Source organism: Spinacia oleracea, chromosome 4 (genome assembly GCF_020520425.1).
Source record: "Spinacia oleracea cultivar Varoflay chromosome 4, BTI_SOV_V1, whole genome shotgun sequence".
NCBI lineage: Eukaryota > Viridiplantae > Streptophyta > Magnoliopsida > Caryophyllales > Amaranthaceae > Spinacia > Spinacia oleracea.
This window is the reverse complement of record NC_079490.1, coordinates 117,380,041-117,524,219: the sequence shown is the minus strand read 5'-3', so window position 1 is coordinate 117,524,219 and position 144,179 is coordinate 117,380,041. Positions and strand designations below refer to the sequence as shown.

Here is a 144,179-nt window from a genome sequence, read left to right as displayed (position 1 = left end):
AACTTCAGAAAACGTTCATTAACTCGGATGCTTACCAAATCATCTCGGAGTTGAAGAACATGTTTCAGGACCAAGCCAGAATCGAAAGATTCGAGACTCAGAGGTTGATCCTTGAGACTAAGCTCAAGAAAGGAGAACCCGTGAGCCCACATGTTCTTAAAATGATTGGACTCTCTGAGAACATGAGAGCTCTAGATTCTGACGTCTCAAATGAAATGGCTATTGACATCATTCTCCATTCGCTTCATAATGGTTATGATCAGTTCAAGTTGAATAACAACATGAACAGCATGGAGAAATCTCTTACTGAGCTTCACGTTATGCTGAAAACCGCTGAAAAGACGCTCAAGCAAGAGAACAAGCACGATATGCTTATGGTGCGTAAGGGCAAGAACTTCAAGAAAGCAGGCAAGAATAAGGGCAAGAAGGATAAGGGCAAGGCTACGCCGTCACCCAAGTACAACGGCACCAGTTCTGGTAAATAGAAAAGGGTGACTCGTTCTCCTGCCGACTCTGAATGCTTCTACTGCAAGAAGAAGGGGCATTGAAAGAGGGATTGCTTGAAGAAGAAGGAAGATGAGAAGAACGGGAACGTTGCTTCTACTTCAGGTATATATGTTATACATTGTAATCTTGCTAATTCTACTTCTTGGGTATTAGATACTGGTTGTGGCTCACACTTATGTCCCAATTCGCAGGGACTAAGGAGAAGTAGAAAGCTTGATAAAGGCAAGATGGATCTACGGGTGGGAAATGGAGCACGGATTGCTGCATTAGCCGTAGGATCTTATTTTATTTCTTTGCCTAGTGGGTTTGTTTTGGAACTAGAAAACTGTTACTATGTTCCTAGTATCACCAGAAACATCATTTCCGTTTCAAGTTTGGATTCTAAAGGTTTAAGTTTTCAATTTAAAGACAATAGTTGTTCTTTTTCTTTGAATGAAATGTTTTATGGTTCAGCACAACAAGAAAACGGTCTTTATGTGCTAGATACGAGCAAACACATTTATAACATAAATACCAAAAAGGCTAAAACTGGTGATTCGGATCTCACATTTCCGCGGCATTGTCGATTAGGCCATATAAACATAAAGCGCATGGAATTACTTCAACGGAAAGGAATTCTAGAATCATTCGACTTAGAGAAGATTGATCAATGCGAATCTTGTTTACTTGGCAAAATGACAAAGCAACCTTTCTCAAAGGTGGGAGAAAGAGCAAGCGAACTACTAGGGCTAATACATACGGACGTATGTGGGCCTATGAGTACGAAATCTAGAGGTGAGTTCAGCTATTTCATAACATTTACGGACAACTTCAATAGATATGGCTATATTTACTTAATGAAGCACAAGTCTGAATCGTTTGAGAAATTCCGAGAATTTCAAAATGAAGTAGAGAATCAACATGGAAAGAAAATCAAAGTCTCTAAGATCGGATCGAGGAGGTGAATATCTTAGCCTCGAGTTTGATGACCATCTAAAAGAATGCGGTATTCTTTCTGAATTGACTGCTCCGGGGACACCTCAATGGAATGGAGTGTCGGAACGGAGAAACAGGACCTTACTCGATATGGTCAGGTCAATGATGGGTCAGGCCGAACTTCCTTTACAGTTCTGGGGACATGCGTTGCAAACTGCAGCACTCACACTGAATCGTGCTCCGTCAAAAGCTGTTGAAAAGACTCCATACGAATTATGGACTGGGAAACTTCCAAAGTTGTCTTTTCTGAAGATTTGGGGTTGCGAAGCATATGTCAAGCGATTAATTTCGGACAAGCTACAACCTAAATCTGACAAATGTTTCTTCGTTGGGTATCCAAAAGAAACTATGGGGTATTATTTCTACAACAAGTCAAACAACAAGGTTCTCGTTGCTCGTGACAGTGTCTTTTTGGAAAGAAATCATATTTCCAAATTGACAAGTGGGAGAATAATAGACCTCGAAGAGATTTGAGACGAACAACGAACTCAGAACTCTTTAGAAGCAGTTCAGGTTGATGAACCTCCAAGGTCTTTAGAAGAGCCAGTGGGAGTAGTTCCTCAAAACGTTGTTGCCCCTTGTAGGTCAAATAGAACTATTTTTCAGCCGGACAGATGGACAGGCGTCCTCTTGACTGAAAAATTCAGATGTTCTCATATTGGATAGTGATGAACCTATGACTTACAAGCAAGCTATGACGAGCCCAAGCTCCACTAAATGGTTAGAGGCCATGCAATCTGAAATAGACCCCATGTCTGAAAATCAAGTATGGGATTTGGTTGATTTGCCGGATGGGTTCACACCTATCGGATGCAAATGGGTCTTCAAGTTGAAGAAAGACAAAGATGGAATTGTACACATATACAAGGCTAGATTGGTAGCAAAAGGTTACAGGCAAGTTCACGGCGTTGACTTCGATGAAACCTTTTCTCCATTCGCGATGCTTAAGTCTATTCGGATAATCCTTGCGATTGCCGCTTTTCATGACTATGAAATATGGCAAATGGATGTCAAAACTGCCTTCTTGAATGGTGTTCTTGAAGAGACTGTGTTCATGAAACAGCCGGAGGGTTTTTTCGATCAAAAGAACCAAGGAAAGGTATGCAAGCTTAAGAAGTCCATCTACGGACTAAAGCAGGCATCAAGGAGTTGGAATAAACGATTTGATGAAGCAGTCAAAACGTTTGGCTTCATCAAGAATCAGGACGAATCTTGTGTATACAAGAAGGTCAGTGCGAGTAAAATTGCATTCCTAGTCTTGTATGTTGATGACAATTTGCTTATTGGAAACGGCATTCCTATGTTGGAGTCTGTAAAGACTTGGCTCGGGAAGTGTTTCTCAATGAAGGACTTAGGAGAGGCACAGTACATATTGGGCATCAAGATCTATAGGGATAGATCTAAGAGGATGATTGGACTAAGCCAAAGCACTTACATTGACAAAGTGCTAGCTAGGTTTAATATGATGGAAGCCAAGAGAGGCCATCTACCCATGTCACATGGCATATATCTAAGCAAGAATCAGTGTCCCAAAACATCTGATGAGCGTAGAAAGATGAGTGGAATTCCATACGCTTCGACTATTGGATCCATCATGTATGCTATGATTTGTACAAGGCCGGAAGTTTCGTTTGCACTCAGTGCAACGAGCAGGTACCAATCAGAACCAGGTGAGGCGCATTGGACTGCTGCCAAGAACATCCTAAAGTACCTGAAAAGGACTAATGATCAGTTTCAAGTTTATGGTGGTACAGATGAGTTGATTGTTAAGGGCTATACGGACGCAAGCTTTCAAACCGACATAGATGATTTCAGATCATAGTCTGGGTTTGTGTTCTGCCTCAACGGCGGAGCAGTAAGCTGGAAAAGTGCTACGCAAAGCACTATTGCGGATTCTACAACTGAAGCCGAATACATTGCTGCCTCAGAAGAAGCAAAGGAAGCTGTTTGGATTCGAAATTTCATCGAAGAACTTGGTGTTGTCCCCTCCATTAAAGGACCAGTGGCTTTGTATTGCAACAATAGCAGAGCCATTGCCCAGGAAAAGGAGCCTAGGAGCCACCAGAAGTCCAAGCACGTACTACGGCGATTTCACATACTTCGAGAGATCGTTGAAAGAAAAGAAATCGAGATTTGCAAGGTTGGAACTGACGACAACGTCGCGGATCCATTGACTAAACCGTTGCCACAAGTGAAACACAACGCACATGTAGCAACCATGGGAATCAAGCATGTTGGAGAATGGCTTTGATTTTCTAAGTATTGTTTTAGAACATCTGTTAGATCTATGTTTAAAATAATTAGTTCGCTTTGATACTAGCTAAACGTCGCACCGTAAAAGGAGGCTATAAAAGCAGTTATTGGGCGTACTATGAATCAAAGTGAGTGTTCATAGATTGCAAGAATGGATTGTCCTCCTATCTTTGATAGGATATGGTGTTGTTGTGTAACAAGGCCTCTCAGAGAGTTAGATACTGTAAAATGCATGGTTATGCTCAGAATGGTTAGGCTTAACCTTCTACAAAAGTATGACAGTTGAACTCTGTAATCCGAGAAACACTTCTGGACCTAATAAGGATGGCTTGGATCTTACCTTATGTTCAGTAAGTAACACTAAGTGACAATGGAATGTGAATGCACACTTGTCTGAATGAAAAGTGGGAGATTGAAGGAAATATTTCCTTCACCCAAGGTGCATTAAGTCTAATACCAAGGTTCAGATTAATTGCGAACAATTAATTCAGTGAGATCAAGTGATCGGGACAGCTAGCTGGAGCAATGCTTCTGATCAGTGAGTTCTAATGGATATGGAGCTCACAGCTTACTCTGGACTGAACCTACAAGGTCACACCAATGACACGTAACAGATCACTAGATTAAATGAATCGGAAATTCATTGAATAGCTTTTCCGGAATTAGTTGGAAAACGTATTATACGATACGGCCTTGCATCGGAATCGTATATCGTATCGCGAATATTCGTAAGCTGGGCGACACGAATAAATCGTATCGTACGACGGTGATTCGTCGTATACGAAACGATAAATAATATATCGGAAATATATTAAATCGCGAATACGAAGGGCATCGAAGTTCCCCGCCCGTCGAGCCAAGCACGTAAGCGTGTAAGGCCCAACGAGCCAGCAAGCTCGCGAGCAAAGGCGAGCAAGGCCAGCCCATTGGGCGCGAGCACGCAACCGCACGCAACAGCAGCAACGCAACGACGAGCAAGCAGGCCCATGGCCCAGCTGCTCGGCGCGCGCGCGCTGTGGGCTTCGGCCTGCAGTGCGTGTTGCTGGGCGGCGGGCTGTGTGGTCTGTGTGCTCGTATGTGGACGGTCAAGGATCTTTAGTCTTGGCCGGTTACATCATTAATACAATAGGAAAATTGTATTATTCCAACACATACAATTCATTACTCAAACCCTAGACACAGAGAACCCTAATTCTCTTTGTGCCTCCATAGTGAGTTCTTCCCAAAAGCACAAACTCTTGATCGATTGTCTAAGCTACGATAATCAAGACGGTTCTGATCGTGTTGGTGAACGAAGTAGAGGAACGACAAGTGGAGTTTTAAGTTCGTGTTCGTTGACAATTTGTGCAAAACACGCTTCAAACGTAAGTCTGCTTAATCTGTGCTTTATACATGGTTCCTGGCTTTGGGGATTGTTTCCACACATGTTATTATGTTTAACTGTATTCCTCAACATCGACATCAGCAAAAGGATTCATATTTTGCCCGACCGGGTGATGGATGCCCGATCGGCCAGTCTGTCGAGTGGAATGCCCGGATCGGGCGAAGGTCCGCCCGATCGGGCGGTAATGGCGAGTAAAATGCCCGATCGGGCGAAATGCCGCCCGATCGGGCGGTTGTTGATGACGTCATTCTAAAGTCAAGGAGGGATTTCTGGGTTGAGAAAAGTAAAAAAAGAGGAGGTTCGCAATCCGCCCGATCCGGATCGGGCGAGGTGCGCCCGATCGGGCGCGCACGGACAGTTTCCGATGTTTATTTTTTCGCCCGATCGGGCGAGCTGCTGCCCGATCGGGCGTCGGGCGATTCAGCGACAAAAGGGAACGAACCCTCTTATATTCCTAATTCTCATCTTCTTCTTCAACTTATTTTCTCTCTCTTCCTCCATTAAACCCCAAGTTTCACAAACTTCAATCCTTCATAGCTCCCTCAAATCTCCACCAAATTCAACACACTTTACATCGAAATCTTCCTCTCATCATCCTCTACAACCTACACCCAACCAATTTCAATTTCCTCCACTCTCCACCAAATCCCCAAATTCCACCAAAAACCCAAAAACCACCAAAAATTCAGATTTTAACCATGTCTAGCCGTCCAAAGAGGAATTGCACGAGGCAAGCAAGGAACCAACATGAGGCTTCAACTAGCCGAGCTCGTGAGCCGAACCACCACCACCGCCGCCCCAATTCGAAGCCGACCGGGACTTTCCGGATGTAATTTTTTCTACGGAGTGGCAACGAGACCGTTTCATCCACCTCAAAAAGAGGGAGGTAATTGTAGACACCTACTTTTGTCCCCATTCCCAAAAGGGAAGGTTCGATGATGAGAACATAAATCTCCACTTAGCAACGCATCTCCTATGAAATAACGAATCTCAATCACCCTTTCATTTCAGCCAAAGCTGCTATTTATAGAAACCTGCTAAGAATAATAACTGCCTTAAAAGGTAGTTGTTAAAAGTGGTAAAGTCATAAAAGATAGAAACCTGTCAGAATTAGGTGTTGCACTCCAACATAAATCTTAAAAGAGATAGAATTTGCATTCCTGGTATAAGTCGAAAATAAGAGTTACGTATTAATTAAATTCCTAACGAACCTAGAGTTTCGTAACGGGCCCAGACGCATTCCGTCATAAGTTAATACACACTAAAAGACTCGGATAAATCTCAAAAGCTCCGTGTTCTAAGAGTCCAAATCTGAAAAAGAACTCGGCCCAAGTCCCATTTTCAACGCCTGGATCTGGGCGCCGGAATCTTCGGCGCCCAGCCCTGGGCGCTGAAAATGCCAGGGGCCGTTTTATCTCCGGATTCCTTTTGGATTCGTATCTTAAAATATATCTTTCCACACACCCTTTTCCTATAAATATAGCCTCAAAACCGACGTGAAAACAGGACACAATTCCATAACCTGAGTATTGACTCTAGCCTTAAGCCTAAGCCTCACACTGCGAAATTGATCCGGCGTTCTGTCGCAATCGACCCAAAATTCGAACAGAACGCATCCTGCCCCTTGTAGCTTGATGAATTAAGCCTAAATACTGGAACATTGCTTAGAAACCCGAGATTCGTTAAATAAAAGGAGAAATAGCAATCATGTGGTTAGTTTTCGGAGAACCACAACGCACCTCTCAAGGGTGCGTTGTAATGTGTCCCTCATATGAATTAATCGCTTTTATCACCCTTTTATAAAATTGTCAAACTATTAACTTGATTGATCTATCACGCCTAATAAGATAATACCTTGGACAACTGAATTATCATGTTAGGTACCTTAAATCAATCTAAATAAGATAATCACGATCGATTTAGTGTTATGTGTTGCATATGGCTAAAATCAATTCAGAATAGTTTAATAGTTTAACGCATGTCCCTTCAATTATTTATGCTGAGCTAGTAAGGATAACCTGCCTCTGGAGTATTATCGATGAGCACTCCTCTCGGTAGCTACAGTCCCCCGAACTCTCAATCTCTGCCCTGCGGGTGTACGTTGAGCGATCCCCACACCATGGATCACAAGGGAACCTATGGCCGTCGTGGTCGAACATAATTGCACTCCCTTTATGTCACAATAACCGGGTTTTGTCAGTTTTTCTCATTGTCGTTAAAAACTGAATGGCGACTCCTATATTACTAGTCGATTGGGTGTAAACTCACAGGAAATTCAATTACACTTGATCTGACAACGTCACGCCCACGAGGGACGAGGTCACGCATTAGCCTCGTGCTTTTTTGACCCCCTCACAGTGGCGACTCCGCTGGGGATGTTAATGAAATACTCGTGTTCGTAGGTAATCAAAATAGCCGAAGGGTGAAACGATCCTACCCCGCGTTTATTTCCCTATCAAGTTAGGACGACCTGAAAATCAGCATATTAATGTGAACGGACAGAACCGCATAACGAATCTTGGCTCCCTTAGCATGTTTCATCTCGGGAGTTGGGAATAAGGATACCCATCGCCACCCGGGGGGTGCATACGCTTCGAATGTTGTCCACTCGGCACTTTCGCTAGTAGTACACCTATCCCAAACCCAATCGCTCGCCCACTAGGTCCCTCTCATTGGTGCATGCCCCCTTGGCTTACATCGTGATTGGCCTCTTAGGACGAAATTCGCTCGTGAATGCACTACCCCGACAGGGGCATGTGTTGGATCGACGATAGAAGAGGTACCAAGTCGGCGCAAATATTACCCATAGAAGCCTATCATAAACTACGTGACATATTATTTTGCTTCATGTTGTAATGTTAGTTACGTTTAGCGAATTATGTGATTGTGTGTGACAAATAATACTAGAAAACCAACGACCCTAAAAGTTGCCCAAACATTCATAAACACCAATTGGCCAAAGAGTTTTACCAAAATACGTGTTCCGCATCCCCAGGCGTTCGCCACAAAAATAAGCGACGCCCAGGACAGCCTGTAACGGATCCCACAATGCTGCACAACGCGTAAAGGACGTTATTAGGAAAGCACGCAAAATTAAGTCGTATGTACGAAAAAAAGATAGACGAACAGAATACGAGTACCAGTCAGGGACGCATTTTCAGCGCCCCTGGCTGGGCGCCAATCATTTTCAACGCCCCTGCTGGGCGCTGAAGTTGCTGGGACGCATTTTAAGCGCCCCTGGCTGGGCGCTAATCATTTTCAACGCCCCTGCTGGGCTCTGAAGTTGCTGCCTGGCCTTTTGGTCAGGCACAACAGCATCGGTACCCGCGCATAAAGTATACGTAGCAATAAAAAAATTCGTAACAAATTTGCTACGAGGACGTATGAAAAAAGGCACTCGATTCTAAGAACGACTTGTAAACTAAACAACTCATTGTGTCGTCACTAGGCCTCCTATGACGACTATGTTCGGCACTAAACCGAGCACGCTGATTAAATGACCTTGAATGTCACATGGGCAAAGTATTCAATAAATGATGTTCAAATAAAGTTTTCAAGGAAAAATAATGTTCGAATAAAAAATAAATAAATCCGAGTCTAGACTAGGCTATGCCAAAGTACAATCTAAATCCTAAGTCTTAGTTGTCTTATACATAGAACCGGTCCTAATGCTTGGTGTCGTTCAGCAAGTTAAAAGGTTAAACCATATTGAGTCTCCCTTCCTAACATTTAAAATAAATCAATAAGCACCCATATGTAATTGTCATCCCTTGCTAAGAATCTACAGCCTCAATACTCTCTCTCACCAATAAAAAGAATATATTATGTAATTGCAAAATGGAAACAGTCATATTCTGAAAATCATTCCTCCATAGTCGCACAACCCCCAAAGTTAGCCTAAGGTGTCAATACCATTGGCAAAAAAAAAAATTAATGGCCTCAAGACTTATGATCACATTAGGTCACGACTATCATAGTCCTCTCGAGCCACTCGCTCCTTGAAGTACTCCTAAGTACGGACTAAAAGATTTTCCATGAATGCAACATGACGAACCATGAAAATACCCAAATCGGCATGCCATAAGGCCACCATTGGGGTAAAGCAATACACACTAAGAGGGAAGCCGCACTAATGATTCTAGTCTTGCAAAAATGAAAATTCCATCTCCCCAACTAACTACCTTGCCAACATTAAGCAAAATGGCGCATGACAAATGAACACCCAAGGGTTAAAATCTAAAGTGTCAACCAACAAAAGTGTCAACCAACAAAAGTTATGGTCCAATTAGCCTAAGTCTGAAAGTCGCTTGGTCAAGTATTATAGGCTTACGCCACGTCATTCTTTTGAACCTAGGCCACCTCCTTGTGTTCATACACGGGTTATAATCAGAAAAATTAATGAAAGTTCGAGTCTAAATCACAACTTCCAATTAAATCCCGGAAACTGGAATCTGAAAAGAAGCAAAAAATTATTTTCGATGTAATTCTTTCGTTAAATTTCAATAAAGTAAAAACAACATTTTGAATCTACGCTATATGCACATTTTAAGAAACGACTAAATACGCTTGCAAAGTAAGACGATTTAAAGGTCCACCCTAGGCCTACTACAATTAAAGGTCCACCCTAGGCCTACTAAAATTAAAGGTCCACTATAGGCCTACCAAACGAGGCTCACTCAGTCTCGCCTCGTGACTCAAAGACCACAACCATCTACCTTTTAGCCCAAATAAAAAGGGGGAGAAATCACAAGCAAAAAAGAAAAAAGAGAAAGAGAAAAGGGAGAGCGAAAAGAGCGAGCCATGAAATACTTAGCCCGTACCTCCCAAAGTGCGAAATTTACCCAAGTAACTGAAGGAAAAGAATTGAGTCAACCAATCCAAATCATGCCACTAAAACTACATAAAGTTCTACGATCTTCTACCCTTTCTAATCCTCATGCTTGACTAATACCTATACAAATTATCCTATCTCATTCAACCCATCTTCCAAGACGTCTTGAGTCACGAATAAAAAAAAGACAAATGAAAAGTACATTCTACGCTTAACGTGAAAAAAATAATAATAAAAAGAAACTTTGCAAAGCGCCTTTAAAATTCGTCTAAAAAAAAAGCATTTAGCGCAAATAAAAGATTCGCAAATATTTGGCACAAAACGAAAAGGAGCAGCACAAAAAGGCAGCCCATAACACGTTTTCAAGGACCAGACCTGGGCGCCAAAAATAATAACGCCCAGCCCTGGGCGCCGTTCTTGCTTATCACCTTTCAACTCCCAATTCCTAAAAGTGTTCGTATATTTTCCTATATACATGCGGAAGAATAACGAACACTTGGGGGGTAGAAGATCATATAAAATACGCAAAATACGCGCGCTCCAAAATTTTCGTACACTTATTTCACCCTCTTTCAAACATTACGATTCCACTAGAACGTACTTGTTTAAAATCGGCATTCTAAGAAACCATTTTCTGGCTAAGAACTACGCAAGACCTGATTCCAAATTAAATCTATTAAAGGCGGATACGTAGGCAATCCATGATTCGGTCCAACCAATTTGCAAAAATGTTAAAGCCTATAGAATAACAAGAATAAAAAATAGAGTGCCTTATTGAAATTTAATTACTTGCAATCCAAGTCGATAGAAAAATTTAAAGTCAAAGGAAGAATCCAAGTCATCAAGATGCCAAAATGAGCACACATCGAAAAATAATAAGGGCACGTACCCTTGCCAGAAGGAGCACTCACACTCCTAGGCACTTAGCCAATACTCAAAAGATCGATTTTCCTCAATTGAATGGGGGCTAGCGCGAGCGTCCATGACCTCTAAAGTACTCGACTTGACCCTCCCTAAAGCAAAGTAACTCACTTAAAGACCTTCTTTCACCACTAGACACAGTCATAATCGCCAACAAGTAGTAAAGGCAGTAAGCTTGCAATAAAGAGGATTGTTCTACGACATCGCCCCATCGTTCCTTCGAACTCAGGGCACCCGTTCATGGTAATTCAAATGCTTGTGAATCCCCTTTGAAAAATCAGACATTGTCAATAGGACTTGGCACTTAACCAAGGCTCACCCTACTCAGACATATGACACGGGCATCTAAAATCGAAATCTGAAGGCATCATTAATGAGAAGACATAATAGCAACTGGGGCTAAAAATTGAAATGAAAGAGCTAGGGAAAGAACTAAGTATACACCAAGTAAATCTAAGTCAATTTGAAAGCGGTTTATATTCCCGAAATTCTGGAAAATATGGCCCTAAAAGCCTAAAGCATGTGCCACACGAGCACAAGTAATATCTTGACGCCTGCACCCTGGCTTCCAGCAAATCCTTAGACAGCATTCCGAAAATCGTAACAGTATTTTGATTCACTCATTTAATCCTATACGAACCCTTCTATAAGTCAACTTACTTAGGACACCTTGGATTGTACACAGTAGGACTCGGATTTCAAATAATTTTCAAAGACTTCCTCGAACATAATAAAGTGTCGTTGGTTTAAGCTAAGTATGCGTTATCTCGATGTTGCAAGTGAGTCAAGAAGATTTTTAAATATGATTATGGGTAAAGAAAGGCACCTAGCTTTTGGTCAAGGCACACTTCAACATGTGACTACCTTGACCATGGCAATGTCGCACAATACGACATTTACAAGAGAAGTAGCAAATCACTACTCGAACGTACCTCGCACTAAACGAGTCTGGTTCAAACTATTCATGATCCATGTCACCATGAATGCATAAAAACGTATGCCAAGCATTATAGCACCAAGCCAATCCCGTAGCTACAATTGGGGGCTTGAGAAAAACACTCTAAAAATGCTCGAAATGACGATTTTATCGCAAATTCTCGAAGCCAAAGCTATACACACGTTATAGGGGCACAATCCTAAGGTTTGATCGTGTAAAACGAACCTTATAATGGCTACAACCCCTCCCAAATTCTAAGCGCTACTTAGAATATATAACGTCACCCCACTAACAAGGGTAACTGAAAATCGCGAGTCACCAAAACTCCGATCAAACTACTGCACATAATGCTCGCCCCACAAGTGTCCGTTACACAGTCTACGTCGTTCCAAAGAAAAAGCGAAAGAAAAGTCAAGGATAAAAAACAAAAAATGAATCCTCGCATCGAACGAAGTAATAAGCCGTGCACACCCACGCAGAAGGTGCTACACTTGTTCGAGCATCTGAACGAGGCGTGATGAAGTACTCCAATGCAAAAAATAATAATGATATCCCGACACCTGGAGGAATGTTCTAAGACACGCTGCTAGGCATATTACACTAATGCGGGCACGACCAAGAGCATGAGGCAAAGACTACTTATCGCCCAAATTCAAAATGCAAGCCACACGACTTCTACATTAAGGATTAAAAGTAGCAAAACATTACCTACCACTAAAGGGATAGTGTAATACCTCGTATTTTTATAATATTTATATATATATTTTATTATATTTATAAAGCATTTTACGAGTTATTAGAATTTAAATAATATTTAAATGTATTTAATGTATTTTAATTAATTAGAATATTTATTATTTTAATTAATTACGAAACGAATTTAATTCTTGAGTCGGGAAATTAAATGAGTTGCAAATGATTTTTAAAGCTTCGGGTTTTAAATAAAAAGTCCAATTCGTTTTATTAAACGAGCCCAATCAAAAGAATTTTATTCAAGTCCTAAGTTAGTCCAATCATTTAATCCCCTAAGCCCAATTCTGATTTCCTAAGCCTAGCCCATTAATACTAAGGATCCTATAAATAGGACTCCTCATCATTAAATGAGCCCCCTAAAATTCATAAACCCTATTGATTGCTTGCTTTCCCATCACTCCAACTCCCTCTCTTTTCCTCTCGTCCGCACGCCCGCACGCACGCAGCCCGTGCTCGTGCTGCTGTGCCTCGTGCTTCTCGGCCTCACGCCCCAGCACTCGCCCTCGCTCCCTCTTCGCGCGCGCCCAGCGCCCACACCCCCTTGTCTCTCACTCTTTCTCTCGCAGCCCGCCCAGCCAACACGCATAGCTGCTGGTGCTGTGCAGCTGTGTTGTTGTTGCTCGTGTGCACCGCACACCCCTGCTCTCTCTCTCCCTCTCGCGTACAGCGCCCAGCGCTCGCGCTCTCGCCCATCCGTCCCGCGCGCCCCAGCGCGCTGCTGAGCCTGCCCCACGCCTGCGCGCACGCACGTCGATTGTGTGAGTGTTGTTCGTTCGTTCGTTCAAATCTTTTCGCCCAATCACCCTAATTCGGGTTTGTTCCGTGCTATAGGCCGAATTGGTATAATTCTCTTCTTCCTTACCTATTCTATTTAAATTCCGTATTTTAAATTATTATATTAATATTGTTTTGAGTAATTAAAATGTTGGGAACCGGTTATGAATACCGTGGTTTGAGGATTTGTATGTTGTGATTCATTAGGTTTGTTTTAATTATTAAAGAATGAATTTTCAGATTTGTTTATTTAATAAAGCATGGATTTTTATGACATTAAACTAGTGTTATTGGGATTTTCAAGTTAGGGTTTTAACTTAGACCTAATGTGTCAATTGATTAGCATAATTAGGTGATGATTTTAATTATTACAATCAATTATATTTTCAGATTTGAATAAAGGTTTAAAATGTCGATTTTTATTGATTTTAAAGGCGGAAAAAGTATGTTTTTGTACTAGGGATTGATTTTGCAAATTGAGATGACTTCATTAATTAAAAACGATTGAATTCTAAAGTCTAAAGGAAGTTTTAAATTTTATAAAGTTGCTGGAAATTTAATGAACATGGAAATAATTTAAGTTTCATTATTTTGATGATAGGAGGTGATTTCTAGTTGAGTGCTCGTTATTGCAAAGTGGCCCCTACGCTTAGGTATTCAAGGTACGTACAAGTCTAGGGCGACCACACCTTTTTGTCAATGACAATACATGATTGTTGATGATGCGAATTACATTATGTGAAATCATGTTTATTTTGGTGAACGAGCATGTGTTTTGTGATGTTGGATTTATTGAATTAATTGTTGAACAAGCATGTTGAAATTATTATGAGTATGGATTTCATTGTCAATCATGTTGTTCAATATTTATGCATGTATGGTTCAATTCACATGCAAGGGATGGATTAATTATTTGTATGCTATTGTACGGGATGTCTAGCATACTTTGAGCCATTTAATTGTACCTCGTTGTACTATTTATTTTACCACATGTGAAGGGTTAGCTCACGTAAGCCACCGCACATGTAGGGTTCAGTTGGGAATATTATGTATGAAATGAATTAGTAATTGTCGTGCAAGGGCACAACCCTCATGTTAATATTCATGATGTGGAGTCTCACTTTGGTGAGGAGGAACATGGTAGTAATATCACAAGTGTCTTGCTTGGTTGATCACAAGTCTTAAAACATTAAAATAAGATTGTTTTGGTTGTTGTTTATTAATTGTATGTGTGCATGTTGTCGAGTCTTGAGTTCGCCTTTATTAAAATATTAGTAAACGTAAAGTGCAACCGGAACAAGCTTCAAAACTCTTGGAACGTATATACCTTGAGTATGAACAATGGGGGGAGTCTTGCCGGAAAGCTCGTACTCCTACTAATGATACAAGACGTTGTTTCATTTATATTATGCGCAGGAATTCCGTCGGTATGGCCCGACACTCGGTATGGCCCGATTTTATTATTATTATATTTGGTGTTTGGTTGGCTTCCATCACCTTTTCCCTTTGTGGATTATTCTTTTGGCCCGTTCGAAGCTTATTCTAATTAAATTGTGAGTCAAAAGTCGAGTCAAGAGTCGAGTATTGTATCTCATGATTGTTTGATTTGTTATTATATGGCTTTTGCATGTTGATTAGTATTTCGTGAGTGATGCATGCTTTAGTTTCATTACTCTATGCTTGTAAGTACTCAGTTTTTGCTGACTATGTGCTTTGTGTGTTTCCGGTCATGGCCTTTGCCTTAATGACCCTATGATGATCCATCATTTGCACTTGCATTGTTGGGGAGTAGAATAATATAGCAGGTTGGTAGATCAAGTACGATCGAAATCATGTGGCTTGGGATGATTGAGAGAGTTGGATGTTTTCGTCTTTTGAAACTATTCTCTTTAATATTTTAATTATGTTTGAAATGTTTGGATTATTTATATTTTGGGTTTTGGGCCATTATGGTTCCAAATTGTAGGAGGCCTCGATATTTTATTAATTATGGTTTTTAAAAGTTAGTTGACATTTAATTCCGCTGCGTAATTCTGGTAATAGCCTTAACCGTTATCACGGTGGCGGTAATGCTTTAGTAATTCCTTTATTTTAAGTTGGAAAATGGTTTTATAAAAGCAAGGAATTATTAGGGTGTTACAAAGTGGTATTTGCAGAGCTCTAGTTTGAGAGCTGCTTTGCATTAATTAATAGTGCAAAGTGGTAAATCCTTAAACTACGATTGCGGAACTTTAGGATTTTCGAAAATTATTTTCCTAAAGTCAAAACGTATTATTTTGAGTACTCAATATTTTAAAGGTCAAATATCAATTATTTTGGGTCGTTTGAAATTAGTGGAAAAGTCGGATTATTATTTAATAATTAATTAAATTTTTCGCATTTTTTTTTATTTTCCGAATTTGTTTGATTTTTTCGAATTAATTTCAAATTTATTTTATTAATTTTGGAAATGATTTTATTTAATTATCCGAATTATTTTAATAATTTATTTATTTATTTATTTTATTCGAATATTATTTCGAATTTATGTTTAAAATTTTTGGATCTTTATTATTTATTCGAAATTTATTTATTTATTTATTTAATTAATCAATAATTCTTATTAATTTTCGAGTTTAATTTAAATAATTTCAACAAAGTTAGGAGTTATTTCTTAATTAATTTCGAAAATTAATATTATTTTCAAGTGAGAAATGGGTAGACTAAGAAGGGCATATTAGTCTAAGAATGCATATTATGTGACAATGTGATTATTAAGTGTCATGTATATGTTTTAACCATGTTTTATCTTGCTTTATGTGATTAATTGCATCATATTTCATGTTGAGCATATATTTGTGCATTAAAATTGTATGGCTCCACGAACTAATTATTGTATCCTTTTGGGGTTGGAAATTCTATGGAAACGCGTTAGTAAGACTTTTGAGTTGTGAATTTTCAGGAATTAAGGATGCTACCTTCTAAGTTCACCAGTCTAGGATACTTAGAGAAGATGGATAATGAGACTCCTCGCACGTATGTTCAGAAGATCGTGTTTGCTTGTGACTATTTGGCTTCGACCAAGAACATGCCCCACCTTAGGCACAAAGATATGATGGCTAGTATGATAATACATTGTTTACCCCATAAGAACCCTTACATAGACCTCAAGAATAGGTTCAGTGACATGCATTATAGTGATGGTACCCCTAATTGGTACAAATATGGGACTAGTGATGCTAGGTGGAAGTATGATTCTGAGGTTCTTGCTACTATCCTAGAGGTTGCGGAAAATAGCTACGAGGATGGAAAGTATTCTGCGGGTCTAGGTATGGGCTATGGAGGAATAGAAAGTGATGGTGAGGATGATATGATCCATGATGAGCAAGCTAGTGATGTTGAGGAGGATAGTGATGATGATGTGGTAGAGATTGAGAACCCTAACCCTATAGTTCCTGAACCAACATTGAGATATCCAGTGGATCGGAAGATGAGCTTGAAGAGAATAATGTGGTTGATAGTGAGCCACAACAAAATAATGAGGCTATGGATGAAGACTCGGATCCGGAAGAAGACTTGGATGATCCTAATGATCAAGACTTTACTCCAGAGCAATACAAGGAAAGAAATGATCGTCGTGATGACGTTAGTCTCTAGAGAAATGTAATCCTTAGTTTTATTTCTTTTGTTTCTTTCTTTTCGTTGAAGAAATAAAGTGGCAAAGCTACTATTTATGGTTTTAGTCTATTATAGTTGGAGAATAAATGTTATGGCATTAGTGGATGTAAGACTTATTTATTGGAGTTTTAATAAAAGAATAGAATTTCCTTTTCGTTATCCTTTAAGTTTAATTCTCAATTCTAAGTCGTGTGGGTATCGCAAAGGGATTATTTGTTATTTCTTCAATGAAATTTTATGTGCAAGGTGGTTTAGTAGCAACCATCTAAATTTACTTGCATCGAATAGTGGGGTGAGAAGGCCCAAAAGTGGCGCCAACTCTTCCCCTAGGTGGCGCCTAAGTGTGTGTTCTTCTTGTTGTGAGTAGGTTCGTTGTAGAACCAGTACCTTAGTAATGTCGTGTCCAACCAATATTGAAGTTAGCCTTTTTATTTATTCAGGAGAAGGGATATGGCTAACCAAGAGATTTCTGAAGTGGTTAGACAACTAGCTGAGGTAGTTCGTGACCTAGCTCAAACCAGAGCAAACCCAATGCATGACCCGGCTGGGAAAATGTTTAAGAAAATAGCTCAAAGCAAGCCTCCAATCTATATCGGAGAGATTGAACCAAGTGTGTTGGAGAACTGGTTGAGAGAGTTTGATAAACTCATTATAGCTGTGAATTGCCCCGAAAACCTTAGGGTAAATAGTGCTGTGTACTACCTGAGAGGTGAAGCTGATCTGTGGTGGCAAAGATGTGAAAATACCCTTAGAGCCACACCTAACTTTGGACGGGAAGCATTCAAAACTGCACTAAGGAACAAGTTTTACCCACCCTACCTGAAGAAGCAAAAGGCGCAGGAGTTCATTGAACTCAAAATGGGAGGTCTGTCTGTGACGGAATACTATTCTAAGTTTATAGAGCTGTCTAGGTTTGCACCTGAAGTGGTGGCAACGGAAGAGCTCGGGGCTCAAAGATTTGAGAATGGTTTGACCATGGACTTACAGCTGTTGTTGTCTGGAGAGACCTTTACCTCATTAGACACCCTGTACGGAAAAGCTGGTCACCTGTATGGGTTACAGCAAAGGAACAATGGTAGTGCTGAAAAGAGAAAGGATGGTGGAAACTCAAATCAAGGAAATAACCATCAGAATCAGGGGAATTTTAAGAAGCACAAAGGAAACGGGAATTTCCAGTAACAATGGTGGTAATCGCAACAACCAAGGTGGTGGAAATCAGTCTGGAAGGAATGGAGTACGGACCTATGAGTGTAGGCGCTGTAACATGAATCACCCTGGAAAGGATTGTGATGGGAACTTGGTGACTTGTAGATTCTGTCAGAAGTTAGGCCATAGGGAGTATGAATGCTATTCAAAGAATGGAAAGCCTAACCCAGGTAACCACCAAGGCAATAACCGGAATAATCAGAACCGGAATGGGGGAAATGGAGGTGGAAATCAAAGGAACTACCAAAGTGGTAACAATGGCAATAGCAATGGCAATCACCAGAACCATGGAAAGCTTGGAGGGAACCAACAGCAGAATGGGAATCGAAACAACAATGGGAACACCAATGGAGGTGGCTATAACAAAGGAGTTGCCCAAGGAAAGTTGAATGTGATATCTAGGCAAGAAGCGGAGACTTCCTCTTACGTCATAGCGGGTACTTTTTCTATTAATTCCGTTTCAGTTAAAGTTCTATTTGATTCGGGTGCGACTTATTCTTTTATATCAGTAGATGCTTTGGGGAAATTAGGATTGAAAGAGCCTGAATCGATTGAAGTACCTATAGTCATACCTACTGGTAGTATAGTGAAGTGTACCAAAATCCATAGAGATGTGCCTATGACCATAGCCAAGACCGTATTCTTATCTAACCTAATCGAATTCGAGTTAGGAGAGCTAGATGTAATTCTAGGAATGGATTGGTTGGCCAAGTTCAAAGCCAAAATAGATTGTGAGAAGTAGAAGGTTCACTTGAGGTCTAGCCTAGGCAAAGTAGTGTCATATCGTCGTTTTGGTAAACCTAAGAACATAGGAATCATCACGGCAATGGAACTCGTGAAGCTAGTCAGTAATGGGAACCCAGCCTTCTTATGTAATGTGAGGAACCTAGAGCATGTGACCAAGGATTAGCCTGAGGATATTGCAGTAGTCAATGAATTCCTTGATGTATTTCCAGAAGAGATCCCGAGGATGCCTCCCAATCGACCTATTGACTTTACCATAGATTTAGTGCCTGGAACCGCCCCTATTTCAAAAGCACCTTATAGAATGGCTCCAGCAGAAATGAATGAGTTAAAAGGCCAACTAGAGGATCTATTGGAGAAAGGTTATATTAGGCCAAGTGCATCGCCTTAGGGAGCACCAGTGTTGTTTGTGAAGAAAAAGGATGGAAGTATGAGGCTCTGTATAGACTACAGGGAGCTCAATAAGGTCACAATCAAGAACAAATATCCATTACCTAGGATAGAAGACCTATTTGACCAACTAAAAGGAGCAGGAATCTTTTCAAAGATCGATTTGCGTTCGGGTTATCATCAATTGAGAATCACTGACCACGACATACCAAAGACCGCATGCAGAACTAGATACGGACATTATGAGTTCACTGTTATGCCTTTTGGGTTAACCAATGCCCCTGCAATATTTATGGACTTAATGAACCGTGTATTCCATGCCTATTTGGACAAGTTCGTAGTGGTTTTCATAGATGACATCCTAGTGTATTCGAAGAGTGAAGAAGATCACGCGGAACACTTGAGATCGGTGTTGAGTACCTTGAGAGATAACCAGTTATATGCCAAATTCTCAAAGTGTGAGTTTTGGTTAGAAAGAGTTGCATTTTTGGGACATTTTGTGTCAAAAGAAGGAGTGGCAGTTGACCCTACTAAGATCAAAGCTGTTAGTGAATGGCCTACACCCAAGAGTGTGACTGACATTCCTAGTTTTCTGGGATTAGCTGGTTACTATAGACGATTTGTTCAAGACTTGTCTAGGATAACCAAGCCCATGACTACCTTGATGAAGAAGGAAACCAAGTTCGAATGGAGTGACCAGTGTGAAGAAGCATTCCAAGCCTTAAAGACGCGATTGACAATCGCGCCAGTGTTAACCTTACCAGATGAGAGTGGTGCATACGATGTGTATAGTGACGCCTCTAAGAATGGTTTGGGGTGTGTATTGATGCAAAACGGGAAAGTTATTGCGTATGCGTCAAGGCAATTAAAGTCATATGAATCTAATTACCCTACCCATGATTTAGAGCTAGCGGCTATAGTGTTTGCATTGAAGATATGGAAACACTATCTGTATGGTGTGAAGTGTAGGATATTTACGGACCACAAGAGTTTGAAGTACATCTTCACACAGAAGGATTTGAATATGCGCCAACGAAGGTGGTTGGAGTTAATCAAGGACTATAATTTGGATATCCAGTACCATGAGGGAAAAGCCAATGTAGTTGCGGATGCCTTGAGTAGGAAATCAAGTCATAGTGTCAATGTGTTAGTAGTTGCTAACGAGCTGTGTAAGGACATGCAGCGTTTGAACCTCGAAATAGTAAGTGGTGAAAGCCTTGTGGGAATAATGAATGCCTTAACCATCCAGCCGTCAATATTTGATGAGATTAGAGAGAACCAAGCTGGTGATGTGAAGTTGGAGCGAATCAAGGAAAAGATTTCGCAAGGTAAGGAGTTAGAATTCCGAATCCATGATGATGGAAGTTTGAGGTACAAAGGCAGGTGGTGCGTGCCTCAAAAGTGTGGAGAACTGAAAGAGAGATTGATGAAAGAAGGGCATAATACGCCATATTCCGTGCACCCAGGGGGTGACAAGTTGTATAAGGACTTGAAAAAGGTCTATTGGTGGCCAAGGATGAAGAACGAAGTGGAAGAATTTGTGGCTAGATGTTTGACTTGTCAGAAGGTTAAAATTGAGCATAGGAGACCTCAAGGGAAGGTCCAACCTTTAGAGATTCCATGCTGAAAATGGGATTGTATTTCTATGGACTTTGTCACTTGTTTACCTAAGTCAAAGACTGGGAATGATACAATTTGTGTTGTGGTAGATAGGTTGACCAAGTCAGCAGTGTTTATACCAATGAAGGAAACCTGGAAAATGGAACAACTTGCTAAAGCCTACATTAAGAATGTTGTGAGGTTACATGGAGTTCCTAAGGATATCGTATCAGATAGAGATTCAAGGTTTCTTTCGAATTTCTGGAAAAGTGTGCAGAAGAGCTTTGGTACGACATTGAAAATGAGTACAGCCTTCCACCTAGCCACAGATGGCCAAACTGAAAGGACTATCCAAACCCTGGAGGACATGCTTCGAGCATGCGTTATTGATTTCCAAGGAAGTTGGGAAGATAGACTAGATTTGATTGAGTTTTCCTATAACAATAGCTATCATGCTAGCATTGGAATGGCACCGTTTGAGGCTTTGTATGGACGAAAGTGTAGAAGTCCACTTTGTTGGAACGAAATTAGTGAAACCGTAGTATTGGGACCTCAAATGATAGAGGACACCATGAACCAAATCCAAACCATCCAATCAAAGATTTAAGCGGCGCAGGATCACCAAAAGAGTTATGCAGACTTGAAACGTAGGGATGAAGAGTTCAACATAGGTGATAAAGTGTTGCTCAAAGTGTCACCAATGAAAGGTGTCATGAGATTTGGGAAGAAAGGGAAGTTAAGCCCTAAGTACATAGGCCCATATGAGATCTTAGAAAGAATCATGTAAAGAGTACAGCAACTTAAAACATTTGTAAAGGAACGTATTGAAAAGTCTCAAGTTGAGTTGAATTTTGGATTTCCGAACCCAAGTTTCGGGACGAAACTTCTTTTAAGGAGGGTAGACTGTAATACCTCGTATTTTTATAATATTTATAAATATATTTTATAATATTTATAAATATATTTTATTATATTTATAAAGCATTTTACGATTTATTAGCATTTAAATAATATTTAAATGTATTTAATGTATTTTAATTAATTAGAATATTTATTATTTTAATTAATTACGAAACGAATTTAATTCTTGAGTCGGGAAATTAAATGAGTTGCAAATGATTTTTAAAGCTTCGGGTTTTAAATTAAAAGTCCAATTCGTTTTATTAAACGAGCCCAATCAAAAGAATTTAATTCAAGTCCTAACTTAGTCCAATCATTTAATCCCCTAAGCCCAATTCTGATTTCCTAAGCCTAGCCCATTAATACTACGGAGCCTATAAATAGGACTCCTCATCATTAAATGAGCCCCCTAAAATTCATAAACCCTATTGTTGCTTGCTTGCCCATCACTCCAACTCCCTCTCTTTTCCTCTCGTCCGCACGCCCGCACGCACGCAGCCCGTGCTCGTGCTGCTGTGCCTCGTGCTGCTCGGCCTCACGCCCCAGCACTCCAACTCCCTCTCTTTTCCTCTTCGCGCGCGCCCAGCGCCCACACCCCCTTGTCTCTCGCTCTTTCTCTCGCAGCCCGCCCAGCCAGCACGCATAGCTGTTGGTGATGTGCTGCTGTGTTGTTGTTGCTCGTGTGCACCGCACACCCCTGCTCTCTCTCTCCCTCTCGCGCACAGCGCCCAGCTCTCGCGCCCTCGCCCATCCGTCCCGCGCGCCCCAGCGCTGCTGAGCCTGCCCCTCGCCCGCGCGCACGCACGTCGATTGTGTGTGTGTTGTTCGTTCGGTCGTTCAAATCTTTTTGCCCAATCACCCTAATTCGTGATTGTTCCGTGCTATAGGCCGGATTGGTATAATTCTCTTCTTCCTTACCTATTCTATTTAAATTCCGTATTTTAAATTATTATATTAATATTATTTTGAGTAATTAAAATGCTGGGAACTGGTTATGAATACCGTGGTTTGAGGATTTGTGTGTTGTGATTCATTAGGTTTGTTTTAATTATTAAAGAATGAATTTTCAGATTTGTTTATTTAATAAAGCATGGATTTTTATGACATTAAACTAGTGTTATTGGGATTTTCAAGTTAGGGTTTTAACTTAGACCTAATGTGTCAATTGATTAGCATAATTAGGTGATGATTTTAATTATGACAATCAATTATATTTTCAGATTTGAATAAAGGTTTAGAATGTCGATTTTTATTGATTTTAAAGGCGGAAAAAGTATGTTTTTGTACTAGGGATTGAGTTTGCAAATTGAGACGACTTTATTAATGAAAAACGATTGAATTCTAAAGTCTAAAGGAAGTTTTAAATTTTATAAAATTGCTGGAAATTTAATGAACATGGAAATAATTTAAGTTTCATTATTTTGATGATAGGAGGTGATTTCTAGTTGAGTGCTCGTTATTGCAAAGTGGCCCCTACGCTTAGGTATTCAAGGTACGTACAAGTCTAGGGCGACCACACCTTTTTGTCAATGACAATACATGATTGTTGATGATGCGAATTACATTATGTGAAATCATGTTTATTTTGGTGAACGAGCATGTGTTTTGTGATGTTGGATTTATTGAATTAATTGTTGAACAAGCATGTTGAAATTATTATGAGTATGGATTTCATTGTCAATCATGTTGTTCAATATTTATGCATGTATGGTTCAATTCACATGCAAGGGATGGATTAATTATTTGTATGCTATTGTATGGGATGTCTAGCATACTTTGAGCCATTTAATTGTACCTCGTTGTACTATTTATTTTACCACATGTGAAGGGTTAGCTCACGTAAGCCACCGCGCATGTAGGGTTCAGTTGGGAATATTATGTATGAAATGAATTAGGAATTGTCGTGCAAGGGCACAACCCTCATGTTAATATGCATGATGTGGAGTCTCACTTTGGTGAGGAGGAACATGGTAGTAATATCACAAGTGTCTTGCTTGGTTGATCACAAGTCTTAAATCATTAAAATAAGATTGTTTTGGTTGTTGTTTATTAATTGTATGTGTGCATGTTGTCGAGTCTTGAGTTCGCCTTTATTAAAATATTAATAAACGTAAAGTGCAACCGGAACAAGCTTCAAAACTCTTGGAACGTATATACCTTGAGTATGAACAATGGGGGGAGTCTTGCCGGAAAGCTCGTACTCCTACTAATGATACAAGACGTTGTTTCATTTATATTATGCGCAGGAATTCCGTCGGTGTGGCCTGACACTCGGTATGGCCCGATTTTATTATTATTATATTTGGTGTTTGGTTGGCTCCCATCACCTTTTCCCTTTGTGGATTATTCTTTTGGCCCGTTCGAAGCTTATTCTAATTAAATTGTGAGTCAAAAGTCGAGTCAAGAGTCGAGTATTGTATCTCATGATTGTTTGATTTGTTATTATATGGCTTTTGCATGTTGATTAGTATTTCGTGAGTGATGCATGCTTTAGTTTCATTACTCTATGCTTGTAAGTACTCAGCTTTTGCTGACTACGTGCTTTGTGTGTTTCGGGTCATGGCCTTTGCCTTAATGACCCTATGATGATCCATCATTTGCACTTGCATTGTTGGGGAGTAGAATAATATAGCAGGTTGGTAGATCAAGTACGATCGAAATCATGTGGCTTGGGATGATTGAGAGAGTTGGATGTTTTCGTCTTTTGAAACTATTCTCTTTAATATTTTAATTATGTTTGAAATGTTTGGATTATTTATATTTTGGGTTTTGGGCCATTATGGTTCCAAATTGTAGGAGGCCTCGATATTTTATTAATTATGGTTTTTAAAAGTTAGTTGACATTTAATTCCGCTGCGTAATTCTGGTAATAGCCTTAACCGTTATCACGGTGGCGGTAATGCTTTAGTAATTCCTTTATTTTAAGTTGGAAAATGGTTTTATAAAAGCAAGGAATTATTAGGGTGTTACAGATAGCTTGCACCTACACGAGCGGAACCCCAAGGTATCTTTCTCGAAAGAACCTACAAAAATCGTACGCCAAAAGGAAGCATCCCAACATGCATACTTGGGGGCTCCAAGCTACGGAACGACCATAGCAAAATAAAATAAAAGTCTCAAAGCAAATGTTTGAACGATCAAAAGGGCACGATGCTTGAGCCCACTTCATGAATGGGCCTGAACCCTATCAAGCTTCTAAGCAAACTATTCAACATCAGTCATTGCTCAAAAAAATAAAAATTGATTCAAGCTAACTGATTAATGGACCGCACGCAACGGCCATTCTATGAACGCTCGTTCGCACCTACGTATCATCATCCTAAGTATTGAACATTCACGAACCCGTTCAAAAGAAAAAAATATATATATACGTTCAAAATAACAACAAGAGCGATCAAAGTCTTACGCCTCAAGGTATGTTCCTCGGGCCATATAGACTCACCCAACTATTGCAATAACTGTACGCCTTAAGAGCGACAGTTCCTTTAAATAATCGCCCCAAAGCGACAAACACCGTAGTCCACCAATCGGCTACGGCTTCTCGAGAAATCATCATGATCACTCAACTCATTGTTATTCACCAATCAACGGTGATCTCAAATGAACGGCTCGTTCCAAAATAGAATCTCTAGACAAAAAAAAAACGAACGAACAAGAGGCCAACTGGACCAGCCCAACCAATATTTTCAACGCCCCACCTGAGCGTGAATTATTTCTAACGCCCAGGCCTGGGCGCCGAAAATGAGCCCAGGCCCAAAAGAAACCCTGACTTCTATAGGGCCCTGCCGTATCCGTTCGACTCGAAAATTGCCAATTTCTTTACTGAAAGTCGCACCTCACGGCTTTGTTAAGAGTAGCACACCACTATAAAGATCGCTCGCACTTACGAGCACGATCCCAAACACGATCAAGGACATTACAAAATGCGTATCCCCAAGGAACCTCTTTGGCAAAAAATGACCGTCAAGCACGAGTGCTTGGGGGCTCGAAAAAAATATATATTTCAAAAGAGAGTAGGCAAAGTTAAAACAATATTCCCAAACTACGCTGTACGAAGTCCCGTGTTTGGATAATCTCAAAAGATAAAACCGGATTACGACCTCAAGACAAAGGTCGCCGTTGATAATTATACATAGTCCCCTAATCAAGGACCCAGGTAGTGGCAAAATTGAGCCGTAAAGACTAGCTCAAAACCATGAAAGATGATGACCACGAGACAATGGTCCGTCTAAGCACGTTGTCAACCCACATTCAGGTTGCAACTAAATCCAAGCATCCCTCAAAAGAATTCGCTCTTGCAAGAATGAATAAAAAGAAATTCTCAAAAGAAATCACAAGAACAAATGAAATAGGGACTTGCCCACCTCAATCGGGCAAGATCGCGGCACGTACCACGCGAGTCCCAAATCGAAAAGACGAATTCAGGTTCTCTCACCTCCAGCGGGCGGGGCGTCCACCCTTAGCGGACAGGGCTCGCCCACCTTCAGCGGGAGGGGTCTGCGCCACTAACCGCGCAGGTCCTCAGTTTTCGAAAATGAAAAGAAAATAAAAATCTTTAAAACAAAAACAGGCTCGCCATCTTCAGCCGGCGGGGTCTACGTCACAAACCGCGTAGGTCCTTATTTTCAAAACATCAAAACAGATTCGTCCACTTCTATTGGACGGGGCGTCCACCCTCAGCGGACAGGCTCGCCATCTTCAGCCGGCGGGGTCTACGTCACAAACCGCGTAGGTCCTTATTTTCAAAACATCAAAACAGATTCGTCCACTTCTATCGGACGGGGCGTCCCCCCTCAGCGGACAGGCTCGCCCACCTTCAGCGGGCGGGGTCTGCGCCACTAACCGCGCAGGTCCTTAGTCGCTGCAGCGATAACTTTTTCCTAGTTTCCCTTTTCCAAAAAACAAAGGATGGTATCCCTTTTCCAAAAATCAAAGGATGGTTTCCCTTTTCCAAAAATCAAAGGATTGGTTTTCCGCTTTTCCAAAAAAGAGCGATGTAATACCTCGTATTTTTATAATATTTATAAATATATTTTATTATATTTATAAAGCATTTTACGATTTATTAGCATTTAAATAATATTTAAATGTATTTAATGTATTTTAATTAATTAGAATATTTATTATTTTAATTAATGACGAAACGAATTTAATTCTCGAGTCGGGAAATTAAATGAGTTGCAAATGATTTTTAAAGCTTCGGGTTTTAAATAAAAAGTCCAATTCGTTTTATTAAACGAGCCCAATCAAAAGAATTTAATTCAAGTCCTAAGTTAGCCCAATAATTTAATCCCCTAAGCCCAATTCTGATTTCCTAAGCCTAGCCCATTAATACTAAGGAGCCTATAAATAGGACTCCTCATCATTAAATGAGCCCCCTAAAATTCATAAACCCTATTGTTGCTTGCTTGCCCATCACTCCAACTCCCTCTCTTTTCCTCTCGTCCGCACGCCCGCACGCACGCAGCCCGTGCTCGTGCTGCTGTGCCTCGTGCTTCTCGGCCTCACGCCCCAGCACTCGCTTTCGCCCTCGCTCCATCTTCGCGCGCGCCCAGCGCCCACACCCCCTTGTCTCTCGCTCTTTCTCTCGCAGCCCGCCCAGCCAGCACGCATAGCTGTTGGTGCTGTGCTGCTGTGTTGTTATTGCTCGTGTGCACCGCACACCCCTGCTCTCTCTCTCCCTCTCGCGCACAGCGCCCAGCGCTCGCGCCCTCGCCCATCCGTCCCTCGCGAGCCTGCCCCTCGCCCGCGCGCACGCACGTCGATTGTGTGTGTGTGTGTTGTTCGTTCGTTCGTTCAATTCTTTTCGCCCAATCACCCTAATTCGTGATTGTTCCGTGCTATAGGCCGGATTGGTATAATTCTCTTCTTCCTTACCTATTCTATTTAAATTCTGTATTTTAAATTATTATATTAATATTGTTTTGAGTAATTAAAATGCTGGGAACCGGTTATGAATACCGTGGTTTGAGGATTTGTGTGTTGTGATTCATTAGGTTTGTTTTAATTATTAAAGAATGAATTTTCAGATTTGTTTATTTAATAAAGCATGGATTTTTATGACATTAAACTAGTGTTATTGGGATTTTCAAGTTAGGGTTTTAACTTAGACCTAATGTGTCAATTGATTAGCATAATTAGGTGATGATTTTAATTATGACAATCAATTATATTTTCAGATTTGAATAAAGGTTTAAAATGTCGATTTTTATTGATTTTAAAGGCGGAAAAAGTATGTTTTTGTACTAGGGATTGATTTTGCAAATTGAGACGACTTTATTAATGAAAAACGATTGAATTGTAAAGTCTAAAGGAAGTTTTAAATTTTCTAAAGTTGCTGGAAATTTAATGAACATGGAAATAATTTAAGTTTCATTATTTTGATGATAGGAGGTGATTTCTAGTTGAGTGCTCGTTATTGCAAAGTGGCCCCTACGCTTAGGTATTCAAGGTACGTACAAGTCTAGGGCGACCACACCTTTTTGTCAATGACAATACATGATTGTTGATGATGCGAATTACATTATGTGAAATCATGTTTATTTTGGTGAACGAGCATGTGTTTTGTGATGTTGGATTTATTGAATTAATTGTTGAACAAGCATGTTGAAATTATTATGAGTATGGATTTCATTGTCAATCATGTTGTTCAATATTTATGCATGTATGGTTCAATTCACATGCAAGGGATGGATTAATTATTTGTATGCTATTGTACGGGATGTCTAGCATACTTTGAGCCATTTAATTGTACCTCGTTGTACTATTTATTTTACCACATGTGAAGGGTTAGCTCACGTAAGCCACCGCACATGTAGGGTTAAGTTGGGAATATTATGTATGAAATGAATTAGGAATTGTCGTGCAAGGGCACAACCCTCATGTTAATATGCATGATGTGGTGTCTCACTTTGGTGAGGAGGAACATGGTAGTAATATCACAAGTGTCTTGCTTGGTTGATCACAAGTCTTAAAACATTAAAATAAGATTGTTTTGGTTGTTGTTTATTAATTGTATGTGTGCATGTTGTCGAGTCTTGAGTTCGCCTTTATTAAAATATTAATAAACGTAAAGTGCAACCGGAACAAGCTTCAAAACTCTTGGAACGTATATACCTTGAGTATGAACAATGGGGGGAGTCTTGCCGGAAAGCTCGTACTCCTACTAATGATACAAGACGTTGTTTCATTTATATTATGTGCAGGAATTCCGTCGGTATGGCCCGACACTCGGTATGGCCCGATTTTATTATTATTATATTTGGTGTTTGGTTTGCTCCCATCACCTTTTCCTATTGTGGATTATTCTTTTGGCCCGTTCGAAGCTTATTCTAATTAAATTGTGAGTCAAAAGTCGAGTCAAGAGTCGAGTATTGTATCTCATGATTGTTTGATTTGTTATTATATGGCTTTTGCATGTTGATTAGTATTTCGTGAGTGATGCATGCTTTAGTTTCATTACTCTATGCTTGTAAGTACTCAGCTTTTGCTGACTACGTGCTTTGTGTGTTTCCGGTCATGGCCTTTGCCTTAATGACCCTATGATGATCCATCATTTGCACTTGCATTGTTGGGGAGTAGAATAATATAGCAGGTTGGTAGATCAAGTACGATCGAAATCATGTGGCTTGGGATGATTGAGAGAGTTGGATGTTTTCGTCTTTTGAAACTATTCTCTTTAATATTTTAATTATGTTTGAAATGTTTGGATTATTTATATTTTGGGTTTTGGGCCATTATGGTTCCAAATTGTAGGAGGCCTCGATATTTAATTAATTATGGTTTATAAAAGTTAGTTGACATTTAATTCCGCTGCGTAATTCTGGTAATAGCCTTAACCGTTATCACGGTGGCGGTAATGCTTTAGTAATTCCTTTATTTTAAGTTGGAAAATGGTTTTATAAAAGCAAGGAATTATTAGGGTGTTACAAGCGATGTGTTGGATTTTCCTTCGTTTTACGTCCTAAAAAAACAAGGGGGTTTTCTCGTTTAGCTAACCCTGAAAATGAGAATCTTTAAAAACGTTTTACCTCGTGATTGGGCTTGGCCATGCCTAGTTACACTTTATAGCTTTGATTTCGAAAACATCTTTAGATACTTCCAATGACAAAGTGAGGGAGTTTCTATACTATCAATTAACAAATTCCAATGACGCGTGAGGAATTTGTTAACATTTCAAGTGATGACCCTTAAGTCAAATGTTATCACTCGGGGGCTCGTGAGACCCTCGCAAAACAGGTCACATACACCATGGCTTGTATGACGCACTCCGTCTAGTACTTTGACCATCGTCTCATCTCGAGACTCAGTCAAAGTGGGGGCTAACTGTAGACGCCTATCCCGAAAGGGAAGGTTCGATGATGAGAACATAAATCTCCACTTGGCAACGCATCTCCTATGAAATAACGAATCTCAATCACCCTTTCATTTCAGCCAAAGCTGCTATTTATAGAAACCTGCTAAGAATAGTAACTGCCGTAAAAGGTAGTTGTTAAAAGTGGTAAAGTCATAAAAGATAGAAACCTGTCAGAATTAGGTGTTGCACTCCAACATAAATCCTAAAAGAGATAGAACTTGCATTCCTGGTATAATTCGAAAATAAGAGTTACGTATTAATTAAATTCCTAACGAACCTAGAGTTCGTAACGGGCCCAGACGCATTCCGTAATAAGTTAATACGCACTAAAAGACTCGGATAAATCTCAAAAGCTCCGTGTTCTAAGAGTCCAAATCTGACAAAGAACTCGGCCCAGATCCCATTTTCAACGCCTGGATCTGGGCGCCGGAATCTTCGGCGCCCAGCCTTGGGCGCTGAAAATGCCTGGGGCCGTTTTATCTCCGGATTCCTTTTGGATTCGTATCTTAAAATCTATCTTTCCACACACCCTTTTCCTATAAATATAGCCTCAAAACCGACGTGAAAACAGGACACAATTCCATAACCTGAGTATTGACTCTAGCCTTAAGCCTAAGCCTCACGCTGCAAAATTGATCCGGCGTTTTGTCGCAATCGACCCAAAAGTCGAACAGAACGCATCCTGCCCCTTGTAGCTTGATGAATTAAGCCTAAATACTGGAACATTGCTTAGAAACCCGAGATTCGTTAAATAAAAGGAGAAATAGCAAAGCCAAGTGGTTAGTTTTCTGAGAACCACAATGCACCTCTCAATGGTGCGTTGTAATGTGTCCCTCATATGATTTAATCGCTTTTATCACCCTTTTATAAAATTGTCAAACTATTAACTTGATTGATCTATCACGCCTAATAAGATAATACCTTGGAAAACTGAATTATCATGCTAGGTACCTTAAATCAATCTAAATAAGATAATCAGGATCGATTTAGTGTTATGTGTTGCATATTGCTAAAATCAATTCAGAATAGTTTAATAGTTTAACGCATGTCCCTTCAATAATTTATGCTGAGCTAGTAAGGATAACCTGCCTCTGGAGTATTATCGATGAGCACTCCTCTCGGTAGCTACAGTCCCCCGAACTCTCAATCTCTGCCCTGCGGGTGTACGTTGAGCGATCCCCACACCAGGGATCACAAGGGAACCTATTGCTGTCGTGGTCGAACATAATTGCACTCCCTTTATGTCACGATAACCGGGTTTTGTCAGTTTTTCTCATTGTCGTTAAAAACTGAATGGCGACTCCTATATTACTAGTCGATTGGGTGTAAACTCGCAGGAAATCCAATTACACTTGATCTGACAACGTCACACCCACGAGGGACGAGGTCACGCATTAGCCTCGTGCTTTTTCGACCCCCTCACAGTAATCCCTACTCGTTTTATATGTCAAAAATCTCTTCATGATATGGGTATTGAACAAGATGTAAAACGAGTTTTTTTATGTTGTCGGCATGAAAAATATGTACAGCATGTTGCGTCTTACATTTAAACGATTGACTTTGGGATTTCTGAGTTCTTTGCAATTGCGTCGAGATGGTTATAGGACTGTGTCGTCGGTTCACTTTCACTTGATGAACCGTAATGTTAGCTTGAGTATTGCTGATTTTGGTGGGATTTTTGATTTGTCCACCACCCCTAGTAGGAAACCTGGTAGTGCCCATAATAATTGTACCATGTGGGGAAAGGTGACTGGTAATGATGATCCCGGTAGTATGCAACACTTGCATGCTTCCAAGATACAACACCATGTCCCTATTGTTTTCTACAGGTTCCTGGGGTTCACAATTTTTGGTAGAGAGGAGACCCAAAATGTTAGGAGTACTGAGCTGGAAATTTTGGGTGGCTATGTTTTAGAGGGGGAAGAGAGGTATACCATGAACTTAGCACATCATATGGCCTCCCAACTTTATTCTATAGCCACTAGCACGCACACCACCCGTATCACCATTGGTGGGTTGATCACCCACATTGCCCTGGCCACGGTAAACTTTGTTGAGGCTAACCAGACTCCGGTTTTGGGTAGCAACTTACTAGATTTGGCCTATTTTGCTAGACTCCGCCGCTTATAGGGTGAGCACGGGTTGTTTAGGCCGGGTGCCATGCATTGGATGTTCGAGGGGAACAGGATTTTCCCCTTGCCTGACCCTCAGGGCCGTACCCGTTTCAGACCCGGCCAGGCTCACTATTTATATGTTCGATTTGAGCAAGAGCAGCCTGACCCACAGCCCCAGCATGACCCATAGCCAGAGCCCCACCAGTTTGAGCCCAAGCCTCGCACCTACTTTAGGAGGGGGCGTCGAGGGGATGAGGGGAGGCCACAGGGTGGCCCGACACTAGAGGAGGAGCAGGGGTCCGTTCATGAGAGGTTAGGGAGGCTTGAGATTAGTTTTCATGAGTTCGCGAGTGATCACCAGAGGGTCATGTTCCCTATCTATGATTATTATGCCAGGTAGGGCAACATTGCTCTGGATGCTCAGCACCCTTCCTGGTTTACCTATCCCGCGGAGGGATATGGAGCTCCCGGTTCCATAGGCACCTTCACACCCACCTACTATGGTGGGTATGAAGCGGGCCCTAGCGGTCTTGGAGGTCGAGATGGTGATGTAGGGGAATACAGTTAAACATAATAACATGTGCGGAACAATCCCCAAAGCCAGGAAACATGTATAAAGCACAGATTAAGCAAACTTATATTCGAAGCGTGTTTTCCACAATAATCTGTCAACGAACACGAACAAAGAACTCCACTTGTCGTTCCTCTACTTGGTTCACCGACACGTCAGATCCGTCTTGATTATCGTAGCTTAGACAATCGATCAAGATACTTTGCTTTTGGGAAGAACTCACTTTGGAGGCACATAGAGAATTAAGGTTCTTTGTGTCTCTAGGGTTTGAGTAATATGAATTGTGTGTTGTTGGAAAATACAATATGCCTATTGTATTAATGATGTAACCGGCCAAGAACCAAAGGCCTTGACCGGCCACATCACGCAAGCACACACGGACCGCACGCCCGCGCCCAGCGACACACTGCAGGCCGAAGCCCACAGCGCGCGCGCCGAGCAGCTGGGCCGTAGGCCTTTGCTCGCTCGTCGCTGCGATGCGTTGTTGCGTGCTGTTGCGTGCTCGCGCCCAATGGGCTGGCCTTTCTCGCCTTTGCTCGTGAGCTTGCTGGCTCGTTGGGCCTTGCACGCTTACATGCTTGGCTCGACGGGCCGGCAACTCCGATGCCCTTCGTATTCGCGATTTAATATATTTCCGATATATTATTTATCGTTTCGTATACGACGAATCACCATCGTACGATACGATTTATTCGTGTCGCCCAGCTTACGAATATTCGCGATACGATATACGATTCCGACAAAGGTCGTATCGTATAATACGTTTCCAACTAATTCCCGAAAAGCTATTAAATGAATTTCCGATTCATTTAATCCGGTGATCTGTTACGTGTCATTGGTGTGACCTTGTAGGTTCAGTCAAGAGTAAGTTGTGAGTTCAATATCCATTAGAACTCACTGATCGGAAGCATTGCTCCAGCTAGCTGTTCCGATCACTTGATCTCACTGAATTAATTGTTCGCAATTAATATGAACCTCGGTATTAGACTTAATGCACCTTGGGTGAAGGACATATTTCCTTCAATCTCCCACTTGTCATTCAGACAAGTGTGCATCCACATTCCGTTGTCACTTAGTGTTACTTACTGAACATAAGGTAAGATCCAAGCCATCCTTATTAGGTCCAGAAGTGTTTCTCGGATTACAGAGTTCAACTGTCAAACTTTTGCAGAAGGTTAAGCCTAACCATTCTGAGCACGGCCATGCATTTTACAGTATCTAACTCTCCGAGAGGCCTTGTTACACAACAACACCATATCCTATCAAAGATAGGAGGATAATCCATTCTTGCAATCTATGAACACTCACTTTGATTCATAGTACGCCCAATAACTGCTTTTATAGCCTCCTTTTACGGTGCGAAGTTTAGCTAGTATCAAAGCGAACTAATTCTCAAACGAGCAGACATAATCGCTCATGTTCTGAGGAACGGTTTCTAATCACCATTAATGAGAACTATCTATGACATGACTTTAATCTCTTAAAGCGTTCTCATGGTCAATCCGATACAAGATCCAATAAGTATCTATGCAAAAGATTCTGACATCCAGTCACTCTAGTTCAAGAAACAGAACTAAGTAATCTACTTGCAATCTAATCTTCATTAGTCATTGGTCGTCCACCTTTCAATGACCTGGATTAGGGATCCTTTGTGACTTCAATATTCAAGTTCACTTATGGGTGTTTCTTTGTCGAAGAATCCATCTTGACATCCCATTTGAATGATTTGAATCACATGGACTTATCATTTAATTCTAAACCACAATTAAATGAATATGAAATAAATAAATTTCATAAATATGAAATGGTTAAACCAATTGTTTTAAACATAGATCTAACATATGTTCTAAAACAATACTTAGAAAATCAAAGCCATTCTCCAACATGCTTGATTCCCATGGTTGCTACATGCGCATTGTGTTTCACTTGTGGCAACGGTTTAGTCAATGGATCCGCGACGTTGTCGTCAGTTCCAACCTTGCAAATCTCGATTTCTTTTCTTTCAACGATCTCTCGAAGTATATGAAATCGCCGCAGTACGTGCTTGGACTTCTGGTGGCTCCTAGGCTCCTTTGCCTGGGCAATGGCTCCGCTATTGTCGCAATACAAAGCCACTGGTCCTTTAATGGAGGGGACAACACCAAGTTCTTCGATGAACTTCCGAATCCAAACAGCTTCCTTTGCTGCTTCTGAGGCAGCAATGTACTCGGCTTCAGTTGTAGAATCCGCAATAGTGCTTTGCTTAGCACTTTCCCAGCTTACTGCTCCGCCGTTGAGGCAGAACACAAACCCAGACTGTGATCTGAAATCATCTATGTCGGTTTGAAAGCTTGTGTCCGTATAGCCCTTAACAATCAACTCATCTGTACCACCATAAACCAGAAACTGATCCTTAGTCCTTTTCAGGTACTTTAGGATGTTCTTGGCAGCAGTCCAATGCGCCTCACCTGGTTCTGACTGGTACCTGCTCGTTGCACTGAGTGCGAACGAAACATCCGGCCTTGTACAAATTATAGCATACATGATGGATCCAATAGCCGAAGCGTATGGAATTCCACTCATCTTTCTACGCTCATCAGATGTTTTGGGACACTGATTCTTGCTTTGATATACGCCATGTGACATGGGTAGATGGCCTCTCTTGGCTTCCATCATATTGAACCTAGCTAGCACTTTGTCAATGTAAGTGATTTGGCTTAGTCCAATCATCCTCTTAGATCTATCCCTATAGATCTTGATGCCCAATATGTACTGTGCCTCTCCTAAGTCCTTCATTGAGAAACACTTCCCGAGCCAAGTCTTTACAGACTCCAACATAGGAATGTCGTTTCCAATAAGTAGTATGTCGTCAACATACAAGACTAGGAATGCAATTTTACTCCCACTGACCTTCTTGTATATACAAGATTCGTCCTGATTCTTGATGAAGCCAAACTTATTGACTGCTTCATCAAATCGTTTATTCCAACTCCTTGATGCCTGCTTTAGTCCGTAGATGGACTTCTTAAGCTTGCATACCTTTCCTTGGTTCTTTTGATCGACAAAACCCTCCGGCTGTGTCATGAACACACTCTCTTCAAGAACACCGTTCAAGAAGGCAGTTTTGACATCCATTTGCCATATTTCATAGTCATGAAAAGCGGCAATCGCAAGGATTATCCGAATAGACTTAAGCATCGCGACTGGAGAAAAGGTTTCATCGTAGTCAACACCGTGAACTTGCCTGTAACCTTTTGCTCCAATCTAGCCTTGTATATGTATACATTTCCATCTTTGTCTTTCTTCAACTTGAAGACCCATTTGCATCCGATAGGTGTGAACCCATCCGGCAAATCAACCAAATCCCAGACTTGATTTTCAGACATGGAATCTATTTCAGATTGCATGGCCTCTAACCATTTAATGGAGCTTGGGCTCGTCATAGCTTGCTTGTAAGTCAAAGGTTCATCACTATCCAATATGAGAACGTCTAAGTTTTCAGTCAAGAGGACGCTTGTCCATACTACTCCCACTGGCTCTTCTAAAGACCTTGGAGGTTCATCAACCTGAACAACTTCTAAAGAGTTCTGAGTTCGTTGTTCGTCATCTCTTCGAGGTCTATTATTCTCCCACTTGTCAATTTGGAAATATGATTTCTTTCTAAAAAGACACCGTCACGAGCAACGAAAACCTTGTTGTCTGACTTGTTGTAGAAATAATACCCCATAGTTTCCTTTGGATACCCAACGAAGAAACATTTGTCAGATTTAGGTTGTAGCTTGTCGAAATTAATCACTTGACATATGCTTCGCAACCCCAAATCTTCAGAAAAGACAACTTTGGAAGTTTCCCAGTCCATAATTCGTATGGAGTCTTTTCAACAGCTTTTGACGGAGCACGATTCAGCGTGAGTGCTGCAGTTTGCAACGCATGTCCCCAGAACTGTAAAGGAAGTTCGGCCTGACCCATCATTGACCTGACCATATCGAGTAAGGTCCTATTTCTCGGTTCCGACACTCCATTCCATTGAGGTGTCCCCGGAGCAGTCAATTCAGAAAGAATACCACATTCTTTTAGATGGTCATCAAACTCGTGGCTAAGATATTCACCTCCTCGATCTGATCTTAGAGCTTTGATTTTCTTGCCATGTTGATTCTCTACTTCATTTTGAAATTCTCTGAATTTCTCAAACGATTCAGACTTGTGCTTCATTAAGTAAATATAGCCATATCTACTGAAGTCGTCCGTAAACGTTATGAAATAGCTGAACTCACCTCTAGCTTTCGTACTCATAGGCCCACATACGTCCGTATGTATTAGCCCTAGTAGTTCGCTTGCTCTTTCTCCCACCTTTGAGAAAGGTTGCTTTGTCATTTTGCCAAGTAAACAAGATTCGCATTGATCAATCTTCTCTAAGTCGAATGATTCCAGAATTCCTTTCCGTTGAAGTAATTCCATGCGCTTGATGTTTATATGGCCTAATCAACAATGCCACAGAAATGTGAGATCCGAATCACCAGTTTTAGCCTTTTTGGTATTTATGTTATAAATGTGTTTGCTCGTATCTAGCACATATAGACCGTTTTCTTGTTGTGCTGAACCATAAAACATTCCATTCAAAGCAAAAGAACAACTATTGTCTTTAAATTGAAAACTAAAACCTTTAGAATCCAAACTTGAAACGGAAATAATGTTTCTGGTGATACTAGGAACGTAGTAATATTTTTCTAGTTCCAAAACAAACCCACTAGGCAAAGAAATAAAATAAGATTCTACGGCTAATGCAGCAATCCGTGCTCCTTTTCCCACGCGTAGATCCATCTCGCCTTTATCAAGCCTTCTACTTCTCCTTAGTCCCTGTGAATTGGAACATAAGTGTGAGCCACAACCAGTATCTAATACCCAAGAAGTAGAATTAGCAAGATTACAATGTATAACATACATACCTGAAGGAGAAGCAATGTTTCCGTCCTTCTTCTCTTCCTTTAGTTAGGGGCAATCTCGCTTGTAATGACCAATTTCATTACAATTGAAGCATTGCGATGTAGATGGAGAACGATCCTTCTTCATCTTCTTCTTGGATTGCGCCAATTGCCTTCCTGAAGTAGATGGAGATGCACCCTTGCTTTGGATATTCCCCGGAACCCTTTTCTTGATTTTCTTACTCTTTACTTTTAGCGATGCTTGCTTATCATTTACAAAGTCCAATTCGTACTGATGAAGCAAGTAAATTAGTTCACTAAGAGTATTCTCCCTTTTCTTGGAGAAATAAAATATTTTGAATTTCTTATAACCAGGGTGAAGAGAATTCAAAAGTATTCCCGCAGCTGCAGAATCTGGGAATGGATCACCAAGTAACTCAAGCCGGTTGAGAAGCCCAACCATTTTCTTTGTATGAATTCTGATTGGCGTCCATTCTGTCATTTCAAGATCAATGACCCTTTCCCTTGCTTTTTGTCTTTCGACGTCAAAGCAACAACCAAGTGGAGCGTTAAGCTTTAGATCCTGAAATGAATTTACCAAGTCAAAAACATTTTGGTCGACATGTTGACCACCATGTTGGAATCTACCACGACATATATCCCTAAGATTCCTTAGGAGTGCCCATGGCTCGTATGCAACGAACCTTGCACTCCAATCATTGGGGATAGAGCCAAGAATAAGATCCATCACTAGCGACACGTGGCTTGCCCACGTACAGTGCTTTTCTGGAGTCATATCCTTTGAGTAATAGCTGAGGATGGGATGGTCAACTACATATTCAATGTTGTTCCACCTGAGGACTTGCCGAAGCTTCCTCTCCCAATCAAGAAAGTTTGATAGGTTCAATTTTACATCCAGAATTTCAGTTACTTTGAGTTTTGTTTTGATCGCGGCCATAGTGATTACTACAATCGAAAAGAATTTGCAATAAATAACCATTCATACAATTCAATAACTTTGAAATAAAAGCAAAACATGCAATCATTAAAGCTATTAAAACATTTCATTCATGCAAAAAGCAAAAACATGGTCCGAAATGAATGAAACGATTCCAAGACCCCAAAAGTCCTAAATCTTTAAGCAGCTTTAGCATGTCTTAAGTAGTTTAAGATTTTAGGTAAGCAAAACCTATTGCTAGTAATCTCCAAATTACTCTTGGTTAATAAATTAATGCCATAATTTATCCCATTGCCACAACTTAATGCCATTGTTGTTTGAGTTGTAACCACAATCAACGTGCTCCTTTAGGACGCCTTACCACCTAAGTCAACTAAAATAGCACCTCGCTTTAGCGTAAACCTACTATCTTAGATCCCTAGATTTTTGTAAGTGTTGATTTGGAAGGCAATTTTTAAACTCAATATTACTTGGACCTAGTTGTTTCTATGTTGGTTCGATTATTAAGTGAACTTAAAACTAATCGATTCATAGGAAACAACCTGTTCATGCAAAGCATACATACATTCATACATTCACGCATAATATATATATAGAAGTGCATAAATAAATGGTGATCTAGTATGGCCCAAAACATCTTGTCTTGAAGCATCCAATCTTCATCACCTCCTTGTTAGCTTGGCATCGTCTTGAATCTTCGTTCAAATGCTAACTTAAAGTTCTAAACTTAGAAATACTTGAAAATAATAAATTACATCAAAATTTCCATGGTACGCGGACCATATTTAAAACTTTACATTCAAAGATAGAACGGTACGCAGACCGTATTTAACTATCCTAAATTGTCCATACTAGTCACTTGGAGTACCTGCATTACATAAAATAGATATTCTATGCATTCACCCATTCGTATGCTAAAACGAATGGCCCATATTAATATGCAAGTATTTACGTGAATTAATTAAAATTCACATTCACATAAACGCGTCCTAAAAGATTAATCAATTTTCAAATTATTAATCCTTAGAATTTATTCTAATTAAAATTGAATTTAATTAAAATAATGCGACCTACGAAAATAATTAAAATAATTATTTCATTTTAATTTCATTTAGTGGCTCCCACTCAAACCAATAATTATTTCGGATAATTAATTATGAAATATTAAATTAAAACTCGCGGCCCGGCCCAAACAAATAAAATATTAAATTAAATATCCCGTTAGCCCAAATTAATGCAAATATATGAAGCCCAACGAATTAAACGATTTTTAACAAAAAATTCCAATTACTTAGTCGGGCTAGGCTTGCGCCCAGCCCCGCCTTGCGCCCAGCCCCGCCTTGCGTGAGGCCCAAGAGCGCACGAGCAAAGCTCGCACACCCCCAGCCCAATAGCGCGCGCGCACCGTGTCCCCGCAGCCATGCTGTCCCTGCGTGCGTGTTGTGCATCGTGTGTGTGCTGGACGTCGCAAGGCTTGCGCCTTGCTTCGTCGCAGCCCCGCAAGCTCCCGCCTGCCCCTTTCCTCGCCTAGCGCGCACGAGGCACGCAGCGTACCTGCTGCTGCCCGTGTCGCATGGCTCGGCCAAAGCACAATGGCCTCGTATGGCTCGACGAGCCATATGTCCACCATGCTCATGTTCGTGCCTTTGGTTCGTAATACGGACCAACTTAATTAAAATTAAATTTAATTCACGAACTTGCATTAATTTTATTTTTCAAAAAAGTTACGATTTTATTTTCGAAAAACAACGATTTTTAACGATTTAATAAACTTTAACGACAATCCAATTTCGTAAAATTAATAAATCAAGGGCTAGCAATATTCAAACTTTTAAGAACGATCGAATCAACATTAAAGTTTGAACTTTTAATTAATAAAATCTGAAGCTTTAAATCGTTCATAAACAATTAAATTTCAGATTTTTAATAATTTGGTTTAAGTGCGATTAAAATTAACGAAACCATTCAAAATTTTAATCCAATAATTTTTAAAATTAGCCACTGACCCATGAAATTATATCCCCTTTCCCAATTAACCGAATTATTAAACCAAAATTAATTAAAATTCAATTAGGGTTTCAAATTTTACGAATTGGGGAAAGGCAAAATTAGGGTTTATACTTATCGGAAAAATCTGAAAGTTTTACCATAGATCAAGCATGTACCCAGAAACATTGTGTCAAAATTTCAAGCAATTCCGAGTAGTTTTGGTCGACCTTTTAATCTATATATTATACTAAAAGAGAGGAAATCAATGTGGTAATGACAAATTTCACTCATTGATTCGCCTCTCTTTTAATTAAAAAAATAACTTAAAAAATATTTTAATTAAGGAAAAATATTATTATGTGTCATTATAAATCCTAAATATTTTGTTGATAATAAACCTCCTATAAATATTTTTCCTATTCTTTATTTCCTTCCTAATTAAATAAATTCATTATACGAATTATAAGTCATTTCAATACCATACTGGGGGCCCTTGCCTAGAAACAACGTTTGGAGTACCGAATTCCAAATGTTTTGTCATAAAGTAAAGAGGATTATATTAATATTCATGACAACTATAGTACGGTCTTGCACGCACATGATTTATTATAAACTTATTGTATATTGAAGTAAAAGTTAACTCAAAATGCTTAAAAGTTAGTTTTATATGTATAAAAGTTATCTATTTTATAGTGATAAAAGTTTCATATGAATAAAAAATATTTTTTTCAAAATCACTAATAACAAATCATTATACGAATTCATATTGGGATGTTACCTTTTAATAGTACCCTAAAAAACATGTCTAAAAAGATACTTTTTATCTATATAATACGGACTATACTAAAAGACAGAAAATCAATGTGGTGATGATAAATGTCACTCATTGATCCGCCTCTCTTTTAATTTTAAAAAATAACTAAATAAATATTTTAATTAAGGAAAAATATTATTGATTGTCGTTATAATACTAAATATTTTGTTGATAATAAACCTCCTATAAATATTTTTCGCTTCTTTATTTCCTTCCTAATTAAACAAATCCAGTATACGAATAATATATTTCATTTCAATACCTTATTAGGATGTTACTTTTAATAGTACCCTAAAAACATGTCTAAAAATATACTTTTAAATAGTACCCAAAAAATATGTCTAACAAAGATAACTTATGAGTTATGAATCTATATGTAACTAATTTTTATTGTTGACATATATGCAAGTACTTAAGACATGAAAATATAAAGGATAGTGGCAAAATCCTATACTTTATTTTAAAAATGAAAAATAAATTTTTGCAATATTATACGGAGTAGTTATGGTAATATTTTTATACGGAGCATGAATAATAATTTATTCTCCCATGCGGAGTATTATTGAAGTCTTAAGGTCATGTAGATTTTTATTTTTTTTTACTAATATATGTAATCAACTATTTCTAAAGTCATAGAATCTAAGTGATTAAGTTTCTTTATTATTTTTGCAACAACAAAAATATTGTTTATATATATGTGTTATTGTAAAGGATTGTAATATCACTTACTCCGTATCTATAAAATTTCGTGCAAAATTAACATTTTCATATGTAAACCGTGCAAAATAACATTTTCTTATGTAAACCAACATCAAATCTTGATGATGGGGCGAGTTTGGATTTAAGATTGGTCTAACGACGAAAATAAACGTCGATGATTGACTAATATTGACTAATAAATAAAAATTTGATGTTGGTGTGCGGGTATAAAATAACATATACCCAACTTGGCGATGAGGCAAATTTGAATCTTGAATTTAGAACATTTGTCACCTTTAAATATTTTTATCAAAATTATAGTTAATACCATTAATTTTAATAATAAATTTATGTCAATATATACAAAAGTTAGTACGTTGAAGAGCAAGTGGCTTATTTACCAAATACAGAGATGTCAGGTTGTCCCCTGCGCATCATCCTCACAAGAGGGCGGGAATGGAGGAAATTAAGTTTGATGGTGATGGAGTTAAAAAATTATCTGTAGTAGGTGATAGGGCGAGGATGAATTTTAGATTGGACCCACCAGCGTCCCTTTTCTTTGCTCTAATTGATTATAAATATATCAAAAAAATTTAACTACTAATGTACATATTATAATATTTTATTTATTTACTCAATTACTCTAACCAGACAACCGAATTGTCGGAGACTCTAGAATAGAGTTTTAAAATTCAAAATTATTTTAATAAAAAAATATTCGAGTCTATGGATGGGTTTGAGGCGGGTGTGGATATACGGGTAGGTAATGGAGCGTGAATAATTTTATTTTTTACCCCTTGAGGCGAGGATTAGGATGTGGTTACCATTCCCATATGGGTGCATATCAGGGATGTATATGAGAATTTTAGGCGGATACTGGTATGGAGGCCCCACCCCACCTCAAAGACATCTATAGGATGAATAAAGTAAATGGTGCCAGGTGTTAATTGGCCAGGTTATGAGATAAATGAGGCAAATATTAAGTGGGTATAACTACCGAAGTGAAGAGTGGATGTGGTACCTTCTTTCTTGATAGAGGTGATGAATGGAGATGAAAATAATTCTATCCACATACCCTTATTCGCTTTAATTTTTTTATAAATAAGACAACGAAATGGATAGTAACAAACTTATCTGTCATTATTTTAATTAGGATAATATATATAAGCTCCATTTTAATAATAATTGTCTACTAAATTTCATACAAATTTATATTAAGATTATAAATCGTGCATCGCACGGGTACTATACTAGTTGAATTACTGTCCGACACTTTTAATTTTTAATGAAAAATTAATAAAAACGCCCAAAAAACGATACTTCGAGGCCTGTTTTCGCAATTCTATTCTCATGAGTTGATCTTAGAAAATCATTTTCCATCAGAGTAGGGTTTTAAAAATCGAAAAAGCGAATATTTTTGATTTCGGACCTGATTATTACGCAATTCATCCAATAATTCGTAAAAATTCCGAAAAATCAACAAAAATTCCAAATTTTTCGACAGATGCAAAAACAATAATAATCATGCTAATTTATGCTTTGAATACATAAGGCTCTGATACCACTGTAGGGGAATACAGTTAAACATAATAACATGTGTGGAACAATCCCCAAATCCAGCAAACATGTATAAAGCACAGATTAAGCAAACTTACATTCGAAGCGTGTTTTCCACAATAATCTGTCAACGAACACGAACAAAGAACTCCACTTGTCGTTCCTCTACTTGGTTCACCGACACGTCAGATCCGTCTTGATTATCGTAGCTTAGACAATCGATCAAGATCTTTGCTTTTGGGAAGAACTCACTTTGGAGGCACCGAGGGAATTAGGGTTCTCTGTGTCTCTAGGGTTTGAGTAATATGAATTGTGTGTTGTTGGAAAATACAATATGCCTATTGTATTAATGATGTAACCGGCCAAGAACCAAAGGCCTTGACCGGCCACATCACGCAAGCACACACGGACCGCACGCCCGCGCCCAGCGACACACTGCAGGCCGAAGCCCACAGCGCGCGCTGAGCAGCTGGGTCGTGGGCCTTTGCTCGCTCGTCGCTACGATGCGCTGTTGCGTGCTGTTGCGTGCTCGTGCCCAATGGGCTGGCCTTGCTCGCCTTTGCTCGCGAGCTTGCTGGCTCGTTGGGCCTTGCACGCTTACGTGCTTGGCTCGACGGGCTGGCAACTCCGATGCCCTTCGTATTCGCGATACGATATACGATTCCGACAAAGGTCGTATCGTATAATACGTTTCCAACTAATTCCCGAAAAACTATTAAATGAATTTCCGATTCATTTAATCCGGTGATCTGTTACGTGTCATTGGTGTGACCTTGTAGGTTCAGTCAAGAGTAAGTTGTGAGTTCAATATCCATTAGAACTCACTGATCGGAAGCATTGCTCCAGCTAGCTGTTCCGATCTCTTGATCTCACTGAATTAATTGTTCGCAATTAATCTGAACCTCGATATTAGACTTAATGCACCTTGAGTGAAGGACATATTTCCTTCAATTGATGATGGTGATGATGGTCAAGGCCATCAGTGATGCTGAGATGATCGAGATGGTTCGATACCCCTTGAGCCAATGAGGACATTGTCTGATTTAGCTTGGGGGGGTGTGTTTCACTTACCTGTACATATTAGGTATGTTTTCCTTTTATTTTTGGTATTACTTATTTTTGTGTGTTTGTTTTGGTGTGTTTATTGATTTCTAGAGTAGTTTATTGCTTTGAAAAAAAAATATACAAAAATACGTTCTGATGAATACAAAATCATGCTTCCCTGTGCCCCTTGATTGGAAATTGTTTTGATTCTTGGTAATTGATGATGAGCAATGTAGATGTGTTAGCCATGATTTAATATTCGATTACTTTGATGCCTTAGCATGAGTCAACTCTGACTAACTATTTGTGGACTTGGTGCTTGGCTAGTTGACTTGGTTAGGATGTGTGATAGCTTCATGGTGTGTCTTTGATTTTAAGTATTGGTTTGCACCTATTAGTAGCGTTTTATGACTCATATACATGCACATTGTGGAGGACGAAGGCATTTTTCTGTTTAGGTAGCCTTCATATGAATCTAGATACATTTGTTCCCTCCTTTTCTACCCATGTTGTTGCTTGTGCCCTTTAATTTATTCGGTGACTAGCCACATTACAAGCCTGTGAAAACCCCATTGGTTACTAGTCCTAAGCCTAGCTTGGGGGAGCTAATAGTAGTGAGGTGAGGGAGTTGTAGTGTGCTACATTTTGAGCACGAAGTGAGTGTTGAAAAAGGAGTTCGTCTTATCATGTTTGTTGTTGAAAATGAAAGAGATGAAAGAATAAAACAAATGTGAAGGTTTCTAAAGAAAGAAAAAAAAAGAGGTTGAAAAAGAAAAGAAAGAGAAAAATCTATTACTCTCAGAAAAAGTTCAAAGTATTGTTTCAATCAAGTTTTGCAAATTCTTACCTTATGAGTGATTGGTTATAATTGTGAAAAAGGCAAGAAAGTGTGGTGTTGGTGTTTGTTGTTTCATCATGTGTTGAGTGGGAAGGTTATGGTCATTATTTTGGTTGATCATGGTTGTATTTAGGATTTATGCTCCCCAAAGTCAAGGCTTTAAAGCTCACATTATGCCCAAATTTTCCGCACCCTTACCTAAGCCTTACATTACAAGCTTTGAAGACCTTCCAACCTTTGTGCATAGAGTCGTACTTATGTGAAAATAGTTGTTTATCAATGCAAGTTATGACATGACACATTTCGAGTCGACTATAAGGTTGAGTGTATGCTTTTCTAGACACACGAGTGTTGTGAGTTTGGGAGGGCATTGTACACTTATATGTTGGGAGGAGAGCGATCGGGTACATCTTTTATCCGCCACATAAATGAGTGACGAGTGTGTGAGCACTAGTCTTGAATTCCATTGTGCATTTGTGGTTCGCTTTGCGTGACGATTGTTAAGGTGGATTAGCGGTTGGATGGTTTTGATTGGTTGACATTGATGCATGCTCGTTGGATTTTGCCTTGAATAATATTTTTCATTTTGAAATATGTTGGGGGTGAAGTTGGTCTTGTATTCATCGATGATTTCCTTGCTTAGGGACAAGCAAGGATCTAGCTTGGGGGAGTTTGATATGTGTGTTTTATATAGTGTTTTACCCCCGTCCCTTAGTACTTTTATGCGTCAAATGAGCTCTTAGGAGCCGTTTTTAGTACTAATATGTGTTATTGAGTGTGCCTTGAGTTTCAGGTTTGATTATGAGAAATTGGTCTTTTTTAGACCCGTTTCATGGTGATTTAGGCCACTACACGAGCCCGAGGAAGTTCGGGACCTTTATCGTCGACTTTCGGGAGCCTTAGATGCTTATGGTTGAGCCCCGAGAGTTAGACTCGGTGATATGGGCAAAAGATATTGAACATTGCAAATCGCCCTGTGAGTTGAGGGCGAAACGCGGCCATCGGGCGGAAAGAAGAAGAATTGAAGTCATCTGTACGCGCCCGATCGGGCGCACTTCGCTCGGTCGTGATCGGGCGCCCATACATAGGAGTATCCTGGGACTTCGCAGACCTCCCGATCGGGCGGAATTTGGCCCGATCGGGCGACGCCAACCTCTGCAGCTTTTCGCGTGCTTTCTTTTCTGTTTTTAGGCTTTATTTTGGCAAACTATATAAACAAGCCTTAGTTAATTTTAGAGGCACCTTATTATTTTCTAGTATTGAACACTTAGATTATTTTGCTTAGCCTAGTTTTCTCTCTAATTTATGCAAAAACACTTAGTTTAATTCTCAATAAAAATTCAAGCTTTCAATTTCCTTTGTTCTTCAAATAGGTATTATTTCTTATTTTAATTAATTGTCTTGTTCCAATAATGCTTTCAATTATGTTAATTGCTTTGGTTATTGTTAATATGCTTGAGTAATCTATTTTCTAGGGTTTGGGAGTCCATGAATAATATGAAGGGATGATTGAATGATTGTGATTGTTGGCATTGTAATTGATTCCAATTGATTGGTTTATATTACTATACAATTAGATTTGCGCAGGTTTAATTGTGATAGTCATGCAATGTCAAGTTAAGATTCGAGAGATGCAATTTGATGTTTAGGCTTGTGTCAATAGGTAGAATTAGAGTTAATACGTAGCGAGAGCCCGTTAATTCTAAGTCTATGATTAGTATCGATTCGAGAGAGCATACTAGTCTAATTAATTACTTTGTTGATTATCGTGATTGTTTATCGTCCTGGATTGTTATTTGTTGGTGAACCTATGCCCTAGATTCTTTAATATTCGAATTCTCATTCGTTCAATTATTGTCGTATCTTTAGTACACAAATCAACCAACTTTCTTGTTCCCAATAGTCTAGATTAATTAATTAATAGTAGAAAGAACGCATGTTTCCCTGTGGATTCGATCCTGACTTCTCTTGCTACCTAGCTAGTGGACTTAGGTTTATTTTTGATAAGGTGATACGACTTTAGCTTGTCAGGTGGCCATGTGGGATATTGATGGAGGGAAAGCTCCTGGCCCTGATGGGTTTGGGAGTTCTTTCATTAAAGGAATGTGGGGGAAGTAGGGGATGATGTGTGCAAGGCTGTACTGGATTTTCTTAGTAATGGAAAGCTTTTGAAAGATATTAACACCACAAGTATCACCCTTATTCCTAAAGGGAAATGCCCAAAAAGTGTTCAAGAATATAGACCCATTTCTTGTTGCAATGTTCTGTACAAATGCATTTCTAAAGTTCTTTGTAATAGACTGAGAACTGTCTTGCCAGAGGTGATCTCTCAGAATCAAGGTGCTTTTGTTCACAGCAGATTTATAGCGCACAATATTATGGTCTGTTAGGATCCAGTCAAAGGGTATGAGAGGAAGATTAACTCTGCAGGGTGTCTTATCAAGTTGGATCTGCAGAAAGCTTATGACTCTGTAGAATGGGATTTTATAGAAGAAATGATGGTTGCACTCAAGTTTCCTGCTCATTTCACTCATCTGGTCATGCAATGTGTGAGGTCACCTAAATTCTCTTTGTCCATCAATGGAACTCTACATGGGTTCTTTGAAGGGAAAAAGGGGCTCAGGCAGGGTGATCCTTTATCACCATTGCTTTTTATGTTATGTATTGAATACCTATCTAGAATCTTGGTGATTGTAGGTGAAAAGGAGAAGTTCAGATTCCATCCAAGGTGTTCAGATTCTAAGCTAAACCATCTGTGCTTTGCAGATGATATCATCTTGTGCTGCAAGGGAGAATTTAAATCTGTCCACCTAATGATGCAAGGGTTCCAATTGTTCTCTCATTCTACTGGTTTAAAAGCTAGCCCTTCCAAAACATCTATATATTGTTCTGGTATGTCTGATAATACAGTGCAGAGAATTCTTGATATGACAGGCTTTGCTAGGGGTTCTTTCCCTTTTAGATACCTTGGCATTCCAATCTGCTCTAAAAAGATAAGTGCGGCTGACTGTGAGAAAATTGTAGAGAAGATGTGTGCTAGAATTAAAGTGTGAAGTTCCAGAAATAACCTTGGTTAATTCTGTGCTGATGACACTCCAAACTTACTGGGCTCAGATCATGATAATGCCAAAAAGTATTTTCAAAACTGTCAATAGCATTTGCAGGAGTTTTCTTTGGAATGGTGTTGTAGAGTATGGTGGTCTTGGTAAAGTAGCTTGGAACCAGGTGTGTAAACCAAAAAAAGAAGGTGGTTTGGGGCTCATTAATTTAAAGCAATGGAACATAGCTGCAATGGGAAAACATGTTTGGATGGTTGCCACAAAAAAAGGAGAATGTTTGGGTGAGGTGGGTCCATTCTGTATACCTCAAAGGACAACCCTGGTGGGATTATTCCCCCAAGTCTAGTGATAGTTGGTACTGGAAAGTCAATTGCCATGTTAAAGAGTTGATGAAGCTACACATGTCTGAGTTTCAGCTGTGTTCTATACCTAAATACTCATTAAAAAGGCTTATTGTAAGTTGGTTCCTCCTGCTGATGATAGGGTTTACTGGTCTAATGTTGTGTGGGGTCGTTTAGCTCAACCTAAACACAGATTCATCACTTGGCTAGCAGTCATAGAGAGGTTGAACACAAAAGATAGATTGAAGCAGTTTGGAGTTGGAGCCTCTACTGATGATTTATGCTTATTGTGTGGCTTAGAAGTTGAGAACCACAACCATTTGTTTTTTGGGTGCCAGTACATTTCAAGATGTTGGCAACAGATTGCTGCTTACCTACACATTAGTTCAACCATTAGAAGTTTGCCTCACATGATCAGATGGATACACATGAAGAAGATCACAAAGTTCAGAAAATGGATGCTTTACACTTTTGTCTGGTGTACAGTTTATCACATATGGAGTTAAGGAGAGAAATAATGCATTGTGGAACAGTCAAATTAGCTGCATTGATAGAGTGTGCAGCATTGTAAAGCAAACTACTAGTACTAGGATTCAGTCAGTTTTGCCTAGAGCTATTAGCTTAAGGGGTCATAGCTGGTTTCTCACCCTTTTAGAAGGGTAGTTTTGTTGGTTTTGTGCTTGTTTTCGCTGCTTCAGTGGCGTCTTGTTCCACTTGATGCTTGATCTGTAATTGTTGTGCATAATATATACAATACTTGCTTATCAAAACAAAAAAAAAACACCTACCCGGTTAATTGTTATCCTATGTCCAAGTTTTATTGTTACGTACTACTAATTAAGACTAGTCTAAATGAGTAAGGAAAATCGATTATTACTTCGTTTCATTTAACTAACTCTACCTTACACTAGTCTTTACTTAGACTTGTTTTGAACTTGACTCTATTTTAGGGTTATGGTCCAAATTTTTGAGAGTCGATAGATTCAAGTTTGATTTGAGTCACTGTCTAGAAGTATGGCCATGGATCCAATGTGTAGGCATTGTACAAAAGCCAAGCCAAGAAGTATATATTGATAATGCTTATTGGATAACATTGATGCATTAAGCCTTGTGATAAGTAGGAATAAGAACCTTGTAACCTTTATTGAAGCAACCATAAGAGCAGGCTAAATGGTAATGAAAGTACGATAGATGCTAAAGTTGTTATTCGTATGTAACCCGGATCCTATGTGTTTCAGGTCCTGCAGCCATGTCATTCCAGAGAAGATCGGAGAGTGCAAGAGTCAGTTTCCCTACCTTTCCTGCAGTCAAGAGAAGTGGTACGTAAGAATATAGGGTCAGAACACCAGTTGATAAAGAGGAAGTACAAATACATATCAGATATGTATGGGGAAATACATATCAGAACAAAAGACAAAATAGGAAAAGGGACAAAAAAATAATTAAATGGTACTTTTCTAAATACAAATGGTACTTTTTTTACGGAATGTTACTTTTTTTTACAGAATGCATGGTACTTTTTTTACATGAATGGTACTTCCTTTTTTGTCTTTTAGCTATTTGTCTTTTAGTTGATATGTGAAAAAACGAACCTGTTGATAAATGGAAAAACAACAAAAAATGATTTGTGATAGTCAGGATATTGTTACAAAATTACATATCTTCAGAAAATGCAACTTAATTACCGTTTCCTATGGGCTTATCATCCCACATGATTATGGGTGCAACAGGAAGTGAGCTTCCCACAAACATCATTTCAGCAGCAGCTTTTGCTTCCTCAACTGAAATATGAGCTGTTTTGACAGCCTTGAGACGACCCTGCTCAACCAACTTGGGTGCAAGTTCTAGAAGCCTGTTCTCAGTACATCCAGCGAGGATCTTGTCAAATTTTGGGATAACCAACTCTGTGTCTTGGTTTACAAAAGCAACATTCATATTTGGACCTTCTGCAATATAACCCTCATCATCAACCCATATGGAGGCAAATGCTCCCTTCTCTTCGGCTTCCATCTGTGCAAGGACGTTGGGAAGGTAGTTAACATTCTTCATTGTGGCAAACAGTGGTGTTTTCATGGGGATAGAGGACGTTATGACTTTGACGCCTTCTTTCCATTGTGACATGTCATGTTTGATAACTATGGCATATAAAGCTGGTGTAGGACAATCTGAAGGTGAAAGTGAGAAATTCCCTGAACCTGCACTAAGCCAGTAACGAAGTGTTCCATTCTTGCACTTTGATTTTTCTGTCAGTTGGATGAGAATGCTCCGAAATGCTGATCCAGAAAACGGAGGTGATATTTTTGCTAGTGACGCTGACCTTTGAAACCGCTCTAAATGGGCGTCCAGTTCATAAAGGAACCTGTAATTAACAACGTAAAAACGTTCTATTATATAACTGAAGAGATGATGTTATTTTACTAAATTCACTTTTGGTGTCTCTCTTGAATTAATAAGATGTCTTTCACACTTATAAAATCTACGGATTTTTCATGAAATACCCCCGAATTTTGGCGTAATTCACCAAATGCCCCTCGACTTTCAGAAATTCACCAAATGCCCCTCACAAATGACTTAATACCCAAAATACCCTTACTAATGATGCGCCGTTAGTCCTCCGTTAACCTAATTTTCAAATTCACCAAATACCCCTATTTTAATACTTATTTCACCAAATACCCTTATTCAGAAACTTAATTCACCAAATACCAATAACTTAAAATTACTCATTTTGATGCTCAACGGCTAGTTTTTGTGTTTGAAAATTAGCCGTTGCTTATTGTTTGCTTATAAATACTCTTTTTCTGACGGTTTATTGTAGTTTTCCTATTATTTTGTTAATTTTATATCATTTTTGTCATGAGTTTTCTTTCAAAATCATCATCCACACCCAATGAGTCCACATATGTAAGAGTCCCAAATAAATTTTGTTATCATGGGAGAAAATTTGACATCCGAATATCTGATACAACACTCAATCTGAAGCTCCGGTACAACATTAAAACAGAAAACACTCCTAAAAACACCTCAAAACGTCGCAACTCTTCAAGAAAATAGCTACTTCTTTTGTACCTTATTCTTTATGTGACCAATTAATTATATTTACCACGCAATCGGAAGGTATTCCTTTTTCAATATGGGAAATATCTTTAACATATGCAAACAGATTAAAAATAAAGCTCTTATTAATTTTATTCTAACGCATATGTTCCAGCTACCTCGGCTTCTATTGCTTCCATGCCACATATTTAACGTTAACTCCCTTTTGTCTCTTGTCTCTACTGCCTCCAAACATCTTTCTTCAATCTCCTAACTTTCTCTCGACCTTACAGTCGAGGCATAAAGGTTTTCCCACTTTTCTTTTGAGCTAGGTCCTATTGACATGGTCAGATTTATGGACAAATGTCTATTTTTGGATTTGAGGGAACAAGAAAAAAAATGAAACTAAGGTATGTTCCAAAGCTCATGAACCAGTGAAAAAACATGAATCTTGGCACAAAGATTTGCCTCCAAACTCAAGATTTTCACATCATGAATCCAAGTTGAAATCGAGGTTGTGATAAAAATGTATGTGTTATTGAACTTGATTTCTTAGTTTCTTTACCATTCGGACAATAAGAAAATTAAGGTGTTAGCTTTAGATTGAATTACTTCAGCTTCACTTACATAAGATCCCTTTGAAAATGGGGTTTTTTGGCCTTTTGCTCAGCTAAAGTGCATTGTCTTTACTGGATGAGGCCTGAACTTATTGGATCATAATTGAAACTTACTGAGTGTTGTATCGGAGCCTCAGATGGAAATTTCCTCCCATAATATTAGAAATTGTTTGGGACTCTTACATATGTGGATTCATGGGTGTGGATGATGATTTTGAAAGAAAACTCATGACAAAAATGATATGAAATTAACAAAACAATAGAAAAACTACAATAAATAGTCAGAAAAGGGGTTTTTATAAGCAAACAATAAGCAACGGCTAATTTTCAAACATAAAAACTAGCCGCTGAGCATCAAAATGGGTAATTTTAAGTTATGTGTATTTGGTGAATTAAGTTTCAGAATAGGGGTATTATATGAAATAAGTAATAAAATAGGGGTATTTGGTGAATTTAAAAATTAGGCTAACGGAGGACTAACGGCGAGTCATTAGTAAGGGTATTTTGGGTATTAAGTCATTTGTGAGGGGCATTTGGTGAATTTCTGAAAGTCGAGGGGCATTTGGTGAATTACGCCATAATTCGGGGGTATTTCATGAAAAATCCGTAAAATCTATCTACTCCCTCCGTATTTATTTAAGAGATACCCTTGGCCGGGCACGGGTATCAAGAAAAAGAATTGAATGAAAATAAAGTAATATAACAAGTGGGGTTGGATTGATATTTTAATAGGTAAAACAAGTGGGGACCATGACATTTTAGGGGGTTGGAGAGGGATGTAGTTCTAAAATTATTTGTTTAATAGGATGGTAGGACATAAGATATATTAGATAGATTATTTAATTAGATGGTGGGGTTGACAGGTTACTAAAAATGGCAAGTGTATCTCTTAAATAAATACGGCCGGAAAAAGCAAGTGTATCCCTTAAATAAATACGGAGGGAGTATCTATACTAAAACACACACCGGTAATGACACGTGTCACGTCCTGGTGAGTCCTTAATATACTTTTTTTAAGGAATTTTTCATATTTACCACCTTTTAAGTTTCATGTTTTTGTATTTACCACCTTATAAAATGTTATTTCATATTTACCACCTTAATTTTATGAAAAGTTTCGTATTCACCACCTTTTTAATTTAAGAATCTTTTAAAATATCCGATTTCCTGATTTTTTTTTCTTATTCTTTCCTTCTATTTAATACTTCCCCCTTTCTTATTTACATGACACAATTGAGTTTTGCACACTATTCACACAAGCTCCTTTGACTTACTTTTGTGATTTATACTTAAGAAAAAACATTTTTATTTGGGGTCTTATTAAATTCGTCTTAATAAATATTTTTTAAATATCAAATTTTTATAATTTTTACTATCCATATTTGAAGATATTAATGTTTGAAATTGTGCATAGGCAAACGTGCCTAAATAATTGTGTCATTCAAAAAAGAACAGAGGAAGTATAATAGAATCATATATGAAAAAATAAATTATGATTTCATGTATTACGGCAAAAATAAAAATATATATATTATTATTGATTAGAAGAACATATATGTTAAGAATGGAAATAAAATCACAGTTTTTTTGATATTATTGTTTCTATAATATACGTAGTAAGTTATTACATAAACTCCGTAAAAGAAAAATAGCAAAATACTTTTTTGATTTTCATATAAAATTTTCAAAAAATGCATTATACTCTTAACCTACAATAGTTAATAAATTAATAAACAAATTGCACTGAAATGTGTTATTATACGACCATACCCAAACAAAAAAAATTATTTATTTTTTATTTTACGTAAAACAAGTATTTTAAAATGGGTCCAACAAAATTACTTATAAGCCTAAAAGCCTGTTATATACCCAATCTAGAAAATAGGGTATTATAACTGATATGGTTATCAAATCAATACTATATCCAAAAATTTGGATTTATCGAGGGTACGGGTATGGTTACGGTTACAGATATTATTCAATACCAAAAGAAAAAGATATCTAATAATTGTCTGATAAGTTTTTTTCTTATATTTTCCCAACTTAAGTATTTTTTTCGAAACGCTAAACTCCGAAAATCGCACTAATCACTTTACAATCCAAATAAATAATAAATTTCTCTGATTTTCCCAACAACCTTTGATAAAAAATTGATTTTATTTTATTAAAAACTTCGTTTAAATAAATTATTCATAACAGAAAAAATATTTATTCCCATCCGTGCGTTGCACATGACCTAACCCAGTAGATAATATAATGACAACCAGAAGCAGACCTATTAATACCCCGTGGGGTCCCTAGGGACCCCCATTAATTTTTAAAAAGATTCAGAAAGTATATATGCAATTTTAATAATAAAAAAAAAGTACAATTATGGTCTCCCATGATAAAAACATATAGCAACAAAATGACAAAGACATGGAAAGGAGAATAAGTAGTAAAACAATTCAACTCCCCCAAAATCACGTGAAGGTGTACTTCTAACAAGACAATAAATAATTGTTTATTACTACCTCCGATTTTTAATACTCGCAATGTTTGTTATATCTACACTATTCACATATTATACTTTGACCGTTGTTAGTGATTTATACGTAAGGTAAAACATAGTCATGTGCGATCTTGTTAGATTCGTCTTAATGAATATTTTCAAAATATTAACTTTTATAATTTTTGCTTAAAGATATTTAAAGATATTTGAGGATCAAAGTTTTGAAATGCGTAAAAGTGACAAAAGTTGCGAGTAAAAATGAACGCAAGAATTATTTTATTTTAGAAAAAAAAAAATCACCAATATTCTAACTTTCTCTCTCATCTCACAATTCCAACGTCTCTTCTTATCTCTTTCTCTAATATCCTACAATCTTAATCGCCTACCGTAGTGGCGCAACTCACAATGCTGTTCGACACTGATCTGAGTGCCCGTCACGGCTCTGCCACATTGCCATCGGTCGCCGCCTGGCCCGCCTCAGCCTCCGGTATCCGTCGACTATGGTATTGTCCTCCTAGTCTCTTAACTCTTAAATTTTCAATTAATCAATTTATATTGTTCAATTAATCAATTTTTTTTATTTGTAAATTATATTTTGGGTGATTGTAACTTCAATTATTTTTTATTTTGTAAATTAAATTTTGGGTGATTGTAATTTGTAATTTCAATCATAGAAATATAGAATATACTTAATTTGTAGTGTTTGGATTATTGAGTGGTTCAATTTGATTGATTGTTTGATTAGTTAATTGAGTGGTGATAATTTTGTTGCCCGAATGCCTGGTGATTTCAGTGGAGAAGTGCTGATAAAATTCTTTTAACTTGAAAATAATTAACTTTAATAGTTAATATATACTTTGTATGAAACAAGCTAATAAATTACTATGCAGTATTGAATTAGTATCCACTACAATTGACAATTTGACATTATAAGGGATTAAGTCATTAAGAGGATGGGGCTCTTTTGCTGTTTCGGAGTAACCTTCTATAAATATGTAATCATTTAGTACATGGGTGGTTTTTTTTTTGTGGTAATTTGGTGATATTGTAACCTTATTAATTGTAATTTTTTTTTCATTAGTTTTAATTTATTACATCTTATGAACGAATTCCTCTCAGTCATACTCTCAAACAACGCCCGCCCACTAGACATATCACCAACACCAGCATACCCAGCAGACATTGCATTCCACAACGCAACATCTTTTGAGCTAGACATTTTATCAAACACCTTACTCCCACCACCACCGCGTCCACCATAACCACTTCCTAACATTGCCGGCTTCTTTTTAAAGATGTTCTTATAGTTATTCAACGACATTTTGGCACTCGTAACATGTTGGGTTTGTTGAATTGGGGAATGAAAGAGAAATAGAAAATTGAGATTGAGATTGAGAAAGAGAAGGGGAGAACACAGATAGAGAAAGAGGAAAGAGAAATGGAATAAAGTCATTGGGGTAGGGACCACAAACGGAGAAATTTAACGTCTTCTGTTACAAGGTAGTGTTACTAAAACATATCAAAATTATAAGGTACGAAAATATAAAAAAGTTTTTATAAGGTAGTAATTCACAAAACGTCCAAATATTAAAGTAGTGTTTCACAAAATTTCATTTTGTTTATTGAAATTAGTAGGTGACTTTTAAATTGTTTGTCCAATAAAGTTGTATTAAATTTGAGACGCCAATTTTATAATTACTAGGTCCGTCCCCTGATGTCAATCTATTCAATAAGAAAAGTCCATGTAGAAGATATACGTAGTATATCTTAGTCAATATTATAGTTATTGTAATCCCTAATATTACTCCTTGCATTTAGGTTATTTGTCAATGTAAATCCCTAATTGTTAGTCAAAGAATATCTCTAATTCCTAGGATTAAGCTAGGTTAGTTGTTACTATTATAGCTATATAATGTAATTCATACAATGCAATATACTCAAGCTTTCTCATAACTCTATCATGGTATCATGAGCTATAGATCCATTTTATTTTTTTTTGCTTCCGCTATCCACCTCATTTCTCAAGACTCTCATCTTTTCATGGCGACACCATCAATCACCATTGTCGACACCGACAAATTAATGATGGTGACCATAATAGTTCCCTCTCCATGTCTATCAAACATCATTTCTACCCTATTCTCCTTCCTAATGACATGAAAATGGAAACCCTCTATATGCAACCTCCCTCCTCTCTTCCCTCTCTTCAATAGAGAAAGCTTCAAAACTCCATCTTAACTTTTCGGCATCACCCCGTAGTTAGACTACCAAGAGCATTGCCGAACGTAAATCTCCTTCATCCAACCCCTAGGGAATACCTCCTTTGTGGCAATGAAAGTATGAAACCCTACCCCTCCTCATTCTTATGGAATATGGAGAAACATAAACTCGTACCATACCCTTTTACCCTCTCCTTCATTGATGGTAATTGGTAATGGAACTTTCTATGAAAAATTTAAATATGCATCAACACTCCCTTCATTCCCCTCTTTATTTTTAAAATTATCTTTCTCTCAAAAAAAAAAGAAAAAAAAAAAAAGAAAAGAGCAGTTGATGATTTTCTTTCGCACATCTCTTTCTCATGTAGCAAATTTGGTGGCTTTCTTTGTTCTCACCCAACAAGCCAAAACCCCAACATCCTGGAGCACGCTCTACTCTTCATGTTTTTGGTCGCTCAACCTCACGTTGGAGCTCCGACAACTTCTCCTATGGTGAAACCGTGCAACCCACATCTTCGGTGTTCGCTACCTCCTCTACTTCGATCTGTTCAAGACTGGTCTCTCGTCCCGGCCGTCCGTCTTGCGGGGGCGTGTAGAAGATATACGTAGTATATCTTAGTCAATATTATAGTTATTATAATCCCTAATATTACTCCTTGCATTTAGGTTATTTGTCAATGTAAATCCCTAATTGTTAGTCAAAGAATATCTCTAATTCCTAGGATTAAGCTAGGTTAGTTGTTACTATTATAGCTATATAATGTAATTCATACAATGCAATATACTCAAGCTTTCTCATAACTCTATCAGTCCAAAAGAGCATTTTAATCAATCTAGCCCTTTAGATAAATTCTTACCATTTTAATCAATCTGTTTATATGCCTTCGGCTCTATCCAACTTATATGTTTCTTATATTCGCACGCATCGCATTTATTTTTTATTTTTTACATGTTATTTCAGGTCTAAATTTAATAATATAAAACTATTTTTTATATTCGTACGCATCGCGTGCATATAAGACTAGTTAAAATATAATTCAAAACATATAACTACTCCCTCTGTCTCTTTTTGTTTTTTACGTTTCCTTTTTGGGTGTTTCAAAATGTTCTTTACATTTCTTTTTATATTATCACATAAATGATTTAATATTCTATCAAAATTTGTGTCCAATTATAATTTAACCAATTAAATCCATGGATCATTTAATCTTTCACGCTTTTCCATTATGACATTAACTTTTTCTCATTTTCCCAATATCAGAATTTTGATAAGAGTGAAAACATTATAAATAAACGTAAATTTTCTCGTTTACATAAAAATTAAGAAGAATCTCAATGCACATTAATTAGTCGTTAAAACACGTGCAAAATACCAAACGTAAAAAACAAAAAGAGACGGAGAGAGTAGTTTTTTTGAGGAGATTACTCAAAAGCTAGTTATTTTGTCACAGGAGGGCTCGGGACTAGATGTCGTGAACGCCCTTTCCGGGTCATATACTTCATCTGTTGAATAAAAACTTGATACTACGTACAAATTACAGAGAATTGCTAGAAAATGTTAACAGATACGTAGTAGCTTGCAACATACCAAAAGAAATTCATGTAATGATAAAAAAAACGTACTCCTCTAATTGTAACACTTGTAAGAGAAAATTTAGAAAATCTAGGGAAAGTCAAGTGGCTTACCCATTGAATATAATGGCAGTATCAAATACACCATGACCTCGATGCACCATATGATCATCTATAGGTATCATCATCATCATAGGATCAAGAACAATACCACCAAAGATGCTGGAATACATTGCAAGATAGGGCTTATCCTTTGCTTTATTGCACCTCTCTTTTAGCTTTTCAACCACCTAATTAGATAAAAAAAAAAAAAAAAAAAAAAGGAGGAAGGAAAGGAAGCTTATATTTAAGTAACCAACCCACCCAAAAAAAGAGGTTACCAAAACAAACAAACAGGCAATATTTTGATTTATTGTGTTGTAACCTCTAATAGGCGGAGTCTTGTATAAGATAGTCTCACAACAAGTAATAATATATGTGATCGGGGTTATCGATTTAGTGGCCTTTTATGTTTTAAGATCACAAAATGTTATTGATGTGAGATAATCTCATCCAAAACAAAATTTCCCAAAAAATATTTGGACGTTTTTATAAGGCAGTAATTCACAAAACGTCCAAACATTAAGGTATAATCTAACAAATACTCTCTACTATCCTTTTTATTCTTTATGTATTTCGCTTTGAGTGTATTCATTTTAATCTTTATATTTATGATATTTTATCTTATATTATAACCTAAATATCCCTAATATATTTTCAAAACATTGTGTCAATAATTATTTTAATCAATTAAATTTATCGGGTATTAAATCCTCACATTTTTTCATTGGGATCTATCACTTTTTTAATGTCCTATTTTTTATAAAAGTAAAAATATTACAATAAACGTTATTTGTATTGTTTAAATAAAAATAAAAATAATCTCAACCCACATTAAATTAATCGTTTAATCACGTCTTTTCAATTGATGCAAAAAAAAAAACAAGTACGCCATAAAAACATTCTTCAAAATGTACCAATGATATCTTAGTGTAGTGGTTGAGACTGAGAGCCTGTGTGCAATAGGTCTCAGTTTCAAATCCCCCACCCCCATTTGTAATTTATATTGCCTCAGTGGCTCTTTCACAACAAAAAAAAAAAAACATTCTTCAAAATGTTAATTTAAAATTTTGGGAGGACACCTCAGTTGTGGATGAAAAGACTTCAACTTTAAATTCTTCAACGACATCAGCAACGTTTATTTCAGCCATTACACCTAATTCACAACAACAAATTAACATAATTACACAAACATTAACAACCATCAGTATAATCCACATTTAATTAGCATATTGATCATATCATACAAAAAAAACATTGAACAAAATATACTTCCTCTAGCCTTTTTTAGTTGTACCACGTACATTCACTTGCCATGTTTCATGTTTGTAACTTCCCATCACATACTAATACCTCTAATTATCTTTAAGTAAAAGTTATAAAGAACGTTTGAAAACATTTTTTGAGCAAATCTAACAAATCTTAGACGAATTTAACAAAACCAATATATATATTAAAATAATACAGAGTAATGTGTTACTACCTCCGTTTCAAAAAGATCTTTACAGTTACTATTTGCACGGATTCCAATGCAATATTTAATTACTAATATATCAAATTTCGTATGTGAAAAAATTATAAAAATTTGATATTCTGAAAATACATCCCGAGACCAATCTAACAAGATCTTACATGTAACGTTTTAATGTATATAATGGTGAGAATTTACGGTCAAAGTTTTTATACTTTGGACACATTTTCCAAAGTGTAAAGAACTTTCTGAAACGGAGGTAGTATGACTTAAAAAAAGCTGAATTACAAACAATTTGGGCTGTTCGGTATGGTTTTAATTTCCAATTTTCTATTTTTTACAAAATTAAAAACCAAATATGAAAATTAGAAAAAGCTAGCAGTTTTTGGTTTTTTATTTTTAGTTTTCAAAATTAACATCATTACCATAGATATAGTTGACTTACAAAACCTTTAAATCCAAAAACTTAAAACTAACATTGATATTGAACAAGCCCTAAGAAACGAAAATAATGGTAGCTTGAAAAAAGCATAGGAAGGAAAGGGGCTTACAAATTTTCCAGCAAACGGAGAGATCGATGAAATAGACGAATAAAAAGCAATAATAGTGATCATAATAAGGTATCAGTAGTGAATTCATAGTGACGACAAGAAATCTAAGCACATGCAATCGGTGGATTCAATGTTGTACTCATCTACATTCAGTTGCCACCTCGCCTGCTCAACTTGTTCAACAACAACAAAAACAAAAAAAAGGTTAATACCGCCTCTATGAAACATAAGTTTGCTCTAAACAAGAATATGGCCTAATATTTACTCCCTCATCTATAATTGTTTGTTGAATGTAACCATAGTGTTTTATTAAGATTTTGTTGCGTAGAATTGAGAAAGGCGAAAGGTGGCGGATTAAATTTAATTTTATGTGATAATAAAGTTGTAGTTTCATGTGATTTATAATAATGGGATATAAAGGGATAATCTTTTCAGGACGGCCTAAAACAGCGCATAAGGTAAATAAAAAGGCTGAATGAGTATATTTAATATTGAACAAATAGTAGCAAATTAACAAGTACTCCCTCGTAATTTTGTGGTACTACTAAAAAATCTAGAGGAATTAAGTATATTTGTTCAAAATTAACAAAATTACCACGGAGTAAAAATTAAAGACATAATTATGAGGTAGCAATGGACATCAATTGTTAGAAAGTTAGGTGGTAATTGACAACTTTTAACAAATTAGTTAGTAATTTACAAACTATCGAACAACTTAGGTAGTAGTTGGGAAATTTTCCCTAAATTAATTATTCAATTCATAACCCCGAAATCGCAAAATAAATAGATTAGGGTTCATATGACTTGAAATTGGGGATTGTTGAATACTTATTGTTTGGGCTAGTTGTTTGGGCTCCCAATTGGATACCAATTGGGCCACTAAGTCCAAAGCCCAATGGCTCAACACAACAACACCAAACCCACCTCTATTCAACATGGTTGGTCAGCCACCACAAAGGCCCAAGGCCCAATAGCAATAAATGACCTATGGGCATTTATTACACAAACACTATAAATAGGCCGCCAAGGATCACACCTCAAGGTACGTCCAATTTACTGCCTTAAGACTACTCTCTAGAGAACTTCTCTGTAGAAATCTGAGCATTGTTCTTACTTAGGCATCGGAGGGGCTTTCCTCGAAAACACCCCCGAGGCTAGTGACTTTGTCATTGCGCAGGTGAATTCGGACACGACTCATTCAAGCAAGCAAGATCTTCAACACATACAAGAAGGGCCTTCATACGAAGCCCATTGTTTCAACACCGGAACAATTTGGCGCCGTCTGTGAGGAACAACTCTTCAAAGCCTTGAAAAAACTAACCATCTTCGCTCCGAAAATGGATAACAACAATGATAATGACATGATAGTCCGCACAGATTCAGAATCTGAGGCGGAAGCGCAACCGCGGTCGGTGGCAAGGTCACAGCCAAGCAGAGCTACGACCGCCACGATCGCCAGACACCCAATTCCATCCCGGGAAGAGCTCAACGCGGCTATGACCATCATGCAAAACTTCCTCTTCAACGAGAAGGAGCAAGGATTGGCAAACGACCGCAGAGAGGAAAGGAGAACTAGGCGATGTTAGGTTATGATACCTATGAATAAACATAAATCATGCGGAAAAACCATAAAGCCAGGAAACATATTATTTACACATAATCATTTAGCATAATTTAGATGCATACACTTTGTAGCGTGCCCTCCCTAGCTGCGCCCGAACCGAACAAGAACAAGTCTTTAGGACTCCAAGTGTCGTCCCTCCGTAGATAGTCCACAACTCGTCCGGATCCGCCTTAAGCTTGACCAACTAGAATCTCCCTTAAGGTTACTAGGATTTTCGGCTATTTGGGTTGCAAGTGTTTGGCTAATTTTTGCTTGAAAATCTTACCTTTTGAATACTTCAAATCTCGATGTAAATATTTGACCCTAGGCACCTATTTATAGAGTTTATGGAAAGGAATTATAATCCTACTAGGATATGGATTTATTAATTAGACTCCTATTAGAACTCTAAATAATAAATTTAATCTTTTAGGGTTAGGATTTAATCAATGCACGAATTCCGATAGGATTAGGATTCGTTACGAACACGAGCGTCGCACGACCACGAGGGAAGCACGCACCGCGCAGGCCTTGCGGCCCACACGCATGAGCGCTGCCTCGCAGCCCACGAGCACGCTCAGCGCGCGCGCCAGCAGCCTTGCTGGGCCTGGTCTTGCGCTGGGCCTGGCGAGGCTTGTGGCCTTCGTGTTGGGCGCTCGGCTTGCTGGGCGTGGGCCTGGCTTCGTGCTGGGCCTTCGTCTAGCAAGCCTCGTCCGATGCTAATTCGTACGATGCGCTTCCGATTAAATTCCCGGTTCCGGAATTCATTTCCGATACGAACAATATTTAATATTTCCGATTCCGGAATTAATTTCCGTTTCGAACAAAAATTTAATATTTCCGTTTCCGGAATTATTTTTCGATTCCGATAATATTTCCGATTCTGACAATATTTCCGTTTCCGGCAATATTTCCGATTCCGGTAATATTTCCATTTCCAATAATATCTTCCGATACGTACCATGTTTCCGTTTCCGGCAACATCTACGACTTGGATAATATTTATATTTCCGATACGATCCATATTTCCGTTTCCGGCAATATCATAGTTTCCGGAGTATTCATTTCTTGCTTGTGACGATCTCAGCTCCCACTGAAACCAAGATCCGTCGATTCCGAATACCCATAGATGGAGTATTTAATTCCATTAAATTCTTGATCGTTTACGTACTATTTGTGTGACCCTACGGGTTCAGTCAAGAGTAAGCTATGGATTAATATAATTAATTCCACTTGAACTGAAGCGGCCTCTAGCTAGGCATTCAGCTCACTTGATCTCACTGAATTATTAACTTGTCAATTAATACTGAACCGCATTTATTAGACTTTAACATTAAATGCATACTTGGACCAAAGGCATTATTTCCTTCAGTCTCCCACTTGTCCTTAGGGACAAGTGTGCATTTCCTAATTCCTTTGTCGCTCGATGCTTGCTCTTGAACATAAGGTAAGAGTTGTCATCCTTATTATGTCCAGAGGTGTTTCTCGGTTTTAGAGTTCAATTGATCAAATAAACAGATAATCATAGCCTATGATTCATCCGAGCACGGCCATGCATTTTACAGTTTCTAGCTCTCCGAGTGGCCTTGTACAACTTTTAAGCATCTCATCCCGATTTATGGGAGAACAATCCCAATCTTGCGATCTTGAGATTAGACTTCGTTTGATAGGTGATTACCTGAGCGTTGTCTTTATAGCCTCCTTTTACGGTGCGACGGTTGGTCAACGTCATGAAGGAAATAATGCCCTTGGTCCAAGTATGCATTCAATGTTAAGTCTAATAAATGCGGTTCAGTATTAATTAACAAGTTAATAATTCAGTGAGATCAAGTGAGCTGAATGCCTAGCTAGAGGCCGCTTAAGTTCAAGTGGAATTAATGATATTAATCCACAGCTTACTCTTGACTGAACCCGTAGGGTCACACAAATAGTACGTAAACGGATCAAGTATTTAATGGCATTAAATACTCCATCTATGGATATTCGGAATCGACGGATCTTGGTTTCAGTGGGAGCTGAGATCGTCACAGGCAAGAAATGAATACTCCGGAAACGATGATATTGCCGGAAACGGAAATGTGGATCGTGTCGGAAATATAAATATTATCCAAGTCGTAGATGTTGCCGGAAACGGAAACATGATACGTATCGGAAAATATTATCGGAAATGGAAATATTGCCAGAATCGGAAATATTGCCGGAAACGGAAATATTGTCAGAATCGGAAATATTATCGAAATCGGAAAATAATTCCGGAAACGGAAATATTAAATATTTGTTCGAAACGGAAATTAATTCCGGAATCGAAAATATTAAATATTGTTCGTATCGGAAATGAATTCCGGAATCGGGAATTTAATCGGAAGCGTATCGTACGAATTAGCATCGGACGAGGCCCGCTAGAGGAAGGCCCAGCACGAAGCCAGGCCGTCGCCCAGCGAGCCAACGCGCACCAGCGCACGCCAGGCCTCGACCAGGTCCAGCGCAAGGCCAGGCCCAGCCAAGGCCTTGGGCGCACGCGCGGAGCATAGCGTGGGCCGAGCGCTGTGCGCCTAGCGTGGGCCGCAAGGCTTGCGCGGGTGTACGGTGCTCGTGCAATGCATGTGCGGGAATCCTGAAGCAATCAGAATTCAAAGTGTGATTAAATCCTAAAACTATTAGATAATGATTATTTAATTAGAGTCCTAGTAGGGTTATAATTAAATAAATTAGTATCCTAATAGGATTCCAAAACCCTTTCCATAACTCTATAAATAAGTGCCTAGGGTCACATATTTTCATAGATGATTCAAGTATTCAAAGTGAGTTTTTGAGAGAAAATTCAGACACATTTCTTGACCATAAGTGCCGAAAATCTTTAGTACCTTAAAGGCGATTCTAGTTGGTTAATCTTAAGGCGGATCCGGACGTGCTGTGGACTATCTACGGAGGGACGACACTTGGAGTCCTAAAGACTTGTTCTTGTTCGGTTCGGGCGCAGCTAGGGAAGGCACGCAACAAAGAGTATGCATCTAAACTATGCTATATGATTATGTGTAAATAATATGTATTCCTGGCTAAATGGTTTTTTCGCATGATTTATGAATTGTCATATGTATCATAACCTAACACGTCAAAGTAACCAGTTCTCAAACAAGTAATCTTAAATCACTCAGGTATTGAGGATTTAGTGTCTAATAATTTTAATGAAATTTACTTATGACAAATTTTCATCTCTTACAGTAAAGTTTCATAGGTCTGTCCGATACTAGTCTTCCCAAAGTAAGTATCTATGCAAATGATTACGACATTTTCATGTCCACATAGTTCAAGAAACAGAACTACTAGTCATCTTGCATTCCAGTCGTCTAACGTTTTCTATGCATCCAATTTTATAGAAAACTCCGACCAGGGACCATTTTCAACTTTTTCAAGTTCACTTGATAGACATTTCTTAGTCATAGGACTGGTCCTGACAGTCTATCTTGAATATATCGTCAAATTGAAGGGACTCATCATTTAATACTAAACCAAGATTAAATGGAATATGAAAATACATTTCATATATGATAAATGTTCAACCCCAATATTTCACAACCATGGGCCTCAAACCCATCCTTAAAACAGTTCATGGAATTCAAAGCTATGCTTGATTTCCAGTGCTACAATGTGAGTGTTGCTTCTCACTTGTGGCATAGGTTTAGTTATCATGCTTTGCCAATCTTAATATCCTTTTCATCGAATGTTCTTCGAGATATGATGATAAGATCTTTTGAGTATGTTTATTTTGTGATCTAGTCTTTCTTGCTACATTTGTGGTTCTACGCATTTTGCAATGAAGAACCATTAAGTCAACAGACATGTGATCTTCCCAAGTTCAATGAAGAACTCATTAATATAAATAACTCTGTTTTATTGCTTCTTAGGCAATAAGTACTTTTACTTCAACTGTTTAGGTTGCTAGTGATGCTTTGTTTGGATTTACTTATCCAAGCAGTTCACATATATGTGGAAGACTTTCTAGCTGTACCTTAGAACATAGAATTTAATATTTAATTTCCCACGCAACAACTCATGGTCTCTAATCCATGTTGCCATTTCAAAACACGATGCTCTTTAGCTCGTCCTTGTCAATGGTTAACTCCAAAGGGATCTTTCTTGATCCTTTGCCAGTGTTTATGCGTGTAGCATCAATATTTAGCATATCTTTATTTCCTTGAATCAAGAACTAATCTTATGTACTTCTTCAAGTACCATAAGTATTCTTGATATCAATCTAGTTGATCTACACTTAGATCAATAGAGATTGGTATATGTTCGTCATGCCTAAAGTCATACGATACGTTTTTGGCGATCCTCATATTATATCATACATGATAAATTCTTTTGCAGAATAATTCCCAATTGAATTCTATTCATGTAGCTTTTAGCTCATATAGTTTCAGTAGATACTAATTCCAGCTAAATTCTTTGACATACAATATAGGTTAAGAATCTCATTTAGACTCTTTGATGTTTAACTTAGTAAATGCTTATACATAGTTCAGACATCCTTTACTTAGATTTATTCATATGGGTCGAATATCTCCAATGGAGTCTTTCGTGTTTGATTTAGTAAATGCCATTACTTAATCCAAAACAATATCATAAGATCTTCGTAAATAGATCTTAATACGCGGTATGTACTAAGTTTCGCCTTGGTCCATCATTGATGAATAATTTCAAATCTAAGTCATTAGCATTTGAATGTCATTTCACAATAGAGAGATATGTGTGTGATACACATAGGACCAATTAAGTTTTATGTACTCCCACTAAACTTCTTATATATCTATAAGAATCATGTACATTTTATGAAACTAAAATACTTATTAGCTTCACTAAAATGCAGTTCCGATTCCCAATTGCTTGCTTAAATCTGTACTTAGATTTCATAAGCTAGCTTTCCTTTTCAAGCATTTATTTTGATCCACAAATCCTATGACATACCATGTACATAGTTTATTCCAACATTTGATTGAGGAATACGTTTTGTCATCCAATTGCCATATGCACCAATATGAAATCATTGCTTGATTTATAGACTTGAGCATTACGATTATGCATGAGGTTTCAACACAATCCATGTCATGAATTTGCTTGTAACTTTTAGAAACTAATCTAGCTTTGTGTGTTAACACAATTCAATTTTTGATGGTTTTTATCCTTAAAACCAATTTGCAATCAATAGGTGTTAAATCAATTCTTGCAAATCAACAAAATTTCAATTTTGTCATCAAAACATTAAGTATGTTTTATGGCATTTAACCGTCTAAAACATTGAGTCTATATATGGCCTCTAACCATTTTATGGAATCTAGGTTTCGTCATAGCTTTCTTACAGGTCACAAACTCATTAATCTACATGATAATAGTTTGACTGTAAGTTGTAGGTTTCTTCACTATCTAATAGAAGAATCGCATAGCTTTAGTGACCTGAACTCCATGTTTCTTCATATCTAATAGAAGAATCTCATAGTTTCAGTGACTTGAACTCTATGCCTACTTGGGTATAGAACATCAAACAATAGAATATCAATAGCCACTTGAAAGTCCTTTGAATATTCTATTCTCCTTGAAGCACTTGTAAAGTCTTCTAAGAGATGTCTATTCTTTAAAGCCACTTCTAAAGTCCTTAAAGAATACATGTTCGGATTTTCTAAAGAACTTTGAAAAGCTTCCTGAATGTCCGTTTATGTTTGTTGTTCGCCTCGAAGACTTTCGAGGTCTATTTTCTCCCACTTGTCATTTTGGAAACGAATCTCCAAAAGGACATCATTTCGAGCAAACAAACATTATGTTCTCAAAAATTCGTGGTAGAAACAATACCCTTGTGTCTCATTTGAATAAATCACAATGAAACATATATCTATACTTGGGCCTTAGTTTGTTGAATTACAAACACTAAGCTCCCACTGAGTTTAGGAACTCTGTAGATATATTATGAAAAGATATTCCGAAATTACTTTTCAATAGCTTTGACGAATTTGGTTTAGTTTGGTGGTAGTTGAGCATTTTGTTCTAGAAATTATAGGAAAAGTCTTTATGATTCATCATTGATCGAATCAAGTACTAATTAACTTCGTTCATTCCACTTAGATATTACATATCTCATGGAGCTAGATTGTGAAATTACAATACACAATCATTAATGATCATTTTTGGTCTTCAAGCAATCATTAACATGATCTATCCTAGATCTTTATGATTTCTTACCAAGTGGGATTTATACTTCTAAATATTTGAACTAGCCAAACAGATACAAACTTATATCACATTGAGTAAATAAACCTCAAATCTGTGTGAAATAATAAAGTCATAAAACCTTTCTTTAGCTTTGAACTCTATTGTCTAGGCGTTCTAACAATAGTTCATATCTTTTGTTACTCTCAACAAGTAAGACTAGTTGTCTTAAATTGATCTAGAAATCAATGAACTTTCAAAAGTCCATCAAAATAGAGCTTTTGAATGTTAACTTGTCGATATGGTCTAAGTAACAATGCCAAAGGTTAGTGGAACTCAAATCAAGGGTTTGATTTGAACCTAGTAAAGTTTTTACTGTTAAAGAGTTGTTTGTTTTAATCAAGCATATTGACTCAATCCGTAAATGACCATTTCATTCAAATAAACAAACAAACATTGCTTTTGTTCTTTTGAATGTGAGTCTTTCTGTGTTTGAAAACAGAAATTTAGGTATGCTGATTGTGGAACAAAATAGCCAGTAAGTTCCAGCCTTTGAAAGGACTTAAAACAAACTAGATGACCCTACAACTAATGTAGCATTGTCATGCTTCATTTCCCACTTGTAGGCCATTAGTGTAGCCTAGCTTCCATTGTTTGAGTTATTACCGAAGTAAGAACCTCAAGCGGTATATGATACCAAGGAAGTTTGATTGCTAGGTTACTTTTCTTTAAACATGAACTTATAGGTAGAAATGGAATCGTAAATTCCTTTAATTTGTTCCTTGTTTTCCTATTTCTTGTACCCTTTCTCATAGTCTTAAGAAGAATTGAATTCTTTAGTGTTGACTTTTATACTTTGTTAGACATGTCCAATGTCACTACAACAAAGTTCTTACCATTTATGTTGAATATTCTGTTTCAACTAGATGATCTTACCAGAAGCTTCTAAAGTTCTCTAAGCATCGATCTATTCGAATGTATAGGGACTAGACTCATTCGAGAAATAAATGGACAAAGATATTAGGTTGTTAACCATTGGTAAAGCTGAGCGTTTAAACTCAATGCTTTATGATCTCAAAACTACATTGTATTTTGAATTCACAAGCACCAATTGGTACGCAATTCGATTTTGATACTCGAAAAACAACCATAAAAGTCGCTAAAAGAAACGTACATTTTAAATTCCTCATTTTCTCTCATTTCCGTGAATCGTTCTTGGATTCACTACCAATCGAGGAAATTTACTGTTACCTTTCTAAAAGGGTTTACTGCAGTGCAAGATATTTAATTATAAACAATAATTAAAACATACATTGAAGCATTCAAAGTCTAAACATTTATCATGAGTAATAACTTGAAAATTAAAGCAATCATGCAATTCAAACAAGTTATTAGCATTTTATTCGATTTTATTGTTCCAGCAGGTGTGAATAAAATGATTCCAAGACCCTAAAACCATTGAAGAATTAAGCACATTATGTATTTTGACTCAATTCTAAAACATTTTAGGTAAGCAAAAACCTTTTGCTAATGGTCTAGAAACTACTCTTGGTTGATAGGTACGTCTAAGAACTTATTAGGTAAACCTATCGATTTTGCCACGACATAAAAGGACTCCTTACTTATATCGTTGAGTTTCACCAAAACTAACATGTACTCACAATTATTTGTGTACCTTACCCCTTTAGGACCAATAAGTAACACCTCACTGAGCGAAAACTATTACTAGATTGATGTAAAGGATATCCAAGTAAGTGTTTATTTTGGTATGGCACCTTTTAACTCAATTTTTAAGTTTGGAACTTAAGGCTCTTACTATGTTGGTTAGATTTTAAGTGAACTAAAATCCTTAACCATGCAACATAATCAAGCCACAATCTCATGCATAATTAAGACATATTTAAAGCAATAAATAACTTAAAGCATGCATAAGATAAATGTGATATAGTATGGTCCGACTTCATCTTGAAGCTTCAACTTCAAAGTCCGTCTTGAAAATGGATTGGAAACTCCGTCTTGAATTTCACCGTGGGATGCGCCATTTTCTTCAAGTAGGATAAGATATAATTAAACTAATTACAACTATTTGATGGTACGCAGACCATATTTGAATTGAAAAACAAATTTGGTGCTTTAGACCAATTACATTCAAATTAATGGTACGCAGACCATATTTTCTATCCTATTTGGGCCATACTAGTCACTTCATAACCTGCAAAACAGTACATATACAATATATATACCAATCATCCATTCATTATCATGAATGGCCCACATAATTGGTTAGTTAAAACACATTGTATGCATCACATAAATATTTGCAGCAATTAATTAAGGGCACCAATAATCTACCAATTATTCAGTCCTTATTAATTCTAATCAAGTTGTTTAACCTTAAAGGATTTGTAGACCAAATCAAGAGTTCATGACTAAAAGGCTCCCACTTAAACTAATAAATTCATATGCTTTACTAATTTTAAACATAAAAATGTATTTCTAGTCTAACCGGAAACATACAAATTTAATTAAAATTTAAAGCTCATATAAAATTTATAATCGAATCCATTAATTTAATTTATTTCAGTTGAATTAAACGAATTTAAATTAATTCAAGGTTTAATTTTAGTAAAATAATTAGTATAATAAAATTTATAATAATTATAATATTCAAAATTAAAATCCGAGAAAACAATTTAAATTATTAATTTTAAAATTAATTAAAATTATTTCCGAACTGAAAATTCAAAATTAAATTTGAAACCACTCAATCGAGACATGACGAGGCACTTGGGCTTGCGCCCCAAGCCCCATCGAGTGCACGAGGCTTAGCGCCCCTTGATTGTTCGTACAGCAACACGCAAGCAACCACACGCAACGCAGCACTGCAGGCCACGCTGCGCGCGCGCTTGCTCGCTCGTCGCGCCTGCAGGCCACACGCAACGCAGCACTGCAGGCCACTCTGCGCGCGCCCGCTTGCTCGTCGCCTTGCGTCTGCTTGTTTGCTGGGCGTGGCAGCGCGCGCTGTGGCGCAACACGCTTGCTGCCCACACGCGTCTGCCACTGGCCTGCGCCTTGCCCTTCGCCCTTGCCCACTCGCCCACATGCGCACAGGGCAGCGTGCTGCCTTGTGCTTTTGTGCCATGGCCCTTGCTCGTTGCATCGTACCGCATGGGCGACGAGCTCCCTTGCTCGTCGTCGCATGCCCGCACTATACAACACCCCCTAAGGGTAACACGTAGCGTCCATTGCTTTGTGCGTGCAAGTTTTATGAGCGAATTGCATAAAAATTAAAACTTTTATTTCCAAAATTAATGACAAATTAATAAATCATATTAATTTCATAATTTTATGGCGAAAAATCGAAAATTTATTAATAAATTAATTTCCGATTAACATGGATTCAAATCTAGGTCATAAAAATCTAAAATTTAACACAAATTAACAATTTTTATGGTGGTTTTTAATCATTGGTACCTAATTAAATTATTAATTAATTATGAAAATCAAATTAATTCTAAATTATTCGAATTTCAACAAATTAATCATAATTACAAATTAGGTTGTATAATTAACAAGGCTAGGCATTCAAACTTGTTAAACATATACAGTAGGTCAATCAAAGATTCAAGATTTATCAACAAGAATCGCAAATATTCAATTTAACATCTTAAATTTACAAACTTTTGCGTTCGAAAAACTAAAACCTCCGAAAAGTCATAGTTAGGCTTCGAATTTGGGAATTCTGGGTTTCGGCGAAAATTATTATTTTTGTCAAAATTTTAGAATGCCTTTTACATGCGGAATTGACACAAAAATAACTCGATTTGGTTGAGTAACGAACATTCTGCCGAAAAACTGCGTACATATAATTAAATAAACGCAATTTGCAATTAATTAACAAATACGAAAATTAATCACCCCTTTTAATCCCTTGGAAATTTCTAATATTTAACCATGTTCATGCAATTTAGATTATGAAAATAATAAGAGGCTCTGATACCACTGTTAGGTTATGATACATATGAATAAACATAAATCATGCGGAAAAATCATAAAGCCAGGAAACATATTATTTACACATAATCATTTAGCATAATTTAGATGCATACACTTTGTAGCGTGCCCTCCCTAGCTGCGCCCGAACCGAACAAGAACAAGTCTTTAGGACTCCAAGTGTCGTCCCTCTGTAGATAGTCCACAGCACGTCCGGATCCGCCTTAAGCTTGACCAACTAGAATCGCCCTTAAGGTTACTAGGATTTTCGGCTATTTGGGTTGCAAGTGTTTGGCTGATTTTTGCTTGAAAATCTTACCTTTTGAATACTTCAAATCTCGATGTAAATATGTGACCCTAGGCACCTATTTATAGAGTTTAGGGAAAGGAATTATAATCCTACTAGGATATGGATTTATTAATTAGAATCCTATTAGAACTCTAAATAATAAATTTAATCTTTTAGGATTAGGATTTAATCAATGCACGAATTTCGATAGGATTAGGATTCGTTACGAACACGAGCGTCGCACGACCACGAGGGAAGCACGCACCGCGCAGGCCTTGCGGCCCACACGCATGAGCGCTGCCTCGCAGCCCACGAGCACGCTCAGCGCGCGCGCCAGCAGCCTTGCTGGGACTGGCCTTGCGCTGGGCATGGCGAGGCTTGTGGCCTTCGTGTTGGGCGCTCGGCTTGCTGGGCGTGGGCCTGGCTTCGTGCTGGGCCTTCGTCTAGCAAGCCTCGTCCGATGCTAATTCGTACGATGCGCTTCCGATTAAATTCCCGGTTCCGGAATTCATTTCCGATACGGACAATATTTAATATTTCCGATTCCGGAATTAATTTCCGTTTCGAACAAATATTTAATATTTCCGTTTCCGGAATTATTTTTCGATTCCGATAATATTTCCGATTCTGACAATATTTCCGTTTCCGGCAATATTACCGATTCCGGTAATATTTCCATTTCCAATAATATTTTCCGATACGTACCATGTTTCCGTTTCCGGCAACATCTACGACTTGGATAATATTTATATTTCCGATACGATCCATATTTCCGTTTCCAGCAATATCATCGTTTCCGGAGTATTCATTTCTTGCTTGTGACGATCTCAGCTCCCACTGAAACCAAGATCCGTCGATTCCGAATATCCATAGATGGAGTATTTAATTCCATTAAATACTTGATCCGTTTACGTACTATTTGTGTGACCCTACGGGTTCAGTCAAGAGTAAGCTGTGGATTAATATAATTAATTCCACTTGAACTGAAGCGGCCTCTAGCTAGGCATTCAGCTCACTTGATCTCACTGAATTAATAACTTGTCAATTAATACTGAACTGCATTTATTAGACTTTAACATTAAATGTATACTTGGACCAAGGGCATTATTTCCTTCAGGCGACGGCTAAACATGCCGCCCAATGAAGAGGTTTCCCGACCCGAACGAGAGCTTCCTTCCATGACGGCTAAGCATGAATTGCCACTCGCATTCATCGTACTGCAAGACATGAGCAGCCATGCGCAAACGCAGCAATCCGAGCAAGCCACGCCTGCGCTCAGCACGCTCGCTCACTGTGGCGAGGCATCCCTTGCTGGGCTAGGCAATGCTCGCTGGTCCAGCCAGCTCTCGCTGCCCGCGCGCTCAACCATGTGTACACGCTGCCTTGCTTCTCACCCCTCCGCCCACGTGCACGTAGCACACAGCGCATAGCAGGGCTGCTGCCTTGCGCGCATGTGCCACAGCCTTGCTCACTGCATCGTACCGCATGGGCGACTAGCTCCCTTGCTCGTCGTCGTATGCCCGCACTATACAACACCCCTTTCTAAGGTTACGATACATATGAACAACATAAGTAATGCGGAAAAACCTATATGCCAGGATTCAAATTAATTGCACATAATCAAATAATTAGTCTAGGATGCATACACTTCGTAGCGTTCCCTCCCTAGCTGCGCCCGAACCGAACAAGAACAAGTCTTTAGGACTCCAAGTGTCGTCCCTCCGTAGAAAGTCCACAGCACGTCCGGATCCGCCTCAAGATTGACCAACTAGAATCTCCCTTAAGGTACTAGAGATTTTTGGCTGGGGCAATAGTATGACTTAATTTTGCTCTCAAAATGTCACTCTGAATACTTGAAAACTCGTCCATAAATTGTGAACCTAGGCACATATTTATAGGGGTATGGAAAGGGAATTGGAATCCTATTAGGATACTAATTAGCTTAATTAGAATTTTATTAAAACTTTTTTAACTAATTCTATCTATTAGGATTAGGAATTAATCATTGAACGAATCCCATTAGATTTAGGATTTGTATCGAACACAAGCGCATACGAGCACGAGCATGCCGCATAGCCCACGCAAGCCTTGCGGCCCACGCGAGCACCGCAGCTCGCAGCCCTCCTGTGCGCGCGCCTTGGCCTGCTGGGCCTGGCGTTGCCTTGGCTGCCTTATGTTGGCGCGCAGGCTTGCTGGACGCGGGCCTGGCTTCGTGCTGGGCCTTCGTCTAGCAAGTCTCGTCCGATACTAATTCGTACGATGCGCTTCAGATTAATTTCCCGATTCCGGAATTTATTTCCGATGCGAACAATATTTAATATTTTCGATTCCGGAACAAATATTTAATATTTCCGTTTCCGGAATTATTTTTCGATTCCAATAATATTTCCGATTCCGACAATGTTTTCGTTTCCGGCAATATTTCAGATTCCGGAAATATTTCCATTTCCGATAATATTTTCCGATACGTACCATGTTTCTGTTTCCGGCAACATCTACGACTTGGATAATATTTATATTTCCGATACGATCCATATTTCCGTTTCCGGCAATATCATCGTTTCCGGAGTATTCATTGTTTGCCTTTGACGATCTCAGCTCCCACTGAAACCAAGATCCGTCGATTCCGAATATCCATAGATGGAGTATTTAATGCGATTAAATACATGATCCGTTTACGTACTCTTTGTGTGACCCTACGGGTTCAGTCAAGAGTAAGCTGTGGATTAATATCATTAATTCCACTTGAACTGAAGCGGCCTCTAGCTAGGCATTCAGCTCACTTGATCTCACTGAATTATTAACTTATTAATTAATACTGAACCGCATTTATTAGACTTATCATTAAATGCATACTTGGGCCAAGGGCATTATTTCCTTCAGTCTCCCACTTGTCCTTAGGGACAAGTGTGCATTTCCTAATTCCTTTGTCACTCGATGCTTGCTCTTGAACATAAGGTAAGAGTTTTCATCCTTATTATGTCCAGAGGTGTTTCTCGGTTTCAGAGTTCAACTGATCAAATAAACAGATAATCATAGCCTATGATTCATCTGAGCACGGCCATGCATTTTACAGTTTTTAGCTCTCCGAGTGGCCTTGTACAACTTTTAGCATCTCATCCCGATTTATGAGAGGAGAATCCCAATCTTGTGATCTTGAGATTAGACTTCGTTTGATAGGTGATTACCTGAGCGTTGCCTTTATAGCCTCCTTTTACGGTGCGACGGTTGACAACGTCAAAGTAAGCAGTTCTCAAACAAGTAATCTCAAATCACTCAGGTATTGAGGATTAGTGTCTAATAATTTTAATGAAATTTACTTATGAAAGATTTTCATCTCTTACAGTAAAGTTTCATAGGTCTGTCCGATACTAGTCTTCCCAAAGTAAGTATCTATTCAAATGATTACGACATTGCCATGTCCACATAGTTCAAGAAACAGAACTACTAGTCATCTTGCATTCTAGTCGTCTAACGTTTTCTATGCGTCCATCTTTATAGAAAACTCCGACCAGGGACCATTTTCAACTTTTGACATTCAAGTTCACTTGATAGATATTTCTTAGTCACAGGACTGGTCCTGACAGTCTATCTTGAATATATCGTCAAATTGAAGGGACTCATCATTTAATAAACCACAAATTAAATGGAAAAATGAATTCTATTCATTTATGCGAATGATTAACCAATAATGTTTTACAAAGTATTAAACTCTAAAACTTTAAAACATTAAACAAGGACATCAAAGCCATTCTCCAATATGCTTGATTCCCATAGCTGTAGTGTGCGAGTTGTGCTTCGACTGCGGCAGAGGTTTAGTCAATGGATCTGAGATGTTGTCATCAGTTCCAATCTCACTTATCTCGACTTCTTTTCTTTCAACGAACTCTAGTAGAAGGTGAAATCTACGAAGTACATGCTTGACTCTTTGGTGGTGTCTAGGCTCCTTTGCATGTGCAATAGCTCCATTATTATCACAATACAGAGCTATTGGTCCTTTAATGGAGGGGACTACACCAAGTTCACCTATGAACTTCCTTAGCCATATAGCTTCCTTTGCTGCTTCATGTGCAGCAATGTACTTCGCTTCAGTTGTAGAATCCGCAATGGTGCTTTGCTTAGCACTTTTTCAGCTTACTGCACCTCTGTTGAGGCAGAAGACAAACCCAGATTGTGATCTGAAATCATCCTTGTCGGTTTGGAAACTTGAGTCCGTATAGCCTTTAACAATTAATTCATCATCTCCAACATAGACCAGGGAATCATCTTTGTGCCTTTTCAGGTACTTCAGAATGTTCTTGGGAGCAGTCCAATGTGCCTCTCCTGGGTCTGACTGGTATCTGCTCGTAGCACTGAGTGCATACGCAACATCCGGGCATGTACATATCATAGCATACATTATTGAACCAATCAATGATACATATGGAATCCCATTCATTCGTCTACGCTCATCTAGTGTTTTTGGGCACTGAGTTTTGCTTAGAGTCATTCCATGAGACATGGGTAGGTAGCCTCACTTGGAGTCTGCCATTTTGAACCTTTCAAGCACCTTATTGATATAAGTGCTTTGACTAAGTCCAATCATCTTCTTAGATCTATCTCTGTAAATCTTGATGCCCAGTATGTACTGTGCCCTTGGTCCAAGTATGCATATAATATTAAGTCTAATAAATGCGGTTCAGTATTAATTAAACAAGTTAATAATTCAGTGAGATCAAGTGAGCTGAATGCCTAGCTAGAGGCCGCTTCAGTTCAAGTGGAATTAATTATATTAATCCACAACTTACTCTTGACTGAACCCATAGGGTCACACAAATAGTATGTAAACGGATCAAGTATTTAATGACATTAAATACTCCATCTATGGATATTCGGAATCGACGGATCTTGGTTTCAGTGGGAGCTGAGATCGTCAAAAGCAAGAAATGAATACTCCGGAAACGATGATATTGCCGGAAACGGAAATATGGATCGTATCGGAAATATAAATATTATCCAAGTCGTAGATGTTGCCGGAAACGGAAACATGGTACGTATCGGAAAATATTAATGGAAATGGAAATATTGCCGGAATCGGAAATATTGCCGGAAACGGAAATATTGTCTGAATCGTAAATATTATCGGAATCGGAAAATAATTCCGGAAACGGAATTATTAAATATTTGTTCGAAACGGAAAATAATTCCGGAATCGGATATGTTAAATATTGTTCGTATCGGAAATGAATTCCGGAATCGGGAAATTAATCGGAAGCGCGTCGTACGAATTAGCATCGGACGAGACTTGCTAGACGAAGGCCCAGCACGAAGCCAGGCCCGCATCCAGCAAGCCTGCGCGCCACACAAGGCAGCCAAGGCCACGCCAGGCCCAGCGCAAGGCCAGGCCAAGGCGCGCGCACGAGTGGGCTGCGAGCTGCGCTGCTCGCGTGGGCCGCAAGTCTTGCGTGGGATTAGCGCTCGCGAGGGTCGTGCTCGTGGGTGTTTGTGTCCGATACAAATCCTAAATCTAAAGGGGTTTGTTCAAAGATTAAATTCCTAATCCTAATAGGATAAAATAGTTAATAAGAGTTTTAATATAATTCTAATTAAGCTAATTAGTATCCTAGTAGGATTCCAATTCCTTTCCACAAACTCTATAAATATAGGCCTAGGGTCACATATTTAACAGACGATTATTGAAGTATTCAAGGTAAGATCTTAAGCAAAAATCAGCCAAACACTTGCACCCAAATAGCCGAAAATCTAAGAACCTTAAGGGCGATTCTAGTTGGTCAATCTTAAGGCGGATCCGGACGTGGTGTGGACTATCTACGGAGGGACGATACTTGGAGTCCTAAAGACTTGTTCTTGTTCGGTCCGGGCGCAGCTAGGGAGGGCACGCTACAAAGTGTATGCATCTAAATTAGGCTATATGATTATGTGTAAATAATATGTTTCCTGGCATTATGGTTTTTTCGCATGATTTATGTTTATTCATATGTATCATAACCTAATAGTGGTATCACGAGCCTCTTATTATTTTCATAATCTAAATTGCATGAACATGGTTAAATTTCCGAATTTGCAAAGAATTAAATGGGGTGATTAATTTTCGTAATTGTTAATTAATTGCAAATTGCGTTTATTTAATTATATGTACGCAGTTTTTCGGCAGAATGTTCGTTACTCAACCAAATCGAGTTATTTTTGTGTCAATTCCGCATGTAAAAGGCATTCTAAAATTTTGACAAAAATAGTAATTTTCGGCCGATCCCAGAATTCCCAAATTCGAAGCCTAACTATGACTTTTCGGAGGTTTTAGTTTTTCAAACGCAAAAGTTTGTAAATTTAAGATGTTAAATTAAGTATTTGCGATTCTTGTTGATAAATCTTGAGTTTTTGATTGACCTACTGTATATGTTTAACAATTATGAATGCCTAGACTTGTTAATTATACAACCTAATTTGTAATTATGATTAATTTGTTGAAATTCGAATCATTTAGAATTGATTTGATTTTCATGATTAATTAATAATTTAATTAGGTACCAATGATTAAAATCCACCATAAAAATTGTTAATTTATGTTAAATTTTTAATTTTATGACCTAGATTTGAATCCATGTTAATCGGAAATTAATTGATTAATAAATTTTCGATTTTTCGCCCTAAAATTATGAAATTAATATGATTTATTAATTTGTCATTAATTTTGGAAATAAAAGTTTTAATTTTTATGCAATTCGCTCATATAACTTGCACGCGCAAAGCAATGGACGCTACGTGTTACCCTTAAGGGGTGTTGTATAGTGCGGGCATGCGACGACGAGCAAGGGAGCTCGTCGCCCATGCAGTACGATGCAACGAGCAAGAGCCATGGCACACGAACACAAGGCAGCACGCTGCCCTGTGTCGAGTGTTGTGCGCATATGGGCGAGTGGGCAAGGGCAAAGGGCCAAGGCGCAAGCCATCGGGCAGACGCGTGTGGGCAGCAAGCGTGCTGCGCCACAGCGCGCGCTGCCACGCCCAGCAAGCAAGCAGGCGCGAGGCAAGCAGGGGCAACGAGCGAGCGGGCGCGCGCAGCGTGGCCTGCACTGCTGCGTTGCGTGTGGCCTGCTTGCGTATTGCTACACGAACAGTCGAGGGGCGCTAAGCCGCGCCCATGTGCTCGTCGTGTTCCGGTTGTCGCGTTTTAAATTTTAATTTGAGTTTTCCAGTTCAAGTAATTTTAATTAATTTTAAAATTAATCATTTAAATTGTTTTCTTGGATTTTAATTTTGAATATTATAATTATTATAAATTTTAATTTATTCTAATTATTTTACTAAAATTAAAAACCTTGAATTAATTTAAATTCGACTGAAAATAAATTGAATAAGTGAATTCAATTATAAATTTATATGAGCTTTAAATTTTAATTAAATTTGTATGTTTCCGGTTAGACTAGAAATACATTTTTTATGTTTAAAATTAGTAAAGAATATGAATATATTGGTTTAAGTGGGAGCAATTTTAGTCATAAACTCTTGATTAGGTCTACAAATCCTTTAAGGTTAAACAACTTGATTAGAATTAATAAGGACTGAATAATTGGTAGATTATTGGTGCCCTTGATTAATTGCTGCAAATATTTATGTGATGCACAACGTGTTTTACTAACCAGCTATGTGGGCCATTCATGATAATGAATGGGTGAATGGTATATATTGTATATGTACTGTTTTGCAGGTTATGAAGTGACTAGTATGGCCCAAATAGGATAGAAAATATGGTCAGTGTACCATTAATTTGAATGTAATTGGTCTAAAGCACCAAATTTGTTTTTCAATTAAAATATGGTCTGCGTACCATCAAATAGTTGTAATTAGTTTAACTATAGATTATCCTATTTGAAGAAAATGGCGCATCCCACGGAGATTTTCAAGACGGACTTTGAAGTTGAAGCTTCAAGATGAAGTCGGGCCATACTAGATCACATTTATCTTATGCATGCTTTAAGTTATTAATTGCTTTTAAATATGTCTTAAATATGCATGAGATCGAAGCTTGATTATGTTGCATGATTAAGGATTTTAGTTCACTTAAAATCTAACCAACATAGTAAGACCCTTAAGTTCCAAACTTAAAAATTGAGTTAAAAGGTGCCATGCCAAAATAACACTTACTTGGATATCCTTTTTTCATCGATCTTAGTAATAGTTTTCCGCCATAGCGAGGTGTTACTTATCGATACTAAAGGGGTAAGGTACACAAATAGTTGTGAGTACATGTTAGTTTTGGTAAAACTCAACGATATAAGTAAGGAGTCCTTTTATGTCGTGGCAAAATCGATAGGTTTACCTAATAAGTTCTTAGACGTACCTATCAACCAAGAGTAGTTTCTAGACTATTAGCAAAAGGCTTTTGCTTACCTAAAAGATTTTAGAATTGAGTCTAAATACATAATGTGCTTAATTCTTCAATGGTTTTTAGGATCTTGGAATCATTTTATTCACACCTGCCGGAACACATAACTTGAATAAAATGCTTAATGAACATTGAATTATGCATGTATGCTAGAATTTAAGTTTATTAAGAGAAACTATGAATGATTATTTATTTGTTTATTCTTTTTCAATTGTAGTTTTAATTATGGCAAACAACAATTCATTCAACATTCGATCAATTCTCGAAAAGGAGAAGTTGAGCGGGACAAACTTCCTTGACTGGCAAAGGAACTTGCAAATAGTTCTTATGCAGGAAGAAAAGGAGTATGTCCTGGAAGAGGCGATGCCCGAAGCCGCAGGCGAAAGGGTCACTCAGGCAGCGCTCAATCGTTGGATTGATGCCAACAAGGATGTGAAATGTCTAATGCTTGCAACCATGAGTGCAGATCTACAGAAAACGTTCATCAACTCAGATGCTTTCACGATCATCAGTGAGTTAAAGAACATGTTCCAAGATCTGGCTCGAGTCGAAAGATTCGAGACTCATCGGCAAATTCTTGAGACCAAGCTTAAGAAAGGCGAGCCCATAAGTCCACATGTTCTCAAAATGATTGGACTCATTGAGAATATGAGTCGGCTGGATCAGCAATTCTCTCAGGAAATGGTTGTAGACACCATCCTCCATTCTCTTCATAACGGGTATGATCAGTTCAAACTGAACTACAGTATGAATAGTCTGGACAAAACGCTCACTGAGCTTCACGGTATGCTGAAGACCGCTGAAAAGACTCTCAAAAGTGATAAGCAAGATGTGCTTATGGTGCGTGGGGGCAAGTTCAAGAAATCTGGAAAGAAGAGGAATGCAAAGAAAGGTGGCAACAAGGCCAGCCCAACTAAGCAAACTGGCGCCAAATCTGAAAAGAGGAAGATCAGTCAACCCACTTCAGAATCCGAATGCTTCTACTGCAAGAAGAAGGGGCATTGGAAGAGAGATTGCTTGAAGCTAAAGGAAGATCAGAAGAACGGAACAGTCGTTCCATCTTCAGGTATTTTCGTTATAGACTGTACACTTGTTAATTCAACTTCTTGGGTATTAGATACAGGTTGTGGCTCACACTTATGTTCCAATTCACAGGGACTAAGAAGAAGTAGAAAGTTAATCAAGGGTGAAGTCGACCTACGAGTGGGAAATGGAGCACGGATTGCTGCATTTGCTGTAGGAACTTATTATTTGTCGTTGCCCTCCGGGCTAGTTTTGGAACTGGAAGAATGTTTCCATGTTCCAAGTCTTACTAAAAACATCATTTCAGTTTCTTGCTTAGATGCTAAGGGATTTTCCTTTTTAATAAAAGACAATAGTTGTTCGTTTTATTTTAAGGAGATGTTTTATGGATCTGCTAGATTAGTCAATGGACTTTATTTATTAGATCACGACAAACAAGTTTATAACATAAATACCAAAAAGGCCAAAAAGGATGATTCAGATCTCACCTATCTGTGGCATTGTCGATTAGGCCATATAAACTTGAAACGCTTAGAAAGACTTCAAAAGGAAGGAATTCTAGAACCATTTGACTTAGAGGATTATGGTAAATGCGAATCATGTTTACTTGGAAAAATGACAAAGCAACCTTTCTCTAAAGTCGGAGAAAGAGCAAATGAACTATTGGGTTTAATCCATACAGATGTATGTGGACCAATGAGTACAAATGCTAGAGGTGGTTTCAGCTACTTTATCACTTTCACTGATGACTTCAGTAGATATGGTTATGTCTACCTAATGAAGCATAAGTCTGAATCCTTTGACAAATTAAAGGAATTTCTGAGTGAAGTAGAGAATCAATTAGGCAAGAAGATTAAGGCACTGCGGTCTGATAGAGGCGGTGAATATCTGAGCTATGAATTTGATGACCATCTGAAAGAATGTGGAATTCTATCAGAATTGACTCCTCCTGGAACACCACAATGGAACGGTGTGTCGGAACGGAGGAACAGAACCTTGCTAGACATGATCAGGTCAATGATGGGTCAGGCCAAACTTCCATTAGAATTTTGGGGACATGCACTAAATACAGCTGCACTCACTATAAATAGAGCTCCGTCTAAAGCTGTCGAAAAGACTCCATATGAATTATGGTTTGGAAAGCCTCCAAATGTGTCTTTTCTGAAGATTTGGGGATGTGAAGTATACGTCAAACGATTAATTTCAGACAAACTTCATCCAAAATCTGACAAATGTATCCTTGTGGGCTATCCAAAGGAAACAAAGGGGTATTACTTCTACAATACATTTGAGAACAAGGTGTTTGTTGCTCGAGATGGTGTCTTTTTGGAGAAAGATCACATTTCCAAAATGACAAGTGGGAGAAAAGTAGACCTCGAAGAAATTCGAGTCGAACAACAAACTCTAGAGAATGCTCAAGATGACATTCAGGATGAAACTCAGAGATCTTTAGAAGAATCTGGTGAGAATCATGGTCAATCTAGAAATGTTACCCCGCGTAGATTGCAAAGATATAGATCTCAACCGGAAAGGTACTTAGGTATTTTGACGAACGAGAGCTATGACGTTCTATTACTTGAAAGTGATGAACCTGCGACTTACAAACAAGCTATGACGAGCCCTAGCTCCAAGCAATGGCAAGAAGCCATGCAATCTGAATTAGACTCCATGTCTGAAAACCAAGTATGGGATTTGGTCGATTTGCCAGATGGCTACCAAGCCATTGGAAGCAAATGGGTTTTCAAACAGAAAAAGGACAAGGATGGGAAACTTGAAGTTTTCAAAGCTAGATTGGTTGCAAAAGGTTACAGGCAAGTCCACGGTGTGGATTACGATGAAACCTTTTCACCAGTTGCAATGCTAAAGTCTATTCGGATAATGTTAGCAATCGCTGCATATTACGATTACGAAATATGGCAGATGGATGTCAAAACTGCTTTCTTAAACGGCGTTTTAACAGAAACTGTGTTTATGACACAGCCTGAAGGTTTTGAGGATCCAAAGAATGCTAAAAAGGTATGCAAGCTAAAGAAGTCAATCTACGGATTGAAGCAGGCATCCAGGAGCTGGAATATACGTTTTGATGAAGCAGTCAGTGACTTTGGTTTCATCAAGAACGCAGACGAATCTTGTGTATACAAGAAGGTCAGTGGGAGCAAAATTGCTTTCCTAGTATTATATGTCGACGACATATTACTTATCGGAAATGACATTCCTATGTTGAACTCTGTCAAGATTTGGCTTGGGAAATGTTTTTCGATGAAAGATCTAGGAGAAGCACAGTACATATTGGGCATCAAGATTTACAGAGATAGATCTAAAAAGATGATTGGACTTAGTCAAAGCACTTATATCAATAAAGTACTTGATAGGTTCAAGATGGCAGACTCCAAGCGAGGCTACCTACCCATGTCTCATGGAATGACTCTAAGCAAGACTCAGTGCCCAAAAACACTTGATGAGCGTAGACGAATGAATGGGATTCCGTATGCATCATTGATTGGTTCAATACATATCATAGCATACATTATTCTTGGAACATCTTTCGACTCGAGCCAGATCTTGGAACATGTTCTTCAACTCACTGATGATTGTGAAAGCATCTGAGTTGATGAACGTTTTCTGCAGATCTGCACTCATGGTGGCGAGCATTAGACATTTCACATCCTTGTTGGCATCAATCCAACGATTGAGGGCTGCCTGAGTGACCCCGTCGCCTGTGGCTTCGGGCATCGCCTCTTCTAGGACATACTCCTTTCCTTCCTGCATAAGAACTATTTGCAAGTTCCTTTGCCAGTCAAGGAAGTTTTTCCCGTTCAACTTCTCCTTTTCGAGAATTGATCGAATGTTGAATGAATTGTTGTTTGCCATATTTAAAACTATAATTGAAAAGAATAAACAAATAAATAACCATTCACAGTTTCTCTTAATAAACTTAAATTCTAGCATACATGCATAATTCAATGTTCATTAAGCATTTTATTCAAGTTATGTGTTCCGACAGGTGTGAATAAAATGATTCCAAGATCCTAAAATCATTGAAGAACTAAGCACAGTTTGTCGACTTAATCCTAAAACATCTTAGGTAAGCAAAAGCCTTTTGCTAATAGTCTAGAAATTCTTGGTTGATAGGTACGTCTAAGAACTTATTAGGTAAACCTATCGATTTTGCCACGACATAAAAGGACTCCTTACTTATATCGTTGAGTTTCACCAAAACTAACATGTACTCACAATTATTTGTGTACCTTGCCCCTTTAGGACCAATAAGTAACACCTCGCTGAGCGAAAACTATTACTAGATTGATGTAAAGGATATCCAAGCAAGTGTATATTTTGGCATGGCACCTTTTAACTCAATTTTTAAGTTTGGAACTTAAGGCTCTTACTATGTTGGTTAGATTTTAAGTGAACTAAAATCCTTAATCATGAAACATAATCAAGCTTTTGATCTCATGCATTTTAAGACATATTTAAAAGCAATAAATAACTTAAAACATGCATAATATTAATGTGATCTAGTATGGCCCGACTTCATCTTGAAGCTTTAACTTCAAAGTCCGTCTTGAAAATCTCCGTGGGAGGCACCATTTTCTTCAAATAGAATAAGCTATAACTAATTACAACTATTTGATGGTACGCAGACCATATTTGAATTGAAAAACAACTTTGGTAATTTAGACCAATTACATTCAAATTAATGGTACGCAGACCATATTTTCTATTTGGGCCATACTAGTGACTTCATAACCTGCAAAACAGTACATATACAATATATACCATTCACCCATTCATTATCATGAATGGCCCACATAGCTGGTTAGTAAAACACATTATGCATCACATAAACATTTGTAGCAATTAATCAAGGGCACCAATAATCTACCATTTATTCAGTCCTTATTAATTCTAATCAAGTTGTTTTAACCTTAAGGATTTGTAGACCTAATCAAGAGTTTATGACTAAAAGGGGCTCCCACTTAAACCAATAAATTCATATGCTTTACTAATTTTAAACATAAAAATGTATTTCTAGTCTAACCGGAAACATACAAATTTAATTAAAATTTAAAGCTCATATAAATTTATAATTGAATCCAAAAGTTTAATTTAATTTCAGTCGTATTTAAATTAATTCATGATTTTAATTTTAGTAAAATAATTAGAATAAATAAAATTTATTATAATTACAATATTCAAAATTAAAATCCAGGAAAATAATTTAAATTTTTAATTTTAAAATTAATTAAAATTACGTAAACTGAAAATTTCAAATTAAAATTTCAAAACGATCTAATCGTAACGCAACAACCCCACGCAACGCACGCCCATGGGCCATACGCACATAGCCATCGCTGGCCATGTGCGCGCAGCCCATGCGCTGCCTCGCATTGCTGCTGCTCACCATCGCAAGGCATCACGCGAGCTGGTGCTCGCTGCGCGCGCCAGCGCTCGACGCACGAGCATGCTGCCGCAGCCCATCGCTGGGCGCAGCGCTCGTCGCACGTCGCAATAGCAAGCTGCTTGCCATCGCTGGGCGCAGCGCTCGTCGCACGCACAACAAGCACTCGCACGCCATCGCTGGGCGCAGCGCTCGTCGCACGTCGCAACAAGCACTCGCACGCCATCGCTGGGCGCGGCGCTCGTCGCACGCACAACAGCGCTCGCTGCGCGCGAGCGATCGATGCTTGGCACAGCACTCGAGGCACGCGAGCTTGCGCTCGCTGCGCGCGAGGCTCCGCACGCTTGCGCGAGGCAGTGCGCGCTGTGGCGCAGCTCGCTTGCTGCCCACACGCGACTGCTCGTGCCTTGCTCTCGCCCTCGCCCATTCGCCCATGCACACAGCCCACGACACAAGGCAGGGCTGCTGCCTTGTGCTCGTGCACAATGGCCTTGCTCATTGCATTCGTACCGCATGGGCGACGAGCTCCCTTGCTCGTCGTCACACGCCCGCACTATACAACACCCCTTAAGGGTAACACGTAGCGTCCATTGCTTTGTGCGTGCAAGTTATATGAGCGAATCGCATAAAAATTTAAAATTTATATTAAAAATTAATGACAAATTAATAAATAATATTAATTTCATAATTTTAGGGCGAAAAATCGAAAATTTATTATTCAATTGATTTCCGATTAACATGGATTCAAGTCTAGCTCATAAAAATTTAAAATTTAACATAAATTTACAATTTTTATGGTGGTTTTTAATCATAGGTATCTAATTAAATTATAACTAATTATGAAAATCAAATTAATTCTAAATTATTCCAATTTTCAACAGATTAATCATAATTACAAATTAGATTGCATAATTAACAAGGCTAGGCATTCAAACTTGTTAAACATATACAGTAGGTCAATCAAAAATTCAAGATTTATCAACAAGAATCGCAAATATTTAATTTAACATCTTATATTTACGAAATTATGCATTCGAAAAACTAAAACCTCCGAAAAGTCATAGTTAGGCTTCGAATTTGAGAATTCTAGGTTCGGCCGAAAAATAATTTTTTTGTCAAAATTTTAGAATGCCTTTTACATGCGGAATTGACCCAAAAATCACTCGATTTGGATGAGTAACGAAGAAACTGCCGAAAAACTGCGTACGTATAATTAAATAAACGCAATTTGCAATTAATTAACAATTACGAAAATTAATCACCCCTTTTAATTCTTGCAAATTTTTAATATTTAACCATGTTCATGCAATTTAGATTATGAAAATAATAAGAGGCTCGTGATACCACTGTTAGGTTATGATACATATGACAATTCATAAAGCATGCGGAAAAAACCATAAAGCCAGGAAAGCATATTATTTACACATAATCATTTAGCATAGTTTAGATGCATACTCTTTGTTGCGTGCCTTCCCTAGCTGCGCCCGAACCGAACAAGAACAAGTCTTTAGGACTCCAAGTGTCGTCCCTCCGTAGATAGTCCACAGCACGTCCGGATCCGCCTTAAGCTTGACCAACTAGGATCGCCCTTAAGGTACTACTTATTTTCGGCTAAATGGGCAAGAGTTATGGCTGATTTTTCTGCTTAAAAATTCTAGCTTTGAATACTTGAAAACTAGTATATAAATAATGACCCTAGGCCCTTATTTATAGAGGTATGGAAAAGGAATTGTAATCCTACTAGGATGTGGATTTGTTAATTAGAACTTTATTAGGACTCTAAATAACAAAGCAAATCTAATAAGATTAGGATTTTAATCTTCGCACGAATCCTAATAGAATTAGGATTTCCCGCACACGCATCGTACAAGCCGTGCACCTGCGCAGGCCTTGCGGCCCACGACAAGCGCACAGCCCATGTGCGGCGTGCGCGCGCGCCCTTGGCTGGGTCTGGCCTTGCGCTGGGCCTGGTCGAGGCGTGCATTGCTGCGTGCGGCTCGCTGGGCGATGGCCTGGCTTCGTGCTGGGCCTTCGTCTAGCGGGCCTCGTCCGATGCTAATTCGTACGATACGCTTCCGATTAAATTCCCGATTCCGGAATTCATTTCCGATACGAACAACATTTAATATTTCCGATTCCGAAATTAATTTCCGTTTCGAACAAATATTTAATATTTCCGTTTCCGGAATTATTTTCCGATTCCGATAATATTTCCGATTCTGACAATATTTCCGTTTCCGGCAATATTTCCGATTCCGGCAATATTTCCATTTCCGATAATATTTTCCGATACGTACCATGTTTCCGTTTCCGGCAACATCTACGACTTGGATAATATTTATATTTCCGATACGATCCATATTTCCGTTTCCGGCAATATCATCGTTTCCGGAGTATTCATTTCTTGCCTGTGACGATCTCAGCTCCCACTGAAACCAAGATCCGTCGATTCCGAATATCCATAGATGGAGTATTTAATGCCATTAAATACTTGATCCGTTTACGTACTATTTGTGTGACCCTACGGGTTCAGTCAAGAGTAAGCTGTGGATTAATATCATTAATTCCACTTGAACTGAAGCGGCCTCTAGCTAGGCATTCAGCTCACTTGATCTCACTGAATTATTAACTTGTTAATTAATACTGAACCGCATTTATTAGACTTAACATAGAATGCATACTTGGACCAAGGGCATTATTTCCTTCATTTAGCATTGCAACTTGTGAAAAGGTTTCATCGTAATCCACACCGTGGACTTGCCTGTAACCTTTTGCAACCAATCTAGCTTTGAAAACTTCAAGTTTCCCATCCTTGTCCTTTTTCAGTTTGAAAACCCATTTGGTTCCCATGGCTTTGTAGCCATCTGGCAAATCGACCAAATCCCAAACTTAGTTTTCTGACATGGAGTCTAATTCAGATTGCATGTCTTCTTGCCATTGCTTGGAGCTAGGGCTCGTCATAGCTTGTTTGTAAGTCGCAGGTTCATCACTTTCAAGTAATAGAACGTCATAGCTCTCGTTCGTCAAAATACCTAAGTACCTTTCCGGTTGAGATCTATATCTTTGCGATCTACGAGGGGTTACATCTCCAGATGATCCTTGATTCTCACCAGATACTTCTAAAGATCTCTGAGTTTCATCCTGAATGTCATCTTTACCATTCTCTAGAGTTTGTTGTTCGACTCGAATTTCTTCGAGGTCTACTTTTCTCCCACTTTTCATTTTGGAAATGTGATCCTTTTCCAAAAAGATACCATCTCGAGCAACAAACACCTTGTTCTCAGATGTATTGTAGAAGTAATACCCCTTTGTTTCCTTTGGGTAGCCCACAAGGATACATTTGTCAGATTTTGGATGAAGTTTGTCTGAACTTAATCGTTTGACGTATACTTCACATCCCCAAATCTTAAGAAAAGACAATTTTGGAGGCTTTCCAAACCATAACTCATATGGAGTCTTTTCAACAGCTTTAGACGGAGCTCTATTTATAGTGAGTGTGGTTGTATTTAGTGCATGTCCCCAAAATTCTATTGGAAGTTCGGCCTGACCCATCATTGATCTAACCATGTCTAGCAAGGTTCTGTTCCTCCGTTCCGACACACCGTTCCATTGTGGTGTTCCAGGAGGAGTCAATTCTGATAGAATTCCACATTCTTTCAGATGGTCATCAAATTCATAGCTCAGATATTCACCGCCTCTGTCAGACTGCAGTGCCTTAATCTTCTTTCCTAATTGATTCTCTACTTCACTCTGAAATTCCTTGAATTTGTCAAAGGATTCAGACTTATGCTTCATTAGGTAGACATAACCATATCTACTGAAGTCATCAGTGAAAGTGATAAAGTAGCTGAAACCACCTCTAGCATTTGTACTCATTGGTCCACATACATCTGTATGGATTAAACCCAATAGTTCAGTTGCTCTTTCTCCAACTTTAGAGAAAGGTTGCTTTGTCATTTTGCCAAGTAAACATGATTCGCACTTACCATAATCCTCTAAGTCAAATGGTTCTATAATTCCTTCCTTTTGAAGTATTTCTATGCGTTTCAAGTTAATATGGCCTAATCGACAATGCCACAGATAGGTGAGATCTGAATCATCCTTTTTTGGGCTTTTTTGGTATTTATTTTATAAACTTGTTTGTCGTGATCTAATAAATAAAGTCAATTGACTAATCTAGCAGATCCATAAAACATCTCTTTAAAATAAAACGAACAACTATTGTCTTTTATTAAAAAGGAAAATCCCTTAACATCTAATGAAGAAACTGAAATGATGTTTTTAGTAAGACTTGGAACATGGAAACAGTCTTCCAGTTTCAAAACTAGCCCAGAGGGAAACGACAAATAATAAGTTCCTACAGCTAATGTAGCAATCCGTGCTCCATTTCCCACTCGTAGGTCGACTTCACCCTTGCTTAACCTTCTACTTCTTCTTAGTCCCTGTGAATTGGAACATAAGTGTGAGCCACAACCTGTATCTAATACCCAAGAAGTTGAATTAGCAAGTATACAGTCTATAACGAAAATACCTGAAGATGGAACGACTGTGCCGTTCTTCTGATCTTCCTTAAGCTTCAAGCAATCTCTCTTCCAATGCCCCTTCTTCTTGCAATATAAGCATTCAGATTCAGAAGTGGGTTGGCTCACCTTCTTCTTTTCATATTTGGTGTCGCATGGTTTCTTAGTCTGGCTGGCCTTGTTGCCACCTTTCTTAGCATTCCTCTTCTTTCAAGATTTCTTGAACTTGCCCCCACACACCATAAACACATCTTTCTTATCACTTTTGAGCGTCTTTTCAGCGATCTTCAGCATACCGTAAAGCTCAGTGAGCGTTTTGTCCAGACTATTCATACTGTAGTTCAGCTTGAAATGATCATACCCGCTATGAAGAGAATGGAGGATGGTGTCTACAGCCATTTCCTGAGAGAATTGCTGATCCAGCCGACTCATATTCTCAATGAGTCCAATCATTTTGAGAATATGTGGACTTACGGGCTCGCCTTTCTTAAGCTTGGTCTCAAGAATTTGCATATGAGTCTCGAATCTTTCGACTCAAGAATTTTGAGAACATGTTCTTTAACTCACTGATGATCGTGAAAGCATCTGAGTTGATGAACGTTTTCTGTAGATCTGCACCCATGGTTGCAAGAATTAGACATTTCACATCCTTGTTGGCATCAATCCAACGATTGAGGGCTGCCTGAGTGACCCCTTCGCCCGCGGCTTCGGGCATCGCCTCTTCCAGGACATACTCCTTTTCTTCCTGCATAAGAACTATTTGCAAGTTCCTTTGCCAGTCAAGGAAGTTTTTCCCATTCAACTTCTCCTTTTCGAGAATTGATCGGATGTTGAATGAATTGTTGTTTTCCATAGTTAAAACTACAATTGAAAAAGAATAAAAAATAAATAATCATTCACAGTTTCTCTTAATAAACTCAAAATCTAGCATGCATGCATAATTTAATGTTTATTAAGCATTTTATTCAAGTTATGTGTTCCGGCAGGTGTGAATAAAATGATTCCAAGACCCTAAAATCATTGAAGAATTAAGCACATTATGTATTTTGACTCAATTCTAAAATATTTTAGGTAAGCAAAAGCCTTTTGCTAATAGTCTAGAAACTACTCTTGGTTGATAGGTACGTCTAAGAACTTATTAGGTAAACCTATCGAATTTGCCACGACATAAAAGGACTCCTTACTTATATCGTTGAGTTTCACCAAAACTAACATGTACTCACAATTATTTGTGTACCTTACCCCTTTAGAATCAATAAGTAACACCTCGCTATGGCGGAAAACTATTACTAAGATTGATGTAAAGGTTATCCAAGTAAGTGTAATTTTGGCATGGCACCTTTTAACTCAATTTTTAAGTTTGGAACTTAAGGCTCTTACTATGTTGTTTAGATTTTAAGTGAACTAAAATCCTTAATCATGCAACATAATCAAGCCGTAATCTCATGCATAATTAAGACATATTTAAAAGCAATAAATAACTTAAACATGCATAAGATATAAATGTGATCTAGTATGGCCCGACTTCATCTTGAAGCTTCAACTTCAAAGTCCGTCTTGAAAATGGACTGGAAACTCTGTCTTGAATTTCACCATGGGAGGCGCCATTTTCTTCAAATAGGATAAGCTATAATTAAACTAATTACAACTATCTGATGGTACGCACACCATATATAAATTGAAAAACTTTGGTGCATTAGACCAATATTACATTCAAATTAATGGTACGCAGACCATATTTTCTATCCTATTTGGGCCATACTAGTCACTTTCAATAACCTGCAAAACAGTACATATACAATATATACCATTCACCCATTCATTATCATGAATGGCCCACATAGATGGTTAGTAAAACACATGATATGCATCACATAAATATTTGCAGCAATTAATCAAGGGCACCAATAATCTACCAATTATTCAATCCTTATTAATTCTAATCAAGTTGTTTTAACCTTAAAGGATTGTAGACCTAATCAAGAGTTTATGACTAAAGGCTCCCACTTAAACCAATAACTTTATATGCTTTACTAATTTTAAACATAAAAATGTATTTCTAGTCTAACCGGAAACATACAAGTTTAATTAAAATTTAAAGCTCATATAAAATTATAATCGAATCCATTTAATTTATTTTCAGTTAAATTAAACGAATTTAAATTAATTCAAGGTTTAATTTTAGTAAAACAATTAGTATAAATTAAAGTTTATAATAATTATAATAATCAAAATTAAATTCCGAGAAAACAATTTAAATTATTAATTTTAAAGTTTATTAAAATTATTTCCGAACTGAAAATCTCAAATTAAAAACAAAACGTATCGATCGTAGCAAGACGAGGCACTTGGGCTTGCGCCCAAGCCCCATCGAACCACGAGGCTGCTGCGCCCCGTTCGACCAATCGCTGCCAAGGCACGAGCAACAGCGCCACACCCACATGCGGCCATCGCTGGCCACGCTGCGCGCAGCCCCTGTGCTTCGTCGCGTCTGCTTGCTTGCTTGGGCGAGCCAGGTGCGTTGTGGCGCAGCCCCATCGCTGCCCATACGCTTTTTGTTCGTCGCTTGTGCCTTGCCCCCATCGCCCTCGCCCACCGCACAGCACACACGCCCAGGCATGGGCCTTGCGCGCGCGCCTTGCTTGTCGCTCGCTGCATTCGTACCACACGGGCGACGAGCTCCCTTGCTCGTCGTCGCGTGCCCGCACTATACAACACCCCTTAAGGGTAACACGTAGCGTTCATTGCTTTGTGCATGCAACATTTATGAGCGTTTTTCATAAAATTTTAAATTTTTAATTCAAAATTAACGACAAATTAATAAATCATATTAATTTCATAATTTTAGGGCGAAAAATCGAAAATTTATTAATCAATTAATTTCCGATTAACATGGATTCAAATCTAGGTCATAAAAATTTTAAAATTTATCATAAATTAACAATTTCTATGGTGGTTTTTAATCATGGATACCTAATTAAATCGTCAATTAATTATGAAAATCAAATCAAATTCTAAATTATTCGAATTTCAACAAATTAATTACAATTACAAATTAGGTTGTATAATTAACAAGCTTAGGCATTCAAATTTGTTAAACATATACAGTAGGTCAATCAAAAATTCAAGATTGAACAACAAGGATAGCAAATATTCAATTTAACATCTTAAAATTACAAACTTTTGCGTTCGAAAAACTAAAACCTTCGAAAAGTCATAGTTAGGCTTTGAATTCGGGAATTCTGGGTTCGGCCGAAAAAACTTGTTTTTGTCAAAATTTTAGAATGCCTTTTACATGCGGAATTGACACAAAAATCACTCGATTTGGTTGAGTAACGAAGAAACTGCCGAAAAACTGCGTACATATAATTAAATAAACGCAATTTGCAATTAATTAACAATTAAGAAAATTAATCACCCCTTTTAATTCTTTGCAAATTTGTAAAATTTAACCATGTTAAGAAATAATTGATCATGCAATTAATAAGAGGCTCGTGATACCACTGTAAGGTTATGATACATATGAACAACATAAATCATGCGGAAAAACCTATATGCCAGGATTCAAATTAATTGCACATAATCAAATAATTAGTCTAGGATGCATACACTTTGTAGCGTGCCCTCCCTAGCTGCGCCCGAACCGAACAAGAACAAGTCTTTAGGACTCCAAGTGTCGTCCCTCCGTAGAAAGTCCACATCACGTCCGGATCCGCCTCAAGATTGACCAACTAGAATCGCCCTTAAGGTACTAGAGATTTTCGGCTAATATGGGGCAATAGTATGACTGAATTTTGCTCTCAAAATGTCACTCTGAATACTTGAAAACTCGTCTATAAATTGTGAACCTAGGCACATATTTATAAGGGTATGGAAAGGGAATTGGAATCCTATTAGGATACTAATTAGCTTAATTAGAATTTTATTAAAACTTTTTTTAACTAATTCTATCTATTAGGATTAGGAATTAAGCATTGAACGAATCCCATTAGATTTAGGATTTGTATCGAACACAAACGCATACGAGCACGAGCATGCCGCACAGCCCACGCAAGCCTTGCGGCCCACGCGAGCAGCGCAGCTCGCAGCCCACCTGTGCATGCGCCTTGGCCTGCTGGGCCTGGCATGGTCTTGGCTGCCTTGTGTTGGCGCGCAGGCTTGCTGGACGCGGGCCTGGCTTTGTGCTGGGCCTTCGTCTAGCAAGTCTCGTCCGATGCTAATTCGTACGATGCGCTTCCGATTAATTTCCCGATTCCGGAATTTATTTCCGATACGAACAATATTTAATATTTCCGATTCCGGAATTAATTTCCGTTTCGAACAAATATTTAATATATCCGTTTCCGGAATTATTTTCCGATTCCAATAATATTTCCGATTCCGACAATATTTCCGTTTCCGGCAATATTTCAGATTCCGACAATATTTCCATTTCTGATACGTACCATGTTTCCGTTTCCGGAAACATCTACAACTTGGATAATATTTATATTTCCGATACGATCCATATTTCCGTTTCCGGCAATATCATCATTTCCGGAGTATTCATTGTTTGCCTTTGACGATCTCAGCTCCCACTGAAACCAAGATCCGTCGATTCCGAATATCCATAGATAGAGTATTTAATGCCATTAAATACTTGATCCGTTTACGTACTATTTGTGTGACCCTACGGGTTCAGTCAAGAGTAAGATGTGGATTAATATCATTAATTCCACTTGAACTGAAGCGACCTCTAGCTAGGCATTCAGCTCACTTGATCTCACTGAATTATTAACTTGTTAATTAATACTAAACCGCATTTATTACACTTATCATTAAATGCATACTTGGACCAAGGGCATTATTTCCTTCACCCTTAAGGGTAACACTTAGCATACATTGCTTTGTGCGTGCAAGATTCGTGAACGGATTTTATAAAAAGTAAAACTTTTATTATTTAAATTTATTGACGAATTAATAAATCATATTAATATCATAAATTTCGGCGAAAAATCGAAAATTTATTATTCAAATTAATTTCCTATTATATTTATTTTGATGGATTTAAATCTAGGTCAATAAAATTTTAAAACTTTTCAATTTTAACAAATTTTATGGTGGATTTTAATCATAGGTTCCTAATTAAATTGCTAATTAATTATGAAAATCAAATCAAATTCTAAATTATTCGAATTTCAACAAATTAATTACAATTACAAATTAGGTTGTATAATTAACAAGGTTAGGCTTTTAAAATTGTTAAACATATACAGTAGGTCAATCATAGATTCAAGATTTACATACAAGATTCGCAAATATTTAATTTAACATCATAAAAATTATAATATTTGCGTTCGAAAAACTAAAACCTCCGAAAAGTCATAGTTAGGCTTCGAATTCGGGAATTCTGGGTTTGGCGACAAATCATTGATTTTAGTCAAAATTTTAGAACGTCGTTTACATTGGAAATTCACTATAAAATTATAAGATTCCGACCATTATTAACAAAACTGCCGAAAATCCTGCGAACATATAATTAAATAATCGCACGAATTTGCAATTTATTACAATCAACGAAATTAATCACCCCTTTAATTCATTGCAAATTTATTAAATTTAACCATGTTAACTATAATTGATTATGGAATTAATTAGAGGCTCGTGATACCACTGTTAGGTTATGACAAATATAAAACATATATTTCATGCGGAAAAACCATAAAGCCAGGAACCCAAATTAATTGCCACATAGTCAATTAACATAATTTAGGATACATACATGTGACGCGTGCCTTCCCTAGGTGCTTCGGAACCGAACAAGAACAAGTTTAGGACTCCAAGTGTAGTCCCTCCGTAGATAGTTCACAGCACGTTCGGATCCGCCTTAGATTCAATTAACTAGAATATAGTCTAAGGTTTATGTTATTAGAACTTAATTATTTTGGAAAATTATTAAGCTTAGTTTAATCTTAAAACTATATGAATACTTATGAATATGTTGTATAAATTGTGATTATGTACCACCTATTTATAGGGAGGAATTATCGGACTTAGATATCCACTAGGATTCAATTTACTAATTCTATTAGAATTCTACTTAAATTAATCTTTTGTATTTTTTAATAAACGACTAACTCTAGTGGATTTAGGAAAACAATCTAACTGGACAAATCCTAAAAGTCTAAGGATTCGAGGTATGCACGAACACAACAACACACACGAGCAGCCCACGAGGGGCGCTGTGCGCGCGCGTCCCAGCAACGCTGGCACGCGGCCCATTCAAGGGGGCTGCCAGCCTGATGTAGGGGAATACAGTTAAACATAATAACATGTGCGGAAACAATCCCTAAAGCCAGGAAGCATGTATAAAGCACAGATTAAGCAGACTTACGTTTGAAGCATGTTTTCCACAAATTGTCAACGAACACGAACTTAGAACTCCAGTTGTCGTTCCTCTACTTGGTTCACCGACACGATCAGATCCGTCTTGATTATCGTAACTTAGACAATCGATCAAGAGTTTGTGCTTTTCGGATGAACACACTTTGGAGGCACAGAGAGAATTAGGGTTCTCTGTTTTCTCCTAGGGTTGTGTGTAAACTGAATTGTGTTAAGTTGGAAAGTGGTTAGAAGATTATTTATATAACCTTACTAACCGACCAAGCCATAAGGCAAGGCCGGCTAGCAAGCCCGCGCAACACCACGCGGACACGCACAGCCAGCTGGGCTGTGGGCCGCGCTGTTGTTGTTGTGTCGTGGCCTTGGCCCGCGCGCACACCGCTCCTCGGCCATGGGCCAGCGCTGCTGCGTTCGTTGCCTTGCTTGCTTTCCTAGCGCGCGCCCATGGGCCTTGAGTGCTTCGTGCACTCGGCTCGTGGGCCGCTCTTCGTATTCGCGATTTAATATATTTTCGATATATTATTTATCGTTTCGTATACGACGAATCGCCGTCGTACGATACGATTTATTCGTCTCGCCTAGGTTACGAATGTTCACGATACGATATACGATTCGATGCAAGGTCGTATCGTATAATACGTTTTCCAACTAATTCCTTAAAATCTATTAAATGAATTTCCGATTCATTTAATCCGGTGATCTATTACGTGTCATTAGTGTGACCTTGTAGGTTCAGTCAAGAGTAAGCTATGATCTTAATATTCATTAGAACTCACTAATCGAAAGCATTGCTCCAGCTAGCTGTTCCGATCACTTGATCTCACTAAATTAAGTGTTCGCAATTAATCTGAACCTTGGTATTAGACTTAATGCACCTTGGGTGAAGGACATATTTCCTTCAGTCTCCCACTTGTCATTCAGACAAGTGTGCATTCACATAACTTTGTTGCTTAGTGTTACTTACTGAACATAAGGTAAGATCCAAGCCATCCTTATTAGGTCCAGAAGTGTTTCTCGGATTACAGAGTTCAACTGTCAAACTTTTGCAGAAGGTTAAGCCTTAACCATTCTGAGCACGACCATGCATTTTACAGTATCTAACTCTCCGAGAGGCCTTGTTACACAACAACACCATATCCTATCAAAGATAAGAGGACAATCTGTTCTTGCAATCTATGAACACTCACTTTGATTCATAGTACGCCTGATAACTGCTTTTATAGCCTCCTTTTACGGTGCGACGTTTAGCTAGCATCAAAGCGAACTAATTCTCAAACGAGCAGACATAATCGCTCATGTTCTGAGGAACGGTTTCTAATCACCATTAATGAGAACTACCTATGACATGACTTTAATCTCTTAAAGTGTTCTCATGGTCAATCCGATACAAGATCCAATAAGTATCTATGCAAAAGATTGTGACATCCAGTCACTCTAGTTCAAGAAACAGAACTAAGTAATCTACTTGCAATCAAATCTTCATTAGTCATTGATCTTCCACCTTTCAATGACCTGGATTAGGGATCCTTTGTGACTTCAATATTCAAGTTCACTTATGGGTGTTTCTTTGTCGAAGAATCCATCTTGACATCCCATTTGAATGATTTGAATCACATGGACTTATCATTTAATTCTAAACCACAATTAAATGAATATAAAATAATAAATTTCATAAATATGAAATGGTTAAACCAATTGTTTTAAACATAGATCTAACAGATGTTCTAAAACAATACTTAGAAAATCAAAACCATTCTCCAACATGCTTGATTCCCATGGTTGCTACATGTGCGTTGTGTTTCACTTGTGGCTACGGTTTAGTCAATGGATCCGCGACGTTGTCATCAGTTCCAACCTTGCAAATCTCGATTTTCTTTCTTTCAACGATCTCTCGAAGTATATGAAATCGCCGCAGTGCGTGCTTGGACTTCTGGTGGCTCCTAGGCTCCTTTGCCTGGGCAATGGCTCCGCTATTGTCACAATACAAAGCCACTGGTCCTTTAATGGAGGGGACAACACCAAGTTCTTCGATGAACTTCCGAATCCAAACAGCTTCCTTTGATGCTTCTGAGGCAGCAATGTACTCGGCTTCAGTTGTAGAATCCGCAATAGTGCTTTGCTTAGCACTTTTCCAGCTTACTGCTCCGCCTTTGAGGCAGAACACAAACCCAGACTGTGATCTGAAATCATTTCTGTTGGTTTGAAAGCTTGCGTCCGTATAGCCCTTAACAATTAACTCATCTGTACCACCATAAACCAGAAACTGATCCTTAGTCCTTTTCAAGTACTTTAGGATGTTATTGGCAGCAGTCCAATGCGCCTCACCTGGTTCTGACTGGTACCTGCTCGTTGCACTGAGTGCGAACGAAACATCCGGCCTTGTACAAATCATAGCATACATGATGGCTCCAATAGCCGAAGCGTATGGAGTTCCACTCATCTTTCTACGCTCATCAGATGTTTTGGGACATTGATTCTTGCTTAGATATGTGCCATGTGACATGGGTAGATGGCCTCTCTTGGCTTCCATCATATTGAACCTAGCTAGCACTTTGTCAATGTAAGTTCTTTGGCTTAGTCCAACCATCCTCTTAGATATATCCCTATAGATCTTGATGCCCAATATGTATTGTGCCTCTCCTAAGTCCTTCATTGAGAAACACTTCCCAAGCCAAGTCTTTACAGACTCCATCATAGAAATGTCGTTTCCAAAAAGCAGTATGTCATCAACATACAAGACTAGGAATGCAATTTTACTCCCACTGACCTTCTTGTATACACAAGATTCGTCCTGATTCTTGATGAAGCCAAACGTATTGACTGCTTCATCAAATCGTTTATTCCAACTCCTTGATGCCTGCTTTAGCCCGTAGATGGACTTCTTAAGCTTGTATACCTTTCCTTGGTTCTTTTGATCGACAAAACCCTCTGGCTGTATCATGAACACAGTCTCTTCAAGAACACCATTCAAGAAGGCAGTTTTGACATCCATTTACCATATTTCATAGTCATGAAAAGCGGCAATCCCAAGGATTATCCGAATAGACTTAAGCATCGCGACTGGAGAAACAGTTTCATCGTAGTCAACGCCGTGAACTTTCCTGTAACCTTTTGCTACCATTCTAGCCTTGTATATGTATAAAATTCCATCTTTGTCTTTCTTCAACTTGAAGACCCATTTGCATCCGATAGGTGTGAACCCATCCGGAAAATCAACCAAATCCCAGACTTGATTTTCAGACATGGAGTCTATTTCAGATTGCATGGCCTCTAACCATTTAGTGGAGCTTGGGCTCGTCATAGCTTGCTTGTAAGTCATAGGTTCATCAATATCCAATATGAGAACGTCTAAGTTTTCAGTCAAGAGGACGCATGTCCATATGTCCGGCTGAAAAATAGTTCTACTTGACTTACGAGGGGCAACAACGTTTTGAGGAACTACTCCCACTGGCTCTTCTAAAGACCTTGGAGGTTCATCAACCTAAACTGCTTCTAAAGAGTTCTGAGTTCGTTGTTCGTCTCGAATCTCTTCGAGGTCAATTATTCTCCCACTTGTCAATTTGGAAATATGATTTCTTTCCAAAAAGACACCGTCACGAGCAACGAATACCTTGTTGTCTGACTTGTTGTAGAAATAATACCCCTTTGTTTCTTTTTGATACCCAACGAAGAAACATTTGTCAGATTTAGGTTGTAGCTTGTCCCAAATTAATCGCTTGACATATGCTTCGCAACCCCAAATCTTCAGAAAAGACAACTTTGGAAGTTTCCCAGTCCATAATTCGTATGGAGTCTTTTCAACAGATTTTGATGGAGCACGATTCAGTGTGAGTGCTGCAGTTTGCAACGCATGTCCCCAGAACTGTAAAGGAAGTTCGGCCTGACCCATCATTGACCTGGTCATATCGAGTAAGGTCCTGTTTCTCCGTTCCGACACTCCATTCCATTGAGGTGTCCCCGGAGCAGTCAATTCAGAAAGAATACCGCATTCTTTTAGATGGTCATCAAACTCGTGGCTAAGATATTCACCTCTTCGATCCGATCTTAGAGATTTGATTTTCTTGCCATGTTGATTCTCTACTTCATTTTGAAATTCTCGAAATTTCTCAAACGATTCAGACTTGTGCTTCATTAAGTAAATATAGCCATATCTACTGAAGTCGTCTGTAAACGTTATGAAATAGCTGAACTCACCTCTAGCTTTCGTACTCATAGGCCCACATACGTCCGTATGTATTAGCCCTAGTAGTTCGCTTGCTCTTTCTCCCACCTTTGAGAAAAGTTGCTTTGTCATTTTGCCAAGTAAACAAGATTCGCATTGATCAATCTTCTCTAAGTCGAATGATTCTAGAATTCCTTTCCGTTGAAGTAATTCCATGTGCTTTGTGTTTATAACTTTATATGGCCTAATCGACAATGCCACAGAAATGTGAGATCCGAATCACCAGTTTTAGCCCTTTTGGTATTTATGTTATAATTGTGTTTGCTCGTATCTAGCACATAAATACCGTTTTCTTGTTGTGCTGAACCATAAAACATTCCATTCAATGAAAAAGAACAACTATTGTCTTTAAATTGAAAACTAAAACCTTTAGAATCCAAACTTGAAAGGGAAATGATGTTTCTGGTGATACAAGGAACATAGTAACAGTTTTCTAGTTCCAAAACAAACCCACTAGACAAAGAAATAGAATAAGATCATCCTACGGCCAATGCAGCAATCTGTGCTCCGTTTCCCACGCGTAGATCCATCTCGCCTTTATCAAGCTTTCTACTTCTCCTTAGTCCCTGCGAATTGGAACATAAGTATGAGCCACAACCAGTATCTAATACCCAAGAAGTAGAATTAGCAAGATTACAATGTATAACATACATACCTGAAGGAGAAGCAACGTTTCCGTCCTTCTTCTTGTGAGGGGGTCGAAAAAGCAAGAGGCTAATGCGTGACCTCGTCCCTCGTGGGCGTGACGTTGTCAAATCAAGTGTAATTGGATCTCCTGTGAGTTTACACCCAATCGACTAGTAATATAGGAGTCGCCATTCAGTTTTTAACGACAATGAGAAAAACTGACAAAACCCAGTTATCGTGACATAAAGGGAGTGCCATCATGTTCGACCACGACGGCCATAGGTTCCCTTGTGATCCCTGGTATGGGGATCGCTCAACGTACACCCGCAGGGCAGAGATTGAGAGTTCGGGGGACTGAAACTACCGAGAGGAGTGCTCATCGATAATACTCCAGAGGCAGGTTATCCTTACTAGCTCAGCATAAATAATTGAAGGGACATGCGTTAAACTATTAAACTATTCTAAATTGATTTTAGCAATGTGCAACACATAATACTAAATCGATCGTGATTATCTTATTTAGATTGATTTAAGGTACCTAGCCTGATAATTCAATTGTCCAAGGTATTATCTTTTTAGGCGTGATAGATCAATCAAATTAATAGTTTGACAATTTTATAAAAGGGTGATGAAAGAGATTAAATCATATGAGGGACACATTACAACGCACCCTTGAGAGGTGCGTTGTGGTTCTCAGAAAACTAACCACTTGGCTTTGCTATTTCTCCTTTTATTTAACGAATCTCGGGTTTCCAAGCAATGTTCCAGTATTTAGCTTAATTCATCAAGCTACAAGGGGCAGGATGCGTTATGTTCAACTTTTGGGTTGATTGCGACAGAACACCGGATCAATTTCGCAGCGTGAGGCTTAGGCTTAAGGCTATAGTCAATACTCAGATTATGGAATTGCGTGTTTTTCACGTCGGTTTTAGGCTGTATTTATAGGAAAAGAGTGTGTGGAAAGATAGATTTTAAGATACGAATCCAAAAAGAATCCGGAGATAATACGGCCCCAGGCACTTTCAGCGCCCAGGGCTGGGCGCCGAAGATTTCGGCGCCCTGATCCAGGCGTTGAAAATGGGATCTGGGCCGAGTTCTTTGTCAGATTTGGACTCTTAGAACATGGAGCTTTTGAGATTTATCCGAGTCTCTTAGTGCGTATTAACTTATGACGGAATGCGTCTGGCCCGTTACGAACTCTATGTTCGTTAGGAATTTAATTAATACGTAACTCTTATTTTCGAATTATACCAAGAATGCAAATTCTATCTCTTTTAGGATTTATGTTGGAGTGTGTAAGGAGGTCGAAAAGGCACGAGGCTAATGCGTGACCTCGTCCCTCGTGGGCGTAACGTTGTCAGATCAAGTGTAGTTGGATTTCCTGTGAGTTTACACCCGATCGACTAGTAATATAGGAGTCACCATTCAGTTTTTAACGACAATGAGAAAAACTGACAAAACTCGGTTATCGTGACATAAAGGGAGTGCAATTATGTTCGACCACGACGGCCGTTGGTTCCCTTGTGATCCCTGGTGTGGGGATCGCTCAACGTACACCCGCAGGGCAGAGATTGAGAGTTCGGGGGACTGTAACTACCGAGAGGAGTGCTCATCGATAACTCCAGAGGCAGGTTATCCTTACTAGCTCAGCATAAATAATTGAAGGGACATGCGTTAAACGATTAAACTATTCTGAAGTGATTTTAGCAATATGCAACACATAATACTAAATCGATCGTGATTATCTTATTTAGATTGATTTAAGGTGCCTAGCATGATAATTCAATTGTCCAAGGTATTATCTTATTAGGCGTGATAGATCAATCAAGTTAATAGTTTGACAATTTTATAAAAGGGTGATGAAAGCGATTAAATCATGTGAGGGACACATTACAACGCACCCTTGAGAGGTGCGTCACGGTTCTCAGAAAACTAACCACTTGGCTTTGCTATTTCTCCTTTTATTTAACGAATCTCGGGTTACTAAGCAGTGTTCCAGTATTTAGGCTTAAATCATCAGCTACAAGGGGCAGGACGCGTTCTGTTCGACTTTTGGGTCGATTGCGACAGAACGCCGGATCAATTTCGCAGCGTGAGGCTAGGCTTAAGGCTAGATTCAATACTCAGGTTATGGAATTGTGTGTTGTTCACGTCGGTTTTGAGATTGTATTTATAGGGAAAGAGTGTGTGGAAAGATATATTTTAAGATACAAATCCAAAAAGAATCCGGAAATAAAACGGCCCCAAGCATTTTCAGCGCCTAGGGCTGGGCGCCAAAGATTTCGGCGCCCAGGGCTGGGCGTTGAAAATGTGATATGGGCCGAGTTCTTGTCACATTTGGACTCTTAGAATACGGAGCTTTTGAGATTTATCCGAGTCTTTTAGTGCGTATTAATTTTATGACGGAATGCGTCTGGGCCAGTTACGAACTCTAGGTTCGTTAGGAATTTAATTAATACGTAACTCTTATTTTTGAATTATACCAGGAATGAAAATTCTATCTCTTTTAGGATTTATGTTGGAGTGCAACACCTAATTCTGACAGGTTTCTATCTTTTATGACTTGCCACTTTTAACAACTACCTTTTACGGCAGTTACTATCTTCAGCAGGTTTCCATAAATAACAGTTGTGGCTGAAATGAAAAGGGTGATTGAGATTCGTTATCTTATAGGAGATGCGTTGCCAAGTGGAGATTTGTGTTCTCATCATAGAACCTTCCCTTTCGGGAATGGGGACAAAAGTAGGTGTCTACAGTTAGCCCCCACTTTGACTGAGTCTCGAGATGAGACGATGGTCAAAGTACTAGAAGGAGTGCGTCATACAAGCCATGGTGTATGTGACCTGTTTTGCGAGGGTCTCACGAGCCCTCGAGTGATAACATTTGACTTAAGGGTCATCACTTGAAGTGTTAGCACATTCCTCACGTGTCATTGGAATTTGTTAACTGATAGTATAGAAACTCCCTCACTTTGTCATTGGAAGTATCTAAAGATGTTTTCGAAATCAAAGCTATAAAGTGTAACTAGGCCTGGCCAAGCCCAATCACGAGGTAAAATGTTTTAAAAGATTCTCATTTTTAAGGTTAGCTAAACGAGAAAACCCCCTTTGTTTTTATAGGACGTAAAACGAAGGAAAATCCAACACATCGCTTTTTTTGGGAAAACGGAAAACCAATCTTTTGATTTTTGGAAAAGGGAAACCATCTTTTGATTTTTGGAAAAAGATAAACCATCTTTTGATTTTTGGAAAAAGATAAACCATCCTTTGATTTTTGGAAAAAGATAAACCATCCTTTGATTTTTGGAAAAGGATAAACCGGGAAAAGTTATCGCTGCAGCGACTAAGGACCTGCGCGGTTAGTGGCGCAGACCCCGCCTGCTGAAGGTGGGCGAGCTTGTCCGCTGAGGGTGGACGCCCCGTCCGATAGAAGTGGACGAATCTGTTTTGATGTTTTGAAAAATAAGGACCTACGCGGTTTGTGACGTAGACACCGCCTGCTGAAGGTGGGCGAGCCTGTCCACTGAGGGTGGACGCCCCGTCCGATAGAAGTGGACGAATCTGTTTTGATGTTTCGAAAACTGAGGACCTGCGCGGTTAGTGACGCAGACCCCGCCCGCTGAAGGTGGGCGAGCCTGTCCGCTAAGGGTGGATGCCCCGTCCGATAGAAGTGGACGAATCTGTTTTGATGTTTTGAAAATAAGGACCTACGCGGTTTGTGACGTAGACCCCGCCGGCTGAAGATGGCGAGCCTGTTTTTTCTGTTTTTGAAGAATTTATTTTCTTTTCGAGGGATGCTCGGATTTAGTTGCAACCTGAATGTGGGTTGACAACGTGCTTAGACGGACCATTGTCTCGTGGTCATCATCTTTCATGGTTTTGAGCTAGTCTTTACGGCTCAATTTTGCCACTACCTGGGTCCTTGATTAGTGGACTATGTATAAGTATTAACGGCGACCTTTGTCTTGAGGTCGTAATCCGGTTTTACCTTTTGAGATTATCCAAACACGGGACTTCGTACAACGTAGTCTGGGAATATTGTTTTATACTCTCTTTTGAAATATACATTTTCTTTCGAGCCCCCAAGCACTCGTGCTTGACGGTCATTTCTTGTCAAAGAGGTTCCTTGGGGATACGCATTTTGTAATGTCCTTGATCGTGTTTGGGATCGTGCTCGTAAGTGCGAGCGATCTTTGTAGTGGTGTGCTACTCTTAACAAAGTCGTGAGGTGCGCCTTTTGGTAAAGAAATCGGCAATTTTCGAGTCGAATGGATATGGCAGGATCCTATAGAAGTTAGGGCCTCTTTGGGCTTATTTTCGGCGCCCAGGCCTGGGCGTTGAAATAATTCACGCCCAAGTGGGGCGTTGAAAATATTGTTTGGGCTGGTCTTTTGATGACACAGTTGGCCTCTTGTTCGTTCGTTTATTTCACTTGGAAATTCTATGTATTCTCTTCTCTTTTTTTTTCTTTTTTTTTGGAACATAGAATTTTATTAGGGAACACAATGAGTTGAGCTGATTTTCAGCGCCCAGAACTGGGCGTCGGAATATCTGGCGCCTGGTCCTGGGCGTTGAAAATGCGTCCCAGGCAGGACTTTCTCGTGATGATTTCTCGAGAAGCCGTAGCCGATTGGTGGACTACGGTGTTTGTCTCTTTGGGGTGATTATTTAAAGTAACTGTTGCTCTTAAGGCGTACAGTTATTGCAATAGTCGGGCGAGTCTATATGGCCCAAGGAACATACCTTGAGGTGTAAGACTTTGATCGCTCTTATATTTTTTTCTTTTGAACGTGTTCGTGAATGTTCGATACTTAGAATGTATGTGCGAACGAGCGTTCATAGATTGGCCGTTGCGTGCGGTCCATTAATCAGTTCGCTTGAATCATTTTTTTTTGAGCAATGACTGATGTTGAATAGTTTTCTTAGAAGCTTGATAGGGTTCAGGCCCATTCATGAAGTGGGCTCAAGCATCGTGCCCTTTCGATCGTTCAAACATTTTCTTTGAGAGATTTTTTTTTGTTTTTGCTATGGTCGTTTCGTAGCTTGGAGCCCCCAAGTATGCATGTTGGGATGCTTCCTTTTGGCGTACGATTTTTGTAGGTTCTTTCGAGAAAGATGCCTTGGGGTCCCGCTTGTGTAGGTGCGAGCTATCCCTTCCGTGGTGGGTAATATTTTGCTACCTTTAATCGTTAATGTAAAAGTCGTGTGGCTTGCACTTTGAATTTGGGCGATAAGTAATCTTTGCCTCTTTTACCTTGGTCGTGCCCGCATTAGTGCAATATGCCTTACTCTTTTTTTTAGACTTGTACTGTGGGATGGTTTGAACTTATGGTGCGACGTAGGCTTGTGTGGCCTAACAGCGTGTCTTAGAACATTCCTCCAGGTGTTGGGATATCATTATTATTTTTTGCATTGGAGTACTTCATCATGCCTCGTTCAGGTGTTCGAACAAGTGTAGCACCTTCTGCGTGGGTGTGCACGGCTTATTACTTCGTTCGATGCGAGAATTCATAGAAGTTTCTTTCTTGTTCTTATCCTTGATTTTTCTTTCGCTTTTGCTTTGGAACGACGTAGACTGTGTAACGGGCGCTTGTAGGGCGAGCGTTATGTGCAGTAGTTTGATCGGAGTTTTGGTGACTCGCGATTTTCGGTTACCCTTGTTAGTGGGGTGACTTTATATATTCTAAGTAGTGCTCAGAATTTGGGAGGGGTTGTAGCCATTCTAAGGTTCGTTTTACACGATAAAACCTTAGGATTGTGCCCCTATGACGTGTGTATAGCATTAGCGTCGAGAATTTGCGATAAAATCGCCATTTCGAGCATTTTTAGAGTGTTTTTCTCAAGCCCCCAATTGTAGCTACGGGATTGGCTTGGTGCTATAATGCTTGGCATACATTTTTATGCATTCATGGTGACATGGATCATGAATAGTTTGAACCAGACTCGTTTAGTGCGAGGTACGTTCGAGTAGTGATTTGCTACTTCTCTTGTAAATGTCGTATTGTGCGACATTGCCATGTTCAAGGTAGTCACATGTTGAAGTGTGCCTTGACCAAAAGCTAGGTGCCTTTCTTTACCCATAATCATATTTAGAAATCTTTTTGACTCACTTGCAACATCGAGATAAACGCATACTTAGCTAAAACCAACGATACTTTATTATGTTCGAAGAAGTCTTTGAAAATTATTTGAAATCCGAGTCCTACTGTGTACAATCCGAGGTGTCCTAAGTAAGTTGACTTATAGAAGGGTTCATACAGGATTACATGAGTGAATCAAAATACTGTTACGATTTTCGGAATATTGTCTAAGGATTTGCTAGAAGCCAGGGTGCAGGCGTCAAGATATTACTTGTGCCCGTGTGGCACATGCTTTAGGCTTTTAGGGCCATCATTTCTAGAATTGCGGGAATATAAACCGCTTTCAAATTGACTTAGATTTACTTGGTGTATGTCTACACAAAAGGTCAAGGTATACTTAGTTCTTTCCCTAGTTCTTTCATTTCAATTTTTAGCCCCCAGTTGCTATTATGTCTTCTCATTAATGATGCTTTCAGATTTCGATTTTAGATGCCCGTGTCATATGTCTAAGTAGGGTGAGCCTTGGTTAAGTGCCAAGTCCTATTGACAATGTCTGATTTTTTCAAAGGGGATTCGCAAGCATTTGAATTACCATGAACGGGTGCCTTGAGTTCGAAGGAACGATGGGGCGATGCCGTAGAACAATCCTCTTTATTGCAAGCTTACTGCCTTTACTATACTTGTTGGCGATTATAACTGTGTCTAGTGGTGAAACAAGGTCTTTAAGTGAGTTACTTTGCTTCAGGGAGGGTCAAGTCGAGTACTTTAGAGGTCATTGACGCTCGCGCTAGCCCCCATTCAATTGAGGCAAATCGATCTTTTGAGTATTGGCTAAGTGCCTAGGAGTGTGAGTGCTCCTTCTGGCAAGGGTACGTGCCCTTATTATTTTTCGATGTGTGCTCATTTTGGCATCTTGATGACTTGGATTCTTCCCTTGACTTAAATTTTTCTTTCGATTTGGATTGCAAGTAATTAAATTTCAATAAGGGACTCTATTTTTTATTCTTGTTATTCTATAGGCTTTAACATTTTTGCAAATTGGTTGGACCGAATCATGGATTGCCTACGTATCCGCCTTAAATAGATTTAATTTGGAATCAGGTCTTGCGTAGTTCTTAGCCAGAAAATGGTTTCTTAGAATGCCGATTTTAAACAAGTACGTTCGAGTGGAATCGTAATGTTTGAAATAGGGTGAAATAAGTGTACAAATTTTGGAGCATGCGTATTTTGCGTATTTTATATGATCTTCTACCCCCCAAGTGTTCGTTATTCTTCGCATGTATATAGGAAAATATACGAACACTTTTAGGAATTGGGAGTTGAAAAGTGATAAGCAAGAACGGCGCCCAGGGCAGGGCGTTATTATTTTTGGCGCCCAGGTCTGGTCGTTGAAAACGTGTTCTGGGCTGCCTTTTTGCGCTGCTCCTTTTCGTTTTGTGCCAAATATTTGCGAATCTTTTTTGTGCGCTAAATGCTTCTTTTTTATTAGACGAATTTTAAAGGCGCTTTGCAAAGTTTCTTTTTTATCTATTTTTATTTTTTTTACGTTAAGCGTAGAATGTATTTTTTATTTGTCCTTTTGTTTTTATTCGTGACTCAAGACGGCTTGAAAGATGGGTTGAATGAGATAGGATAATTTGTATAGGTATTAGTCAAGCATGAGGATTGGAAAGGGTAGAAGATCGTAGAACTTTATGTAGTTTTTGTGGTATGATTTGGATTGGTTGACTCAATTCTTTTCCTTCGTTTACTTGGGTAAATTTCGCACTTTGGGAGGTACGGGCTAAGTATTTCATGGCTCGCTCTTTTCGCTCTCCCTTTTCTCTTTCTCTTTTTTCTTTTTTGCTTGGGATTTCTCCCCCTTTTTATTTGAGTCACGAGGCGAGACTGAGTGAGCCTCGTTTGGTAGGCCTATAGTGGACCTTTAATTTTAGTAGGCCTAGGGTGGACCTTTAAATTGTCTTACTTTGCAAGCGTATTTAGTCGTTTCTTAAAATGTGCAAATAGCGTAGATTCAAAATGTTGTTTTTACTTTATTGAAATTTAACGAAAGAATTACATCGAAAATAATTTTTTTTGCTTCTTTTCAGATTCCAGTTTCTGGGATTTAATTGGAAGTTGTGATTTAGACTCGAACTTTCATTAATTTTTCTGATTATAACCCGTGTATGAATACAAGGAGGTGGCCTAGACTCAAAATAATGACGTGGCGTAAGCCTATAATACTTGACCAAGCGACTTTCAGACTTAGGATAATTGGACCATAACTTTCGTTGGTTGACACTTTAGATTTTAACCCTTGGGTGTTCATTTGTCATGCGCCATTTTGCTTAATGTTGGCTAGGTAGTTAGTTGGGGAGATCGAATTTTCATTTTTGCAAGACTAGAATCATTAGTGCGGCTTCCCTCTTAGTGTGTATCGCTTTACCCCAATGGTAGCCTTATGGCATGCCGATTTGGGTATTTTCATGGTTCGTCATGTTGCATTCATGGAAAATCTTTTAGTCCGTACTTTAGGAGTACTTCAAGGAGCGAGTGGCTCGAGAGGACTATGATAGTCGTGACCCAATGTGATCATAAGCCTTGAGGCCATTAATTTTTTTTTTTGGCAATGGTATTGACACCTTAGGCTCACTTTGGGGGTTGTGCGACTATGGAGGAATGATTTTCAGAATGTGACTGTTTCCATTTTGCAAATACTTGAATTACATAATATATTCTTTTTATTGGTGAGAGAGAGTATTGAGGCCGTAGATTCTTAGCAAGGGATGACAATTACATATGGGTGCTTATTGATTTCTTTTAAATGTTAGGAAGGGAGACTCAATATGGTTTAACCTTTTAACTTGCAGAACGACACCAAACATTAGGACCGATTCTATGTATAAGACAACTAAGACTTAGGATTTAGATTGTACTTTGGCATAGCCTAGTCTAGACTCGGAATTTTTTTTTTTTATTCGAACATTATTTTTCCTTGAAAACTTTATTCGAACATCATTTTTTGAATACTTTGCCCATGTGACATTCAAGGTCATTTAATCAGCGTGCTCGGTTTAGTGCCGAACATAGTCGTCATAGGAGGCCTAGTGACGACACAATGAGTTGTTTAGTTTATAAGTCGTGTTTCAAAGTCGAGTGCCTTTTTTCCAATACGTCCTTGCAACAGATTTGTCGCTCATTATTCTTTTTTTTATGCGCGGGCACCAAAGCTGCTGGGCTTGACCAGTAGGCCAGGCAGCAACTTTGGCGCCCAGGCTGGGCGTGGAAAATGATTGGCGCCCAGCCAGGGGCGCTGAAATTGCGTCCCTGACTGGTACTCGTATTCTATTCGCGTATCCTTCTTTTGTATATACGACTTGATTTTGCGTGTTTGCCTAATAACGTCTTTTACACGTTGTGCGGCGTTGTGGGATCCGTTACAGGCTGTCCTGGGCGTCGCTTATTTTTGTGGCGATCGCCCGGGGATACGGAACACGTATTTTGGTACAACTCTTTGGCCAATTGGTGTTTATGAATGTTTGGGCAATTTTTAGGGTCGTTGGTTTTCTAGTATTGTTTGTCACACACAATCACATAATTCGCTACACACAACTAACATTACAACATGAAGCAAAATAATATGTCACGTAGTTTATGATAGGCTTCTATTGGTAATATTTGCGCCGGCTTGGTACCTCCTCTATCGTCGATCCAACACATGCCCCGGTCGGGGAAGTGCATTCACGAGCGAATTTCGTCCCAAGAGGCTAATCACGATGTAAGCCAAGGGGGCATGCACCAATGAGAGGGACCTAGTGGGCGAGCGATTTGGTTTGGGGTAGGTGTACTACTAGCGAAAGTGCCGAGTGGACAACATTCGAAGCGTATGCACCCCCCCGGGTGGCGATGGGTATCCTTATTCCCAACTCCCGAGATGAAACATGCCAAGAGAGCCAAGATTCGTTATGCGGTTCTGTCCGTTCACATTAATATGCTTATTTTCAGGTCGTCCCAACTTGATAGGGAAATAAACGCGGGGTAGGATCGTTTCACCCTTTGGCTATTTTGATTACCTACGAGCACGAGTATTTCATTAACATCCCCAGTGGAGTCGCCACTGTGAGGGGGTCGAAAAAGCACGAGGCTAATGCGTGACCTCGTCCCTCGTGGGCGTGACGTTGTCAGATCTAGTGTAATTGGATCTCCTGTGAGTTTACACCCAATCGACTAGTAATATAGGAGTCGCCATTCAGTTTTTAACGACAATGAGAAAAACTGACAAAACCCGGTTATCGTGACATAAAGGGAGTGCCATTATGTTCGACCATGACGGCCATAGGTTCCTTTGTGATCCCTGGTGTGGGGATCGCTCAACGTACACCCGCAGGGCAGAGATTGAGAGTTCGGGGGACTGTAACTACCGAGAGGAGTGCTCATCGATAATACTCCAGAGGCAGGTTATCCTTACTAGCTCAGCATAAATAATTGAAGGTGAAGGAAATAATGCCCTTGGTCCAAGTATGCATTCTATGTTAAGTCTAATAAATGCGGTTCAGTATTAATTAACAAGTTAATAATTCAGTGAGATCAAGTGAGCTGAATGCCTAGCTAGAGGCCGCTTCAGTTCAAGTGGAATTAATGATATTAATCCACAGCTTACTCTTGGCTGAACCCGTAGGGTCACACAAATAGTACGTAAACGGATCAAGTATTTAATGGCATTAGATACTCCATCTATGGATATTCGGAATCGACGGATCTTGGTTTCAATGGGAGCTAAGATCGTCACAGGCAAGAAATGAATACTCCGGAAACGATGATATTGCCGGAAACGGAAATATGGATCGTATCGGAAATATAAATATTATCCAAGTCGTAGATGTTGCCGGAAACGGAAACATGGTACGTATCGGAAAATATTATCGGAAATGGAAATATTGCCAGAATCGGAAATATTGCCGGAAACGGAAATATTGTCAGAATCGGAAATATTATCGGAATCGGAAAATAATTCCGGAAACGGAAATATTAAATATTTGTTCGAAACGGAAATTGATTCCGGAATCGGAAATATTAAATATTGTTCGTATCGGAAATGAATTTCGGAATCGGGAATTTAATCGGAAACGTATCGTACGAATTAGCATCGGACGAGGCCCGCTAGACGAAGGCCCAGCACGAAGCCAGGCCATCGCCCAGCGAGCCAACGCACACCAGCGCACGCCAAGCCTCGACCAGGCCCAGCGCAAGGCCAGGCCCAGCCAAGGCCTTGGGCGCGCGGAGCGCAGCAATGGGCCGAGCGCTGTGCGCCTAGCGTGGGCCGCAAGGCTTGCGCGGGTGTACGGTGCTCGTGCATTGCATGTGCGGGAATCCTGAAGCAATCAGAATTCGAAGTGTGATTAAATCCTAAAACTATTAGATAATGATTATTTAATTAGAGTCCTAGTAGGGTTATAATTAAATAAATTAGTATCCTAATAGGATTCCAAAACCCTTTCCATAACTCTATAAATAAGTGCCTAGGGTCACATATTTTCATAGATTATTCAAGTATTCAAAGTGAGTTTTTGAGAGAAAAATTCAGACACATTCCTTGCTCAAAAGTGCCGAAATTTTTAGTACCTTAAGGGCGATTCTAGTTGGTCAATCTTAAGGCGGATCCGGACGTGCTGTGGACTATCTACGGAGGGACGACACTTGGAGTCCTAAAGACTTGTTCTTGTTCGGTTCGGGCGCAGCTAGGGAAGGCACGCAACAAAGAGTATGCATCTAAACTATGCTATATGATTATGTGTAAATAATATGTATTCCTGGCTAAATGGTTTTTCCGCATGATTTATGAATTGTCATATGTATCATAACCTAACAGTGGTATCACGAGCCTCTTATTATTTTCATAATCTAAATTGCACGAACATGGTTAAATATTACAAATTTGCAAGAATTAAAAGGGGTGATTAATTTTCGTAATTGTTAATTAATTGCAAATTGCGTTTATTTAATTATACGTACGCAGTTTTTCGGCAGTTTTTCGTTACTCATCCAAATCGAGTGATTTTTGTGTCAATTCCGCATGTAAAAGGCATTCTAAAATTTTGACAAAAGTAGTATTTTTCTGCCGAACCCAGAATTCTCAAATTCGAAGCCTAACTATGACTTTTCGAAGGTTTTAGTTTTTCGAATGCAAAATTTCGTAAATTTAAGATGTTAAATTAAATATTTGCGATTCTTGTTCATAAATCTTGAATTTTTGATTGACCTACTGTATATGTTTAACAAGTTTGAATGCCTAGCCTTGTTAATTATGCAATCTAATTTGTAATTATGATTAATTTGTTGAAAATTAGAATAATTTAGAATTAATTTGATTTTCATAATTAATTATAATTTAATTAGAAACCTATGATTAAAAACCACCATAAAAATTGTAAATTTATGATAAATTTTAAATTTTTATGACCTAGGCTTGAATCCATGATAATCGGAAATCAATTGAATAATAAATTTTCGATTTTTCGCCCTAAAATTATGAAATTAATATTATTTATTAATTTGTCATTAATTTTAAATATAAATTTTAAATTTTTATGCGATTCGTTTATATAACTTGCACGCACAAAGCAATGGACGCTTCGTGTTACCCTTAAGGGGTGTTGTATAGTGCGGGCATGCGACGACGAGCAAGGGAGCTCGTCGCCCGTGCGGCACGAATGCAATGAGCAGGGGCATGGTGCACGAGCACAAGGCAGCAGCCCTGCCTTGTGTCGTGGGCCACGAGCTATGGATGAATGGGCATGGGCGAAGGCAAGGCATGGCAGTCGCGTGTGGGCAGCAAGCGAGCTGCGCCACAACGCGCACTGCCTCGCGCAAGCGCGCGCAGCCTCGCGCGCAGCGAGCGCAAGCTCGCGTGCCACGAGCGCTGCGCCCAGCGCTGATCGCGCGCAGCAAGCAATTGCTCGCACACAGCGAGCGATGGCTCGCGTGCATCGAGCGCTGGAGCGCGCGCAGCGAGCGCTGGCGAGCGCGCACAGCGAGCGATGGCTCGCGTGCATCGAGCGCTGGCGCGCGCGCAGCGAGCACCACTTGTGCGATGGCTTGCGATAGAAGATGCAGCAGCTATGCGACGAGCGCATGGGCTGCGCGCACATGGCCAGCGATGGCTGTGTGCGTGTGGCCCATGGGCGTGCGATGCGTAGGGTGTTTGCGTTACGATTAGATCGTTTTGAATGTTTAATTTGAAATTTTCAGTTCACGTAATTTTAATTAATTTTAAAATTAATAATTTAAATTATTTTCTTGGATTTTAATTTTGAATATTGTAATTATAATAAATTTTATTTATTCTAATTATTTTACTAAAATTAAAATCATGAATAAATTTAAAATTCGACTGAAATTAAATTAAACTTTTTGGATTCAATTATAAATTTATATGAGCTTTAAATTTTAATTAAATTTGTATGTTTCCGGTTAGACTAGAAATACATTTTTATGTTTAAAATTAGTAAAGCATATGAATTTATTGGTTTAAGTGGGAGCCCTTTTAGTCATAAACTCTTGATTAGGTCTACAAATCCTTAAGGTTAAAACAACTTGATTAGAATTAATAAGGACTGAATAATTGGTAGATTATTGGTGCCCTTGATTAATTGCTGCAAATGTTTACGTGATGCATAATGTGTTTTACTAACCAGCTATGTGGGCCATTCATGATAATGAATGGGTGAATGGTATATATTGTATATGTACTGTTTTGCAGGTTATGAAGTGACTAGTATAGCCCAAATAGGATAGAAAATATGGTCTGCGCACCATTAATTTGAATGTAATTGGTCTAAAGTACCAAAGTTATTTTTCAATTCAAATATGGTCTGCGTACCATCAAATAGTTGTAATTAGTTATAGCTTATCCTATTTGAAGAAAATGGTGCCTCCCACGGAGATTTTCAAGACGGACTTTGAAGTCAAAGCTTCAAGATGAAGTCGGGCCATACTAGATCACATTTCACTAGTAGAAAAAACCCCTGTTGCAGCCCCCTTGTTGCAGCGTACATGTATTAATACGCTTCAACAACTAGTTGGTCAACGCGGGTCAAACCATTTAAATGGTTGTTGCAGCGTACAATTTAATTGTTCCCTGCAAAAGTGTTTGTTGCAGCGTACATTTTAAAAGCCCCCTGCAATAGCCCGTTTTATTGCAGCGTACATTTAAAAGCCCCCTGCAATAACCCGGATAAAAAAATTCGCTGCAATATTATACTACGGAGTAATTCAGAACAAATTAAGCATCTCAAAACTTCAGCTCTCGCGCGCGCTCAACTCCCTTCTTCTTCCCCATAGCTTTCCCTGCGTCGCCCCCCTCAAAAAAAAAACCATTCCTGCGTCATCAATCTAGCTTCCTCGTCGAGTCGTCGGTGGTTCTGGCCTCCTCGCCAGTCGCCGGTGGGTCTCTTTTCTCGCCTCCTCTGCAGATGCCGTTTTGTTCAATTCATTTTTTTGAGTTCTGTGCTTCGTTTTAGGTTTTGTTCAATTTGTTTGTTCAATTCGTTTTAGGGTTTGTTCTATTCTTTTGTTCAATTCGTTTTTACGGTTCAATTCGTTTGTTCAATTCGTTTTTAGGGTTTGTTCAATTCGTTTTTTAGGGTTTATTCATAGATAAAGATGGGGCGGTGTTGGAATTAGAGAATGGTGGTGGTGGTGGTGGCGGTCGTGGTGGGGTGGAGCAGGGGAGGTGGGTTGACTGTTGTTAATTGCATTGTACGTACTATTGAAATGTGATTTTTCATGTTATAATTCTTTACCTTCATTTTTTATGGTCTTGTTGTATTTTCATCCTATCATTTCCAGAAGCTGTATTGATCATAAATCTCTGAAGCAAAGTGGTGACCTTTTCTCTGAGTTGTTCATTTGACGTTCACTTATTGTTGGATGTACCAAGAACACAATTGATGCTATTTTCTTACAAATTATGGGTGTTTGGAAATATTAACTCATTATGAAATGATGAAAGTAGAATATTTAGGCTTTTGCTTTGTATTATTTAAGTAGACCTTATGACCTAATTATCTTCCTTTCAGGCCACAGATTACTACGGAAAAGCTGTGCAGTTGAATTGGAATAGTCCCCAGGTTTTTTTCTTTTTGTATTTGGCTATTTTATCTTTTTACTACAATTCTTTAGATTTCTGTTCATTTTTGTCATTGTAACAATCTCATTGTTCCTTTCCAGGCGCTTAACAACTGGGGACTTGCACTGCAGGTAATATTTCTCATCTATACAGTGAGAAATGCAGAAAGGAAAGGCTGAGATGCATTTTTTTTACACTAGAAAGTTAGTGGCAGTACAATGCTCTCAGACTTTGGCTTTACCATTCCCTGTTTTGTGATACAGGAACTCAGTGCGATAGTCCCTGCTAAGGAAAAGCATAACATTGTTAAGACGGCAATTAGTAAGGTGCAAACATATTACTTGATAAACCCAAGATAACTAAATGATTTTAGGTGTGGGTTACATACGAAATTATGAATATTATTGAATCTTCACTATTATTTGATTCTCTGTAATATACCTTGATGCAGTTCCGTGCAGCAATTCAGTTGCAGTTTGACTTTCATAGGGCTATTTACAACCTCGGAACTGTTTTGGTTAGTCCTCAATTATTCTTTTCTGTTTTAGCAATGCTTGTCCAGTGCTTTCTTCTTTCTTTTATTATTATCATCTGGATATTGTGTTGTATTGAAGGGTTACACGGTCACTGAGATCGGATGATAAGGTGAGTTATGTATATTTTGGTTTTGCAGTATGGCTTAGCCGAGGACTTGCTAAGAATCGGGGGATCAGTCAGCCATAATGATATTTCGCCCAATGACTTGTATAGTCAGTGCGCTGTCTATATTGCAGCTGCTCACGCATTGAAGCCAAATTACTCGGTAAGCTCTCTGCAATTCTGGTTTCTCATCTTCACCCTCCCTGCCTCTTCAGCGGTCCTCACGAAACATTGATGCGGGTAGGCTTGTATACACCTCAACCTTCCTAAATCTGCTTTGGTAGAATTCTTGGTGGGTGTTTTTTTGTCTCTTGAAATTGGACCTATTGGGCTCTTGCGCTTTGTATTTTTCATCCTGATACAACTTTCAAGCTCAGAATATTATTGGAGAAATGCAAGGAAAAATTATAACGCAAAATCATTATGCTAGGCCAATGTATTCCTATTGCAAACAGTTGCATCATATCTGTTTTCTCTGACGAGGTTTCTTGTTGAGTTGTAATTTTGACAGTTTTTTTGGTTTTGCTTTTAAACTTGTAGGTCTACCGCAGTGCACTGAGGCTAGTCCGTTCTATGGTAAGAGTGCTTTACATAAAATCAACAGAAAGTGTACATAGTTCTAGTTACATTTCAGCATTTTACGTGACTGTAAAAACCACATTCTACTTTCCATTTAGTTATCCTCAATGCTAGTTTGACCCTCTCCCCACCCCTCAATAGGTAATCCCTTTACGGCTTTACCCGAATCAAATTATCAAGTACTTTGTGTATGTTTAAGGACACTCCCAGAGCTTTGATCAACTTTCACCTTTCATGAATGTCAAGTGAAAACATATCAAGGAATATAGTAGAGACGTTCCTTAAAATTCTGTTTCCGAAGCTTGACCTTTTAGGGACAGAAATTATGGTTCAATTGATATTTGTTTGATTTAGTTCTCTACTCTAGTTACTCTAGTTGCTTCTGGAGATAATCCAGTGTTTCAAGGAAGAGGGCGGGGAGGGGGGGAGGGGGGGGGGGGGGAAAGAGGAAATGTTCTTGCAGACAAAACATGCACCTTTATGCATTTTCATATATAGTGGTTTGTGTTGCTCCCTGACGTTAACACAAGGCTTCTCCTTTTGCAGTGTGTTAAGTCATGATTTGTTCTAAATCTCTCTTATCTATTTTTCAGCTTCCTTTGCCCTATCTTAAAGTGGGATATCTGACGGCTCCACCTCCAGGAAATCCAATAGGCCCCCATAGTGATTGGAAGCGGACACAATTTGTCCTTAACCATGAGGGTCTTTATCAGGTAATTTCACTATCTCCTGGCTTGGGAAGGAAAGTGAATATTTAATCAGACACTCCAGGATGTTAGACAGGCAATATTTAATCAGACACTTCAGGTGTTGTGCTTTCCATGGCTCAGTTGCATTGCGTTTAGAGCATTGTTTAGCTAAATAATCCTATTTTTCTAAACATCTTTCCATGTGATATCTTTTCATATAGTAACAAATACATTTCTTTGATGAAAACTATATGGGAAGTTCTACATCCTGACCTCTTCGTTTGGGAAATTCTACATGGTGGAAACTAAAAAGTTTCATTTTCTTGGTAATGGCTTAATACACTAAGTGTCGTTATCAACTAAAGTTATGGCTAACCCACCACTAATTTACCATATTTCTGACCCTAAATATAATTACTAACCTACCCTCTAGTTAATACACCTCACTCCAAGTCTCCCACCACCACCCACCATCCAAACCAACCTAACCACCCCACGCCACCACCTGACCCCACCGACCAGTCCAACCCCATCGCGCTACCTGACCCCACCACCGCACCCACCACTCTACCACCCAATCTCACCACTTCTTCTCTCCATCTTCACCAACAAGGCAACAACCACACGCAGCCCACGTCTCCGCTGGCAAGCCAGTTTAGCTATCAACGAGCTATTCCCCAGCCAATCTGTTCAGCGAACCAGCCAACCAATTCAAATGCAAACTTGGCAACATCAAAAGAATCGAGATGTCTTTTTCTTCTTCTTCTCATGGATCTGACAAAGCTGACTCGGAGAAATCGGCTTGGCCTCTCCAGCAACAGCTTCCCCAGTCCAACCTCGTTTATATTCAACAATTTAACTTCTATAAATAGATCGTTTTTGCAGAACAATAATTTTTTTGGGTCCCTTTAATTTATTTATTTTCCACCATGTAAAATTTTCCAAACCAGTAGACCACCATGTAGAATTTCCCAAATTATATTGATTGTTGTTTGTCTTTGTTTTCCAACGTCTTGCAGTGAAGTTAGCAATGCCTCTCTTTCTCCCTTTCTCTATCTTGACTTGAGAAACTTGCAAGGATACTGTATTGTACTCGTTTCATCCTTGGGGTTGATTTAGCATCTGAAAGTTACTTTAGTTGGAATTTTCACCTATGGATACTTGCGATGGAGAGCTATCAAGTTCTTGTTATATGGTAGTTTCTTTAATTGGTTTTCTAAAATTTATGGGGACCTATCTATTGCTGTGTGTAACTAAGATAGATATCTCTTGAGATTTTCTCAATTATATGTGGAGACATGACATTCATCTTGACTCAGGCAGTTGGATAATGGTATAGATTATGGAGATATGTTGAGATATTTGACCATTGTGCAATCTGATGGATGGTTGAAAGTAATGTTTCTTACTGAACCACCCCTTTCTAATGCAGATTGTATCCGAACAAAAGACATCACGGCAGAGTCTTTCTAGCAAGCAAGTAGATGGGCCAAATATAAAAAATAGAGCCGTCAAAGTTGACATCCCTGACATTGTTTCAGTGTCAGCATCTGCTGATCTTACTTTACCACCTGGGGCTGGACTCTTCATTGACACAATACACGGACCTGTATACTTGGTTAGCAACTTCTTTTACCTTTTATATCTGCATTTTCCATACATCTCAATGATTCTTTTTCCTCAATGTCTTTTTATTTTTTTATTTTGACATAGGGTTAAATTTACTGAAATGAAAAAGTTTTACAAACTAAACAAAAAATTAAGGTCCTTATAGACCATTACATATATTACGAAACAAACTAAATGCATAAGCTTAACATTCACAAGGGTAGCCGGCTCTTTCCATAGCGGTCCTTGATTGTTTCTCAATTTGTTATGACGATAACTGGAAATTTGGCCTTATAACGCTGCTGTTCTCTCACTGGACATCTTAGGTAGCTGACTCGTGGGAATCTTTGGATGGTTGGCTGGATGCAATTCGTTTAGTTTACACAATTTTTGCTCGAGGTAAGAGTGATGTTTTGGCTGGTGTAATCACTGGATGATTAGTCTTTGACTCTTTGTTAAATGTATTAATTGTATTATCGGTACGCTTTCTTTTCCCTTTTAATTGGGTTGTGTAGCATAGAAATGTTTAATCACAGAAATCAATGTATATTATGTAGAATTTCCTGAGGAAATCAATTTTTTATATGCTTAGTTTTGACTTTCTAGAACTCATTCCAATCCATTTATGCATATTTAAGGCTCATTGTGTCGTTATAGGTCATATTTAGGCTAAAGTGCTATTTTCGCTCCCAACTTTGAACTTAAGAACCTAATGACTCATTTTAAACTTATTATATGATAAATATGCTTAGTTTTAAGTTTCTAAGACTTATTCTAATCTATTTATGCACATTTAATGCTTGTTTTATCGTTATAGGTCATATTTAGGCTAAAATGAGGCATTTTCGCTCCTAACTTTAAAATAAAGAACCTAAGCACGCATTTTAAACTTAATACATGTTTAATATGCATAATTTTAACTTTATAAGACTCGTTCCAATCCATTTATGCATATTTAAGGCTCATTGTGTCGTTTTAGGTCATATTTAGGCTAAAATGACATTTTCGCTCCCAACTTTGAACTTAAGAACCTAAGGACTCATTTTTAAATTATTATATGATTAATAAGCTTAGTTTTGAGTTTCTAGGACTTATTCTAATCTACTTATACCCATTTAATGCTTGTTTGATCGTTATAGGTCATATCTAGGCTAAAATAAGGCATTTTCGCTCCCAACTTTAAAATAAAGAACATAAGGACTCATTTAAAACTTATTACATGTTTAATATGCATAATTTTAACGATCTAAGACTCGTTCCAATCTATTTATGCACCTATAGGCTCATTGGGTCGTTATAGGTCATATTTAGGCTAAAATGACATTTTCGCTCCCAACTTTGAACTAAAGAACTTAAGGACTCATTTTAGACTATTAGGACATTGTCATTAGTTTCTTGAATGTTAAAATGTGATATTTAATTTGTATTTAATCTAATGTTTAATTTAAATTTCTGTTTTTGTAAAGGTCTACACTCCGAGGATTGCGCCTTATGCGAGGAATTTGATGTGGTTCGTGAGCAATGGGCTAAGTTTTTTACCAACAAGTATTTATTATTGGCTTTAGCGCGCTTGATCGAGTTGGTTTAGTTGTTATAGAATAAATTTTATATTAAAATGTATGTTTATGTTGAAATTGGAACATATATTTAAATGTAATATGTGCACTTTGGTTTTGGGATATATAGTATACAAAACTCCAGTTGTTGTTTTTATATTTGTTATACAGGTTGCGTTATTCTATTATTGTTTTGACAGGTTTCTATATTTGGTGCAAGGCACTCTAGGTATCCCTAAACAAAATTAGAATTTTCCCGCCAAAAGTGCTTTTTTGCAGCGTACATATATGTTGTACGCTGCAACAAGGGAAAAAAATTTCGCAAAAATTCAGACTTGTTGCAGCGTACAAATAAATGTACGCTGCAAAAAATTGAGTAATTCAGACTTGTTGCAGCGTACAAATAAATGTACGCTGCAAAAAGTTGGGTCTGTTGCAGCGGGCTTTTATATGTACGCTGCAACAAGTCCAAAATTTTGCCAATTTTTTGGCACTTGTTGCAGCGTACATCTAAAAGCCCGCTGCAACAAATCACTTTTTGCAGCGAACATTGTACGCTGCAACAAGTTCAGACTTGTTGCAGGCCCCCCAGTTGCAGCATACGATGTACGCTGCAACAGGGGTCTAAAAGCCCGCTGCAATAAGGGTTTTTTCTACTAGTGTTTATCTTATGCATGCTTTAAGTTATTTATTGCTTTAAATATGTCTTAATTATGCATGAGATTGTGGCTTGATTATGTTGCATGATTAAGGATTTTAGTTCACTTAAAATCTAACCAACATAGTAAGAGCCTTAAGTTCCAAACTTAAAAATTGAGTTAAAAGGTGCCATGCCAAAATATACACTTGCTTGGATATCCTTTACATCAATCTAGTAATAGTTTTCGCTCAGCGAGGTGTTACTTATTGGTCCTAAAGGGGCAAGGTACACAAATAATTGTGAGTACATGTTAGTTTTGGTGAAACTCAACGATATAAGTAAGGAGTCCTTTTATGTCGTGGCAAAATCGATAGGTTTACCTAATAAGTTCTTAGACGTACCTATCAACCAAGAATAGTTTCTAGACTATTAGCAAAAGGCTTTTGCTTACCTAAGATGTTCTAGGATTAAGTCGACAAACTGTGCTTAGTTCTTCAATGATTTTAGGATCTTGGAATCATTTTATTCACACCTGCCGGAACACATAACTTGAATAAAATGCTTAATAAACATTGAATTATGCATGTATGCTAGAATTTAAGTTTATTAAGAGAAACTGTGAATGGTTATTTATTTGTTTATTCTTTTCAATTGTAGTTTTAAATATGGCAAACAACAATCAAAACATCATCGAAGGTTCTGAGCTTATGGTCAAGCTGAACCTGGCAAATTTTCTTGAATGGGAAGCTAAGCTAGTTGAAATAGTCAAACTCAATGGACTTGAGTATGTACTGTCACATCCCATGCCAAGCTACTATGCCAGAGACATGACCCCTGAGAGATTTTACGCCTGGGATGCGGATCTCAAAAAGGTTATGAGTCTCATGCTGAACAATATCCCTGATGATTGGGCTAGAAGGTTTGTAGCCTATGAACCTTTTACGCTCATCAAGAATCTGAGGGATATCTGTCGTGGAAGCACGGAGGACAGGGACCTGAACGTCCATGAGTTGATTGAATCAATGTCTGGTCTAAAGGTTAGTTCTCCCAACAGGTGTTATAGGATGGAGGTCCAAGAAACACATGTTCAGCTCCTTCGCACTAAACAGAGGGTAGGCGTCCCACTGAGGTTCCATGTGGATCTTATGCGTTCATACTTTGATCGCCTAAGTCTACTAGGAACACCAATAAGCGAAAGGATGGCAGTCTCTATCTTGCTCAATTCACTACACAGTGGGTTTGGTCGCTTCAAGCAACTATACCTAAGTGAACCAAGAGAAGAAACAGTTGCAGAATTTGTTCACCTTGTCAGAAAGGCTGAAATAATACTGGACTGTGAAGCCAAAGATTTACTCAAGGCTAGAAGGAGACCGTTCAAGAAAAGTGGAAAGTCCAAGGGCAATGCTAAATCAAAGCAGGACAAGTCCACATCAAGCTGTCTTTATTGTGATGGAATAGGCCATTACAAAAGAGAATGTCCAAAGCTAAAGGAAGATCAGAAGAACGGAACAGTCGTTCCTTCTTCAGGTATTTTCGTTATAGACTGTATACTTGCTAATTCAACTTCTTGGGTATTAGATACAGGTTGTGGCTCACACTTATGTTCCAATCCACAGGGACTAAGAAGAAGTAGAAAGTTAAGCAAGGGTGAAGTCGACCTACGAGTGGGAAATGGAGCACGGATTGCTGCATTAGCTGTAGGAACTTACTATTTGTCGTTGCCCTCCGGGCTAGTTTTGGAACTGGAAGAATGTTTCCATGTTCCAGGTCTTACTAAAAACATCATTTCAGTTTCTTGCTTAGATGCTAAGGGATTTTCCTTTTTAATAAAAGACAATAGTTGTTCGTTTTATTTTAAAGAGATGTTTTATGGATCTGCTAGATTAGTCAATAGACTTTATTTATTAGATCACGACAAAAATGTATATAACATAAATACCAAAAAGGCCAAAAAGGATGATTCAGATCTCACCTATCTGTGGAATTGTCGATTAGGCCATATAAACTTGAAACGCTTAGAAAGACTTCAAAAGGAAGGAATTCTAGAACCATTTGACTTAGAGGATTATGGTAAATGCGAATCATGTTTACTTGGCAAAATGACAAAGCAACCTTTCTCTAAAGTTGGAGAAAGAGCAAATGAACTATTGGGTTTAATCCATACAGATGTATGTGGACCAATGAGTACAAATGCTAGAGGTGGTTTCAGCTACTTTATCACTTTCACTGATGACTTCAGTAGGTATGGTTATGTCTACCTAATGAAGCATAAGTCTGAATCCTTTGACAAATTCAAGGAATTTCAGAGTGAAGTAGAGAATCAATTAGGCAAGAAGATTAAGGCACTGCGGTCTGATAGAGGCGGTGAATATCTGAGCTATGAATTTGATGACCATCTGAAAGAATGTGGAATTCTATCAGAATTGACTCCTCCAGGAACACCACAATGGAACGGTGTGTCGGAACGGAGGAACAGAACCTTGCTAGACATGGTCAGGTCAATGATGGGTCAGGCCGAACTTCCATTAGAATTTTGGGGACATGCACTAAATACAGCTGCACTCACTATAAATAGAGCTCCGTCTAAAGCTGTCAGAAAGACTCCATACGAATTATGGTTTGGAAAGCCTCCAAATGTGTCTTTTCTTAAGATTTGGGGATGTGAAGTATACGTCAAACGATTAATTTCAGACAAACTTCATCCAAAATCTGACAAATGTATCCTTGTGGGCTATCCAAAGGAAACAAAGGGGTATTACTTCTACAATACATCTGAGAACAAGGTATTTGTTGCTCGAGATGGTGTCTTTTTGGAGAAAGATCACATTTCCAAAATGACAAGTGGGAGAAAAGTAGACCTCTGACAATGCTAAAATCTATTCGGATAATGTTAGCAATCGCTGCATATTACGATTACGAAATATGGCAGATGGATGTCAAAACTGCTTTCTTAAACGGCGTTTTAACAGAAACTGTGTTTATGACACAGCCTGAAGGTTTTGAGGATCCAAAGAATGCTAAAAAGGTATGCAAGCTAAAGAAGTCAATCTACGGATGAAGCAGGCATCCAGGAGCTGGAATATACGTTTTGATGAAGCAGTCAGTGACTTTGGTTTCATCAAGAACGCAGACGAATCTTGTGTATACAAGAAGGTCAGTGGGAGCAAAATTGCTTTCCTAGTATTATATGTCGACGACATATTACTTATCGGAAATGACGTTCCTATGTTGAACTCTGTCAAGATTTGGCTTGGGAAATGTTTTTCGATGAAGGATCTAGGAGAAGCACAGTACATATTGGGCATCAAGATTTACAGAGATAGATCTAAAAAGATGATTGGACTTAGTCAAAACACTTATATCAATAAGGTGCTTGATAGGTTCAAGATGGCGGACTCCAAGCGAGGCTACCTACCCATGTCTCATGGAATGACTCTAAGCAAGACTCAGTGCCCAAAAACACTTGATGAGCGTAGACGAATGAATGGGATTCCATATGCATCATTGATTGGTTCAATAATGTATGCTATGATATGTACACGCCCGGATGTTGCGTACGCACTCAGTGCTACGAGCAGATACCAGTCAGACCCAGGAGAGGCGCATTGGACTGCTGCCAAGAACATTCTGAAGTACCTGAAAAGGCACAAAGATGACTTCCTGGTCTATGGTGGAGATGATGAATTAATTGTTAAAGGCTATACGGACGCAAGTTTCCAAACCGACAAAGATGATTTCAGATCACAGTCTGGGTTTGTCTTCTGCCTCAACGGAGGAGCAGTAAGCTGGAAAAGTGCTAAGCAAAGCACCATTGCGAATTCTACAACTGAAGCGGAGTACATTGCTGCACATGAAGCAGCAAAGGAAGCTATATGGCTAAGGAAGTTCATAGGTGAACTTGGTGTAGTCCCCTCCATTAAAGGACCAATAGCCCTGTATTGTGACAATAACAGAGCTATTGCACAGGCAAAGGAGCCTAGACACCACCAGAGAGTCAAGCATGTACTTCGTAGATTTCACCTTCTACGAGAGTTCGTTGAAAGAAAAGAAGTCGAGATAAGCAAAATTGGAACTGATGACAACATATCAGATCCATTGACTAAACCTCTGCCGCAAGCGAAGCACAACTCGCACACTGCAGCTATGGGAATCAAGAATATTGGAGAATGGCTTTGATGTCTCTGTTTAATGTTTTAAAGTTTTAGAGTTTAAATCTTTGTAAAACATTATTGGTTAATCATTCACAACAAATGAAAAGAATTCATTTTTCCATTTAATTTGTGGTTTATTAAATGATGAGTCCCTTCAATTTGACGATATATTCAAGATAGACTGTCAGGACCAGTCCTGTGACTAAGAAATGTCTATCAAGTGAACTTGAATGTCAAAGGTTGAAAATGGTCCCTAGTCGGAGTTTTCTATAAAATTGGACGCATAGAAAACGTTAGACAATTAGAATGCAAGATGACTAGTAGTTCTGTTTCTTGAACTATGTGGACATGGCAATGTCATAATCATTTGCATAGATACTTACTTTGGGAAGACTAGTATCGGACAAGACCTATGAAACTTTACTGTAAGAGATGAAAATCTGTCATAAGTAAATTTCATTAAAATTATTAGACACTAAATCCTCAATACCTGAGTGATTTGAGATTACTTGTTTGAGAACTGGTTGCTTTGACGTTGACCAACCGTCGCACCGTAAAAGGAGGCTATAAAGGCAACGCTCAGGTAATCACCTATCAAACGAAGTCTAATCTCAAGATCGCAAGATTGGGATTGTCCTCCCATAAATCGGGATGAGATGCTTAAAAGTTGTACAAGGCCACTCGGAGAGCTAGAAACTGTGAAATGCATGGCCGTGCTCGGATGAATCATAGGCTATGATTATCTGTTTATTTGATCAGTTGAACTCTGAAACCGAGAAACACCTCTGGACATAATAAGGATGACAACTCTTACCTTATGTTCAAGAGCAAGCATCAAGCGACAAAGGAATTAGGAAATGCACACTTGTCCCTAAGGACAAGTGGGAGACTGAAGGAAATAATGCCCTTGGTCCAAGTATGCATTCTCTATGTTAAGTCTAATAAATGCGGTTCAGTATTAATTAACAAGTTAATAATTCAGTGAGATCAAGTGAGCTGAATGCCTAGCTAGAGGCCGCTTCAGTTCAAGTGGAATTAATGATATTAATCCACAGCTTACTCTTGACTGAACCCGTAGGGTCACACAAATAGTACGTAAACGGATCAAGTATTTAATGGCATTAGATACTCCATCTATGGATATTCGGAATCGACGGATCTTGGTTTCAGTGGGAGCTAAGATCGTCATAGGCAAGAAATGAATACTCCGGAAACGATGATATTGCCGGAAACGGAAATATGGATCGTATCGGAAATATAAATATTATCCAAGTCGTAGATGTTGCCGGAAACGGAAACATGGTACGTATCGGAAAATATTATCGGAAATGGAAATATTGCCAGAATCGGAAATATTGCCGGAAACGGAAATATTGTCAGAATCGGAAATATTATCGGAATCGGAAAATAATTCCGGAAACGGAAATATTAAATATTTGTTCGAAACGGAAATTGATTCCGGAATCGGAAATATTAAATATTGTTCGTATCGGAAATGAATTCCGGAATCGGGAATTTAATCGGAAGCGTATCGTACGAATTAGCATCGGACAAGGCCCGCTAGACGAAGGCCCAGCACGAAGCCAGGCCATCGCCCAGCGAGCCAACGCACACCAGCGCACGCCAAGCCTCGACCAGGCCCAGCGCAAGGCCAGGCCCAGCCAAGGCCTTGGGCGCGCGGAGCGCAGCAATGGGCCGAGCGTTGTGCGCCTAGCGTGGGCCGCAAGGCTTGCACGGGTGTACGGTGCTCGTGCATTGCATGTGCGGGAATCCTGAAGCAATCAGAATTCGAAGTGTGATTAAATCCTAAAACTATTAGATAATGATTATTTAATTAGAGTCCTAGTAGGGTTATAATTAAATAAATTAGTATCCTAATAGGATTCCAAAACCCTTTCCATAACTCTATAAATAAGTGCCTAGGGTCACATATTTTCATAGATTATTCAAGTATTCAAAGTGAGTTTTTGAGAGAAAATTCAGACACATTTCTTACCCAAGAGTGCCGAAATTCTTTAGTACCTTAAGGGCGATTCTAGTTGGTCAATCTTAAGGCGGATCTGGACGTGCTGTGGACTATCTACGGAGGGACGACACTTGGAGTCCTAAAGACTTGTTCTTGTTCGGTTCGGGCGCAGCTAGGGAAGGCACGCAACAAAGAGTATGCATCTAAACTATGCTATATGATTATGTGTAAATAATATGTATTCCTGGCTAAATGGTTTTTCCGCATGATTTATGAATTGTCATATGTATCATAACCTAACAGAAGGGACATGCGTTAAACTATTAAACTATTCTGAATTGATTTTAGCAATGTGCAACACATAATACTAAATCGATCGTGATTATCTTATTTAGATTGATTTAAGGTACCTAGCATGATAATTCAATTGTCCAAGGTATTATCTTGTTAGGCGTGATAGATCAATCAAATTAATAGTTTGACAATTTTATAAAAGGGTGATGAAAGAGATTAAATCATATGAGGGACACATTACAACGCACCCTTGAGAGGTGCGTTGTGGTTCTCAGAAAACTAACCACTTGGCTTTGCTATTTCTCCTTTTATTTAACGAATCTCGGGTTTCCAAGCAATGTTCCAGTATTTAGGCTTAATTCATCAAGCTACAAGGGGCAGGATGCCTTCTGTTCAACTTTTGGGTTGATTGCGACAGAACGCCGGATCAATTTCGCAGCGTGAGGCTTAGGCTTAAGGCTAGAGTCAATACTCAGATTATGGAATTGCGTGTTTTTCACGTCGGTTTTAGGCTGTATTTATAGGAAAAGAGTGTGTGGAAAGATAGATTTTAAGATACGAATCCAAAAAGAATCCCGAGATAAAACGGCCCCAGGCACTTTCAGCGCCCAGGGCTGAGCGCCGAAGATTTCGGCGCCCAGATCCAGGCGTTGAAAATGGGATCTGGGCCAAGTTCTTTGTCAGATTTGGACTCTTAGAACATGGAGCTTTTGAGATTTATCCGAGTCTCTTAGTGCGTATTAACTTATGACGGAATACGTCTGGGCCCGTTACAAACTCTAGGTTCGTTAGGAATTTAATTAATACGTAACTCTTATTTTCGAATTATACCAGGAATGCAAATTCTATCTCTTTTAGGATTTATGTTGGAGTGCAACACCTAATTCTGACAGGTTTCTATATTTTATGACTTTGCCACTTTTAACAACTAACTTTTACGGCAGTTACTATTCTTAGCAGGTTTCTATAAATAGCAGCTTTGGCTGAAATGAAAGGGTGATTGAGATCCGTTATTTTATAGGAGATGCGTTGCCAAGTGGAGATTTATGTTCTCATCATCGAACCTTCCCTTTCGGGAATGGGGACAAAAGTAGGTGTCTACACTTCTCTTCCTTTAGTTTGGGGCAATCTCACTTGTAATGACCAATTTCATTACAATTGAAGCATTGCGATGTGGAAGGAGAAGCATTCCTCTCCATCTTGCTCTTGGAAGGCGCCAGATGCCCTCCGGGAGTGGACGAAGATGCAGCCTTGCTTTTCTTCCCCTTGCCTACTTTCTTGAATTGAGTGCACCTCACATTCAAAGGGTCTTAATTGAACTTAATGATTTTCTCGCATTTCACGAGTAATTGCACAAGTTCACAGAATGTGCTCTCTTTCTGATGAAAGAGATAGTGCATCTTAAAACCCTCATAATCCTTATGAAGAGAATTCAGCACCAGTGCAATAGCTATCGACTCTTTGATGGAACTACCAAGTCTCTCAATTGTGAAAAATAATCCAGACATCATATCCACATGAGACCGAATTGATGTGTTTTTGTCCATCTTGACAGAGTAAATGCGTCTTTGTGCGTCTAGAAGTTCGATTTCTAGGCACGACTTGCGTGGGGTTATGAGCTTGAGATCGCTCATTGAATTAGCCAATTAATCAACCTGATTGCCACCAGTTTGGCACATGGGTCGAAAACCCGCACACTTATCCTCGAGGCTACTTAGGAGAGCTTGAGGTTCAAAAGTAATGAACCTCCCTCTCCAACTCTCGGGGATAGACTTAAGGAAGAACTCCGTGACAAGGTACTTGTGAAGTGCCCAACTTCTGTATTTTTTAGGAGTCATGCCTCGCGCATCATAGCTAGGAAGAGGTTGTTCAATGACATAGTGTATGCCATTAACTTTCAAAACTTCGACAAGTTTCTCTTTTCATTCAAGAAAATTAGTCAAGTCTAACTCGGCATCCAGAATTTCAGCTGATATGATTGTTGTTATGTTTGCGACCATTTTGATTACTACAATCGAAAAGAATTTGCAATAAATAACCATTCATAAAATTCAATAACTTTGAAATAAAAGCAAAAACATGCAATCATTAAAGCTATTAAAACATTTCATTCATGCAAAAGCAAAAGCATGGTCCAAAAACGAATGAAACGATTCCAAGATCCCAAAAGTCCTAAATTCTTAAGCAGCTTTGGCATGTCTTAAGTAGTTTAAGATTTTAGGTAAGCAAAACCTATTGCTAGTAATCTCCAAATTACTCTTGGTTAATAAATTAATACCATAATTTATCCCTTTGCCACAACATAATGCCATTGTTGTTTGAGTTGAAACCACAATCAACGTGCTCCTTTGGGATGCCTTACCACCTAAGTCAACTAAAATAGCACCTCGCTTTGGCGTAAACCTACTACCTTAGATCCTTAGATTTTTGTAAGTGCTTGATTTGGAAGGCAATTTTAAACTCAATATTACTTTGGACCTAGTTGTTTCTATGTTGGTTCGATTATTTAGTGAACTTAATCTAATCGAGTCATATGAAACAACTTGTTCATGCAAAGCATACATTCATACATTCACGCATAATATATATATATATATATATATATATATATATATATATATATACATATATATATATATACATATATATATATATATATATATATATATATATATATATATATATATATATATATATAATTGCATAAAGAAATGGTGATCTAGTATGGCCCAAAACATCTTGCCTTGAAGCATCCAATCTTCATCACCTCCTTGTTAGCTTGGCATCGTCTTGAATCTTCGTTCAAATGCTAACTTAAAGTTCTAAACTTAGAAATACTTGAAAATAATAAAATTACATCAAAATTTCCATGGTACGCAGATCATATTTAAAACTTTACATTCAAAGATAGAACGGTACACAGACCGTATTTAACTATCCTAAATTGGCCATACTAGTCAATTGGAGTACCTGCATTACATAAAATATACATTCTATGCATTCACCCATTCGTATGCTAAAACGAATGGCCCATGTAAATATGCAAGTATTTACGTGAATTAATTAAAATTCACGTTCACATAAACGCGTCCTAAAAGATTAATCAATTTCCAAATTATTAATCCTTAGACTTTATTCTAATTAAAATTGAATTTAATTAAAATAATGCGACCTACGAAAATAATTAAAAATAACTATTTCAATTTAATTTCATTTAGTGGCTCCCACTCAAACCAATAATTATTCCGGATAATTAATTATGAAATATTAAATTAAAACTCGCGGCCCGACCCAAGCAAATAAAATATTAAATTAAATATCTTGTTAGCCCAAATTAATGCAAATATGCGAAGCCCAACGAAATAAACAATTTTTAACAAAAAAGTTCAATTGCGTAGTTGGGCTGGGCGCCCCATAGCCCTTGTGTGTGGCCTACGAGGCGCACGAGCAAGCTCGCACACCCCGCAGCCTTCGCGCGCGCGCGTGCCCGCAGCTGTCGCTGCCCCTGCGCTGCGTCGTCGTGCATCGCTGCGCTGGACGTCGCATGGCCTTGTGCCTTGCTTCGTCGCAGCCCCCCACAAGCATCGCTTGCCCCTTTCCTCGCCCAGCGCGCACAAGGCACGCAGCACGCTTGCTGCTGCCCGTGTCGCTGCGGCTTGGCCATCATATAGCAGCCCGCATGTCTCGTCGAGCCATACGTCTACCACACATCGTGTTCGTCCCTTTGGTTCGTGCCTACGGACCAACTTAATTAAAGTTAAATTTAATTTCACGAACTTGCATTAATATTATTTTTCAAAAAGTTACGATTTTTATTTTCGAAAAACAACGATTTTTAATGATTTAATAAACTTCAACGACAATCCAATTTCGTAAAATATTAAATCAAAGGCTAACATTATTCAAATTTTTATGAACGAACGAATCAACATTAAAATTTTAACTTTTAATTAATAAAATCCGAAGCTCTAAATCGTTCATTAACATTTAAATTTCAGATTTTTAATAATTAGGTTTAATTGCGATTAAAATTAACGAAACCATTCAAAATTTTAATCCAATCATTTTTAAAATTAGCCACTGACCCATGAAATTATATCCCCTTTCCCAATTAACCGAATTATTAAACCAAAATTAATTAAAATTCAATTAGGGTTTCAAATTTTACGAATTGGGAAAAGGCAAAATTAGGGTTTATACTTATCGGAAAAATCTGAAATTTACCATAGATCAAGAATATACCCAGCAACATTGTGTCAAAATTTCAATCAATTCCGAGTAGTTTAGGTCGACCTTTTAATTGAATTGATGTCCGACACTTTTAATTTTTATTGAAAAATTAACAAAAACGCCCAAAAAACGATACTTCGAGGCCTGTTTTTGCAATTCCGTTCTCATGAGTTGATCTTAGAAAATCCTTTTCAATCAGATTAGCGATTTAAAACTCGAAAAAACGAATATTTTTTATTTCGGACCTGATTATTACGCAATTCATCCAATAATTCGTAAAAACTCCGAAAATTCAACAATTTCAAAATTTTCGACAGATGCAAAAACAATTAAATCATGCTAAAACATGCTTTGAATACATAAGGCTCATGATACCACTGTAGGGGAATACAGTTAAACATAATAACATGTGCGGAAACAATCCCCAAAGCCAGGAAGCATGTATAAAGCACAGATTAAGCAGACTTACGTTTGAAGCGTGTTTTCCACAAATTGTCAACGAACACGAACTTAGAACTCCAGTTTTCGTTCCTCTACTTGGTTCACCGACACGATCAGATCCGTCTTGATTATCGTAGCTTAGACAATCGATCAAGAGTTTGTGCTTTTGGGATGAACACACTTTGGAGGCACAGAGAGAATTAGGGTTCTCTGTTTTCTCCTAGGGTTGTGTGTAAACTGAATTGTGTTAAGTTGGAAAGTGGTTAGAAGGTTATTTACATAACCTTACTAACCGACCAAGCCATAAGGCAAGGCCGGCTAGCAAGCCCGCGCAACACCACACGGACACGCACAGCCAGCTGGGCCGTGGGCCGCGCTGCTGCTGCTGTGTCGTGGCCTTGGCCCGCGCGCACACAGCTCCTCGGCCATGAGCTAGCGCTGCTGCGTTCGTTGCCTTGCTTGCTTGCCTAGCGCGCCCGCCCAAGGGCCTTGAGTGGTTCGTGCACTCGGCTCGTGGGCCGCTCTTCGTATTCGCGATTTAATATATTTCCGATTCGATGCAAGGTCGTATCGTATAATACGTTTTCCAACTAATTCCCGAAAAGCTATTAAATGAATTTCCGATTCATTTAATCCGGTGATCTGTTACGTGTCATTGGTGTGACCTTGTAGGTTCAGTCAAGAGTAAGTTGTGAGCTTAATATTCATTAGAACTCACTGATCGGAAGCATTGCTCCAGCTAGCTGTTCCGATCACTTGATCTCACTGAATTAATTGTTCGCAATTAATCTCAACCTTGGTATTAGACTTAATGCATCTTGCGTGAAGGACATATTTCCTTCACCTACTACCTTGCCTTGCCTTAGCTGGGTCTGGCCTTGCCTTGTGCTTGGTTGGGCCTGCCTTGCTAGGCGGGACCGGGCTTGCTCGCTGCTGCTGTTGCGCGGGCTTCGCTAGGCGCGGGCCCTTGCGTCTAGCAAGCTTGTCCGGTGCTTATTTCGTACATCGCGCTTTCGATTCGTTTTCCAATTCCGGAATTCATTTCCGATTCGAACAATATTTAATATTTCCGATTCCGGAATTAATTTCCGTTTCGAACAAATATTTAATATTTGCGTTTCCGGAATTTATTTTCGGTTCCGCTAATATTTCCGATTTCGGCAATATTTCCGTTTCCGGCAATATTTCCGATTCCGACAATATTTCCATTTCCGATAATATTTTCCGACACGTACCATGTTTCCGTTTCCGGCAACATCTACGACTTGGATAATATTTATATTTCCGATACGATCCATATTCCCGTTTCCGGCAATATCATCGTTTCCGGAGTATTCATAATTTGCCTTTTGACGATTTCAGCTCCCACTGGAACCGAGATCCGTCGATTCCGAATATCCATAAATGGAGTATTTAATTCACTTAAATACTTGATCCGTTCACGTACTATTTGTGTGACCCTACGGGTTCAATCAAGAGTAAGATGTGGATTAATATTACTAATTCCACTTGAACTGAAGCGGCCTCTAGCTAGGCATACAGTTCACTTGATCTCACTGAATTATTAACTTGCATAATATATATTAATTAATACTGAACCGCATTTATTAGACTTAGCATTGAATGCATACTTGGACCAAGGGCATTATTTCCTTCATATCCAACCCGCTATATTGGGTTAGGTAGTGCGTTGGGACTTGGGGTGCTTTTGCCAACTTTAGTATTTTTAGGGGGTGTTTGGTATGGCATTTTTTAACAAAAGAAACGGAAACAAGTAACAATTGCCGTTACTTTTTGTTTGGTTAGTGATGGGAGGTAACAATTACCGTTTCTTAACGGTAACACATACCCCCGCTTTGTTTCCGCTCAAAAACCGAAGGAAACAAAAATTGAAGGAAATAATGCCCTTGGTCCAAGTATGCATTCTATGTTAAGTCTAATAAATGCGGTTCAGTATTAATTAACAAGTTAATAATTCAGTGAGATCAAGTGAGCTGAATGCCTAGCTAGAGGCCGCTTCAGTTCAAGTGGAATTAATGATATTAATCCACAGCTTACTCTTGACTGAACCCGTAGGGTCACACAAATAGTACGTAAACGGATCAAGTATTTAATGGCATTAAATACTCCATCTATGAATATTCGGAACCGACGGATCTTGGTTTCAGTGGGAGCTAAGATCGTCACAGGCAAGAAATGAATACTCCGGAAACGATGATATTGCCGGAAACGGAAATATGGATCGTATCGGAAATATGAATATTATCCAAGTCGTAGATGTTGCCGGAAACGGAAACATGGTACGTATCGGAAAATATTGTTGGAAATGGAAATATTACCAGAATCGGAAATATTGCCGGAAACGGAAATATTGTCAGAATCGGAAATATTACCGGAATCGGAAAATAATTCCGGAAACGGAAATATTAAATATTTGTTCGAAACGGAAATTAATTCCGGAATCGGAAATATTGAATATTGTTCGTATCGGAAATAGATTCCGGAAATGGAATTTTAATCGGAAGCGTATCGTACGAATTAGCATCGGACGAGGCCTGCCGGACGAAGGCCCAGCACGAAGCCAGGCCGTCGCCCAGCAAGCACGCACGCCACAGCCCAGCGCGCACAAGGCCACGCATGCGTGGGCCGCGCTGCGTGGGCTGCTGCTCGCATGCGTGGGCAGCCCTAGTGGCTGCCGTGTGTGTGTGAGTTTGAGCTCATGCGAGATTCCTGAATCTGCAAGAGTCAGTGTATGATTAAATGTCTATTCCTATTGGATAAATTGATTAAGTAGAATTCATGTAGAATTCTAATTCCAATTAATTCGCATCCTACTAGGATTACGATTCCTTTTCCATAACTCTATAAATAAAGGCCTAGGGGTCATAATTTATACACAAGTTTCAAAGTATTCAAAAGTGAGTTTTTTTTTGAGAGAACATTCAAACACCCATCTTGCCCCAAAAGTGCCGAATTTTCTGAGTACCTTAAGGGCGATTCTAGTTGGTCAATCTTAAGGCGGATCCGGACGTGCTGTGGACTTTCTACGGAGGGACGACACTTGGAGTCCTAAAAGACTTGTTCTTGTTCGGTTCGGGCGCAGCTAGGGAGGGCACGCAACAAAGAGTATGCATCTAATTATGCTATATGATTATGTGTAAATAATATGTTTCCTGGGTTAATGGTTGTTTCCGCATGATCTATGTAAATGTCATATGTATCATAATCTAACAAAAATTGTTTCCATTGGCTCAAACACTCGTCAACCTGTCATTCATCCATCTTCACGACCTTTGATCATCATCATCCACCATCAACATCAATTGAAACGGTTCAAGGGTTGCAGCATTTGATCATCAATGATCATCCACTGATCCACCATCATCATCAACGGATTTCTGGGTTATTTGCGATTGATCTGTTTGTTTTCATGATGATCGAACACGATGCCAATTGATGGTCGCGATTTGATGTTGATGGTGGATGATGATGATCAAATGTTGATGATAAACGGTCGTGATGATGGATGATGGTAATAACTGATGATCACGATTTCGTGAGCCATGATCTGGATTTTGGAAGGTCTGTTGATTTTGATGATGGTTTTTTGTGTGTGTATAAGCTGCAAATGAAGATGAATAAAAGAAAAAAGGAAAAGATCAAGGAAGAAAATAGATCATCTGGATTTTGGATGGTCTGATGATTTTGATGATGAATAAAAGAAAAAAGAAAAAGATCAAAGAAGACAAGAAGACAAAATTAATTGAAGAGAAATACAGAAAAGAGAGTTTGCTTGTAGTTGGAGGAGAGAATTATAAAAGTAGAAAGAATCTTGTGATTAACAGTACAAGTTTTCAATTTTCTTTTTCTTTTTTTTAAATTGAAAAAAATATGTATAAATAAATAAAAATAGTGTTTTCATTCCATTCCATTATTAATCATACCAAACGAAAAAAAGGGAATTGTTATAAATATATTGTATTGTGGATGTCCATTATACCCCTGACATCCTTATCCTATATAATATATGTATGTGTACATATTATGGATATTGGAATAAGATCATAACCGACATACAATTTCTCTCTTCCTCTCTCCCCCTTTCTCCCTAATTTCATAACACGTTATCAGCACCATTGCTAACTGCTGACAGAAATCAAAGAGATTGAACAACGGAAAAATAACAAAAGAGAATTATCATCATACTACGTACATATCAATGTAAGTTTGTCCTTCGTAATAATTGATTTACATGATATATGATTTTGTATTGATGATGAATAATTAGAATTTCTTCTGCCGTAACCGTTAATTCATATGATTAGCCGCAACCGTTAATCCATGTAATCTAATTTCTATTTTGATTGTAACAGTTATGTATTTTCTTTGAATCTGTGGTATGCAGATCTATTTTATTATTGTAGATGCCGTATGACTGATTATTAATGAAATTGTTCTTCTCTGGTAAAAAAAAAAAAAAAAAAAAAAAGAAAAAAAAAACATATTTCTATTTTGATTTAGTGCACTCTAGTATTGATGATCCATTAGTTAGTTTACGTAAGCCATATGTGCAATTAATGATTGATATTAAATTTTTGTGTATTGCATCCAATCTCATTGGTTGTGGTAATTCACATTTACGGTTAAGTATTGCATCCACTTTCATATTTATTTAATCTAAAATCATGTTAGTCATTCGAAACATGGTTTTATTGGACATTGCTACATCTACCCACTAGGTAGATAACCCACTACTAATAGAACATTAAAAAACAATTAATAAAGCTGATGTGGATTCCACTACCACACTCTCTATTAGTGGTGGGTAGTTTACCCGGTGGGTAGATAAATTTTTTTCCGGTTTTATTGTTTTGGGATATATGGAATTTAGTCTTATAATTAATGGAGTTTAATTTTGTATTCTACCAAAATTCTTAGATTGTTTTCAGTTACTTCAGAATTTAGAAATTGGTTTTGTGATTGATCATGATTATCATGCTTATATTAATTTATTTGTTTTGTAAATCAAAGAGTATATTTAATGTGTTGGATAGTACTCCGTACATTTTTTTTTTTTTTTTGATGTTCAATGACTATGGCCGCCACCGAAAATGCTTGTTTTATTTATGAAAATCTGATGGTTTACTTATGTTAATTGTGTTTATGTTGTGACTTTTTTATATTATAATTTTATGTTTTTATATGCTTTAAACATTGTATTATTTTGGATGGTTTCTATTATGACCGTTCTTGTTTATGATTTTGGAGAAATTGGTTTTGGGCAACCATTTGAACATGGTTGATTTGTTGATCATCACTCCTGAAGAAAGTAACTGGTTATTAAATTAAAGTGTACGAATTCCTTCTCATACATCATTGAGAATAAATTATGAAGTGATGTATTTAGTGGGTAAAACAATTTTCTTACAATAGTTAAGAATATAATATATGCAAAGATCAGGGGAGATAGCTTTAAAGTTTACAAAATAGTGACATGGATTAAAATGATACATGGATGATAAATGTGGTACACATATTGTTCATATTTCATTAATTCTTTTTATGAACACGAGTACAAGTTTATGATATTATTATACCATCCTGAAGATGAAGAAAGAAGAATGTATTTATTGAAATTGATATGTACCACAATTACAATGCATACTCCAGAAGAGTACAAGCTATCTTTTCATAAGTTTGTGGATTGTCTTGCCATTACAAATGTGACACCAGTTTGTGTCGTTATATCACATCACAGTATGTTCAAATTATAATATTTTATAATTAAAGTGATCACTTTGGGAAGATAACCAGTAGTTATCAAATGAAATATTTGAATATAATATTATATACGTACGATATGATAATTAAGGCCATCTGGGTTTAAGAACACCCGTCAGGAGAATTGAAAATTCTTGTCAAATAAACGTTTGTGTGCTGACACTCCCGCATATGTTGTATATATATTCAAAGGCAAGACATATTGATGAGGTTGAGTTGTATTTCAATCAAATAGTTATAATGAATCGATTGAGAAAATAAATACAAGAGATATTAATTACTTTGAAAACTTATATATTGATATGATAGGTGATTTGAAGTTCACCATAATAGTAAGTGACCTGACGTTCACCATAATGGTAGGAGGTGACTTGAAGATCACCAAGAAGTTTACAAGTGTTTTTTGATTGATTTAAGTATCATAAATCTCTTGATTGGGGCAATCATACGTCAGCACGAAATGAGAAAATATGAAGAAAATAAAAAAATACAACTGCACAGTGTATCTACTCCCCATGATCAATGTTAATATCCAGAAGAGAACGGAAGTATGAAACATTTATCAAAATACACGTTGAAAAGTGTATTATTAGTTGGTGAAAGATTTTATGCCCCATAATATTATTGAAATATTTTATTTTTCCAACTTAGGGGGAGACGAGCTAGAATAAGTTGGCAAAATTGAAAGATAATATATTGATCCCCATATGAGTAAGTGTAAATGCCAATTGTATGTCCTCGGAGTATGTTTGGACATAAATATCTATGACTTGATTATGTTAAATTGTTACATGTTCAGACGCATAAATATGTATAATGGTCATAGTGCTCGATGTTACCATAATGATCTTGCCAATATTTATTTAAATCTCTACACCTGAAGTGTAGATTATATATACAGTTCCAACACAGTGATGAGATATAGATTTATTTATATGAAAAGGGCAAGATAATGCAGTTGATGATATTATTGAAAAGAAAGAAAACACTATTACAGTGTATGAAATACCCTTGAAGTGGTATAGATATCTGAACTATAATAGATAGCCCGTGAGAAAAGATGAATGGTACCTATTGAATAATTATTCAGATATCATTGATAAATAGCATGCAAAGTATATATGTTGAATAATTTTGATGATACCGGTAGATGATGGAACCGAAATATAATGCATATGCGAAAAATAATGGATTTTGAATAGGGGATTGCAAATCTATGTATGTTTCGACGTAGATATAACTATGATGATCAAATGAGCTCATGGACCTGAAGTCCAACAAGTTATGGATTTGAAATATCCACACTGTACAGTGTTTTGCATTTGAGTCTTACATTCATATACATGTGTAGTTAATAGGTAAATGCATCATTCTGAAGGAAATAATGCCCTTGGTCCAAGTATGCATTCTATGTTAAGTCTAATAAATGCGGTTCAGTATTAATTAACAAGTTAATAATTCAGTGAGATCAAGTGAGCTAAATGCCTAGCTAGAGGCCGCTTCAGTTCAAGTGGAATTAATGATATTAATCCACAGCTTACTCTTGACTGAACCCGTAGGGTCACACAAATAGTACGTAAACGGATCAAGTATTTAATGGCATTAGATACTCCATCTATGGATATTCGGAATCGACGGATCTTGGTTTCAGTGGGAGCTAAGATCGTCACAGGCAAGAAATGAATACTCCGGAAACGATGATATTGCCGGAAACGGAAATATGGATCGTATCGGAAATATAAATATTATCCAAGTCGTAGATGTTGCCGGAAACGGAAACATGGTACGTATCGGAAAATATTATCGGAAATGGAAATATTGCCAGAATCGGAAATATTGCCGGAAACGGAAATATTGTCAGAATCGGAAATATTATCGGAATCGGAAAATAATTCCGGAAACGGAAATATTAAATATTTGTTCGAAACGGAAATTGATTCCGGAATCGGAAATATTAAATATTGTTCGTATCGGAAATGAATTCCGGAATCGGGAATTTAATCGGAAGCGTATCGTACGAATTAGCATCGGACGAGGCCCGCTAGACGAAGGCCCAGCACGAAGCCAGGCCATCGCCCAGCGAGCCAACGCACACCAGCGCACGCCAAGCCTCGACCAGGCCCAGCGCAAGGCCAGGCCCAGCCAAGGCCTTGGGCGCGCGCGCGCGGAGCACAGCAGTGGGCCGAGCGCTGTGCGCCTAGCGTGGGCCGCAAGGCTTGCGCGGGTGTACGGTGCTCGTGCATTGCATGTGCGGGAATCCTGAAGCAATCAGAATTCGAAGTGTGATTAAATCCTAAAAACTATTAGATAATGATTATTTAATTAGAGTCCTAGTAGGGTTATAATTAAATAAATTAGTATCCTAATAGGATTCCAAAACCCTTTCCATAACTCTATAAATACGTGCCTAGGGTCACATATTTTCATAGATTATTCAAGTATTCAAAGTGAGTTTTTGAGAGAAAATTCAGACACATTTCTTACCTAAGAGTGCCGAAATTCTTTAGTACCTTAAGGGCGATTCTAGTTGGTCAATCTTAAGGCGGATCCGGACGTGCTGTGGACTATCTACGGAGGGACGACACTTGGAGTCCTAAAGACTTGTTCTTGTTCGGTTCGGGCGCAGCTAGGGAAGGCACGCAACAAAGAGTATGCATCTAAACTATGCTATATGATTATGTGTAAATAATATGTATTCCTGGCTAAATGGTTTTTCCGCATGATTTATGAATTGTCATATGTATCATAACCTAACAGTGGTATCACGAGCCTCTTATTATTTTCATAATCTAAATTGCATGTACATGGTTAAATATTACAAATTTGCAAGAATTAAAAGGGGTGATTAATTTTCGTAATTGTTAATTAATTGCAAATTGCGTTTATTTAATTATACGTACGCAGTTTTTCGGCAGTTTCTTCGTTACTCATCCAAATCGAGTGATTTTTGTGTCAATTCCGCATGTAAAAGGCATTCTAAAATTTTGACAAAATTATTATTTTTCTGCCGAACCCAGAATTCTCAAATTCGAAGCTTAACTATGACTTTTCGAAGGTTTTAGTTTTTCGAATGCAAAATTTCGTAAATTTAAGATGTTAAATTAAATATTTGCGATTCTTGTTGATAAATCTTGAATTTTTGATTGACCTACTGTATATGTTTAACAAGTTTGAATGCCTAGCCTTGTTAATTATGCAATCTAATTTGTAATTATGATTAATTTGTTGAAAATTAGAATAATTTAGAATTAATTTGATTTTTATAATTAATTATAATTTAATTAGAAACCTATGATTAAAAACCACCATAAAAATTGTAAATTTATGATAAATTTTAAAATTTTTATGACCTAGGCTTGAATCCATGATAATCGGAAATCAATTGAATAATAAATTTTCGATTTTTCGCCCTAAAATTATGAAATTAATATTATTTATTAATTTGTCATTAATTTTAAATATAAATTTTAAATTTTTATGCGATTCGTTCATATAACTTGCACGCACAAAGCAATGGACGTCTCGTGTTACCCTTAAGGAGTGTTGTATAGTGCGGGCATGCGACGACGAGCAAGGGAGCTCGTCGCCCGTGCGGCACGAATGCAATGAGCAGGGGCATGGTGCACGAGCACAAGGCAGCAG

At 38.4% G+C, this 144,179-nt stretch overlaps 2 protein-coding genes across 2 annotated transcripts; one reads left to right on the top strand and one right to left on the bottom strand.

Annotated features, from left to right (window-relative positions):
* Positions 1 to 50,104: 50,104 nt before the first annotated feature.
* Positions 50,105 to 59,518, bottom strand: LOC110777593 (D-amino-acid transaminase, chloroplastic-like). The gene is made up of 3 exons (XM_021982191.2): positions 59,122 to 59,518; positions 50,758 to 51,431; positions 50,105 to 50,373 (listed from the first exon to the last, which is right to left on the bottom strand). The coding sequence occupies exons 1-3, from the start codon at positions 59,238 to 59,240 to the stop codon at positions 50,276 to 50,278; spliced, it is 891 nt and encodes a 296-aa protein (XP_021837883.1). The 5' UTR covers positions 59,241 to 59,518; the 3' UTR covers positions 50,105 to 50,275.
* Positions 59,519 to 62,465: 2,947 nt separating this feature from the next.
* On the top strand, positions 62,466 to 123,127 carry LOC130471814 (protein HLB1-like). The gene is made up of 13 exons (XM_056842132.1): positions 62,466 to 62,672; positions 117,479 to 117,567; positions 117,712 to 117,766; positions 117,914 to 117,964; positions 118,065 to 118,094; positions 118,227 to 118,289; positions 118,415 to 118,480; positions 118,637 to 118,765; positions 119,143 to 119,178; positions 119,775 to 119,894; positions 121,303 to 121,488; positions 121,805 to 121,877; positions 122,945 to 123,127. The coding sequence occupies exons 1-13, from the start codon at positions 62,466 to 62,468 to the stop codon at positions 123,064 to 123,066; spliced, it is 1,227 nt and encodes a 408-aa protein (XP_056698110.1). The 3' UTR covers positions 123,067 to 123,127.
* The last annotated feature ends 21,052 nt before the right edge of the window (positions 123,128 to 144,179 follow it).

Coding starts and splice junctions, on each gene's coding strand:
- LOC110777593 (XM_021982191.2), bottom strand. CDS start 59,240: ATGTATTCCAGCATCTTTGGTGGTATTGTTCTTGATCCTATGATGATG. Junction 51,432..59,121: donor ACTGCCATTATATTCAATGG/GTAAGCCACTTG, acceptor TGTTAATTACAG/GTTCCTTTATGAACTGGACG. Junction 50,374..50,757: donor TGATAAGCCCATAGGAAACG/GTAATTAAGTTG, acceptor TCTTGACTGCAG/GAAAGGTAGGGAAACTGACT.
- LOC130471814 (XM_056842132.1), top strand. CDS start 62,466: ATGGATAACAACAATGATAATGACATGATAGTCCGCACAGATTCAGAA. Junction 118,481..118,636: donor ACAACCTCGGAACTGTTTTG/GTTAGTCCTCAA, acceptor TTGGTTTTGCAG/TATGGCTTAGCCGAGGACTT. Junction 121,878..122,944: donor TTACACAATTTTTGCTCGAG/GTAAGAGTGATG, acceptor GTTTTTGTAAAG/GTCTACACTCCGAGGATTGC.